Here is a 144,179-nt window from a genome sequence, read left to right as displayed (position 1 = left end):
TCAGAATAGGAGAGGTAAAGAGTTTACCAAACAAATTTAAATTTAAAATTTAAAGTAATTCATGACCGCTAAACCAGCCCTACAAGAAATATTAAAGAGACTCTTTTTCAAGTTTAAAAAATAATATAAGTACATACCAGTCAACAGTTACTTTGAATGTCAATGGACTAAATGCTCTAATCAAAAGACATAGGGTTAGAGAATGGACAAAAAGCAAGACTCATCTATAGTCTGTCTACAAGAGACTCATTTCAGACCTAAAGATACATGCAGATTGAAAGTGGGGTGATGGAAAGCCATTGATCATGCAAATGGAAGTGAAAAGAAAGGTGAGGCACATTATTTCTATTGGGCAAAATAGATGGTAAAACAAAGACTGTAACAAGAGGCAAAGGACATTATATTATAATTAAAGGGGACGTCCCAACAAGAAGATATAACAATTGTTAATATTTATGTACCCAACATGGGAGCACCCAAATACATATAGTGGCTACTAACAAGCCTAAAGGAAATAATTGATAGTAATACAATAATAGTAGGGGACTTTAACACCCCACTTAAATCAATGGACAGACCATCCAAACAGAAAAGTAAAAAAAGAAAAAAAAAAAAAAAAAGGTGACACGCTGGGCCAGATGGATTTACCAGATATATTCAGAACATTCCATCCTAAAACAGCATAATACACATTCTTTTCAACTGCTCATGGAACATTCTTCAGAAGAGATATTTTAGGCCACAAAGCAAGTCTCTACAAATTAAAAAAGATTAAAGTCATACTATGCATCTTTTCTGACCACAATGATATGCAACTAGAAGTCAACCACAAGAAAAATATCTGCAAAGATCACAAATACATGGAAGTTAAATAACATGCTACTAACCTGAATGTGCAAACCAAAGAGGCAATTTTAAAGAAGACAAGCAAATCAAAATGAAAACAGAATGATGTAAAGTCTTTAGAATACAGCAAAAGCTGTCCTAAAGACTCTATAAAGGAAAAGCTCTAAAGGGAAGTTTATAGCAATACAGGCCTACCTCCAGAAATGAGAAAAATGTCAGCCTAACTTTACACCTAAACGAACTAGAAAAAGAACAAACGACCCAAAACCAATAAAGGAGGGAAAGAAAAAAAGATTAGAGCAAAAATAAAGTTTAAAAACTACAAAACAATAAAACAGATAAATGAACAAAGAGCTACTTCTTTGAAGACATTAAAAAAAAAAAAAAACCTCCAATAAACCTTTAGCCAGACTCATTAAAAAAAAAAAAAAGAAAGAAACTCAAATCAGAAATGAAGGAGAAGAAATAAGAACCAATACCATAGACATACAAAGGATTATAGGAGAATATTATGAAAAATTACATGCCAACAAATCAGAAGGCTTATAAGAAATGGATAAATTCCAAGAAATCTATAACATCTCATAATTGAATGAAGGAGGGCAGCCCGGGTGGCTCAGTGGTTTAGCACCACCTTCAGCCCAGAGCATGACCCCAGAGTCCTGGGATTGAGTCCTACGTCAGGCTCCCTGCATGGAGCCTGCTTCTCCATTTGCCTATGTCTCTGCATTCACCACCTGCCCCCACCCCATCTCTCATGAATAAATAAAATTTTTTAAAAAACTGAATGGAGAAATAGAAATTTAAATGGACTGACCACCAGCAAAGAAATTGAATCAGCAATCAAAAAATTCCCCAAAAAGTACAAGACCAGACAGCTTCATAGGTGATTTCTACCAAGCACTTAAAGAAGAGTTAATACTTCTTTCTCTCAAGCTATTTCAAAAAATAGTAGAAGAAGGAAAGCTTCCAAATTCATTCTATGAAGCCAGCATTACTCTGATACCAAAACCAGAAAAAGAGCCTAGAAAAAAAAATGCAGGCCAATACCTCTGATGAACATAGATATAAAAATCTTCTATAAAATATGAGCACATTCAAAAATCATTCACCAGAGTCAAGTAGGAATTACTCCTCAAATGCAAGGGTAGTTCAATATTTACAAATCAATCAATGTGATACATCGTATCAATGAGAAAAAATAACCACATGATCATTTCAATAGATGCATAAAATCCATTTTACAAAGAATAACATCCATACACACACATACACACACACACAAGCCAATAAAGTAGGTTTACCTGGGACATACCTCAAATAATAAAGACCATTTATTACAAACTCACATCATACTCAATGTTGAAAAACTGACCACTTTTCCCCTCAGGTCAAGAACAACAAATGGATGTCCACTCCTACCACTTTTGCTCTACATTGTACTAGAAGTCCTAGCTGTAGCAAACAGAAAACACAAAGAAATAAATAGCACCCAAATTGGGAAGGAAGAAGTAAAATGTTCACTATTTGCAGATCACATGTTACTATGCATAGAAAACCCTCAGACTCCAGCAAGAAACCACTAGAACTGATAGATGAATTCATTAGTCACAAGATACAAAATCAATGTACACAAATCTGTAGCATTTGTATTCACTAATAAAGAAGTAGAAAGAAAATTAAGGAAACAATCCCATTTACAATTGCACCAAACGAAAATAATAAGATACCTAGAATAAAGTACCCCAAGGAGGTGAAAGACCTATGCACTTTAAACTATAAGATATTGATGAAAGAAACTGAAGACAACCCAAACAAATGGAGATACATGTCACGTTCACAGATCAAAAGACTCAATATTGTTAAAATGTCCATACTATCCAAGCCATCTACAGATTTAGTGTAATCCCTATCAAAATACCAACAGCATTTTTCAAAGAACAAGAACAAACAATCCTAAAATTTCTGTGGAACCACAAAAGAACCTGAATGTGAAAAAATCTTAAAAAAAGAAAAACAAATATGGAAGTATCACAGCTTCAGATTTCAAAATATACTAGAGCTGTAGTAAACAATATGACACTTGCACAAAAATAGACACATAAGTTACAGGATAAAATAAAAGTCCAGCAATAAACCCACAATTATGTAGTCAATTATATTCCGCAAAAGAGGTAAGAATCATTGAAAAAGTCTCCTCTACAAATGGTGTTGGAAAAATATGTACATACAAAAGAATGAAACTGGACCACTATTTTTTTGCAATACACACAAAAATAAACTCAAAATGGGCCAAAGATCTAAATGGGAGACCTGAAACCATAACAGTTGTAGAAGAGAGCACAGGCAGTAATTCTCTGACATTGACCATAACGTTTTTCTAGATATGTTTCCTAATGGAAGGGCAACAAAGGCAAAAATAAACTATTGGAACTACATCAAAATAAAAAGCTTCCACACAGCAAAGGAAACAAACTAAAAGGCAGCCTACTGACCAGGAGAAAATAGCTGCAAATGACATATCCAGTAAAGGGTTAGTATCCAAAATATATTTTAAAAAACTGATACAATTCAACAACCCAAAACCAAATAATTCAATTTAAAAAATGGGCAGAAGACCTGAACAGAATCTTTCCAAAGAAGGCATACAGATAGATGGCCAACAGACAATGGAAAGATGCTCAACATCACTCGTCATCAGAGAAATGCAAATCAGAACCACAAAGAGATATCACCTCACACCTGTGGAATCAAAACATAGGAAATAAGTGTTGGTGAGGATGTGGAGAAAAAGGAACGCTGTGCACTGTTGGTAGGAATGCAAATTGGTGCGGCCACTGTGGAAACAGTATGGAGGTTCCTCTAAGAGTTAAAAATAGCTGCCATATGATCCAGCAATTTCATTACTGGGTATTTACCCAAGGGATACAAAAACACTAATTTGGAAAGATATGTGCACCCCTATGTTTATTGTGACATTATTTATAAGAGCCAAATTATGAAAGCAGCCCAAGCGTCCGCTGATAGATGATTAGATGAGGAAGAAGATAGATGGATATGCACAATGGAATATTACCCATGAAATAATGAGCTCTGCCATTTGCAACAACATGAATGGACCTAGATAGTAAGATGCTAAGTAATATGAGTCCATTCTTATGTAGAATTTAAGAAATAAACCAAGAAAAAAATAGGAGACAAACAAAAAAGAGACCCTTAACTATAGAGAACAAATTGTTGGTTACCAGAAAGGAGCTGGGTGGGGTGATGGGTGAAATAGGTGAAATGGATTAAGAGTACATTTATCATGAAGAGCACTGAGTAATGTATAGAACTGTTGAGTCACTATATTGTACTCCTGAAACAATAACACTGTATGTTAAACCCTACTGGAATTCAGGTTTGTTTTTTGTTTTTTTTTAATAAAAAATCAAAACAACAGCTGGTATTAAACTTTTTAACCCCCATGAACCTGAGTAAGTCTGAAATGAACTTCTCACCCTGGAAATGCCTGATGCGCTGCTAAATCATTCCACGTAGCTGGTTGCATGCCATGTGCTTTCACGTGTGTATTTGTGCTTGCATGTGTGTGTCTTTCATCGTTGTCCTTCCATTTGTATCTAAAGACATCTTTTCAATGTTCTCCTCTATATTTGCCCTTCATTTTTTTTTTCTATTTTTCTCTAGCTATCTTTTTCCTTGTGAAGTTAAGGGTATATTTATATTTATGAATTATTATTTTAAATCCCTTTCCTCTACATTTCTCTCTTGCATTAACAATAGCTCTCTAATATTATACTCTCTTTGCCCATATCCTTCATATCATCTTTTTGTTCTTTCTACTGATTACGAGGTCATAGAGCTGAAGTACAGTATGTCTTTACTTTTGCCAAAAACAAACAAACAAATGAAGATTTTCAGGACAAAATAGTTGTCTTACCACATGTTACCTTTTGTTTGTATCTAAGTTTTAATAAAATAACATGCAGCAATATAAAAATAATACTTCATTGGCATCACAGAACTAGATGGGGTGTTATTCTCAGACCAAAACAATTGAGTGATGTCTGTAAGATAATAAGCAGATGGAATCAGGTCCAAAAATATGTTTTTAAACTTTTAAAATAGATCTCTCAAGTTATCCAAGGTCAAGAAAGTGTAGGCTGGGAAAAAGAGATGGCTATAAAGAGTTGGCTGTATAATGGCTTTATCAGCACCTCCTGCTAAGATGAGCTGGTTCCATTATTTGTCAAGTATAAACTGGAGTACACCTCACTTGCCAAGTACATTTGGTAGTCCTGATGTAAGAGATGCCAAGAATGAGTACCGAGGGCTATCTAAACAGGCGGTTCTCTATCCCACTCAGGGCTGCTAAGAGGAAAAATGAGCTGATAACCAGAAGAACGGTTGCCAACACTTGTTAAAGAAGCCCCAGTAAATTTGTGTACTCCCTTTCACCTCCTGCATAAGCACAGCATGGCTCAGGTTCTTGGATTCAGAATCTTCATTCTCTGCTATTGGAGGAGTGATTTTCACTGGAATTATAACATAATTCCAGTGTTTCCTAATAATTCCTGATTATAATTTCCTGATTATAATTTCCATAATTCCTGATTTCCTAATACACAAATAAGTTAGGAAAGCTAAGTGCATGAAGGAGGCCACACCACATGCAGCAAGTGAAACTAAAATATTAAGGGTAACTGTTAGTGACAGGAACAAATGGTTAAATTAACATAAATGTAATTATTACCCCTAAATAAATTTTTAGAGACATGAGAAAGTGCACTTAATCTACTGAAAAACAATAACAGATTGCTATAAAAAAGGAAGTACTCTAAATTCATGAAACTTAAAGACACAACCATTGATTTAAAAGATGTAGGGATGTCTGGGTGGCTCAGTGGTTGAGCATCTGCCATGAGCCCAGGGCGTGATCCTGGAGTTCTAGAATCGAGTCCCGCATTGGGCTCCCTGTATGGAGCTTGCTTTTCTCCCTCTGCCTGGGTCTCTGCCTCTGTGTGTCTCTTATGAATAAATAAATAAAATATCTTTAAAAAATAAAGTAGAGATAAAAAATAAGATGTAATAGGTAAGCTGAATACCAGAATATACATGACCAATGTATTAATTGGTGAAATAAAAATAAAACCAATAAACGATTCTCAAATATTTTAGAAAGGTAAAAGAAAAGATGTAACAAACATTAAAAGACTTAGAAAATACAGTAGCTTCATTATGAGTCAAAAAAAGATTTTTTTATTTTTTTAAAGATTTTATTTATTCATGAGAGACACACACACACAGAGAAGCAGAGACACAGGCAAAGGGAGAAGCAGGCTCCATGCAGGGAGCCCGACATGGGACTCAATGCTGGGTCCCCAGGATCATGCCCTGGGCTGAAGGTGGCACTAAACTGCTGAGCCACCCAGACTGCCCCCAAAGAACGGTTTTAGAAGAGATAGAGAGGAAGTAATTATTGAAAAAGTTATAGAGGAAGTAATTATTGAAAAAGTTATAGAAGAAACTATTCTTGAACTGAAGGTAGATTTGCCTTAAGATTTAAAGAATTTTTTGGATATCAAAAACATACAAAAAACAAAAATGGAATGCCTAGATTCTCACTGGTGAAATTTCAGAATACCATGATAGAAAATCCTATTCTTAAAAAAAATTTTTTTAAGTAAAGGATAATCCTCAGACTAACATCAGACTTCTCATCTACAGTAGAGGTAAAGGACAAGGAATTAATGATTAAGTTAAACTAACGTTTGAGAGAAGAGGCCAAGGAAAATTTATGCTCAGGCATAAAGGATTTAAGATAATTTACTCTTAATTTTTCTTTCTGCTACTTCATTATTAGTGCATAGAGATTTTAAAAATTTCCACACATTGATTTTGTATCCTGCAACTTTACTAAATTCATTTATCAGTTCTCATAGTTTCTTGGTGGAGTCTTAAGGGTTTTCTATGTATGGTATCATACCTGCAAATAGTAAGATTTACCTCTTCCTAATTTGGATGCTTTTTATTTCTTTTTGTTGTCTGTTTGCTAGGCTAGGACTTCTAGCACTACGTGGAATACAATTGATGAAAGTCGACATCCATATGTTGTTCTTGACCTTAGGAGAAAAATGGTCAGTTTTTCAGCATTGGGTTTGTCATATATGGTCTTTATTATGTTGAGGTATGTTTTCTTTTCTTTTTCTCTTTTTCTTTTGCTTTATCTCGTTTTGGTATCAGGGTAATGTTGGCCTCATGGAATGAATTTGGAAGCTTTCCTTCTCTATTTTTTGGAAAAGTTTGAAAGCAGGTATTAACTCTTATTTAAATGTTTGATATAATTAACTTGTGAAGCTGTCTGGTCCTGTGCTTTTGGTTTTTGGGAATTTTTTGATTAGTGATTCAATATCAAAGGTGCTAATCAATCTGTTCAAGTTTTCTACTTTTTCATGCTTCAATTCGGGTAGGTTATATTTTCTAGAAATTTATCCATTTCTTCTAGTCCTTCCAATTTATGGGCATATATTTCTTCATAATATTCTCTTATGATACTTTGTGGTGTTGGTGGTTATTTCTCCTCTTTCATTTATGATTTTGTTTGAATCCTCTCTTTTTTTCTAATGAGTTTGGCTAGAAGTTTATCACTTTTGTCCATTTTTACAAATGAAGTAGCTTCCTGTTTTTTTAATCTGTTCTACTGTTTTTTTCATTTCTGTATCATTTATTTTTGTTCTAATTGTTATTATTTCTTTCCTTATACCAGTTTGTGTTAGTTTTGTGTTTTGTTCTTTTTCTAGTTCTTTTAGATTGTTGGATTTGGTTATTTATTTGAGATTTTCTTGCTTCTGGAGGTAGGTGTGTATTGCATAAATTTCCCTCTTAGAACAACTTTTCCTGCATCCCAAAGATTTGGGGTTGTGGTTTTCATTTTCACTTGTCTCCATGTAGTTTTTTAAATTTCTTCTTGATTTCTTAGTAGAATCATTCATTGGTTAGTAGCATGTGATTTAAGCTCCATGTATTTGTGTTCTTTCCGGATTTTTTCATGTGGTTGGGTTTTAATTACACACCATTGTCAAAAAAAGATGTATAGTATGATTGTGATTTTTTTTTAATTTGTTGAGAGTTGTTTTGTGGCCCAAAATGTGATCTCTTCTGGAGATCATCTCACATGTACTTGAAAAGAATGTGTATTCTGCTTTAGGATGGAATGTTCTGAATATATCTGGTAAATCCATCTGTCATTCAGAACCACTGCTTTCTGTTTGTATAATCTGTCCATTGATGTAAATAGGATGTTAAAATCCCCTATTATTTTTATATTACTATTGATTAGTTCCCTTATGTTTGTTACTAGCTGCTTTACATATTAAGGTGCTCTCATGTTGGGTACATAAATATTTACAATTGTTCTATCTTCTTGTTGAGTTGTTCCATTTAATTATAATGTCCTTTTTTGTTGCCTGTTACTGTCTTTGTTTTAAAGTCTATTTTGTTCAATATAATTATTACTACCTCAGCTTTCTTTTGATATGAATTTGTATGGTAAATGTTTCTTCATCCCCTCACCTTCCATTTGCAGGTGCCCTTAGGTCTGAATTGAGTCTCTTGTAGGGAGCATACAAATGTGTCTTGTTTTTTTTTAATCTACTCTGTCACCCTATGTCTTTTGATGGGAGTGTTTGGTGCATGTGCATTCAAGGTAATTATTGATAGATATGTATGTGTTGCCATTTTGTTACCGGTTTTGTGGTTGTTTTTTGAAGTTTTTCTCTAATCCTTTCTTGTCTTGCTCTCTTTCATGGTTTGTTAGCTTTATTCACTAATATATTTGGATTCCTTTCTCTTTATTCTTTGTATATCTATTATTGGGTTTTGATTTATGATGGATGTTCAATTTATATATAACTTTTTTCTTCAGTTTTCACATAACATCTTCTGCACATAGCAATCTATATTAAGTTGATAGTCGCTTAAGTTTGAAACTATTCTTTACTCCTCTCCTCTGACATGTTTTAGGTATATTTACAACCTTTTATTTTGTGAATCCCTTGACTACTTCTTACAGACATACATAAGTTTTTGTGTTCCAACTTTTAATACTCTCGTATATGGTCTTTCCTCTCCACTCAGGGTCCCCGTTAATATTTCTTTTAGGGCTGATTTAGTGGTCATGAACTTCTTTCATTTTTGTTTGTCTGAGAAACTCTTTGTCTCTCCTTCTACTCTAAATGATAGCTTTGTCAGATAGTGTATTTTGGTTGTAGATTTCTTTAGCCCTTTGGATATATCATGCCACTTTCTTCTGGCCTGCAAAATTTCTGCTGAAAAATCTCACAGACTTATGGCCTTTCCCTTATATCTAAATATCTTCTTTGTAATTGCTTTTATTATCATTTTTTTTAATCTCTACTTTTGGGATTTTAGTTACTATGTGTCTTGGTATGGACTTCCTTGGGTTGATTTTGTTGAGGGATTTATGTGCCTCCTGGATCTGGGTATCTATTTCCTTCCTCAGATTAGGGAAGTTTTCAGCTATTATTTTCTCAAATAAATTCCTTGTCACCTTTTCTCTTTCTTTTTTTGGGATTCCCATAATGTGACTGTTATTTTGCTTGATGGAGTCAGTGATTTCCCTAAGTCTATTCTCATTTTGCCTTTTTTCTCTCATTTGATTTGTTCAATTACTTTCCATTACTTCATCTTTCAGGCCATTAATTCATTCCTCTGTCACCTCTGTCTTGCTATTTATTCTAATAGGTGTGTTTTAAATTTCATTTATTGTGTTCTTCACCTCTGATTTTTTATATCTTGTTTTTAATGGTCTCACTACTGTCTCACTGATATTTCTTTCTCAAGTCCAATGAGTGTCCTTATAATCATTACTTTAAATTCTCTACCCAGCATATTACTTATAACTGCTTATGTCTATTGCTGTGGCTTTGTCCTCTTCTTTCATTTTGCATATATTCCTCTGTCTCCTCATTTTGTCTAACTCTCTGTCTGCTTCCATATGAGAAAGGTCAGCTATGTCTCCTGCTCTTGCCAGTAATGGCCTTATGAATAAGAGCTCCTATAGGGCCCTATAGAACAGTGTCTCTGGTTCTCTAGGACATGGAGCTTCAGAGTGTCTCCTACATTGTGGTATGTGCCCTGCTGTTGATATTTGAACGTTTTTTCTTTCAGTCCAGTCGTCTGCAGAACACCTCTGCTTGTTGTGGGTAGTGTTTGGTCCCTGGGTGGGTGAGCCTCATTTTAACAAGGTGTGCACTGGTCTGCTTATGAAATGGGACCTCTTGCTGCTGCCAGAACTGAGGTCCCACAAAACACACTGGTTGTGAGATGAGGTGTTAGTGAAGTTTGGGCAAATCTTCTGGGGGAGGGCACCCCAAGTTTGGGGACTGAGGCAAGGGTAACTGGTAAGGGCAGATCCACTGAAGCACAGGAGAGTAGGGTTTGGTGTAAGCAAGTTAGGTAGCAAGTGTTGGCACTACAATAGTTCCTACAGATGGCCATGCATTTATGCTGAGGCACTGGGGAGGGAAATGGTGTCTGTCACTCCTTTGTTCCTAGAGGAACAATGGTAATATAGATTAGAAATCCTTAACAAAACATTAGCAAAGTGAATTCAACAATACATTAAAAGAATTATTCACCACAATCAAGTGGGGTTTATTCCAAGGATGCAAGAATGGGTCAATATATGCAACATATCACAATCAATGTAAGACACATTAACAAAATTAGAGATAAAAACCATATGATCTTTTCAATAAGAAAAATCATTTGACAAAATTCAACCTCTGTTCATGATGAAAATACTCAACAAAGTGGGATTAGAGGGAATATACCTCATCTTAATAAGGGCCATATATGAAAAACCCAGAGCTAATATCATACTCAATGGTGAAAAACTGAAAACTTTTCCTCTAAGATCAGGAATAAGAAAAAGATGTCCACTCTCACCACTTTCATTCAACATAGGACTATCTACAGCAATCAGATAAGAAAAAGAAACAAAAGACTTCAAATTGGTAAGGAAGAGGTAAAACTTTCACTATCTGCAGAAGACATGATATTATACATAGAGAACCCTAAAGACTCCAGCAAATAAAAAAAGAAAACTATTAGAAGTTATATATTAAAATCACTCGTAGTGCTTGATAAAAACACAAAACAGAAAATACTTTTAAATGGAAAGAAACATATCTGGAGGTAGGATTCACTATGATAAAAATATCAATTCTCAAATTAATCTGTGACTTCAAGTTAGCCTTAATTAATATCCCATTGACAATGGCGTTTTTTTTTTTTAAATTAACTTTATGTTGAGATAATTTTAAACTTGTGTAAGAGTTTACAAATATAATACAGAATTCTCATATACTTTTCACTCAGCTGCCCCATTATCTTACATAAAGTTAGAATCTTCATCAAAAGTAAGAAATGAGGGACACCTGAATGGCTCAGCTAAGTGTCGACTCTTGATTTTAGCTCTGGTCATAATTTCAGGGTTGTGAGAGCAAGCCCTACATCAGGCTGGGCATTAGAGCTTGTTTGGGATTCTCTCTTTTCTTTTCCCTCTACCCCTGTCCCCCCAAAAAGTAAGACATTAACTTTAGTATATACTATTAACTTGTAGAGAATTATGTAGGGAATTTCTTAGATATCTCTGATTTTTTTCATTAATGTTGTTTCCTCTTCCAGGGATCAATACAGGATACTACACTGAATTTATCATTTCTCCTTAGTCTCCTCTAGCCTGTGAAAGACCCTCATCTTTTTCATTTTCCTTCATGACCTTGACACTTTGAAAAGTCAATTATTTTGTAGATTGTCCCTTAATCTGGGTCTAAATTGTTTTTCTTCATTAGATTATGGTTCTGCATTATTGGGAAGGATACCACAGATATACCATTTTCAGTGCATCGTCTTAGATTGATCATCTGATTAAGAGGTATCTTCCAGAATTCTACACTCTATTTATCCCTTTGTATTTAAAAATTTATATAGTATTTGAGTATTATGTAAGCTTTACAGTATCTACTAAAAACATTGTTTTCCAAAATTACTTAATCAGTTGTTAAAAGCTACCTAATTATGATCATGTGATTTATTTTTTTCTCCCTCAGGACACTTAGTCTCTGCTTAAACTTTGATCCATTGATTTGAAATCTTTTGGTGGATTTTGCCTACCATAATTACTGAGGTATTCTAACAGTGATTTTTCAGTTGCCTTCATTTCTTCTGCATTTGTCAATTGGTATTTTTCCATATGGACGAGCTATCATTTTGTCTGTTTATAAACTTTTAAAAAAGATTTTATTTATTCATGAGAGACACAGAGAGGCAGAGACACAGGCAGAGGGAGAAGCAGGCTCCATGCAGGGAGCCCAACGTGGGACTCGATCCCTGGACTCCGGGACCATGCCCAGGGCCAAGGGCAGACGCTAAACCGCTAAGCCACCCAGGGATCTCTATAAACTTTCATTTATATCCATATAGTATGGACTAATGAATATTTTATTATTTGGGGTATAATACAATATTATAATTTATTTTGTTGCTTAAGATGTTTGACCATTGACAACTTTCAAGTTGGAACTGTGGGCTTTTGATATATTTTTCCTCCTTTTTAGCACTTCCTCATTTCCTGGCGCCACAAAATGCTCTGGGTTCAGCTTGTATTTTGCCTGTCGTGGCTTTGGACTAAACCAATTCTCCAAAGAGTTCTCTTACTAGACAATAGTTTTTAGAAATCAAGATTTAAGGATCAAGTAAACTCATTGCTACTGGAGTGTAACTACTTCTAGGCCTGTCAGTAGATAGAACTAGCATGCACACCCCCCAACTATCTGTGTATGTTTTAACCATACAACTGTATTGATGCCTTTGCCTTTTACTTAGCACTACAGGCTTCTTTCTACTATCTTCTTTCCTTAATTGTAGTTACTTACTCTGGCTCTTATTGTCTATAATACATTTAACTTGTTTGTTCAAGCATAAAGAGGAAGTAAGATTAGAATTTCTAAATAGTAGCTCTGGGAAAAAAAATGTAGCAACTACAGTATGGTATTTAAGTACAATTTTTTTTTAATCTTTAGAATTATACTATTTCATAAAATTGTTTCTTCCCATTCCTTTCAATATGATCATGTGATTTGTTTTCAATGCAGTTAGATTCATTAGTTTTTATTCCATCGTTCTCCTCCACCCAGTCCCACATATGTTCTGGTTGAATTATTTTTAAAAAGTTAATATGCAGAGAGTTTTACACTTTGTTGTATTTCTCTGACAAATGTATATAATCATGTAACCAACCACCACAGTTCCCTCAAAATTTTCTTATGTAGATAACTCCTCTTCCTAATGCCTAACCCAGTAACGATGTTTGCCTTCTTGAAAGTATCACATAAATGGAATTATTTACTATGTAGCTTTTTGGGTTTTCTTTAATTTAGCAAGATATATTTTATGATTCATGCATATTGTGTGAACTGATAGTTTGCCATTTTTATTACTGAGTAATATTCTATTCTATGGATATTCTACACATTATTTACCAGTCAAAAGAGATATGGGTTTTCCCCTCAGTTTTTGGTGGTTATGAGTGAAGTTCCTATAAGTATTTGTATACAGCTTTTTGTGTGAAAATGGTCTTTATTTCTTCATGGGAGAAAACTTGAGGTGGAAGTTGCATATTAAGTTAATAAGAAGTTGACATTATTACCAAATTGACTCTAGCATTTTTGAATTCCCACTAACAACTTACGAGAGTTCCAATTGCTCCGCGTTCTCAGCACATGGTATGACAAGTTTTTGTTTTCCTTTTTTAGACATTGTAATATAGTATTCCCACATTGTAGTGTTAATTTGCATTTCCCTCTTTACTAATGTTGAACATCCTCTCAGTTATCTTACTGAAGGATTTGTTTAGGTCTTTTACTCATTTTTTAATTAGATTGTCCATTTTTTCATTAAGTTTTCAGAGTTTTTATATATTCTGTACACAAGCCCTTTTCAAAATGGTGATATATGCTCCCAATCTATGGCTTGTCATTTCATGTATTTTTTTTTTTAAGATTTTATTTATTTATTCACAAGAGACACAGAGAGAAAGGCAGAGACACAGGCAGAAGGAGAAGCAGGCTCCATGCAGGGAGCCTGACGCGGGACTCAATCCCGGGTCTTCAGGATCAGGCCCTGAGCTGAAAGCAGGAGCCAAACCTCTGAGCCACCCAAGCATCCCTATTTTTTTTTTTTTAAGATTTTATTTATTCAAGGGAGACAGAGAGAGAGGGGCAGAAGGAGAAACAGGTTCCTCACAGGGAACATGATACAGGACTTAATCCCTGCACCGGAGATCACACTGTGTGCCGAAGGCAGATGCTCAACTGTTGAGCCACTCAGATGCCCCCCAAAAATTAATTTTAAAGTTCAATTTGTTTCTTTTGTGGGTCATAATTTTGAAGTTATAAACAAAACCTCTTTGCCTGACCTAATGTCATGCAGATTTTCTGTGGTGATTGTTGATTTTTGATTCCTAGTGGAGTTAAAGATGCTCAGAGTTTCTTGCCTTCTCAAAAAGCTGCTTTTTCCTACAATACGAACTTCTTAGGACTTGGTTCAGTCCTTTCTGTGAGTACACCTCGAGGTTCACGTAGAGGCAATCTCTAAGAGCACACAGACAATTTCTATCTTCTCTATGGGTTTCACACTGTTATGCAAGCCAACATTCACCTTTACCAATTTTTCAAATATTCTAGCTCAACTTGTATTACCGTATCTGGTTCTTGTCTATCCAAGGTGAAGGAATGTTGCTCTCCTCTCTCCCTGCAGGCACCATGTCTCCTTGGATGTTTGGACTATTCATTGGACCTCAGCTCTCTCATGGCCTCAAAAAAAGTAACAAATTTGAAATTAATCTGGTTCTTTATTGTAGCAAGTGTGGGTGTGATCTCCTTTCATTTCTGTGTCTCAGGTGGAAGCTGGAATTACCTCAGTAAGATTTTTAAGGAAAACCAGTATACCTGATTTCCCATAAATGAAAGAGATTAGCCAAGAAAATGTTTAAAAAGGACAATAAGGTAAGAGTTTCCTTCAAACATTATATTAAAAGTTACCTTATTATGTTTTAAATAAGATTTTGTTATGTTATATAGCTACCATCAATGAAACTGTGATTTTGGTAGCGAAATAAGCACAGATCAATGGAACAGAATTGATTTTTCAGAAACAGACTATAAATATGTTAATATATGATAAAGAAGATAATTCAAATCACTAGAGACACACATGGTTTACTAAAGATTTAGAGACAACTGGCTATCCATTAGAACAATAAATTACATTTTCTATATGACAACATTCACAACAATAGATAGATGCAAATATACTGAAGATCTATATATAAAGGAAACTAACAATAAAGGTATTACGTGTATAAAATCATAGGAGAATGTTTTTCTAATCTTGGCATAAAAATAGTGTTTCTAAGGAAGACACAAAACCTAACAATACAAAGAAAGATTGAAAATTCTAAACAACTAATATTTTAGAAATGTCTGTATAACATAAAACACCATAAATGGAGTCTTTAAAACAGGCACAGTACAGGAGAAAAGATTTTCTTCTATTAGCTTTTTCTATAGAACTCCAAAAATTAATAAGAAAATTACTAATTAGCCAAATAAAATTATTGGCAAAAGATATAAATTGACAATTTTCAAAACTGAAATGGCCAAGAAACAAAGGATAAGATATTCAACTTCCTAACAATCGGGGGTGGGGGGGAATAAAAATGGTAAGATAGCACTTCCCATTCAAAAGGATGATGGTTTTTCAAGAAGCTTATGAACAATTCTTGTTGATGACCGTGAAAAGATCTGGAACTTCTGTGTACTATTGATGAGAAAGTAGTTTACAATGCCTTTAGGAGGTTACAGGAGCAGGATCTCTCAGACTTTTTTTTTTTTTTTAAGCCTGGATTCCTTTTGTTGCAAGAAACAAATCCTAAACTTGCATATGTAATTCAAATAAATTATTGATTCAACTGAAAATTTCAGTTGAAAGGAATTCAGGAAGAAAATATTAGCGTTAACTGAAGCTCAATCAGGAAGCACCCATTTCCTGCCGATCCTCAGCTCTCCCTCCCTTCCTATGGTTACTTCCCCTGTGATCCCGAGATGGTCTTATAAACTGAATTATGTCTTCAAAATTTACACGTGGAAGCCCTAATCCTAAGCATCTCAGAGTGTAACTGTACATGAAGATAGGTTCTTTGGAGAATTAGTTAACATGTGGTCTTCAGTGTAGGCCCTAATCCAGGATGACTGGGAACCTTGTAAGTGAAAATGTGGACACAACACTCACGGAAGGAAAACAATGTAAAGACCCAGGGAGAGGATAGCTGTCTATAAACAAAGGAGAAAGGCCTGGGACAGGTTCTTCCTTCACATTTTCACAAGGAACCAACTTTGCTGGCACCTTGCTATTAGACTTCTAGCCTTCGGACTGGTGTGAAAATAAATTTCTGCTATTGAAGCCATCCAGTTTGTGGCACTTTGTTGTGGCAGCCTTAGCAAAAATAATTTGTTATGACATCAGCATCTCCCAGGTCTGCATAATTCTTGTATATGCAAAGGAAGAAAGAATAAGTATCTTAGAATTCCTATCCAAATCCTTGAGTTTCATTTTGATTAGAACAGTTTGAAGACATGTGCCATCCTCTCTGTTCATCATTGTGATCGGAGTTATTAAATGGGCTCCTTGCCTTAGCCCAAAGTCCTAAGCTCCACTTCTTTTGCACTCTGATGCCCTGGCACCGAGAGAGCTTGAATGGAATATAAGGACTATTGCAAATAAAGGAGCAAGGAGCGTATACCAGGCAAATGTCTTTTCTGCTTTTCATCCTGCAACTCCTCTTCCCACTAACAAGAGGAAATAGTGACATGTGTGTGTAAAAGACCTGTATGAGCTTTTCATTAGGCCATTCTTTCTTAGGGTGAAAAAGTGGGATCAACCTCAATGCCTGGCTCATCTGTGATGAAACCGCAGGATGGATTAGCATGCCTTCTATTCAAATGTTAAAAAGATGGATTGTGTTTACATGGTTTGAAATGAAAAGATCTGCAGAACCAAAATGGAAAATGTAAGTTGTGCACAATATTTATAGGATGATGATAGTTACCAAAAAAGCAAACAAATTATATTTCTGCATATACAGATAGGTATGTATATACAGATAGGTATGTATATACATTTTCAAAATGTCTAGGATACATACCCAACTGGCAACAGCAGTTTTGTCAGAGGAAGGGTATCTAGGATTAAGAGGATTAACTATGGGGACTTTTGCTTTGTGTTTTTTTGTTTTGTTTTGTTTTGTTTTGTTTTTGGCTACTTATGAGAATACATTCAAGTAATTAGTATGTGTAAAACTAAAAAATAATAAAGTGCTTGGTATCATATCTGAAATAGAGAGTTTAGTAAATGCTTAGAGTTATTATTATCCTAAGGATAGGTGAGAACTTCCCAAATCAGAGTCCTGCTGACAGGTATGAATCAGGCAAGGGAAAACTGCTTGGAAAGAGGACCAGACAACCAGAAGATCTATATAAAATGTGTACATGGGTGGATATAAGTGAACAGCACAAGTGTAGAAGGCCCTTCACCAAGCGGGTAACTGTGATTACCACAGGGGGATAATGAAGTAGGGAGGAGATAAAAGCAGATTTCATTTTTATCCTAACTTTTGTATTTTCAACTTTCCATAAACATGAGCATTTTAATATTATTTGAAGTAATCAGAATTAGACTTCTATAATCCCTTATAGCTTCCCTATACTCTATATCTTCATTGATTTAACAACTAATCCCAGCAAGGAAGAGCAATTTGCAAAAGCATTTATTTGAGTCCTGTTTGTATTCCTATATTCTGGGCAATTGAATGAGAATGAGGATTGTTTGTCAAGCCGGGACCAGCTGGGATTCTCTGGCTGACTCCCAGGCTCAACTGTGAAGAAGCGGATATTGGGTGCTCTCCCACCTCGTCAGGAGCAGCGCTTCTCCTGTCTGCTCTTGGCACCCCCTAGCATCCTGTGCCCTGCTAAGGTGCTAACTGACAACTGACAGATTTTACTGAAAGCCTACTCTTCTCAGTAGTATTTGCATTTTAAAAGTTGACTTAAAGACTAAAAAAACAAACAAAAAAAGCCACCTAAACTTCTGAGATTTGACGCCCAGCCAGTTCACACTACAGCTCTCTCATCTTTAAAACAAATAAACAAATGCTCTCTCGACACCTGAGTTCCTGTTAGCCACCAACCAGTGATCAATTTTTAAGCAAAGTTTACAATAGAACAGTTGTCCCTTCTACTAACCTCCCAGTCAGTACAACTCCAAACTAATCTGGTTTTCGCCTTCTCTCCTGAAACTCTTCTCTCTAAGGTTGCCATCATTAAGGCCCAATTGATGGTGAGGGACCTTTTTTTTTTTTTAAATTTAATTCAGTATTCTCTAGGAGACTGGTGTTAGCATCTGTCATAGTTTTTGTCTATTAGCCTCCCCAACTTAATGCTGAGCTTCTTTAGGTCTGAATCTCTGGTCCATTCATCTGTTTAGCATTGTTGTCTCTACTTAGCCCATGATAATGCTGAAAATAGATGTACTATCTGATACCTGCCGGAACACTGGATGCTTTGGGAAGCTTAGTGCTGATCACAGAGGAGGAATGAATGAAATAAATACAAAAGCTTGGTAGGTGGTGGGAATGTTAGACAAGGGAGATAACTTAAGCAGGTGCCTTCTACCACAAGGCGACTCATCCACTCTTTAGGTGGTCTCTGGTTACACAAATTAGGAAGATGCAAAGAAGCAAAGCTCACTGAGGTCTGGTTGAAAAGGAGTCGCATTTCCATCACAACATTGGGTAAAGCATAGGGATGAGACAGAAGACGTATTCCAAGATTATGGCAAGAAGGTAACTTCAGGGCCCAGGGCGTTATTCATACATTATTCTTATTCCTGTCTCCTAATGACACAGGCCAGGCCTCTTCCAAACTGTAAATACACTTAAATATTAAAGCAGTGGGATTGAAGATGGCTTCAAGTAACTTGTCATGACCTCTCCAAGCAAGTCCTGAGCTCTGTGAAAGAGAAACATGTCAGATTTTAGCTTCAAGTGTGAGTTTTCAAAATGCTGTTAAGTTAAAAATACCACTTCTGAACATGATCCCACCCCGTATAGATCTCCTGTAATTATTGACTCACGTGCCTATTGTTTTAGTCTCTTTATGGTTCAGTTCATGTTTTGGGCGGTAGGAAGGGATGAGGGGTGGTGGAGCTGAGGGAGGGTTTCACGAAGTCTGGATACAGGCGGTAACTATGCTAAGATGCCCTGACTGACTTTCTCTGAACACTTCTTAATTTAGAATAATTGAAAGTTTAGCCTGCTCTGTAAGAGAAATAAAACCACTGTAATAGAAATGTGTCATAAGATCAATGTCTTTTTCTTCTAAAACAAACATCTTTGCTGTGCCACTGTGTTTATTTTGGCTTTGGAAGCTGAGTCCTTTATCAAACAGTAGGAGACTATTATCTGGTGATAATGTATTTTGATTCTATTGTTGTTATCTTAAAACTGGTTTTCTCCGGGCCCATCTTTCTCCTATGTTTGTTTAATGACATGTTTAAAAGTCTTTGTAAGAGCCGTACTAAAATGACAGATATTTTATATTGCCAACCTAAACCACAATCTTCAAGGCTGATGATAAACTCCATCCTGGTCTCAGCTACTGTATGCTTTAAAGCTCTTAGCTGCTTTTCAAATGCTGGCATGGTTGTCAATCATTCTGTATCATGCTTATAGCTTGTGTGAGGAAACCATTTGTTAAATTGCAGCCTTCTAGTCTCAAAGAACATTTACCAAATGCTTTCAGATAAAATGCCACCTTATCCTGTAAAATACTGGGAAACTTGCAAGAAGAAATACCTGAGGGAAACAAAAATTACGGGAGAGAAGTAACAACACACTGCTCCATTCTCCATTAAACTTTTGATAAGAACTAAGTGTAGCACTTAATTTTGTTTTCAGTGTGTTTTTGTTATTCTGGAGAGACAGATAAACAGTTACCACGCTGGTGGACTCTCTTTGGATTTTCTTCACATTCTATCATCTTTTCCCTTTTTTTTTTTTTTTTTTTTTTTGGTAGACCCTACTGGTCTCTAGAGCCAGAGGGTCCAGAACGGCAGAAATGGGGAAAGGTCAGTGAGTATCCCTTCTTTCCCCCCTAACACTACTCCCAGTCCCTTACTCTACATTACTGGTAGCTGGCCCCATCAGTCTCATATTTTCAGAAATCCTCTTTGTACTTATCCTCCTCATCCTGTTATTTTAGTCAAATATGCAGAAGACTCAGACTGAGCTTCCCTCTGAAGTGCAGACTCAAATGTTTATCTTTGTCACCTGTCTTTAACCTACAGGATCCAGTTCTATGGTTGCCAACCAGGGGATAGCACCTGTGCACTAAGCAGCGTGTGAAAACTGAATAAATAAAACATCTCACAATATATATTGCGTATGTTTATACATATGTTGTAAAATTATTATTTTTGAGTATATGATCGCAGTAGATAAGGTAATGTATAACAAGTAAATAGCTTCTTTGTTCAGTGGTGGGAATTGCCGTTCATCTCAGGAGAGTTCTCCCCTTATGGGGGGGGGGGGGATGTACTTCAGTGATTCTTTTTCATTAAGCAGTTATAAGGTAAGAAAGTTCTATTGTTCTGGGGGAATCATGTATAGAAGCATTTTTGGCACCTGACTGTTGGTTTTTGGAGTTGTCTTTTGAGAGAAAGATGACCAGAAGCCAGGATATGGTCTGCTAAGGATGAATCTAAGAACCCAACTCTTATCCGTGAGATTAGAAATTAAAGAAACATATCCAGGTGGAAAAAGGTGACCCAGTCTTAGTCTGTTTGGGCTGCTAGAATAGAATACTACAGAGTGGGTGGTTTATAGAGGATAAAAATTTAGTTCTCAGTTATGAAGATTAGGAAATCTAAGATCAAGTCCCTATAGGTTAGGGGTCTAGGAAGAGACTGCTTACTGGTTCATAGACTGCTCTCTTTTCATTGTATCCTCACATAAGGGGTTGAAGGAGCACTCCGGGTCTCCTTTAGAAGGAAAATAATCTTTTTAAAATTATTTATTTAAAATATAGTCGACACACAATGTTACATTAGTTTCAGGTGTACAAAAGAGTGATTGAACAACTCTATAGGTTATGTTGTGCTCACCCCAAGTGTAGCTATCTTCTGTCACTGTACAACACCATTACAATACCATTGGCTGTATTCCCCCATGCTGTACTCTTCATCCCCATGTCTTATTTATTCCGTAACTGGAAGCCTCTACCACTCTCCTTCACCACTTTTTGCTCATTCTCTCCAGCCGCCTCCCTATAACAACCACCAGTTCCCTGTATTTGAGTCTGTTTCTGCTTTTTGATTGTTTTTTTTAGATTCCACATACAAGTAAAATCATGGTATTTGTCTTTCTCTGACCTATTTTTTTTTAGTCTCTAAATATTACATCGGTTTCAGATGTACAATGAAGTGATTCCACAACTTTATCCATTAAGCTGTGTTCAACACAAGTTATTTCACCTACGACAATAGGTGAAATTGTCCATCCATGTTATCTCTAGGTCCATCCATGTTATCACAAATGGCAAGATTTCTTTCCCTTTTATAATTAAATAATATTGCATTGTATATATAGTCCATGTCTTCTTTATCCGTTCATATATCAATGGACACTTAGGTTGCTTCTGTATTTTGGCAATTGTAAGTAAAGCCGCCATAGATACAGGGGTCCAAATATCTCTTTGAATTAGTTTTTGTTTTGAGTAAATATCCAATAGTGGACTTACTGGATCATATGGCATTTCTATTTTTACTCCACACTGTTTTCCACAGCAGTTGTACCAATTTCTATTCCCATCAATAGTGCACAAGGGTTCCTTTTTCTCCACAAACTTGTCAGCACTTATTTCTTCTCTTTTTGATCCTAACCATTCTAACAGGTGTGAGGTGAATCTCATTGGGTTTTTGATTTGATTGGTTAGTAGGATGCTGAACTATTTTCATATGTTGGCTGGCCATCTGTTATGTCTTGGGAAAAGGTCTACTAAGGTCCTCTGACCATTTTGTAATAGTTTTTTTTTTTTATTTTTGGTGGTGTTTAATTGATATATTTTGGATATTAACCCCTTGTCAAATATGTCATTTGTAAATGTTGTTTCCTTTGCTGTGCAGAAGCTTTTTATTTTGATGTAATCTCCACAGTTTAATTTTGCTTCTATTTCTCTTGCCTGAGGAAACATGTCTAGAAAAAAGTTTCTACAGCCAATGTCAAAGAAATTGCTGCCTATGTTTTCTTCTAGGGGTTCTATGGTTTCAGGTCTCCCATTTAGATATTTAATCCATTTCGAGTTCATTTTTGTGTGTGGCATAAGGAAATAGTCCAGTTTTCCTAACATTCTTTGTTGAAAGGGCTGCCTTTTCCCCATTGTATATTATTATCTCCTTTCTCATAGATTAGCTTACCATATAAATGTGAGTTTATTTCTGGGTTCCTTATTGTATTCTATTGATATATGTGCCTATGTTTGCACCCCTAGCATACAGCCTTGATTACTATAGCTTTTAATCTATCTTGAAAATCTGGGATTGGGGTACCTTGAGCTTTGCTTTTTAAGATTGCTTTTGCTATTCATGGTCTTTTGTAGTTCCACAGCAATTTAAGGATTATTCTAGTTCTGTGAAAAATACTATTGGAATATTTATAGGGATTGCACTGAATCCCTAGATTGTTTTGGATAAAAAACTATTAACAATATTAATATTTAACAATATTAATTATCCCAATTCATGAACATGATATGTGTTTTTATTTGTGTTATCTTCAATTTTTTTCATCAATGTCTTACAGTGTTCAGAGTATAGATCTTTCACCTCCTTGGTTAGATTTATTGCTAGGTAAAAGGAATGGTTTTCCTAATATCTCTTTCTGCTATTTTATTATTGTAGAGGAATGCAATAGATTTCTGTATATTATTATCCTGCAACTTTACTGATTCTTTTATTATTTCTAATAGTTTTTTTTTGTAGAGTTTTGAGGGCTTCCATGTATAGTATCATGACATCACAAATAGTGAAAATTCTACATTTCCCCTCCGAATTTGAATGCCTTTTATTTAATTCCTTGCCTAATTGCTGTGGCTAGGACTTCCAGGACTATGTTGAATAAAAGTGGCAAGAGTATGTATATCCTGGTCTTCTTTATGATCTTATGAAAAAAGCTTTCAGTTTCTCACTTTTGAGTATAGTGTTAACTATGGGTTTGTCATATATGACCTTCATTATGCTGAAGTATGTTTCCTCTAAACCCACATTGTTGGGAGTTTTCCTCATGAAAAGACTTTGAATTTCATCAAATGCTTTTTTTTGCATCTATTGAAATATGGTTTTTATCCTTTTGTTAACGTGGTGGGTCATGTTGATTGATTTATGAATATTGAGCCATGCTTGTATACCCAGAATAAATCCCACTTGATTGTGCTAAATGATTCTCACAATGTATTGTTAAATTCAGTTTGCTAAAATTCAAATTTGGTAGGACTGTGAACCCATTTGGTTGTGGACTTTTGTTTGTTGGGTTTTTTTGATTACCAATTTAATTTCATTTCTACTTATCGATCTTCTCAGATTTCTTTTTCCTCTGAATTCCATTTTGGAAGATTGTATGTTTCAGAAATTTGTCTATTTCATTAATTTCCAATTTTGGCATATAATTTTTGATGGTACTTATAATCCTTTGTAGTTCAGTGGTATCAGTTGTTGCCTATTTCATTCTCAGATTTTGTTTGGTTCTTCTCTTTTCTTGATGAGTCATAGTAAAGCTTTATCAATATCATTTATCTTTTCAAAGAACCAGGCTCTTAGTTTCCTCTCTCTCTCTCTCTCTCTCTCTCTCTCTTTTTGGTTAGTTTGGTTGGTTTTTAGTCTCAGTTTAGTCTCAATTTATTTTTGGTCTGATCTTTATTATTTCCTTCCTTCTCCTAACTTTGAGTTTTGCTCTTTCTTTGGTTTTTTTGAAGATTACATTGTTTGAGACTTTTCTTGTTTCTTGAAATAGGCCTGTATTGGTGTATATTTCCCTCTTAGAACTATTTAGCTTCATCTGAAATAGTTCAGACCATTGTTTTAATTTTCACATGTTCTCATGTATTATTTTTTTTATTTCTTCATTAACCTATTGGTTTAGTTGCATGTTGTTTAACCTCCACGTTTATTTTTTTCTTGTGAACAATTCCTAGTTTTATACTGTTAGGTTTGGGAAAAAAATGCTTGATTTGATTCCAGTTCTCTTAAAATTTATTGAGATTGGTTTTATGGCTTAGCAAGTCATCCATCCTAGAGAAATTTTCATGTGCTCTTGAAGACAATACGTATTTTATAATTTTTAGATGGAATGTTCTGTATCTAGGTCTAATGTGTCATTTAAAGCCACTATTTCCTTATTGATTTTCTGCCTGTATGATCTATTCATTGATGTCAGTAAGGTGTTAAAGTCTTCTATTATTGTATCACTGTTAATTTCTTCCTTTATGTCTGTTAATAATTGCTTTATATATTTAGGTGTTCCAAGGTTAGGTACATAGATGTTTACTATTGTAATAGCCTTATGTTAATTTGATCCCTTTATCATTATTAATGATATAGTCTTTGTTTTAAAGTCTTTTGTCTGATGTAAGTATTGCTATCCTGCTTTGTTTGTTTCCATTTGCATGGAATACCTGTTTCCATCTCTTCAGTCTGTATTATCTTTAGGTCTGAAGTGAATGTCTTTATGTCTTTTTATTGGAGCATTTGGCTCAATTACATTTAAAGCAATTATTCATATGTGTAGATTTATTGCCATTTTGTCAATTGTTATTTCTCTCCTTTTGCTCTCTTTCCTTGTGATATCTTTCTTCAGTGTTACACTTAGCTTTCTCTTTGCTTTTTGTGTATCTAGTATAGTTTTCATTTGCCATTACCATCAGGTGCATATATAACATTCTAGGTAAGTTGATGATCACTTAAGATTGAACACATGCTAAAGGTACTTCATTTTTACTACCTCCTCCACATTTTATGTATGTCTTGTCCTATTTTACATATTTTCTAAGTCCCTTTACAATTATTTTAGATATAATTGCTATTACTACTTTTGTCTTTTAACTTTGCTACTAGTTTTATAAGTGATTGATCTGTACCTTTGCTTTATGTTGGTGATGAACTCTATTATTTTTGTTAGAATTAAAGGAGAGATAGTTTCCCCAGACTGAGCAATAACCTTGCTCACTAGAGTATTCTTGGTTGTAGACTTTTTTCCTTTCAGCACTTCAAATACATCCTGCCACCTTCTAGCCAGAAAAGTTTCTGCTGAAAACCAGCTGATAAACTTAAAGGGTTGTTTATAACTAGTTATTTCTCTCTTGCTGCTTTTAAGAGTCTCTAATTTTTGTTATTTTAATTATTATGTATCTTGGTGTAGAACTCCTTGGGTTTGTGTTATTGGAAATTCCTTGTACTTCCTGAACCTGAATGTTCATTTCCTTCCCCAGGTTAGGAAAGTTTTTAACTATTATTCCTTAAAATATGCTTTCTGCTTCATTCTCTCTATTCTTCTGGGAATGCTGTAATGTAAATATTTGTTCACTTGATGTTGTTCAAGAAATCCTTTAATATATCTTCACTTTTTAATTTTTTTTCTTGTTCAGCTTGGATATTTTACATTACTCTTCTTGACTGCTGATCCATTCTTTGGCATACTCAAATGCATTCTTTATTCCCTCTAGTGCTTTTTTTATTTATTGTAATCTTCAATTCTGATTGGTTCTTTTATATATTTTCTTTCTTCTTATTGAAGTTCTGGGTTCATCTACTTTTCTCTGCATTCTGGTGAAGATCTTCATGACCATTACTTTGACATTTTTTCCAGATAGATTATATCCATTTCATTCTGTTCTTTCATTTGGAGCATATTTCCCCGTCTCATTTTGACTGTCTGTGCTTGGTTCTATGAATTATGTTAACAGCTACTTCTCTTAAAAGTGAATAATCTTATGCATAGTCATGGCTTGTGTATGTGTGACTTTCTTGGGCCTGGTGACTTCAGCTGACTGGGCATCTGCCTGTCATGAGCCAAAGCTGAAGGGAGCCTGGGCCAGGGAAGTCCTAGGGCTCTTGGTACAAAAGGCCCATTAGCATAATAGCTGAGGCTTAAGTGGTCACAGGCTGGGGTAGTCCTATAGCTCTCTGTATATAGTAGCCCTGGCAGGACAGCTGATACTAAAGTAGACACAAGCTGGGGGGGAGTCCAGGGGTTCTCCACCCAGAGGATGCCCTGGCAGGTCTGCTGATGCTTATGTGGGTATGCACCGGGTTGTCCTGGAGTCCTCTGTGCAAGGAGTACCCTGGCAACATGAGTTGGAGGTTCCTAGGGTACTTTGTTTAGGGGATGCCCCTAGGGAGAGGCTGGAGCACACTGGGTGCAGGCCAGGGGTCCTCAGGGTACTCTGGACCGGGTCACCCAGGTTAATAGTCTAGAGGTGAAATGGGTGTGGGCAAAAAGCTCCTAGGGTGCTCTTCCCCAAGGGTTCACTGGCAAGTTGTCTGGAGTCAAAGTGGCATGAGCCTGGAGGATTCTAGAGTACTCTAGATCTATTCCCCCCTCCCACCACAAGGCACTGGAGCTACAGCAAGCACTGATGAGGGGTGGCCAAATGTATGCCACACTGCAACAGCCTAGGAGGAATGGCTGGGGTTACTGAGGACTAGAAATTTCACAGCAGGAATAGGCCAGCACTTGGGTAGGCCAGACGGTGCTCCTGTCCATGCTATCCAAGTGGAAGGGGAGTAAACTGTAGTCCCTTCAACCCAGAGAAAACTTCAGCAGTCCCCTAGCCATTTGGCAGAATTCTAGGGCTGGGATTAATGTTCTAGTTGCTGTTTTAAACTGTTTTCTTCTTATGCTCCAGGACACCCAAGATTGGTGCAGCCTAGAGGCCTGGGGCTCAGCGAGACAACAGGGCAGCCTGGTATCAGGATCCTGCTTCTTTCTGCACTATCAAGGTGGAGAGGCCACATAAATAGTGGGGTTACCTGGCCTTCTGACCCAGAGGGAGTTCCAATAGCTCTATAGCCATTTGGATTCTAGGGCTAATTCTTTTATATTCTAGTTGCCTTATAAAACTGGGGCTTTTTTTCTAGTGTCCCAGGGCAGACAAATCTGTTCATTGTCTAACTGCAGTTAGCAGTGCTGGTGTGGGGATTCCCTTTGTTACCTTGGCTCCCTCTCTCACTGTTCTCTAGGTGATCTTTTGTTGTGCAGAAGCTATTCAGCCCTCAGTTTTAATTCCAGAAGAATTGCTCTATAAATAGGTAGATTCTGTATGTCCATGGAGGTACTGAGTTCAGGGCCTTCCTGTGTCACTAGCTGGGACCCTCTCTCTCAGCACTAATCATTTTTGATGGCAGCTCTCATCAATTAATGACCTCCCCCAAGGCCCCACCTTCAAATACTATCATTTTGGGGATTAGATTTTAACACAGGCATTTTAGAGGACATTTATGTTCAGTCTCTAGCAGAATCCAAAGCTAGTTTATGATAAAGGATACCAAAAGCCCTAGAGGAGTTTTCACTCTGAGAGAAATGGCTGCCGACTGAATTGCAATACAGATACAGGTGTTTTTATGAGATTAGCGCTGGCAGAACTGGTTTCTGAGCAAGGATGTATCTGCAGGTACTGGACCCTCTGAGACAAGAAACAGGCCATCACTGCACAGTGCATTAGTGTTCCTTGTATTAAAGTGTCATTGTTCAACAGCAGCCACTTAATAGCAATATGGCAGTAGCCTGAACTGATAGGATTTTACATTTCTCTACCTGGTGTTTAGAAGACTGGAATTGGTATCTTTTTTGCCAAGTGAGCCCCAGGATTATTTAGTAAGGTTCAGGAGAGTTTTCCAAATAGAAGCCTATAGAAATTTGATGCTAACTGAAAAAACCGGAGTTCACTATATATAAAGTGTGTACTACTACTTGTATATGGACACCCAATATTCAAATGCTTTACTGAATACATAGTCTTTTTGACATTTTGTATTTTATTAAGTGGCAGATGCCATGTGGGAGTTTGGGAAATTGTTATAAAAAAGGAATTCCTATTCTTCCAAAAAATTACTGAATTAAGAGGAAGAAAATTATCTTAGACATTATATAAGCTCTCCCTCTTATTCCTACTCCTCAAACCTCTTCATCAAAAAAATGGCTTTGCTTCATCCAGGTACAGTCATTAGGAAAAGGTCTAAGTGCATTTCATGCCCAGGGAATGGAGAAATTGTACTTAAAATAATCACTGGGAATTTACTAGTCTTTCAAGCCTTTGGAGGAACGGAAAGAGGTGACAGGTAGCCACGTATATTTTGCTAGAGCTGCCATAACAAAATGCCCAGGCTGGGGTTGCTTAAATAACAAAAATTTATTTTTTCCCCTGTTCTGGAGATGACAAGACTAAAACCAAAGTGTTCACAGGTTTTGTTTCTTTTACGACTTCTCTCCTTGGTCTGCAGATGGCCATCTATCTTCTCACTGTAAACTCATATGGCCATTTGTTGGTCTGTTTACATCCTAATCTTTTTTTGTAAGGACATTAGGCATATTGGAATAGGACCTATCCATACGAACTTGGTGGTGGGTCACATTCTACACGCAACAAGATAGCTAGGAACTTCTGGATCTTCCTGAAGCCTTTTCTCCTCTGGATTTGGTGCTATGTTCTTAGTACCTGATAGCCCTCAAATCACCAAAATTCATGAGCCTGCTGTGTTGGGGCAGGGTGGGCTCCCTCCTGTTGAATGGTTGAGGAAGAAGGGACGGGAAGTATGTGGGAGTCACTAATTTGTGGAGCTGGTTCTGCCATTCTGAGGTCATGGTGGGAATCAGTTTCTACATAGAAACATTTTGCTATGTCAGTATTAGTTCCTTTTATATTATCGGTTTTCTAATTCAGATATGGAATTGGTTAAAATGGGTTTTGTGGGGAGACTGAGTGTTTCCCACAATAACATATTTGCTAACAACAACAAAAAGACAAGTAAATGTTAATTATAAACTATTCACACAGGGAATCTGCTTGTAGACACTTTTTGTTTTCCCCTGGGGCCTATCATAGTGCTTCTTAAATATGTTTTGATTGATTACTCTTCGGTTCACCTAGTTTTACAAAATACCTTGAGGCTTCCTCAGGCTGTGTGTAAATGTTTCTTGTGGATGGTCAAGTTTTACAGACCACAGGATTGACTCCATTTATTTTATTTTGTTTTTTAACTGTGAAGGCCATGATTGATCAACTAGATTGAATAGAATTATAAGATTCATGAATTCATGCAAAAAATTACTTTTTTTTTCTTAACAAACAGCTGTTGTCAATGATGCGGATGGCTGAAGTTTTATTTGGAAAACAGCAGTTGGTATGAAAACTCTTCTACTGCTTACATTTAAAATATCCCATACAGACACATGGCATGGAGAGGATGTCAAGACTGAAATTTTCTAATATGGGACTTAAACTCTAGCCTGACCTGGAACTCTGCAGGAGGCAGGAACACTACAAGAGCCATTTTTCTTAGATTGTACATGGTAATCTGGATTTTTTTCTCAATTTAATCCATTTGTATGTGGACCTTCTGATTTTCAAATAAGATCAGTGTCTCTTTTTAATGAGGAATAGAAGGAGAGGGACAAAAAAATCTAAAATAAGAGTTAGATTAGTCTTCAGGAAGAGCATTTTAAAAAATAATTTTAGTGGTAGCTAAAAACGTTTTCTTCCTAAATTTTATGGGAAATTTTATTCTTCTAAGAGACTGAGAAATTCCCTGGCTGGAATAAGAACTTAGGGCACATTGCCTCCTGGATCTCTTATGGATCATTCTGAGGAAGAGGAGAATTAATAATGGTAATGCAGTAGCTACAATTATTGGATACTTTCAATGTCCTAGGTGTTTTACAAAATTTAGAAAAATAAAATTTAGGTTAAGTAAATTCCCCATGGTCACAAAGGTAATGTGTTAAATCAAGAATTTGAACCCAGTGTCTGGCTCCAATGCTGCTGCCTTTAAGCATGTGCATTATGCCACAGGTTGCCTCAAAAGTGTCCCTTCTCTAGCTCAAATGGAATTCTTCTAAGCCTTGATTACTTAAGAAATAGAAAATGAGGTACTATTATCCTCCTTTGCCTACTCTTCCTTTGTCTCCACTTTCTATATAACCCACCAGTTCCTGCTTTGAACCTTATTAAATTTGAGGAAGACTCAGCGAAAATTAAGGCATGGAACCATGAGTTAGGAGCCTGCTGTGGAGAGGGAAGATAGCAGAGTATCAGGATCTTGAGTTCTGCTTAACCAACAGACACACTGAAGGAATAGCTACATGTACTGCAACTAACTCTGAAAACTCCCTGAAGACCAGCACAACAGATATTCAACTATATTATAAAGGGAAGAGAGGTAGAAACACAGTCAGAAAACAAATCCTTTGTGGACAGGATCAGACATCACAGATCAGATCTCACCCTTGGCACCTCCTAGCCAATGGGATGAATACAGGGAACAGGAGCCCCCCTAATGTCTGGCTTCAAAAGTTGGTACAATTTAACTCAGGGAGAGCTATAGGAAATGGAGACTGCACCCTTAATGAACCAGCACACTTAATAACTCAGCCTGAGACCCAGCATAGAAGAACACTGTGAAATGTGCCTGGGGTATACATAAAGGAGATTATTAATTTTATTATGTATGCTAGAGGGGCAGGGACCTTCAGGAGATTTCTCTAGAAATGGATGCTTGTAGAGCCAGCACTAACCCTCTCCCCATCTACCGTGCTAGCACCAACTGCCCTACCTCAATGTTTTCCCACAGATAGACTTCACAAACTCCTATAGGTGCCCCTCCAAAGTGGAAATTAGGAAGGCTAACTCCACACATCAGCATACCTGCAGTTCCTATGCAGGGACTGTCAGCTGGCTGCACAGATAATAAATCCTGCTTTTTGGTGCAGCCATAGCTAGCATACTGGCACATTGTAGCCAGCAAGGCTAAGGGCCAGCCCTACCACCCAGAACAATCACAGCTTAACCACAAAAGGAGGGTACATGTAGCCCACACAGGAGATATGCCCTGGAGCACCTGGTTCTGGTGAAAAAGGGGGAATGCACTAGAGGACAATTTCTACAAGACCACTACTTTCAAGATCAGAAGATGTAGCTGACCTACCTAATACGTAGGATAATATAAAGAGACGAAATGAAGAGATGGGAATTATGACCTAATAAAAATCATACAAATAAGAGCCTAAAGGAAATCAGCCATATGCCTAATAAACAGTTCAAGGTAATGATAATAAAGATTCTCACCAGATTTGAGAGAATAGTGGGTCAACTCAGTAAGAACTTCAAGAGATTAAAAATATAATAAAAGCTTCAGAGCTGAAAAATACACTAGAGGGAATCAACAGCCAATTGGAGGATGCAGAATATTGGTTCAGTGATCAAGAATCTATGGAATGGAAAGAAAAAAGAAAAAAAGAAAAAAGTTCAGGGGCCTCTACAGTATCATCAAGCATAATAACATTCACATTAAAGGGATGTTAAAAGGAAGAGAGAGAAGAGGGCAGAAAATTTAGTTGAAGACAGAACAGCCAGAAACTTCCCTAATCTGGGGAAGAAATAGACCTACATGTCCAGGATTCACAAATAGCCCCAAACAAGATGAACCCAAGGAGAACCATACCAAGATACATAAGAATTGACATGGCAAAGTACTGATAAAGAGAGCTTTTAAAGCACCAAGGGAAAAGAAAACAGTTACACATAAGGGAAGCCCTATGGTATATCAGCTGATATTCCAGCAGAAACATTACAGCCCAAAGGAAGCAGCATTATATAAAGTACGGGAAGAAAAAAGCCTACAACCAAGATTACCAAGCAAGATTATCATTCAGAATAGATGGAGAAATTTTCCCAAACATACAAAACTTAAATGAGTTCATCACCACTAAATCGGCCTCACAGGAAATGTTAAGGTGATTTAAATGGAAAGTAAAGCCAATAGCTAGAAGAAAATTATGAAAGGAAAAAAAAAGTTCACACATAAAAACATATAGTCAAAGTAGTAAGCAAAATATAAAGCTAGTATGGTAACTATAAATCAAAAATTTTTGAAACACAAGAGAAAGGAATCCAAGCATAATTCTAAAGAAACTATCAAACTGCAAGAAGAGGGGTGCCTGGGTGGCTCAGTTAATCATCTGCCTTCAACTTGGGTCATGTTCCTGGAGTCCTGGGATTGAACCTGCCATAGGGCTCCCTGCTCAGCAGGTAGTCCCGCTTCTCCTTCTCCCCTTGCTTGTGCTCTCTCATTCTCTCTCTCTCTCTCTCTCTCTCTCTCTCTCAAATAAATAAAATCTTAAAAAAAAAACTGCAGGAAGAAAAGAACAAAAGAACTACAAAAACAAAAAGAACAACAAAATGGCAACTAGTATGTTCCTATCAATATTTCCTTTAAATATAAATGGACTAAAAGCTCTAATCAAAAGACATAGGCTAACAAAATGGATTTTTTAAAGACCCATCTATGTGCTTCTATGTAAGAGAACCTACACATCTAAAGATACAGACTGAGAGTAAAGGGAAGAAAAAATATACCATGCAAACATTTAAAAACAATCAGGGTAGCAATATTTTGATCAAACAAAATAGACTTCAAAAACTATTGCAAAAGACAAAGAAGAGGGCAGCCTGGGTGGTTCAGCAGTTTAGCACCTCCTTCAGCCCAGGGCATGACCCTGGGGTCCCAGGATCGAATCCCCCGTCGGACTCCCTGTATGGAGCCTGCTTCTCCCTCTACCTGTGTCTCTGCTTCTCTCTGTGTGTCTCTCATGAATTTTAAAATCTTAAAAAAAAAAAAAAAAAGACAATGAAGGACATAACAATATCCTTCAAGGATCAATCCAACTAGAGGATATAACTATTGTAAATATCTGTGCTCCCAACCTATGAAGACTTAAATATGTAAAGCAAATATTAACATAAACAGTGATAAACTCACAGTATCACAGTAACAGTAGGGGACATTAACACCCTACTTACTTCAACGGCTGGTTTAGGCAGAAAATCAATAAGAAAACTGGCTTTGAATGACACATTGGACCAGAAGGACCTAATAGATATGTACATTTAGGTAGAACATTCCATCCAAAAACAGAATACATATTTTCATATGCACGTGGATACTCTCCAGGATAGATCACGTGTTAAGACACAAAACAATTCTCATTAAATATAAGATTAAAATCCTATTAAGCAACTTTTCTGAAAATAACACTATGAAATTAGAAATGACAAGAAAAAAATCTGGAAAACAACAAAAATATATTAAGACTAAATAACATACTACTAAACAACAAATGGGTCATCCAAGAAATAAGTGAAATTTTTAAGAAAACATGGAGACAAATTAAAATGAAATCACAATGGTCCAAAATGTTTGGAATGCAGCGAAAACCATTCTAAGAGGGATGTTTATAACATTAAAGGCCTACCTCAAAAGTGAGAAAAAATATCTCCACCTAATTAACACCCAAAAGAGGTTTATTTAAAAGTGAGCAAAAGGAAGGAATAAAGACCAGAGCAGAAATAAATGAAATTGAGACTAGAAAAACATAAAAGACCAATAAAACTAAGAACTGGCTCTTTGAAAAGATAGAGGACAAAAATAAATAAAATTAGAAGTGAAAGAGATGAAACAACCTAGAAGAAATAGATAAATTCCTAGAAATATACAATCTTCCAAATCTGAATCAGGAAGAAATAGAAACCTTGAATAGATTGACTACTGGTAATGAATTTGAATTAGTAAGAAAAAAAATTCCCAACAAACAAGTCCAGAACAGATGGGTTCAGAGGTGAATTTTATGAAACACTTAAAGAAGAGTTAATACTTCTTTTTCTCAAACTATTCCAAAAAGTAGAAGAGGAAAGAAAACTTCCAAATTCATTCAATGAGGCCTATAGTACCCTGATACCAAAGCCAGACAAAAATACTACAGAGAAACCTACAGGCCAATATCTCTGATTAACACACATGCAGAAATCCTCAAAAAATATGAGCAAACATTAAAGCAATTTTTCATCATTATCAAGTAGGATTTATTCCAGAGATACAAAGGTGGTTCAATATTCACAAAAATCAATGTCCTATGTCACATTAACAAAAGAAAGGATAAAACCCCTAGGATCATCTCAATAGATGCAAAAAGAGCATTTCACAAACTAAAACATCCATTCATGATAAAAACAAAGTGGGCTTAGAGGAAACAAACCTTACATAATAAAGGCCATTTGTGACAAACTCACAGCTAACACATCATAAACAGATCAAAAACAGAGCTTTTCCTCTAGATCAAGACTAAGAGAGTAATGTCCACCATTGACTTCTTTTATTCAACATTAGCACTGGAATTCCTAACTGCAACAATCCTACATGCAAAAGAAATAAAAGGCATCCAAATTGGTAAGAAGAAGTAAACTGTCATAATTTCCAGATGACACAGTATATTGTATGAATACTACATACAAAACCCTAAGGACTTCACAAAAAAACTTAGAATTCAGTATAGTTTCAGAATGCAAAATTAATATACAGAAATGTTGCATTTCTTCTACACGATACAAATGATCCAATAAATTAAGAATGTCTGATTTATAATTGTACCAAAAAGTGTAAAATACCATGGAATAAATTTAATCAGGCAGGTAAAAGATCTATATTCTGAAGATTAATGAAAGAAATAGAGGATGAAGGATGACACATACAAATGGAAAAATATACCCTACTCATGGATTGGAAGATTCCAGGTCATTAAAATGTTCATAATATGCAAAGTAATCTACAGATTCATTGCAATCCCTGTGAAAATACCCTAACATTTTTTCACAGAACTAGGAAAAATACTAAAGTTTGTATGGAACTAAAGACTTTGAAGAGCCAAAGTAATCTTGAGAAAGAAGAGCAAAGCTTGAATTAATACAATCCCAGATTGCAAGATATACTACAAAGCTATAGTAATAAAAATAGTAAGGTACTAGCATAGACATGTAGATCAATAGAACATGATAGAAAGCTGAGAGATAAACTCCACATGGTTAATTGATCTACAATAAAAAAAGGCAAGAATATACAGTGGGAAAAAATCTTTTCAATAACTAATGTTGGGGAAAATGAACAGCTGCATGTAAAAGAATAAAACTATACTACTTTCTTAGACCATACACACACACACACACACACACAAAAACACAAAATAGATTAAAGATGTAAATGTTAGCCCTGAAACTACAAAATTCCCAAGAGAAAACATAGCATAATTTCTTGAACATAACCTTTAGCAACTTATTTATAGGTATGTCTCCTTAAACAAGAGGAACAAAAGCAAAAATAAAGTATTTGGACTATAACAAAACAAAAAGCTTTGCAAATCACTGGATACCAACCTCAAAACAAAAAGGCAGCCTAGTGAATGGGAGAATGATACATCTGGTAAGAGGTTAATATCCTAAATATACAATTAACTTATAAAACAAAAATCTAATTTAATAATGTGCAAACAACCCGCATAGACATTTTTCCAAAGAAGACAGCCTACAGACGTATGAGAAGATGCTCAACATTACTAATCAGGAAAATGGAAATCAAAACCACAGTGAGGTATCGCTTTTACCAGTCAGTGAGAAAATGGAACCCTAATGCACTGTTACTGGGAATATAAGTTGGTATAGCCACTACAAGAAACAGTATGGATATTCCTCCAAAAAATTAATTTATAAATACATGATCCAGTAATTCTACCACTAGTATTTACCAAATAAAAATCAAAACACTAATTCAAAAAGACATGTGCACTATGTTTATTGTAGCATTATTTACAATAGTCAAAATATGGAAGCAAGTCAAATGTCCATTGATAGATGAGTGAACAAAGATGTGGCGTGTGTGTGTATGAATATATATATATATATATATATAAATAAAATAAATAAATAAAATAAATAAATAAATAAATAAATAAATAAATAAATAAATAAATAAAATAAGTCATGATCCCAGGGGCCTGGGATTGAACCCTGAGTCGGGGTCTCTGCTATATATATATATATATATATTTTTTTTTTTTTTTTATTTAATTTATTTTTTTACACTTAAATGAGGCCTTAGGCAGGCAAGGCGGGTTAGGACTTCGTGGTGTTTAATGCAGGGCAAGGGGAGAAAAGGGAGGGTGGGCTTTGGGGGAGGAGGGCAGAGCTTATCCCAGTTCTACCTCACCACTCTTTAGGTATTATGGGCAAGTCTCAAGATGTTACAAGGTACAAAGTAGTTGGCTAAAAATACAGCCGGAGGTCTGTACTTCTCTTCTTCCCTTTCAAGCATCCAGATGAAGGACCACATTTTGATCTGAGTTGGGTAAGCATGAGGGATCCACTGAGTCATGGGAGTAGGGGAGCAGGCAGGGAAAGGGACTCAGAGCAGGGGTAAGATTTATGCCCAAGAGAGCTGGTCACCTCTACAGCCTTCAGAATCTTGGTCTGTTTGGTGTGGGGGATGGGGGGGGAGGTTGGGCAGAGAAGGCTTAGAACCACTGGGAGGCTGCCAATGTGGCTGTCCAGGGAGGTGGGATGAGCTGGATGAGTGTCCTTAGCAACAACCGTGGAGCTCACTGATGCTTTACTCTTACAGGTACTTATGCCAACAAGAGCCTGTGGCCCTCATCTGACTGCCATCTGCACACCCTAAGATCATCTCCCTCCAGTGTGCCCCCACTCTGCCTGTACAGTGCCCAGCCAAGGGCTGATCCATGCCCAACACTCCTAGCCAGCCTGTTGTCTGCTTGAAATCCCATCCCAGAAACTGGAGTGCTTTGGGAACTGGGTGAACAAGTCTCCAGAAGAGATTTTGGCCTCCCAAGGAATTTCCCATTGTGGACTTGCAGGGAGGGTGGAGGAGGGCACATGGGCTGAGTGGATAAGGGCAGCCCGGAGCCAGCCAGTCAGTTTTATTGAAATATTTTTTAAATTTAATATATATATATATATATATATATATATATATATATATATATATATATTACTCAGCCCTAAGAATATTTTTAATGGAATATTACTCAGCCCTTAAAAGATTTTTTTCCATTTGTCACATCATCTATGGATGTAAAGTATATTATGCTAAGTAGAATAAGAGAAAGACAAATGCCATATGTTGTCACATATATGTGGAAAATTAAAAAGCAAAAAACAGATTCTTAAATACAGCAAACAAATTGGTGGTTGCCAGAGGGGAAGTGGATGGGGTGATTGGTGAAATAAACAAAGGGGAGTAAAAGGTACAAATTTCCAGTTATAAAACACAGATGAAAAGTACAATATAAGTAATATAGTAATATAAGTATAATATTACAATATTTTGTAATATCTTGGGTCACTAATTATCATAGTGAGCACTGAGAATTGTTGAATCAATATGTTGTACACCTAAAACTAATATATTATATCTATATGTTCATTATATTTCAGTTTAAAGAAATACAAATTGCTGAAAGGAGAAAATCCACAACCATGAATGATCTACCTGCCAAAGTAATCATTCAGAATTGAAAAAAATACAGGAGTTCATCATCACAAGGCAAGCCTTACCATAAAAAAATAATAATAAAATAAAAAAGTTAAAAGGAATGCTTTAAGTGGAAAGAATAAGACATAACTAGAAAGAATAAAATTCTGCAAGAAATATTTCACTGTTAAAAACAAACATAAAAAAGTAAATTAATCATTATAAAGCCAGTATGGAAATTATAACATAGAAGTAGTAAAATCAAATATATCTATAATTAGTCAAGGATACATAAAATAAAAAGATGTGAAATAGGACATTTTATGTTTATACATAAAACACGGAAGAGAGAATAATTTTTGATACTTTTAGAATGTGTCTACACTTAAGTGACCATCAACTAAGTATAGAATGATATACACATAGGATGTTTTACATGAACCTAGTGGTTTTTGATTTGTGGTTGATACACAAAAAAATATAAAGAGAGTTACCCAAGCATAACACACACACACACACACAAACAAAACAATATACACAATGGCAACAAATACATACCTGTTAATAATTACTTTAAATGTAAATCAACCAAATGCTATCAAAAGACATAGGATAACTGCATAGATAAACAAACATGAACATCATACGCTGCCTGCAAGAGACTCACTTCAGACCTAAAGACACATACAGACTGAAAGTGAAGGGATGAGAAAAGACATGCCATGCAAATGAGAGGTTAAAAAAGAAAGCTGGAGAAGTAATACTTTTTTTCAGACAAAATAGACTTGAAAACAAAAACTGTAACAAGAGACATAAAGGTCATTACATAATGATAAAGAGATCAATCTGACAAATGGATATAAAATTATAAATATCTATGTACCCAACATATGAGCACCTAAATACATAAAGCAAATACCAACAGACACAAATGGAGAAATGGTCAGTAAAACAATAATAGTGGGGAACCTTAACACTCACTCATATCAGTGAATAGATCGTCTAAACAAATTTAAAAGCCTATAAGGAAACAGTGACTTTGAACAACCCATTAGAACAGATGGATTTAATAGGTAAGCACAGAACACTCCGTCCAGAAACAGAATACACAATCTTTTCAAGCGCACATAGATCTTCTCCAGGAGAGATCACATTTTAGTGATCAAACAAAAAAAAAATTGAGTTAAGATTTTATTTATTCATGAGAGAGATTGAGAGAGAGAGAGAGGCAGAGACACAGGCAGAAGGAGAAGCAGACCCCATGCAGGGAGCCCGACGCGGAACTCCATCCCAGGACTCCAGGATCATGCCCTGGGCCGAAGGCAGGTGCTAAACCGCTGAGCCACCCAGGGATCCCAATAGCTCTCAAGTTTAAGAAGATTGTTGTCATATTGAGCAACTTTTCTGACCAATGATATGAAAGTAAAAATTGTAAGAACAATTTTGTACAAAACACAAACACATGGAGGCTAAAGAACATAATTACTTTACCAACCAATGGGTCACCCAAGAAATGAAAGGGGAAATCCAAAAATAAAAAGAGCAACGAAAATGGAAATTTAACTGTTTAAAGTCTTTGGAGTGCAGCAAAAGCAGATCTATTAAGGACATTTATATCAAAACAGGGCTACCTCGAAAGATAAGAACTCTCTAATAATCTAACCTTATACTAAGAGGAAGTAGAAAAAGGAGAAACAAAGCCTAAAGTCAGTAGAATGAAGGAAATAGTAAGATCAAGGTAGAAATGAATGAAATAGAGACTAATAGAAAAAAATGAAACCAAGAGCTTGTTCTTTGGAAAAGTAAAATTGATAAACTTTTTGTCAGAATGACCAAAAAAATGATTCAAATAAATAAAATTAGACATAAAAGAAAAAATAAGGGCGTAGAGAAAGAGTGCCCAAGATAGTGACATAGGAAGACCCTGAACATACCTCCTCCATGGACATACCAAACCTCCAAGAACAATTCCTCTTGGAAAAAAACAAAAACAAAAACAAAACTGAGGGTTGACTAAACAACTATACCATGAAGATAGAGGTACCACATAGTCAGTAAGGGAAATGGAAATACAGTAATGACCGTGAATCCCCTCCCCAACATTCTCAACTGCAGTGGGGAGGGATAGTACCATGTGACTGCGAGCAAATTCATCCATATTTTTAGTCATAGATAAAAGTTGTGGCTTGAAAGGGCAACCATAACATAAAGTATCCCTCTGCCAAACAGTGGGGGGCCTGCTGGGACTCTTTCTGGTGTCAGAGGGGCTGGCAAACACCACAGTTTACGTTCCCTCTCCACTTTGATAGCACACATGAGGGCAGGGACGAGTGCCTCTTCAGCACCACTGGGCCCTTAATCCATACCAATGTCAGGTGCTCTGGGACATAGGGAAAAAGAAAATAGTATCTTAAGAGATCAATTAGAATATAAAGGAATAGGTTTAGGACTCTACCAAATGGTGGAAGAGCCATAGAACATTCTTCAGAGTTGGAGGTGCTGGCCAGAGCCATCTCCCTTTTACCTTGATAGTGCAGATGGAACAAGATGCAGGTGCCTTAGCTCAAATTCTGCCTCAGCAAGCACCAGTCATCCACCCGAGGCAGCCCTAGTGGAACATACGCTGGGACATACCTGGACAGCATCCCCTACAGCTACAGCCACCTGGCCAAGGTGACACAGGCATAAAGCAACCTGAAATATGATAGCCTGCACAGCTTCACCTCCGGATGATGTATCTCTGGATCTTCCAGTCCACACTTGCTTTATCTCCAGTTGTGTCCCAGGTCTTCCCCTTGTGAGGGTACCCTCAGACCTCCCATCCAGTACCCCTTTCATCTCCAGCCATCCCATGAGGGCAACCACTGCATGGAAGAGCCCAGGCTCCTTCTAACTCATGCCCACTTCAGCTCTAGCCCTCTTGTCAGGTCACCCCAGAAACCTTCAAGAAGCCCAGGTTTATAACTACTTTAGCTGTCATGCTAAATAGCTGGTATACTAAAGGATCAATTGAAAGAATCCTATGGATCTTATCCATTCTTTTATTAATATAGAGTATCACATTGATTGATTTGTGAATATTAAACCTCCCAGGAGCCCAGAAATAAATCCCACCTGATGTGGTGAATGATTCTTTTAATGTTCTGTTGGATTCAATTTGCTAGTATTTTATTTTATTGAGAATTTTTGTATCCATGTTCCTCTGGGATATGGCCTATAGTTCTCTTTCTTAGTGCAGTCTTTGGTTTTGATATCAGAATACTGTTGGCCTCATGGAATGAATCTAGAAGTTTTCCTTCCATTTCTATTTTTTAGAACAGTTTGAGAATAGGTATTAATTATTTCTCAAATGTTTAGTAGAATTCCCCCTGTGAAACCATCTGGCCCTAGACTTCTGTTTGTTAGATTTTTGATTACTAATTCAATTTCTTTGCTGGTTATCAATTTGTTCAAGTTTTCTATTTCTTCCTGTTTTAGTTTTGGTAGTTTAAATAAAAACTTAAAAAAATACAGACAAAAATACAGAAGCCAAGCATAACACTAAAGAGAATCACCACAGAAAAGGAGAATGAGAGATTAAAAAAAAAAAAAAAGGAACAGAGAGCTATAAAAACTAGACAACATTAGTAATATGGTTATAAGAATATACCAATCAATAATTAAATGTATATGGAGTAGATACTTGAGTTAAAAGACCTAGCATTGCTGAAAGGGATAAAAATAGTATCCACCTATATGCTGCCTACAAGAGACTCAATTCAGACCTAGAAACATCTATACACTGAAAATGGAGGGATGGAAGAAAGATATTCCACTTGAATGGAAGTAAAAAAAGGCATTGTAGCAATATTTACATCATACAAGGTAGACTTGAAAATAAAGGTTGTAACAAGATACAGGGAGGGCATTACATAAGGATAATGACTGATCCAACAGGAGGGCCTAAAAAATTTAATTATCTGTGAACCCAAAGAGGAATGTAGTTAAAGAAGTTCTATGAGAGAAATTTAATGCATTACAGACCTATCTCAAGAAACAATAAAAAAAAAATCTCAATCTAATTTTACACCTAAAGAGACTAGAAAAAGAATAACAAAGAAAGCCTAAACTTTTAGAAAGAAGGAAATAAAGATCACAGTGGAAATAAATGAGACTAAATGAAAAAAAATAATGTAACCAAAAACTGGTTCTTTGAAATGATAAAATTGATAAACCCTTAACCAGACTCATAAAAAAATGAGAGGACCAAATAAAATTAGAAATGTAAGAAGTAACAACCCATACCACAGAAATAAAAAAGATTATAAAATATGAAAAATTATAGGGCAATAAATTGGACAAGCTAGAAGAAATGTAAAATTCCTAGAAATACACAATGTTCCAAAACAGACTCAGAAAGACAGAAAATCTGAAGAGATTACTAGCAACAGAATTGAATCAGTAAGCAAAAAATTCTCAACAAGTAAAATCCAGGACCATATAGATTCATAGGTGAATTTTACCAAGTACTTATTTTAAGAAGATTTAATACCTACCCTCCTCAAACTATCCCAATAAATAGAAGAGGAAAGAAAGCTTTCAAATTTATTATTTGAGTCCAGCATTATTTTAATACCAAACCAGAAAAATAAACATGCAAAGAAAACTACAGACCAATGTATCCTTAATGAACAAAAGTTCAAATCTTTAACAAACTATTAGCAAACTGATTTTGACAATACATCAAAAGAATCATTCAGCATAGTCAAGTGGGATTTATTGTACAGATGCAAAGATATTTCAATATAAGCAAATAAATCAACATGACACATGGTGTTAACAAGAGAAAGGAAAAAAACATATGATCATTTCAATAAATGTTGAATTTTGTTAAATGCTTTTTCTCCATCTATTCATGATAAAAATTCTCAATACAGTGGGTTTAGGGGGAATATCTCTCAACAAAATAAAGGTTGCGTATGAAAATTCCAGATCTAACATCTCACTCAATGGGGAAAAATAGAGAGCTTTTCCTGTAAGATCATGAACAAATACATCCACTCATCATTATTATTTGAAGTAGTACTGAAATCAAAGCCACATAATTTAGAAAATAAAAAGAACTGAAATGCATCTAAATTGGTAAAGAAGTAAAATTGCCACTATTTGCAGATGACATGATAATATAGAAGACTAAACACTCCACCAAAAAAAGTAATAAATGAATTCAGTAAACTTGCAAGACACAAAATTAATACAGAGTAGTCTGTTGCATTACTATATACTAATAACAAAGTAGCAAAAAAAGAAATTATGGAAGCAATTCCATTTACAATTATACCAATAAGTATAAAATACCTGGGAATAAATTTAACCAAGGAAGTAGAAGACCGGTACTCTGAAAACTAAAAGATACTGGATAAAAGAAATTGAGGACAACACAAATGAATAGAAAAATATACCCTGCTCAGATTGGAAAAATAGTTAAAATGTCCATTCTACCTAAGCAATTTACAGATTCAGTACAAACCTATCAAAATACCAATTGCATTTTCTTGAATCTGTACTAATCGTAAAATTTGTATGTAACCACAAAAGACCCCAAAGAGCCAAAATAACTTTAAGAACAACAAATCTCTGGTATCATAATCTCAGGTTACAGGATACACTAAAAAGCTATGCTAATGAAACAGTATGTTACTGTCACAAAAATGAACATATAAATCAATAGAACAGGATAGAGCGCCCCAAAAAATCAACCCATACTTATATGCTCAATCTACAACAAAGGAAGCAAAAACATACAATAGGGAAAAGATAAATAGTACTTCAACAAATAGTATTGGGAAAACTGGACCACTTTTTCAATATACACAAAAACTCAAAATGAATTAAAGACCTAAATTGAGACCCCAAACTATTAAATTTCTTAAAGAGAACATGAATATGAGTCTTTGGGCAAGAGTCTCAGTAATATATTTATGGATATATCTCCTCAGGAAAGGTGGTGGTGGGCAAAATAAACCACTGGGACTACATATACACATACACATACACACAAAAGCTTTTAAACAGCAGGAAAAAAGTCAGCCTACAGAACAAAGAAGATATTTGCAAATGTTATATCCAAGAAGGGGTTGATATCCAAAATATATAAAGAACTTATATAACTCAACATCAATAAAACGATCCAATGTAAAAATGGGTAGAAGACCTGAGTCAACATTTTTCCTAAGACATGCAATGGCCAACAGACATATGAAGTGATGCTTAGCATCACTAATCATCATGGAAATATTAAAATCTAATGCAAAAAAAACCACAACAATCCACACACAAAAACACAATTAGATACTACTTCTCACCAGTCAGAATGGCTAGTATCAAAAAAGACAAGAAATAACAAGTGTTGGCAACAATGTACAGTAAAGGGAACCCTCATATGCTGTTGGTGGAAACATAAATTGGTACGACTGTGGAAATGAATATGGGCATTCCTTAAAAAGTTTAAAATAGAAATACCATATGATCCAGTAATACCACTACTGAATTTTAACTCCAGAAACTGAAAACGTTAATTCAAGAAGATATAAGCGCTCCTATGTTTATGACAGCATTATTTATAGTAGCCAAGATGTGGAAGCAACCTAAGTGTCCACCAATAAACGAATGGATAAAGAAGTAGTGGTATGTACACACAGTGTAATATTATTCATCCACAAAAAAAAAAATGGAGATCTTGCCATTTGCAACAACATGGATGGACCTAGATGGTATTATGCTGAGTGAAATTAGTCAAACAGAGAAGGAAAAATACTGTAAGATTTCACTTGGCACGTGACCTCTAACAAACAGAAGCAGACTCAAATACGGAGAAGAAAATGGTCTTTTCAAGAAGGGAGGAGAGTGGGAGCATGGACAACATTGTCTAAGGGATGAAGAGGTAGAAACTTATTAAGTCTGTAAATTGGGGAGGTGAAAAGTACAGCACAGGCAATATAGTCAATCATACCGTAATAAGGTTGTATGACGACAGATGGTACCTGTAGTTATCATGGTAAGCACCGCCTGATGTATAGAATTGTCCATCATGATGTTGTACCTCTGAACAAATACAACACTGTGTGTCAACTCTACTTCAATTTAAAAAAATGTAACAAACTACATAATATAGTTTCCACTTTGGGTCCTTCCTGACTTAACCCTGTCATCACCTATGGAATATTTTATTTTGATGAGGAGTTGTGAAAAAGGAGTCATACCCTTAAATTAACTATAATTATGAATGTTTAGTGAACTGTTTTTTTTTAAATATTTATTTATTTATTCATGAGGCACGGGGGGTGAGGGGGAGAGACAGAGGGATAAGCAGGCTCTTCTCAGGTGTCCAATGCAGGACTGGATCCCGGGATCATGGCCTGAGCCAAAGGCAGCTGCCCAACTGCTGAGCCACCCAGGTGTCCCTAGTGAACTATTAATTACTAGTAAATGTAGTGGTTTCTAGGAAATTTAGGACTTCTCAAAACATCTGTGATACTACTAGCTGGATGGAAGGAATCCTTTGAATGTTATTGTAGAAATTTTCAAATCTTTTGCTTCTACTTGCTATGTGACTTTCAAAAGCAATGTATTCTCTCTAAACCTCCATTTCTACAAGAAAAAATAAATAAATAAACCTCCATTTCTCATTTGTAAAATGGCAATAATGGTGGTTATCACAGAAGTGCAACACAGGACAATTCATGCTTGCATCTACATACTCTTATCATAAGACACTGGGTTATGTGTCCACCCAGGGACAAGCCAGTCAACACATAACACACAAACACACAATGCAGCATTTGGTGTATGAGGCCCAGGAGTCTGATTGGTTTTGACAAAGGGAAAGCGTGTCCATCTCTGAGTGGCAGTTAACCGAAACCCATGTATTCTGTGAATAAGGAACGTTGTTGTATGTGTATTAGGGATGTTGATTCTTAATGAGAAAAACTGTTACAAGAATAGGAATACCTGCCATCCATTTTTTTTCCCTGAAGTTCAAGACTAATAGAGGGAACTGATTATAATAAAATTGCTCAAGGAGATTAAGATTGAAATAAGGAGAATTGAATGATGTGAAAATTTAATGGCATAACTGTAAGACGACCTGATAAATCCATCTCAAAATATTGATTGCTTTACCATTAGGACAGAAAGGTTTCAGATACACTGGTCACAATCCATTGCTGGTTACTTCTATATTAAGGATGGCTTCATCAGTAGGACAGAGCTATGGCTGAGTTTTAGGTTATCCTCTCAGTAATAAGTCTGATACGCCAGGTGAATCTTCAGTTTCAAAATTCAATGGCTTCCCATCCTCTTTAACTTGACTGTTTAGCTGTGATAAAGCATTTATTCAAATTTTAGTCATTTTCAAACTATTTCTTCCTTTTTTAAAAACATGGTTCTGCCTATTTTTACTCTAAAATAGTTTAAAAGTTAGTCCTAAGAAATGATTTTTTTTCCAAATTCTTGGTTCCATTTATAAGACCTGCCTCACACTATTGTGAAAGCTAATTTGTATAATGTGATAGAAAGTAGTATAGCTCCTAGCACCTTTTAGACATTCAATAAAGGATGTTTGTACCCTCAGTATGAATATCTTCTCTAATATACTTCATTTATCTGGTTGTGGGTACTATAGGATATTAGACTTTTTGGATCACTTCATCTGAATTTCAGACAATTGTTCCCATTTTTGAATAGCCATTCTCATTTTCTGCTAAGATAACAGACCATCATAACAATTCCATTCTATGAGCATCTAAACTCTAACTTCTAGAAGTTCTTGCATATCTCTCCTAAAAAAAGCATTTGGGGGATTGTGGTACTTGATTTTAGTTAGAGAAAGTAAACTATGTAAATAAGCTACAATAGTAGAGAAAATAAACTAAAAAAAAACCTACTAAAATAAACTACAAAAACCACTATTATAAAATTGGAAGTGATGCCCATCATAATGTCACTTTATAACCTGTATTATAACAACATAGTTACTTATGTCAGATGACACTACTTTTCTACTTTGTATCATAGTTTGTTGTCAATATACATATTTTGCATTTCATATTCTCTAACTTCTCATACTCCTCTTTGCAAATGGGAGCAATTGTCTGAAATTCAGATGAAGTGATCCAAAACGTCATTTACATATTTAGTAAATTTGTGTTGAAAAATGGAGGACTAGCCAAAGAACTAGCCAAGGTCTAACACTGAGGAAGATGAAAAATGTAGCATTTTGAAATCAAGTTCATCATAGTGTTTAAAACTGTCATGTCAACTTATTAGTGTAAAAGATAAACTATTCCAGAATGTATTCAATAGACCCATCTTTCTCCCAGAGATTTCCTGGCTATATTTCTGATAAAGATATATACTACAGGATTGGCAAAGCAGGTTCATTTAAATCATTGACACTTCTGTCTTTATCTCTTTCCTCAAACTTAATTCTAGAATTTCTGTACCTTTGGACCATAGTACTTCTTATGTCATTTTTAACTATAAAATTAAATTCCTAAATTGGCTTCAAAGTGGGTAGTGTGTGTGTGGGGGGGTGCCTGGGTGACTCAGTTGGTGAAAATGTGTGCCTTTGGCTGGTGTCATGATCTTAGGGTCCTGAGATCAAGCCTTGCATCGGACTCTCTGCTCAGCAAGGAGTCTGTTTCTCCCTCTCCCTCTGTGCTTTCTCTCTCTCTTGCTCTTTGATAAATAAATCAATCTTCAAAAACAAAAGGTGGGTAGTAGGAATTCCTAGGCTTTTTTGAATTCTTATCAGACATATTTTGAAGACAGTCCATGTAGAATAAAAGCACACATATTTTGTCACAAGCTTACATAATTTTGACCAGGGGACAGATCAAGAGGGTGATGTAGGAAGACCCTGAACTCACTTCCTCTACTGACACACTGAATCTGTACCTACATACAGAGCAATTCCTCCTGAAAAAGAACCGAGGGCTGATTGAACAGTTGCTGCACAACACAGGATAGGGGGACCACTAGAGAATGGCAGGATAGATGGAGACACAGTAATGACAAAAAACTCCCCCCTAATGCTGTTAACTGCAGTGAGGGGAGATAGTACTGATGGACCATAAGCAGATTGGTCTGACAAGGGGCACAAAAAAAATAAAGCCGGTTTGAAAGGTCAATTAGAATATAAAGGAACTCTCTGCCAAGTGACGGGGAGCCTTCCACAATGCTCTCTGGGGTTAGAGGGATAGGCAAGTGCTGTGGTTCATGTTTCCCCTCCACCCTGATAATGATGGGAGCAGGATCTGGGTGCCCTAGTAGCCTGTTACCTTACTGAGCCACAGGACCCCATCCCACACCAGCCCGAGATAACCTGGAGCACAGAAAACAAAAACAAAAACCACAGTAAAAGATCAAGTAGAAAATAAAGGAACCAGCCCTTAAATTTTACTAAACTACTGAGGGGTTGCTGGAACAATCTCTGGGATTGGAGAGTCTCATGAGTATTATTGTTTCCCTTCAACTTTGATAGCACAGACATAAGCAGGGCTAGATGCCCTAGCCAGCTTGCCATCTCAGCAAGTACCTGGCTCATACCAGCCCCAGCTATCCCCCCCAAAGTGCCATGAATCTGACACACAATGGATCACTTCTGGATAGTGCTTACTATCAGCTCAGCCATCTTGCTATGGCAACAGATGCAGAGAACCCTGAGAAATGCCAGGCCCATACTGACTTTAATTACACCTGACTTGTCAGGGAATCCCCTTTGTAGAGCACCTCAGGATCACTTAGCCCATACCTACTTTGGGGGTTCCACCCAAAGGACTCACATTGCATGGAACAGCCCAAAGCCCACCCAGACCATGCCTGCTTTAGCTCTTGATATCTTGCCCAGGTCCTTCCTGCATGAGGCACTCCAGAAACACCTCTGCTTATGCCAGCTTTGGCTCCAGTGGTCCCACCAGGGTACCTCCCTACAAGGAGTGCCCCACCGACCCTTGGCTTGCGTTTGCTTCAGGTCCAGCTATCCCACCACAGAGCGTCCTAGGACACCCACCCTGTACCTACCTCAGCTTCTTTTGTCCCACATAGATGGCCTGTATGCAAAGAGCCCCAGGACTGCCTGGTACCTGCGCATTTCAGCTCTGGTCATTCCATTAGAATAATACCAGCTCAGAGTGCCCCGGGACCCACAAACCAGCCCATGGCTGCTATAGCTCCAGCCAGCCAATACTATCAGGCACACAGTCGACACAGTACATGTTTCTACACAAGGCCATTTCTTCAAGTCTAGAAGAATTAACTGTTCTTCCTAATTCTTCGAGACAAACACAGAAAGTCAGACAAAATGAGGAGATAGAAACAAAAGAAAGGCAAAACCTAAGAATTAAGTATAAGAGAAATGAGCAATGTATCTTATAGAGAGTTCAAAAAGTCATGTTCAAAAAAAATGTTCACATGATTGAAGAATAGACAAGCTCAGTGAGAACTTCAACAAAGATATTAAAAAGAACCAATGAGAATTGAAAAATGCAATAACTGAAATTTAAAAAAAAACACAGTAGAGTGAATCAACAGCATATTACAAGATACAGAAGGTTGGATCAGCAGTCTGGAAGACAATAATGGAAAGCAACCAAGCTGAACAGCAAAAAGAAAAAAGAATTTTACAAATGAAGATAAGTTAAGGGATCCCTAGGATAGCAAGCATATTAACATTTACATTATAGGGGTTCCAGAAGAAGAGAGAGAAAGGGGAGAAACTTTATTTGAAGAAATAATAGCTAAAAACTTTAATTTGGGGAAGGAAACAGACATCCACGTCCAGGAAGCACAGAAAGAAAGCCCCAAATAAGATGAATTCAAGAAGGTCCATACCACAGCACATGATAATAAAGTACAAAGATTAGAGACAAAGAGAATCCTAAAAAGCAATAGGAGACAAACAACTAGTTATGAACAAAGGAAACCTCATAAGGCTATCAGCTGATTTTCAGCAAAACTGTTGCAGGCCCAAAAGGTAGTGACAGGATATATTCAAGGTGCTAAAAGGAAAATATCTACAACCAAGATAGCCTACCTAGTAAAGTTATCATTTGGAACTGAATAAAGGATAGGTTTCCCCAGAAAAAGCTAAAGTAGTTCATCACCACTGAAGAGGCTTTTCAGGAAATATTAATGGGATTTATATAAGTAGAAAAGGAAAAGTCACAACTAGAAAATCAAAAAATTTCATGAGTAAAAGCAAATATACAGCAAAGATAGATTATAAAGCTAAAATGAGAGTTAAAGGATAAAAATAGTACAATTGATTATATTTAAAAAATTGGGAGACTCACCAAATTTAAAAATAAGCTATGACATCAAATAAACTATGGAGCAGCAAAGTAAAAATTTTGTGTTTTTAGAATATGTTTAAATTTAAGCAACCATTAACTAAGTATAAAATATCAAATACTTGGATGTTATATAGGAATCTCCTGGTAACCACAAGCCAAAATACAAATTGGATCAGCAGAAAAGTTAGAAGAATACAAGCACAAAACTAAAGAAAGGCATTAATCACAAAGATGCGTAAGAGGAGCAGAGAACCGTAAAAACAATGAAAAAAAACAATGAACAAAATGGCAACAAGTACACACATATCCATAATTATTTTTTTCTTAAAGATTTTTATTTATTTATTCACAAGACACACACACAGATTGAGAGAGAGAGAGAGAGAGAGAGAGAGAGAGAGAGAGAGGCAGAGACACAGGCAGAGGGAGCAGCAGGCTCCATGCAAGGAGCCCAAGGCAGGACTTGATCCCGGGACCCCAGGGTCATGACCTGGGCCACAGGCGGTGCTAAACCACTGAGCAACTGGGGCTGCCCCATAATTACTTTAAATGTCAATGGATCAAATGCTCCAATCAAAATGCACAGGATTGCTGAATGGATAAACTTACACAACCCATCTATATGCTGCCTACGAGAAACTCACTTCAGATCTAAAGACACAAAGAGACTTAAAGTTAAGGGATGGAAAAAAATATCCCATGTAAATAAAAGCAAAAAAACACAAACAAAAAGCCAGATAGTAATACATGTATCAGACAAACTAGATCTTAAAGACTGTAACAAGAGAGAAAGAAAGGTATTATGTAGTGATAAAAGGATCGATCTAGCAAGAGACTTAACAATAGCAAATATCTATGTACCTAACATAGGAACACCTAAATACAAAAGCAAATATTAGCAGACATAAAGGGAAAGATTGACTATATATATATATACACATATATATTAAGAAGAGTGAAATTGTCTCAAGCATCTATTCTGACCACAATGATATGAAAGTAAAAATTACAGCAGCAACCAAAAAAAAAAAAAAAAAAAAAAGGAAAAAACACAAACACTTGGAGGCTAAACAACAAGATATTAAGTAGCCATTGAATCGTTGAAGAAATCATTTTTTAAAAACATGGAAACAAATGAAAAATGATCAATCCTAAATCTTTGGGAGGCAGCAAAAGAGTTCTAAGTGGAAAGTTTACAGAATTACAGGTCTACCTCGGGCAACAAGAAAAATCCCAATTTAACATTATACCCAAAGGAAGAAGAAAAAGAAGAACAAAGCCCAAAGTTAGAAGGAAAGAAATAAAGATCACAGTGGAAATAAAGTCAAGACTAAAACAATCAAACAAACAAACAAACAAAAAAACAAAATAGAAAAGATCAATGAAGCCAACACCTGGTTCTTTGAGAAGATAACAAAATTGAAAAACTTTTAGCCAAATTCTTCAAGAAAAAAAGAGAGCTGAGTCATATAAAAGCAGAAATGAAAGAGAACCAAGACCACAGAAATATAAGGGACTATAAAAAACTTATGAAAATTTATACCAAAAAAAATTGGACAACCTAGAAACATACAATACTCCAAACTGAATCAGGAAGAAACAGAAAATCTGAACAAACTCATTCCTAGTAATAAAGTTGAACCAGTAATCAAAAAAACTCCCCAAAAAGTCCAGCATCAAATGGCTTCATAGGTGAATTCCACCAAACTTTTAAAGATTAGTGTCTATTCTTTTCTAAATATTCCACCAAATAGAAGATGGAAGAAAGCTTCTAAATATATTCTTCAAGGCCAGCATTACCCTAATACCAAAACCACAGTCACAACAAAAGAAGAATACTATAGGTAAATATCCCTGATGAACACAGCTGCAAAAATCTTCAAAATACAGAAAGCTGAATTCAACAATATATTAAAAGGATCATTCACTACAATCAATTAGGATTTATTCCACAGATGTAAAAATGGGTCAATATCCACATATCAATCAACATAACACCTTAAAAGAGGAAGGATAAAAGCCATATGATCATCTCAATGCAGCAGAAAAGACATTTGAAAAATTAAAACATTGATGCATGATAAAAACTCTCAAGGAAGTGGGTTTAGGGGGAATATGCCTCAACATATAAGGGCCATATAGGACAAATCCACAGCTAACATACTAAATGGTAAAAACCTTATTTTTTTCCTCTAAGATCAGAAACAAGGATGTCCACTTTTCCCTTTTTATTCAATAGCTGCAAATCCTATCTGCAGTAATCAGAAAAGAAAAAGAAAAAGAACAATTTTAGCATCCAAATTGATAAAGTTCAGATGCCTGAGTGGCTCAGTGGTTGAGCATCTGCCTTCAACTCAGGGTGTGATCCTGGAGTTCCAGGATGGAGACCTGCATTGGGCTCCCTGTGAGGAGCCTGCTTCTCCCTCTGCTTGTGTCTCTGCCACTCTCTCTCATGAATAAATAAAGTCTTAAAAAAACCCAAATGGTAAAAAAGTAAAAATGTCACTGTTTGCAGATTACGTGATACTATTATAGGAAACCCTAAACGCTTCACCAAAAATACTATTAGAATTAATACGTGAATTAAGTTGCAGGATACAAACAATATAGAAATCTGTTGCATTCTATGCATTAATGATAAAATAGCAAAAAAAAAAATGCTACTCACAGTTTTGTCAAAAAGAAAATACTTAGTAAAAATTTCAACCGAGGGGAAAGAACTGTACTCTGAATTTTTTTTTTGTACTCTGAATATTATAAGGCATTAATGAAAGAAATTGAAGGTGGCACAAACCAATGGAAAAATATACCTTGGTCATATATTGGAAGAATACTGTTAAAAGGCCCACACTACACAAGTCAATCTATAGATTCAATACAATCCCTATCAAAATACAATAGTATTTTTCACAGAACTAGAATAGTCCTAAAATTGTATGCAATCAGAAAAGAGCCTGAATAGCCAATGATATCTTGAGAAAGAAAAACAAAGCTTGAGGTATTATAATCCCAGATTTCAAAATATACTACAAAGCTAGAATAATCAAAGTAGTATGGTTCTGGCATAAAAACAGACACATAGAACGATGGAAAGGACAGAGAGACCAGAATGAGGCCATACTTCTATGTTCAAAAGGAAGGAAGCATATACACCGGGGAAAGACAGTCTCTTCAACAGATGGTGTCGGGAAAATTGTACAGCTTCATGCAAAAGAATGAAACTGGACCACTGTCTTACATCACACAAAAAGTAACCTCAAAACGGATTAGACCTGAATGTAAGACATGAAACTACACAACTCCTAAAGGAAACATAGGCAGTAACCTCTTGCACATTGGCCTTAGCAACATATTCGTAGATAGGTCTCTTCAGTCAAGGGGAGCAAAAGCAAAAATAAATTATTGAGACTATACAAAATGCTTTTGCACAGCAAATACGACCATCATGAAATGAGAACGTAATCTACTGAACGGGAGAAGATATTAGCAAGTGATATTCAATAAATAAATTATGAAAAAAATCTTCTATAACTGAACACCAAAAACAACAAAAGACCTCCTAGGTAATCCAATTAACATATAAGCAGAGGACATAGATATTTTTACCAGAAAAGACATCCCCATGGCCAACAGACACATGGAAAGATGCTCAATATCACTAATCAGAGAAATGTAAATCAAAAACACGGTAATAGGGATCTCTGGGTGGTTCAGTGCCTGCCTTTGGCCCAGGGTGTGACCCCGGGGTCCTGGGATCGAGTCCCACATCGGGCTCCCTGCATGGAGCCTGCTATTCCCTCTGCCCTCTCTCTCTCTCATGAATAAAATCTTAAAAAACAAAAACCCAAAAAACACGGTGAGATATCACCTTATATCTGGCAGGATGACTAGTATTAAAAAGACAAGAAATAGCAAGTGTTAGTGTGGATGCGGGGGGAATATAAATTAGTGCAGCCACTGTGGAAAAACAGTATGGAGTTACCTTAAATAAGCAACAATAGCAATAACATATGATCCAATTATTCCACTACTAATGTTCACCCAAAGAAAATAAGAACACTAATTTGAAAGATCTGTGCACCCCTATATTTATTGCAGCGTTATTTACAATAGCCAAGATACGGAAGCAGCTCAAGTGTCCACTGATAGAGGACTGTAAAAATATGTGGTACATATATACAATGGAATATAACACAGTCATAAAAAAGATGAGATCTTGCCCATATGTGGTACATATATACAATGGAATATAACACAGTCATAAAAAAGATGAGATCTTGCCCATTTATGACAACATGGATGGACCTAGAATGTATCATGCTATGAAATAACAGAATGGCAAACACCATGTGATTTGAACTCATATATACAAACTAAAAAAATATGTATAGATAAAAAGCTGAATCAGACCTATAAGTACAGTGAACTGACAGTTGCCGGAGGGAAGCAGAATGAGGGATTGGCAAAATGCAAAATGGGGGAAGGGGAGTGGGAGATACAGGCTTCCAATTAAGGAGTAAGTCACAGAAATAAAAGGTACAGAATAGGGAATATAGTCAATGGTACTTTAATAGTGTCATATGGAAACAGCTACACTTATGGTGCCCATAGTAAAATATATAGAGATGTTGAACCCACTCTGCTGTACACCTAAAAATAACGTAACATTGTGGGTCTTAATGTTGTCTACTCAAAATTTTAAAGAAAAAGGATATAGTAGATGCACACACATGCTGCAGTATTACTCAGCTATAAAAAAGGAGGAGATCTGAACATAGAGGGTATTAGGCTAAGTGAAAGATCAGAGAAAGAAATACTATAGGATTTCACTTATATGGGAAATCAAATGAGCAAATAAAATAACAGAAACAAAATCATAAATACAGAGAATAAATTTGTGGTTCCCAGAGGGGAGGTGGTTGGCGTGGGGGGGAGGGCAAGATAGGTGAAGGTGATTAAGAGCTGCAAGATTCCTGTTATAAAATACTAATGCACAGGGATTGTAACAACTTTTTATGGTGACAGAGGGTGACTACATTCATCATGATAAGCATAGGATAATGTACAGAATTGTCGAATCACTATAGTGTAAACCTGAAACTAATATAACTAATAACACACACTATAACCAATATTGTATGTCAACCTACTTCAATTAAAAACATGTGAATTCCTTGCCTTTTCCCTTTGTCCTAATATAACATTACTATGGAATCTCTGAATTAGAAATAAAGCTTCTCCAATGAATGAACCTCTCCTGATAGCTTTCTCTAAATTCAGAACACTTTAAGTGATGGAAAAGCCGTTTTAACATTAATCAGCTTTTTGGAGCCCAAATTGGTTTCTCTGTACTCTGCACACCTTGTCTTCCTCTCTGAAGTCATGCAAATGCAGCATACTTTTTTTTTTAATTTCCTTCTAAAAACGTTAAGAATAATATGTAACTTGCTACGGTAAGCATGGCAGAGAACCAAGTGATAACCCCCTTCTTGGTCTCTGAAATTTCATAAAATATCATCACCCTGTTTGGATCTTTTTATATATAGTAATATGAAATGACATTTTCTTGTGTTTTCACATTTTTAGGTCAATGACATCCTATCTCCTAATTAGTGTTCCGTTGCAGTTGTGTAAATGTAGACACATTCCTTGGTGTTTTAATAATGCTTTGCTGAGAAGATTATTCTAAAATATTTAAAGGAAAACATTCCAGTTTTCCTCTTTTTGTTCAATTTTATTAAATTAATAAAAAATTTAAATGTAGTGCTAGGATTGTGATACATCTACACACCCATTAAAGAAAAGAGGACTGTGGAAGTTTCAAAGCACTTCCACAAAGTCTTTGATACCGTTCTCATTAAGATGTGGCATCTAATTTCCGTTTCTTTGAATGGACATAGAATGCAGTGGAAGTGAACCTCCACAAAGTCTGAGACCAGGTCCTAAAAACGGCAGCGGTACTTCAACTTAGCTTTCTCTTGGGACATTAGCTGTTGCATTCCTGACCCCATACACTGAAGTGTCATGTAGGGGGTTCTGAGACATCGTTGCCAATTGAGGTGCTAGTCAGCAACCAAAATTCACCACAGGACATACCATACTCTAGATGGTACCAACTCCGGGCACCATTTGACTGCAACCTTTTGAGAAACATCTGGGTGAAAACAAACTAGCTGAGACCAGTCAATCCTCAGAACTCAGAGAGTATCATAGAAAAGCAATCATTTATTTGTGCTAAATCTGAGACGATTTGACACTGTGGACCTAAAAATATTTTAATGCCACATAGAGAATGAGAAAATATTTGATGCCATAGCCAAACCTAAAGTGTAGGTCTGTCACTCTGGAACTAAGATGTGAGCAGTAGTGCAGGAGGCTACTTTATTAGGAAAGAAGGGAAGAAAGGAAAAAAAGAAAGTTTGTGGTCATGATGAGTTGGTCAGTGAGAACTCAAAAGTGAGTAAATAGTTGTCAGAAGTTGGAGGAAATGAAACCCTTGTTATGCAGTTGTGTGAAGTTTAGCAAAACACCATCAGCCATTGAAATTTGGAAAATAAATATACCTAATGAACCGGATAATCTGCCTAAGGAAGTTTCCAGGCATAGTTCTCAACATTCCACCCGATTTCTCTAGCTGCTTGTAATAATATGAGAGAATAACTAAGGAAATCAGAATTCTTAAAAAGTAATTAAATATAAGGAATTCAGGACTTGGGTTCAAAAATAAAATGTTTTCTCATTTCCAATTCCTAGATGGTAACCTATTGTCAAATCAGGAAATAGCTTTCAGGCAAAGATCAGATCCGGGACACTGCCAGGAAAACGTGGTCTAAAAATGACTTTAAAGCAGTATGTAAGACGTCAGAAGGGTTTACGGTTGTGCCTCATATACCTTTCCAAGCAGATAGAAAGCTATCTAGGAATCTTAAGAGCATACTTCACATTATCTCTCAATCAAAAATTAGGGCTTCTGGTGCACTAGGTGGCTCAGTTATGCATCTACCTTGGGCTCAGGGTCCTGGGGTTGAGCCCTGCATCGGGCTTCCCTGCTCAGCTGAGAGCCTGTTTCTCCCTCTGCCTTTGCCTGCTGCTCCCCCTGTTTGTGAGGTCTTTAAGATAAATAAATTAAATCTTTTTTTTTTTTTTTAAAAAGAGGGCTTCTAATAATGATTTAGGGCAAACTTTAGTGGGAGCTGGAGGTAAAGACTTCACCTCAAACTCTTTATGGGAGTGGCTTTTCTGTAACAGAGTGAAACCCAAAAAAGATTTCTTGAAAAAAAATCCATAAAAATTTTAAGATAATCATACTAGCAGAAACACTACCAGATTGGACTAAAAGGAATAGCAATGGTGTGAAAAGTATCCTTGATATACCCAAACTTCTACAGGAAGAAAGTAAGCAGAGAAGAGTATTCAGCTATAGATGTGGGTTACATTTTAGGCAAAGGAAATAAAATTCAAAGAAGAATAAGAAGCATGGACAATTGTCAGCAGAAGTGTGCCCTAGTCAAAGAAATGGTAACATATGCTTGTCTGGATTTCAGATTTATAACAGATTAGTTACCTTCTATATCTCCTATTTTTATTTTCCTTTCTTTCCTTCCCCCCCCCCCTTCTGTAAGAATATCTAACTTATGTTTCTCCAATCACTGTATTTTGGATGGGAGGTAGATCCTTCACTTCTTTAAGTCCCATGTATTCAGATTCAGATCAGAGCACTCAAGATGCTATTCCTGGAAAACATACCCAAAATCAATTGGATTTCATTTAGATGATAGTATCCCAGATATTCAACCTGAGACTGAAGGTCTACTAGGTAAGATTTTATGAGGTTCTGCAGAAGTGAGCAAGTTTGTGTTGCACGTGAAAAGAAAGTAAATAATTTGGGCTCAAAGAATGAACCTAAAATCCTTCTATCAAGAGGTGTAACCTAATTCCCGTCCTTAAATAGTTGTAGCCTTGATGACTCACCTTTAGCAAATAGAATCTGGCAGGGTGAGCTGGATGATTTCCAAGGATAAGTCACTTCTTAGTTCCAACTCTCAGCTTTTGGAATCCAGCTGCCAGGCTGTGAGGTGATCCAAAGCCAATAGGAGTCAGTTGTAGGTGTTTAAGCTGACCGCCACACCTAAGATCTCAGCTAACAATCAGTATCAACCACTACACGTGTGAGAAGCTTTCAAGGTGACTCATGGTTACTACGTGACAGCAGCATAGGAGGACCAAAGAGCTAATCTCAGTCAACTTCCAGAACTGAACGAGATAAAAGTAATAAAATTATTGTTGTTTTATACCATTAAGTGTAGTGTAACTTTCTTGTGGCTTTAAGTAACTGGACAGGAGGACACACACACACACACTTATCTATAACAGTCTCCAATACGTATTAAAAATAAAAACAGCAGGAGTGCATAGTATGTAACTATTGTTGTCTTTTATTTTCTAAGTATGTTGTTTGGGATTTTTGTTTCAGATTTGGTGACTAGGATATAAAGCTGAAGAACAAAAAAGGAATTTAGTTATTTCACATTCAGAATAGAGCTGAAAACAACTGGGGTGTCATACTCTTCTAGGGCTTACGTAGGAACAGCTGAATGGCTCTGCTAAGCTAGCCACCTCTTCCTTATATGTCAGTGATTGGGAGGATTTGGGCAGGTATCCAAAAGTTATCTGAGTCCTAGATCATAAAGTTAGAAATGGAATATTGGACCTTTTTCCTCCCTGCTTAGAGGAGAATTGAGAGGGTCTCTTCTCAAATCTCTTTCCCAATCCAAGTAAGAAGGGCTCAAAGATATTTACTTGTAAATGGTGAGTGGCTAGCAAGAAGGGACAACTGGCATTTTTCCTCAAACTGGGCAATCTGCTTTTGCAATGGAGTTTATGACCTTTCTTCTTTACCTAGTTCAACAAGAATGTAATCATTTTAGAGAGGAGAAGACAGAGGAAAAGAGAGGACAGTATATCAATCTTTATTTTGGCAAGGATGTGTAAATATCCTATGGGTTATATGGACACGAAGGAGGTTTAACCATCTTGTTGGATCCCTATCACTGAAGGCAGGAACTCCAGTACTAAACAAATGAGATATAATACGATATAGTGTAAGATGGGTAGTAAAGGAAATCTGTAAAAATTCATATTGAGGCAATATCCACATTGTGAAAGTGGTGAAATATTGCCAGTTCTACTTGTAGAACATGCAACCTGTGTCCCCCAACATGTGCACGCACCCCCCCCCCCAAAAAAAAAACACCATTGGCAAATGCATTTCCCATACAGAGGACTTAGCCACGGAAACCGGAGAAACAGTAAGAGCCCCAAATATTTATTATTGGTCCTCAACAGAAAAAGGTTGTGAGATTTGGTCAAAAAATTGATATAACTCTGCCAACAGTAACAAAAAGAAAACTTGAATGGCTGTATTAATATCAGACAAAGTATGTTTCCAAACAAAGAATACTGCCAAGGACAAGAAGGATCATTTAATAATGATAAGAGGGTTAATTTATCAAGAGTGCATAAAAATCCTAATAGGTTATGTGTATAACAGAGTTCCAAAATACATGAAAACCTGATAGAATTATAAAGAAAAATAGGCAAATCTGCAATTACAGTTGGAGATATAGGAATCTTTCTCTGAACATTTGATAGAATATATAGACAGGAAATATGTAAAGATATTGAAAATATGTGCAGCACTATCAATCAACCTGATCTAATTGACATTTATAGGACACTCCACCCAGTAGCAGAACACACTTTTTTTTTTTTTTTCCCAAATGCAATTCCCCTTTTTTTAAATAGATATGCCATGTTCTGGGCCATAAAACAAATGCTTTAGAATAGCTTTAAAGAAAAGGTAAAGGTTTAAAAAAAATACATTAAAATAGTCCACAGTGTACTTTCTAGTCACAATAGAATTATAAATCAGTGAGAGACATCTAAAAAACTCTGTTTGGGAACTAAACACCACACTTCTAAATAAGCCCTCAAAATAGAGAAGAAGCAATGAAAGGAAAATCAGAAACTATTTTATTTTTTTTAATAAATTAATTTTTATTGGTGTTCAATTTACCAACATACAGAAAAACACCCAGTGCTCATCCCGTCAAGTGTCTCCCTCAGTGCCCGTCACCCATTCCCCCCCACCCCCCACCCTCCTCCCCTTCCACCACCTCTAGTTCGTTTCCCAGAGTTAGGAGTCTTTATGTTCTGTCTCCCTTCCTGATATTTCCCACACATTTCTTCTCCCTTCCCTTATATTCCCTTTCACTATTATTTATATTCCCCAAATGAATGAGAACATACACTGTTTGTCCTTCTCCGATTGACTTACTTCACTCAGCATAATACCCTCCAGTTCCATCCACATTGAAGCAAATGGTGGGTATTTGTCGTTTCTAATGGCTGAGTAATATTCCATTGTATACATAAACCACATCTTCTTCATTCATCTTTCGATGGACACCGAGGCTCCTTCCACAGTTTGGCTATTGTGGACATTGCTGCTAGAAACATCGGGGTGCAGGTGTCCGGGCGTTTCATTGCATCTGAGTCTTTGGGGTAAATCCCCAACAGTGCAATTGCTGGGTTGTAGGGCAGGTCTATTTTTAACTCTTTGAGGAACCTCCACACAGTTTTCCAGAGTGGCTGCACCAGTTCACATTCCCACCAACAGTGTAAGAGGGTTCCCTTTTCTCCGCATCCTCTCCAACATTTGTTGTCAGAAACTATTTTAAACTAAAAGTGAAAATATGACATACAAAAATGTATAGGTTGTATATAAAACAGTAGAGGAAATTTTTATAGCATTATATGCCTACATTACAAAAGAAAGTTGTTAACTCAAAAACCTAAGCTTATACCGAAAAAAACTAGAAAAATTAATATGACCCTAAGTAAATATAATAAAGGGAATTTTTACATGACAAATCAGGAAAATAGAAAACAAAAACAAAACAATAATATCACAAGCTAATTTTCTGAGAGAACCTAAAAATTAATAAGCCCCCTACCCAGACTAACAGGAAATAAAAAGGAATTAATGAGAAAGGAAATCAGATAGTGATAGTGAATCTTTATACATTCTACAGAAATTTAAAAAATAAATATCAGAAACAACTTTATGCTCATAAATTTGGTAACTTAGACGAATAGACATGTATTTTGAAGGTCACATATCACCAAAGCTCACTTAGAATGAAATAGGAAATCTGAATAGCTCTATACCTATTAAAATTAAATTTTTGGTAAAAATATTTCTGCAAATAGTATTCCACACCTAGATGACTTCATTAGTGAATAATACTGAACACTTAATAAAGAAATAATACCAATTCTATATAAACACTTTAGAAAACTGAAGAGGAAGAAATTCTTCTTAGCTATGAGTCTAGCATTATCTTGACTTAAAAAACAAAAAAAAAAAAATAACATATAAGTACAGAACAATATACTTTATGAGCACAGATGAATAAATTTTTAAAAAATTATTTTAGGGCCCCTGGTGGCTCAGTCAGTTAAGTGACTGCCTTTGGCTCAGGTCATAATCCCAAGGTCCTAGGATCCAGTCCCACATCAGGCTCCCTGCTCAGTGGGGGAGTGTGCTCATCACTCCTGTTTGTGCTCTCTCACTATCTCTCTCAAATAAAATCTTTTAAGAATAAATAAGGGACGCCTGAGTGGCTCAGCACATCAACCTGGAGTCCCGGGATCAAGTCCCACATCAGGCTTCCTGCATGGAGCCTGCTTCTTCCTCTGCCTAGGTCTCTGCCAATAGCTCTCTGTGTCTCTCATGAATAAATAAAATCTTTAAAAAAATTTTTAAGGTAATAAAAAGTATTTTGAGAGAGAGCACTAGAGCACTATCATGAGTGGCAGGAGGGGCAAAGGGAGAGGGAGAGAATTGCAAGAAGATTCCTTGCTGAGCACAGAGCCTGATGTGGCTCTCTATCCCACCACCCTGAGATCACGACCTGAGTAGAAATCAAAAGTCAGACACCTAACCGACTGAGTCATCCAGGCACTCCCAATGAATGTATTCTCAACAAAATTTTAGCAAATCAAATCCAACAGTATATAAATATGATAATACATCATGACCAAATGGGGTTTATTCCATGAATGCAAGGTTCGTTTAATATTTGAAAAAAAATCAGTGTAATTCATATTAATAGACTAAAAAGGAAAAATATAGTCATCTAAATGTTGCAGAAAAGCATTTCAGAAAACGCAGCATACACTCATGAAAAAAAGTCATAAAAGTAAGAACAGTAAGGAACTCCCTCAATCTGACAAACGTTATTTATGAAAACTCCATAGTAACATCATTGTGTTGAAACATAAATGTTTTTCCCCTAAGGTCAGGACCAAGGCAGGATACCCACTCTCAACACTTCTTTTTCAATACTGTGATGGAGGGTTTATTCAATGTAATAAGGCAAGAAAAAAAAATCCCGATTGAAAAGGAATAAAGCCATCTTTATTCTTGGATTACATAATAGTCTACAAAGAAAATCTCCATAATGTACCAAAAATGCTAATAGAATAAGGTTAAAAACACAAAATTAGGCCACTATAGATAAATCTATCATTTTTCTGCATAGTAGTGACAAGTAATTATAAATTGACATTATAAAAAAAACTGATAGTAGCATTAAGAATAGGAAATAATTAGGTATAAATTCGACAAAAGATGTGAAAAATTTCTACACTAAGGAGTACAAAATGTTTGAGTTTAAAGATGTTTTAAATTAGTAAGGAGATATAACTTCATTGTTGAGAAGACTCAATACTGTTAACATGGCAGTTTTACCCAAACTAATCTGCAGATTCAATACAAATACAGTGAAAATACAACAGTCTTTTTTGTAGAAATCAGAAAAATGATAAAGCGTGAATATAAACACAAAAGACTCAAAATAAAAAAAACTTTGAAGAATGAAGTAAGATAATTTATACTAAGTTCAAGATTTATAAGCTATAGTAACTAACTATGGAACTGTGTAGGATGCCCAAAATAGACACATATATACAGTCAATTGATTTTTTTTTTTAACAAAAACATCAAGGTAATTTAATTGGGGAAATTACTATTTTCAACAAACTGGAACAATTTGGTAAGAATAGCAAATACTTACATAAATAAAACCTTGACCTTTACTTACATTACATGATATACCATAATTGTGATTACTTTGAAATGGATCATATGCCTAAATTCAAGAGTTAAGTTTATAAAATTTCTAGTAGAAAACATTGGGTGTTATCTTAGAAACTTTGTATTTGGCAAGGGTTTCTTAAATAAGACCTTTAAAGTATGAACAATTAAAGAATAAAATCAAGAAATTGCTCTTCAGAAGGAGAAGGCTTACATTCTTCTAATGCTACTGTTGTGGGGAACTAACTGGCTGGGAAATGGCAGTGTAGGAGGACTGTGTGCCCATATTGTCCCACTGATACGAGTGTTATCTAGTTGCATCAGCAAAAATAACCTGGAAAGTGGCCCAAAGGGACTCCAGGGTGGCTCAGCAGTTGAGCATCTGTCTTTGGCTCAGGGCATGATCCCGAAGCCCCAGGATTGAGTCCCACATGGGGCTTCCTGTGAGGAGCCTGCTTCTCTGTCTTTCTATGTCTCTGTCTATCTCTCTCTGTCTCTCATGAATAAATAAATAAAATCTTAAAAAAAAAAAAAAGTGGCCCAAAGACTGGCAGAAGAAACTCTACATTGAAGGAGATAGAAGAGTGAAGACTCTATTTGAGAGCAAAACAGACCTTGGCCATCTGTAGCCGGGCAGGATCTAGTGGTGCTATGGAGAAGGGCAAAAAGCAGATTATCACCTCGGGAGCCTACAAAGGGAAGATGAATCCCCATAATGTGTGGCTTTGAAAGCAAAAGGGGCTGAATCTCATGAGTTCTTGCAATCAGTGGAACTTAAAGCTTGGAATTTTGAAAATTGGCAGCCTCAGCTCTGGGCAAAGCCAGAAGACATTAGGAATCAGACTCCTCACTCTCTTGAGGAGACAGCATGACAAACAGCCAGCAGAGATACAGCATGGAAGTATCAGTTGGAAAACACCAGAAGCAGACAGGAGAAAGTGATTTACTCATCTCAGAGCATGGCCCAGAGAGGTAGAGATCACAGTGAGACCCCTCCAGAAATAAAGGAGCACCATTTCTCTCACCTATGTCTCAGCATAAACACACAGCACCTGCAGGAACCAGTATAGTACCAACACTGGTGATCTGACTTGATTATAACAAGTTCTGAATCCCTATGCTTTGGTAGATCCACACCTTCCCAGTCATGTTTGCCTCAGTTCCAGTGCTGTGGCCTTCCATCCCCAGAAGACCAACACAAACCTTACCAATGCTGCATCTGTACCCACAACTTTTGTGGGGCCCTGGTTCCAGTGGCAGTGGTGGCAGGTAATGTTTTGCAAATAGACCAGCATATACCTTGTTAAAGAGTGCCCCACATGGTAAGGGATCAATACTGCCCACAACAGGCAAAGAGAACCTCTGCAAACAACTGGGCTGAAAACAGCAGCAGCCAGGACTTGACAGCAGGGCACATGCAACACACAGATAGTCCCTGAAGAGCTAGCTTCTAGGAAACAGGAGACACTGCACTGCAGGGCACTATAGAACCTCTTCTTCATAAAGCTATTACACTTTTGAGAGCAGGAGACATGGCTAGCTTTCCTAACACAGAGAAAAAGAGACAAAATGAGGAGACAGGAATACATGCAGCAAGAGACCGAGTGAAATTAATGTAAGTAATAATGTCAGATGGAGATTTTAAAGTAATGATCATAAAGATACCCGCTAGACTTGAGACAAGAGTGGAAGACACTAATGAGACCCTTAAAGAGATTTTTTTTAAAAAGAGCCAATCAGATGAAGAATACAATAAATGAAATTAAAAATACACTTGATAAACAGCAGACTAGAAGAAGCAGGAAAATGAATTAATGGCCTGAAAAATGGAATAATAGAAAGTAATCAAGCTGACCAAATGAGAGAAAAAAGAATTATGCAAAATGAGAATAGACTTAGGGAACTCAGTGACTCCAACAAGTGTAATAACATTTACATTACATGGATCTCAGAAGAAGAGAGAGAGCTGAAAAATTTGAAGAAATAGCTGAATATTTCTATAACCTAGGAAAAAAAGAGAAAAAAAAATTGAAAGCAAGGGAAAAGAAGACAGTTACATACAAGGGAAAGCCCATAAGGCTACGAACATACTATTCAGCAGAAACTTTGCAGGGTATTGCAAGACATATTCAAAATGCTGAAAGGGAGAAGTTTGCAACCAAGAATATCCAGCAGGGCTATAATTCAGAAAACGAGTGATAAAGAGGGTCTCAGACAAACAAAAACTAAAGGAGTTTATGACCACTAATCCAGCCGTATAAGAAATATTAAAGGGGACTTTGAGTGCAAAGGAATGACCAAAAGTGAGAGTATAAAAATCTATAAGCACAAAAACCGTAAAAATAAGTTTATCTGGAAAAATCAGTCAAGGGATTCACAAGATAAAAGGATGTAAAATAGGACACCATATGCCTAAACTATGGGGTGGGGGTAAGAGCAAAGAACTTAGGGAATAAAGAGAAAAGAATCCAAGTGTATCACTAAAGAAAGCAAACAAACTATGAAAGAGAGCAAGAGAAGGACCAGAGAAAAACTACAGAAACAACTACAAGTAAAAAAAAAAATGGCAATGAATACATGGATAATACATATCTATTAATACTTCGAATGTGAACAGACTAAACCCTCCAATCAAAAGACATAAGGTGACAGTAGACCCAAAAACCCAAGAGCCATCTGTATGCTGCTTATGAGAGATTTGTTTCAGACCTAAAGACACCTACAGAATATAAATTAGGGGATGAAGAAATATTTATCATACAAATGGATGTTAAAACAAAGCTAAGGTAGCAGTACTTATATCAGACAAAATAGACTTTAAAACAAAGACTGTAGGGATGCTTGGGTGGCTCAGTAGTTGAGCATTTGCCTTTGGCTCAGAGGTCGTGGTCCCAGAGTCCCAGGATTGAGTCCCACATTGATCTCCCTGTAGGGAGCCTGCTTCTTCCTCTGCCTTTGTTGCTGCCTCTCTCTCTCTCTCTCTCATGAATATGTAAATAAAATATTTAAAACAAAGACTGTAATAAGAGACAAAGGAGAAAACTATATAATAATGAAAGAACAACCCAGCAAGAAGATAAAAATTGTAAAAATTTATGCACCCAACATGGGATCACCCAAATAAATAAAGCAGTTAATAGTAAACACAAAGGAACTAATCCATAGTAATAAAATAATAGGGGACTTTAATACCCCACTTAAATCAATGGACAGATCTTTCAAACAGAAAAATCAATGAGAAACAGTGGCTTGGAATGATATACTGGACCAGATGGACTCAACAGATATTCAGAACATTACACCTTAAAACAGCACAATACACTTTCAAGTGCACATGAAATATTCTCCAGAATAGGCCACACATTGGGCCACAAAACCAGTCTCAACAATTCAAAACCACTGAAGTCATACCTGTATCTTTTCTGACCATAATGCTATGAAACTAGAAATCAATTACAGGTAAATATCTATAAAGAGCAAGAGTCCATGGAAATTAAATAACATGCTACTAAACAATGAATGGATAAACCAAGAAATCAAAAAAGAATCCCGAAATTACAGAGAGACAAATGAAAATGAAAACTACCCAAACTCTAGGATATAGCAAAGGGTGCTCAAAGAGGGCAATTTACAGTAATAGAAGCCACAAGATGCAAGAAATATTAAAAAAAAAAAAAAAAAAAAACCTAAAGGAGCTAGAACAAATGGACAAATGAAACTCAAAACCAGCAGATCAAAGGGAACAATAAAGATTAGAGCAGAGGGATCCCTGGGTGGCGCAGCGGTTTGGCGCCTGCCTTTGGCCCATGGCGCGATCCTGGAGACCCGGGATCGAATCCCACGTGGGGGCTCCCGGTGCATGGAGCCTGCTTCTCCCTCTGCCTGTGTCTCTGCCCTTCTCTCTCTCTCTCTCTCTCTCTCTATCATAAAAAAAAAATTAAAAAAAAAAAAGATTAGAGCAGAAATAAATGACATAAAAACAAAATAATAGGACAGGATCAATGAAACCAGGAACTGTTCCTTTGAAAAGATCCACAAAATTGATAAACCACTAACCAGACTCACGAAAGAAGAAAAAAAGAAAGGCTCAAAATCACAAAAGAAATAACTGTAAGAGAACATTATGAAAAATTAAATGCCAACAAACTGGACAATAAAGAAGAAATTCCTAGAAATATGTAACTTACCAAAACTGAAGCAGGAAGAAATAGAAAATTTGAACAGATGGATTATCAGCCATGAAACTGAATCAGTAGTTAAAAAACATCCAGTTGGGCAGCCCGGGTGGCTCAATGGTTTAGTGCCACCTTCAGCCCAAGGCATGATCCTGGAGTTCCGGGATCGAGTCCCACTTCAGGCTTCCTGCATGGAGCCTGCTTCTCCCTCTGTGTCTCTGCCTCTCCCTCTCTGTGTCTCTCTCATGAATAAATAAATGAAATCTTTAAAAAATAAAATAAAAATAAACACCCAGTAAACAAAAGTCCAGGACCAGACAGCTCACAGTCACATTCTACCAAACACTTAAGAGTTAACACTTATTCTCAAACGATTCCAAAAGTTAGAAGAGGAAGGAAAATTTCCAAATTTATTCTATGAGGCCAGTATTACCCTGATACCAAGGCCAGATAAAAGACATCACAAAAAAGAACTACAGGCCAATATCTCTGATGAACATACATGTAAAAATGCTCAAGGAAAACAAACCAAATTTAATACATTTTAAAAAATCATTCACCACCATCAAGTGGGATTTATCCTGGGATGCAAGGGTGGTCAAAAATTTTAATCAACATCCTATATCAGATCAATAAGAGAAAGGGCAAAAGCCATGTGACCATTTCAGTAGATGTAGAAAATATCATTTGTCAGAATACAAAATCTATTCATGTTAGAAGCCCTCAGGAAAGTGGGATTAGAGGGAACACACCTCAACATAATAAAGGCCTTATATGGAAAAACCCACAGAAAATGACATACTCAATGAAGAAAAACTGAGAGCTTTTCCCTTAGTATCAAGAATGAGACAAGGACGTCCAGTCTCACTTTCATTCAACAGAGTACTAGAAGTCCTCACCACAGCAATAAGACAATAAAATGAAATAAAAGGCATCAGAATTGGTAAGGAAGAAATAAAACTTTTACCATTTGCAGATGACATGATACTATACATCAGAAACCCTAAAGACTCCACCAGAAAGCTACCAGAACTGATAAATGAATTCTGTAAAGTCTCAGGATATAAAAATCAATGTATAGAAATCTGAGGAAGGGAGAGGGAGAGAAAAAGAAACCAAGAAATAGACTTTTTAACTACAGAGAACAAACTGATGGTTACCAGAGGGAAACCAAGGTGGGCTAAATAGGTGATGGGGATTAAGAGTACACTTATGATAAGCACTAAATAATATAGAGAATTGCTGAATCACTATATTGTACACCTAAAACTAATATAACACAGGATGTTAATTATACTAGAATTAAACTTAAATATTAAAAATAAAGCTAGGGTTGTGAAAGTGAAACAGCAGGCAACCAACTAGGATAAAATACTTGCAAATTCTATCTCTGACAAAGGGCTTGTATGCAGAATTTGCAATTCTTAAAGATTCTTTTAAGACAAGACCATGCATAACCCAACTAAAAATGGACAGGACATTTGAAGTCATTTCATTAAAGGATATATATATGGCAAATAAGCACATAAAAATACATTTAGCACCAATTGATTTAGGGAATGCATATTAAGTCATGCTAAGAAATCCCCTGATACTCCTTAGAATGACTAGAATTTTAAGAGAACTGATCATAGTAAGTTCTGGCATCAGTGTGAAGCAACTAGAACTGTTATATATTATATATTGGAATATAAAATGACAGTACTTTGGAAAACAGATTAGTAGCTAAAAATTATTAAACATATACCTACCATACAACCCAGCCATTTTACTATTTTACCTATGATAAATATGAGCTACATTCTACACAAAAAGTTGATCATAATTGTTCATAGCACCTTCATAATAGTCAATATTGGAAACAAACTGTCTGACATGAATGATTAAATTGTGGAATACTGCGGAATACTACTCAAATAAAAAGGAAAGAACGGCTGAATCTTAAAGTAACTACATTAGGTCAAATAAGCCAAACAAAGTACATACTCCACAAATTCCTTTTATATAAAATTCTAGAAGATGCAAACTAATACATGGTGAGAAGAAGCACATCAGTGCTGGCCTGTGGATGTGGGTAAAGGGAGGGAAGAATTGATTTTAATGAGTACGAAGGAAATTTTGGGGGTGAGGAATGTGTGATCTACATTATATGATGGTTTCATTATTGTTAACATATCTTAAAGCTTATCAGTTATGCATTTGGGATGTACAGATCATTGTACTTTATTGAAGTATTTAAAAAGAAATTACCAAGACTTGCTTATCAAAGGACAACATTAAGAGTTAAAGGAAAACTATAGACTGGGTGAATATATTTGCCATGTATATACTTTACCATGGACTCATAAGCAGAATATGTAATGTATTCATAAAAAAATAGAGGCAACACTTTTTTTAATGGACAAATATTTAAATAGGCATTCAGCAAAAGAAGATACACAAATTTTCAATGAACGTTTAAAAAGATGCTTAGCACTGTTAGTCATTAGGGAAATACAAATTAAAACTATACATGACCCATCAATACAGGTAAAATTGAAGGAATTGACATCACCAAGTCTTCTCAAGAATGTAGGATGATTGGAACTCTTACATAGTGCCTGTTTGATGTTTATTATCATAATCACTTTGGTAAAATAGCAGTATATACTAAAGTTAAACATAAATATACCAGAGGGAAACCAAGGTGGGCTAAATAGGTGATGGGGATTAAGAGTACACTTGATCAATCTGGAATATTAAGCAATACAAATGAGTGCTAATGTCAAACAAGAGACATGTAAAATAACGTTCATAATTTTATTAGTTATAGCCCTATTTAGGAAATAACTAAATGCCAATTAGTTTCAGGAAAGACACGGGCCATTACATAAGAAAAATGAATGAATTCTCTAACATAAGGTATGAACTTGGGGTGGTTATGATTGATAGTTGTTACAACTGATATCTACAGTGACCTATCAGTGTAGCTGTTGATAAGGAGGGAGGCTACTGGCGGGGGGGAGGGCAGAGGTATAAGGGAAATCTCTGTACCTTCCTTTCAATTTTGTTGTGAGCCTAAAACTACTCTTAAAAAAGGTTTAAAAAAAAAATGAACTACTGTTTACACAACAGCATGGATAAATCCATGGGCATAATGTTGAATGAAGGAACAGGGCTACAAAAAGCTGATTAGGAGGCTACCAAAGGAACCTTCTGAAGTCCTGGAAATAATCTAGTTACTTGACTGTTATGTAAACTATCATGAAATTGTACACGTTTTTTGCCCTTTAAGTTGTATTAAAAAAATCTGATTAAGTGTAAATCCTTACAAATGTAAACCAAAAACAATTTAGATACATATTTATGTAAAAAGCATCCACAGACTCGTAGACAGTAAATAGAAAGATGGACACACGCAGGCACGCTAATGGAATATTTCTGAAAAGATACACAAGCAACTAATCACAGTAAGGAATGGGAGCAATACTTGCTTTTCCTATTATATTATTTTGTATCTTTTGGAATTTGTACCCTCTACATGTATTTCCTATTCTAAACAATAAAGGTAGTGGAAGAAAACATTGAGAAAATATTTTGCTTCTGCTCTGGAGTCTGTTTAACTCGTATTAATTTGTTGGTTCTACAACCTAGGGAAACAATGTTTAGTAATATTTTTAAATGACCTAAATATATATGCAGAAAATTGTACAGAATTTGGTTTAGAATTAGAATCCTAAATTCTGGCTTTTAATCCTCAATATTCATGGATTTAAGAACATAATCAAGATTTTCGAATAGAGCTGTTTCTCAATGAATTAATTACACCGTTGAGTTCCTTTTTTCTCATCCTAAAATGTCAAGAACATTGCGGGGAAATAGGGAGACTGTAGACTGTAGGTTCTATTGTTCTATTGTTCTGAGACAGCTTTCCGGTACAAACTGGAATAACTTTTGCTTTTCTATCCATTCTTTGAGCTTTCTTCACATCTTGGCGGAAGTATAATTTGGGACGTCATTTGGCCAAAAACTGAAGTAGCAGAATAGTATCCCAAAGTTTAAGAGAACCTAAACATCTAGGTAAAAGTTTGTAGAACTGAAATCATTGATGGATGTTAAGAAATTGCAGTACGTTGACCTTAGATTTATTCTCCAGAGAAGTTTTGATCAAACTGCAGAAGAGCACGTGAGTTTCTTCGCATTGGCTCCAATTTAGAGACTCCTGTCGATATGGCCTTTCCAGGGATGTTAGGCGCCAATGTTGAAACTGTACTTTAAAGAGCACCAAAGTTAAAATTCACAAGCTAAGGAACAACTTGTTTTCACAGCAATGAGAGCTGGCATGGCAAACACTTCTCAGTGGTGACTTACATACTTATTCAGTGATTTAGACTGCTTCTCTGGCACGGGTCAAATGGCATATTAACATGGGATATAATCCTTTCTCACTCTGTAGGCAATGGCTCAGTGTGATATTGGCACCATATTAAGCTTCATTAACCCTACAACACGTTGCCTTCTTACTCTTGGCACTCTCCTGCAGGCTGCAGGCAGTAACCCATGAGTAATCTGATTACCTACAACCGACTGTAGCCGCATGGAATGGAGGCTGACTACAGAGTGGAACACAATTACAGTCTTTTGAGATTCAATTAGAAAGCTGTTGGTAGAGCTTCGTTTCTGTAACTGGCTCCAATAACCCCTTGTGAACTGCACATTTCTTTAAGGGCTCATAGTAAATAATGAACTTAAAAAGCTTCACCTGTTCCTCATATGCCTTTTAGAATTTGTCCTGAGGTGCATAACAGACCAGGTTTTCAGTGAGAAACAATAAGTCTTTCCATAGACTCTGCGTGGATTATAATTTTTTTTAACCTTCTCCAAAGGGGAAATGTTAGTCATCTCTTCCACAGAAGTACCTGGATTTTAGTCTTCCTTGTGAATGGACGCTTAAAAAAAAGATGCTACTTAGCATGGAGCTGAACATTATCAAAGGCTAATTGTCCTTTAAATAAAACTTGAGGTTAAGAAAAATTGAGGTTTGCCTTTGAAAAACCAAAATTAAGACAAAGATGTTCTAGACTGGATTATGTCATTCTGTGACATCTCAAACATCAATTACACCAGATATACATATCCATAAGATGTCATTCTTTGCTCACTGGTGATCTGAATTTCTAATTGCACATTTAAAACGAAATGGTTTTAAAAAGCATACTTGGAAGAAACACATTAATTAGAAGGTATTTCGCGTATATTAGAATGTATGTGGTAAAGGAGTGTTTGTCTACTGAAATAATTTTGCCCATGAACTTGCCTCATCTTGCTTATTACGGGATTTGCTTTTTCTAGTCTGAGAATTCTAGAATTAGTATTAATTTTAGAGACTTGAGCTTGAATCCTGGCTTTGCTATAATCTAGGAGATCCTTAATTTTCCAAACCTCAGTTTTCTCTATTTTGAAAAAGGGAATAAAAAATACCTTATGATAGTGTTGTTGCAATGATCAATATCACACGATGAAGGGAATGGCACAGGGCATGGTGTACAGTAAACACTTAACATGTGCTTTACTTTCTAACTAAATTTCTAGATCTCATGGAATGGTCACTGGCTTATTGTGAGTTCCTATCTGTGTTTACCACTATGTATAACAATTATCTGGTTTAATGACATAAACATCTATTTTTATGCCATGAAACCAGAGAATCATCACTAATTATTGAAATGCATTACTTATAGGCATTTATTTGAATCCCTGAGTTTCAGTGGTATCTGAGTTTCCTTTTATTCTCATTGTCCTTTTTTCTTTTTTCAAAGAAAATGTGAATATGCAACCAATTCATTACACTCAACCAAGTTTCAAAAAATTCAAGCTAACACTCCAGACTAATGCCAGTTCCTTGTCCTCTGTGAGGTGAATGCATGGAGTCTGAACATAAAAGCATTTTCAAATCTGAAAGCTGGATGGTTATAAATGCTCAGAGTATACGAAAATCTCTCCACTTGACTCTGCAAGTAAACAGCTAGTAAACTGCTGAATGCTAAACACTTCCTTCATAATGGTGGAAAGATAGGACTGAGGAAATCACTTTCCTCCCATGACTCTGTAGATTACCATGTGTCCAATGAATACACACTGCAACTGAGGAAGCAGTACGTATTTGATGACCACTGGTGTGGGAAGCCATGTCACCCATTAGCATCTATGAGTCAGACAGCTTAGTTAAGTCTAGTCATCACTTACAATAATTTAATCAGACTAGCACTTATCTATTTTGTGGCCTAACATGACATACCTCACTTTAGCATTATCCATAATGAGTCACACCATGTCAAAGGAGCTGGTCAAGCTTAGCATTTGTTATTAATCACCAAGATTTTAGAAATAATTTTTCAAAGTTTCACTAACACATGTTGCTAGATTTCTATTACAATTAACTATAGTTGGCTCATTAATACAAGAGAGCCAAATGGAACTCAGATTCCAAAGTGTCTTGTCTCAATCTAAACTACTTTTCAAAGAATAATCCTAAGGGTAGCACTGGCTACATCACCACGTATGGATAGGTCTGGAAGAATGGAAAGCTGGTGTATGTTGGTTTATTTATTTTTTACTCTTATTTTTCATTTAGCCCTTAGGCATGTCTATATCACCAGTAGGAAATATGGATCCATAATAGTTCAGATGAAAGAAATGGAAGGTCTTATGGGGTTGGTTTTAACTTTTAAAGCATAAGATAAAATAAGCTCTTTTTAAAAAGTACAGAAACTCAATTTGTAGATTGTTTGGTCAATACTGTTCATAACTTTCAGGAAAGCACTGCAAGTCTTTTTTTTCTTCTTCTTCCTTTTTGGATCTAAGCCTGGAGGAAAATAATCAACAAAACAAAGCTTGGCAACAAATTATTATTCTCACTTGTTCTCACATGCCCCCCCCCCCCCACTTTTAAAAAAAATCTATTCCCTCCTCCATAACTAAAATTCTATTTCCTCTGCCTAGACTAACAGATTTCATACTTTCCTGCCTCCAGTATTTGTACTTCCTACCCAGCCTCATTTCTCCTGTCCACGTATTTTTCTTTCCATATTGATCTTCTTTGAAAATGCCACCAGCAGCCTCCAGTTGTCTGTTCTTGTTCTTAGGCCAATCTCAGCTGATTCTTATGCTTCCTTCACCCCATACACTGACTCTAAAAATATTAGCGAATCAGATTTTACAGAAGCTTTTCATGGAGAAAGAGAGAGTATAAAGTTACAGAGTATACACATAGTCAAATGGCCCCCAAATGCCCTCTAAACACGTCTGCTCTTCTTCTGAAGTTCCTCTTCTCCCAGGCACTACACCTCATCTGCTCCTTATTTACAAAACTTTATCTCTTCTCCCATTGCATCTCCACTTCTTACTCTGGCTCAGCAAAACAAAGCATCTGCCTCAGCATCTGTGCTGGGTGGAGATGGGGGTAAGAGTAGTGAGACCAACAATTTATTTCACTGTGAGTCACATATGCATATTTCATCTAATCTTCACAACACACCAAATGGGGCATCATAAAGGTTCAGTACCCAACACCAAAATTAAGCAGCAGAGCTCAGAGATGGACCAGGTCAGGCTACCTCTGCAGCTTTGTCATTGCTACCAAACTAGTATGAGGTAATTTTAGGTGATAGTTAAGCTTTTAAATATTTTGGTAATTATGTATTCATTGTAATAGGCATTTAAAATAGAGTACAACACACATGATTTTACAGATACTATTGCTTTATTTAACAAAAACAAGTGGGGTGATTCAAATTTGTTTTCACAAAAATTATTAATGGATAGTACAGGTACTCTACAGATGTGGGTACGAACTAAATAAAGTTAAGGACATACTAGATGACTATATACTTTCTAGTTCTGCCAACTACTCTCTGTGAATCTCCATACAATATTAATTTGATCTCTGTGCTTCTGTGCTACCTTCTCTAACATGTCCACTTTGCCTTAGGTCTCCTTGCTAATATCCTGTTTAAATGTATTCCCTTCACACACATTCCTCAGCTGACCTGACCTTCTGAAGATCTGCATCCATACAGTGACGTGGCACTGAGTGGAGTATATACGTTTTTGGGGATATTTATTCATGTGTTTGTTGCATTTTATTTACCTCATTATCTGGGACTTCCTCACTTATTATCCTTATAGCTCTTCCCCACAGCACTTGACTTAAACACAGGAACATAATAGAAGGTATTAAATAAGTAAAAAAGACTAGGTTCAAATCCCACCACCTGCTCATTAGTTTTGGGACACAGAACAAAATTTGAGCCTCTTTGAAGATTATATAACTTGTAAATTTAACATGAATATAGTATCTTACCAGAGAGTCAATACACATTAGTGCTTTATGTTTCTACCTCCAATATTTTCCGAATAAAAAATGTGCAGAAAAGACTGACATATTATTTAAGCTTTACTTCTAATTGTTACATACTCTTGCATATAATTCAGGTATTATTCGGATAAATAATATTCAACAAAGTATCCATTTGCCCAAAAGCTCATAAAATTTATATTAGGATTTTTGGATTGGATGCATGCGACTGAATACCAACTCAAACTACTATAAGAAAAAGAAATCCTAAAATTGAGGGAAAGAGAATATGAATGAATATTTATGGTCTCAAGAAACTACAAAGTCCCAGGGTTAGAATTTGGTTCAGACATAGCCCACTTTAGGATGCATAGGTAATATCACTAGACCTCTGTTTCTCTCCATGTCTTCTTTCCCTCGTGTTAACTTTATTCTTAGGCAGTTGTCTTCATAAGCAGCACCTGACCTACCTGCCTTTTTAACTAATATCCTTAAGATGGGAACTTCTCAATAAGCATGTGTCTCAATTCCTTAGTGCTAAAAGGTTCTTACTGGCCTTTATTAAGTTACATGCACCACCCTAGAAAAGAAAAAAAGAGCTGTGTCTAGTATGTTAGGTCACCCTAATTGCCTACTGGCCCAGGGTTTGGTAGAAGCAGCCGACAGTCTCATCTGTTCCAGAAGAGAATGGATATGGGACAGACATGGCGGGGGGGGGGGGGGGGGGTGGGGCGGGGAGGAAGACAATGATACTCTGTCCAAAGAAATCTAGAATGAACCCAAGTATTCTAGGACAGGTGTGACACATATTCTTGGTGCTTCACTCATATTCTTTCAGGGTTCACTGTTCCAAAAACATGCTAACAGCATCTTGTAGCCCTTACCTTTACCTCCACCCAAGTTTTTCTTTTGGCCTGGCCAACCTACAGGGCAAGAAGACAGTGAGGGGGATTGTCCAGGGGAACATCCTTCAACCAGTGACTCAGGAAGAGGGGGTAGATATAGACCTCAGCATCCTCTCTCCTCTGTCAAGATATTTTGAAGGCATGGTTTTCACTATCTCTCAGAATTCCCTAGTAAGACTGGATACTAGCTGCCCTAGTAGTAACCTATTTGGTAACATGCCATTTATTGGCTTCTTTTTCCTTCCCTGGCTCATTTTTCTTTCTCCCTAAGATAAGCTTTCCATTTTTCTTCTCCCTAAGATAAGCTTCTACATTATTTATGCATACCTCCTGATGTTGGGGTCTGCTTGGGGGGGGGGGAATCCAATCTTCATCACCACTCCAAAAAATCTAGTAGGAAATCTCTAGTCATTTCCAAACTTTTCTGGGTAGAATTTTCTCATGGCAATTAATCTCATGAAGACTGAATAGTTACATTGGGATGCTTATCTATGATATACGAAATTTAAAAAATATATAGATGAGTGAACATAATGGCTAAGAACACATTAGATTGGATACAAGTGGGGGACAGTAATACTTTTTCCCTTCTACCTTTCCTTCTGATTGAAAATTTCTTCCTTTGCTGTCATGCTAAGGGTATGTAAGATTTATGAAACAATTTTAAATCAGGCTTTAAAACACTTTATAAAGAACAAAGGTGGAGATTGAGATATACCACAAAGCTGTAATAATCAAAATAGTATACTATTAGCACAAAAACAGACATGTAGATCAATGGAACAGAAAAGAGTCCAGAAATAAACCCACACTTACATGGTCAATTAATCTATGATTGAGGAGGAAAGAATAACGGGAAAAAGTCTCCAACAAATGGTATTGGGAAAACTGGACCACTTTCTTACACCATCAACAAAACTAAGCTCAAAACGCATTAAAGACATAAATATGAGGCCTGAAACCATGAAATTCCTAGAAGAAAACATAGGCATTAATTTCTTTAACATCAGCTGTAGAAATAATTTTCTATGTAGGTCCTCTGAGGCAAGGGTAACAAAAGCAAAAATAAACTATTAGGGTGACACTAAAAAAAAGCTTTTGCACAGAGAAGAAAACCATCAACAAAATTAAATGACAACCTACTGAATGGGAGAAGACATTTGCCAATGATATACCCAATAAGGGGTTAATATCCAAAATATATGAAGAACTTATACAACTTAACAAGAACTACAACACAGAAAAAAATACGCTAAGCAATCCAATTTTTAAAAATGGGTAGAATACATGAGTTAACATTTTTCCAAGAAAGCCAACAAACACACGAAAAGATGTTCAAGACCACTAATCATCAGGGAAATACAAATTCAAGCCACAATGAGATATATACTTTACACCTGTCAGAATGGCAAAAAAAAAAAAAAAAAAAAAAACCACAAAAACACAAGAAATAACAAGTGTTGGTGAGGATCTAGAGAAAAAGGAACCCTCATGCACTATTGGTGGGAATGCACGTTGGTACAGCCACTATAGAAGAGTATGGAATTTCCTATAAAAAAAAAAAAAAGAATTACCATATGATCCAGTAATTCCACTACTGGGTATTCACCCAAAGAATATGAAAACACTAATTTGAAAAGATATATGCCCCCCTATTTTATTTACAATAACCAAGATATGGAAGCAACTCAAGTGTCCATCAATAATGAATGGATAAAGGTACACACACACACACACACACACACACACACACCTCACACAATGGAATACTACTCAACCATAAAAGAATGAAATCTTGCCATTGCAATAACATGGATGGACCACAATGCTAAGTGAAAAATAATTCAGAAAAAGACGAATACCATATGATTTCACTCCTATGTGGAAAAAATAAAACAAATGAACAAAGAAAGAAAAGAGACAATCAAAAAGATTCTTAAATAGAAAGAACAAACATGCTTTCCAGAAGGGAGGTGGGCAGGGGTAGAGGGATGGGTAAAATAGATAAAGAGGATTAAGAGAATAGTTATCTTGATGAGCACTGAGAAATGTATACAAGTTTTGAATCATGTTGTACACCTGAAACTAACAAACATATGTTAATTATACCTGAATAAAGAAAGAAAACACTTGGCTCAAATGGAAGCTCAGTTTTCAAATCTAATGCAAGAAAAACACAATCACTTTTATCATTCTAACCTGTCACTTGGCAGTTTACCCTTTGATCCAATAAATTTCTACAAATGAGATATGCAGAAAAACAAAGAAAAATCTTACTTATATAGTCAGTAAATATGATGAAATTCTTGTCAAACACAAGTAGAGAACAGTCTCAATTCTCAAGGAAAGTTAATCTAGTGGCAAGAAAAGCCTGGATGAATAAAGAGTACAGGGAATCTGAAAATGTCTGTGAAGTTTGCATAAGAAAACACTTTTGGAGTTTGGGAAATGGAAAATCAAGATGGTCAAGAAAGGAGGACCAATGTTAACGTGGACACAATGTTGTCAAAAACATGTTCTGGCAAGCACTAAATTGATTGATTTAGCCAATAGGGCTTAATTAAGAAAGACCTTTTCCAGATGTCCCTTACTCATGCAATTTGCATATTGGGGATTTTGAAATGTTGCTTTTCCATCATTTGCATTGGGGTGCTGGGAAGGGATAAAGGGGGAGTAAAGTTAAAAGGAAGAATTCATGTCAAGGATTTGAGGGAAATCTATGAGGTTGGTGACCACACTTGTAGCTCCTTCTAGGTCCCTTGTGGGTTCTTCTCATGAGCCTATTAATATTGGGGTATTTCCTACTTTAATTCTAGCTCTTTTTTTAAAAACTGAATTACAGCTTTGATGATCCCATTTATCCCAGTGTCACTAATAATGATCTATATGCTGGTTACTCCCCAATTAACTCTTCAGCCCAGAGCACTCTTACATGAGCTAGAAGACTGAATTTATACAACTGCTTAATCAAAATCTCTACTCTAGGTCTAATATACCCTCAAACTTAACATGTCTGAGACTGAAATTGTCTTCTTTCCCATAAAAAAAAAATCTATAAATAGCCTTTCTCAACTCAGTTCATGGCAACTCATCCTTTCAGTTGCTCAGCCCAAAAACCTTGGAAGTTATTCTAAAATCTTTTCTTTCATAACCACACATCCAGTCCAATGTGAAATCCTGTTGGCTCTACCTTCATAATATACACAGATCACTTCTCACCTATCTTAATTATTACTATTCGGGTCCAAGCTGTCATCATTTTTCATCTGGATATTGTATTTGTCTTCTACTGGCTTGCAGTCTTTTATCCTTCTTTTACCTTGAGATTATTGGTAATCCTCAAGTCATTGCTCTGCTCCAAACACTGCTGTCTCATTTCTCTCAGAACAAAAACAAAGGCTCAGAGTGGCCTAGAAGGCCTTATGTGATTTGGCGTCCTGTCACCTGTCTGGCCACTTGACCAGTCTGCTCAAGAGCATGGCTTCCTTGAGGTTCCTGGAGCCTGACCAGCCCTGTCCTGCTTGAGGAACGTATTTGTGCTATTCGTTCTGCCTTTCATGTTCTTACTCCAAGAATTTTTTTTGATGTTATTTATTCATGAAAGACACACACACACACACACACACACACACAGAGAGAGAGAGAGAGAGAGAGAGAGAGAGAGAAAGAGGCAGAGACACAGGCAGGGGGAGAAGCAGGCTGCATGCAGGAAGCCTGAGGTGGGACTTGATCCTGGGATCCCAGGATCACACCCTGGGCCGAAGGTGCCGGTAAGCTGCTGAGCCACCCGGGCTGCCCCACACCAAGTATTTTTTGACTCAGTGTCTTACCTCCTCCAGCTCTTTGCTGAAATACTACTTTCTCAACAAGGCCCTGACCACCTGTGAAACCCACTGCAATCTATAGGCAGAGTTCTCTCTCCATCTTATTCCCTGACACTTCCTTTATTAGTTCTGTATTGCTGAGTAACAAATTACTAACAAATATAGTGACTTAAAACAGTGAATTTATTAGCTCAAGGTTCTTCATAGGTCAGAAGTCTGGCACAGTTTAGCTGAGTTCTGTGCTTAGGGTCTCACAAGGCTGACATTAAGGTGCTAGCCAGACTGGGCTCTTGTCTGGAGGCCCTAGGGAAGAATTCACTTCCAAGCTCATTCACCTTGTTGGCAGAATTCTTTGCAGTTGTAGAGCTGAGGTCTCCATTCTTCACTGGCTGTCAGCCAGCATCCTTGTTTTCAGTTCCTAAACATCCAAAAGACCTCCTGAAATCTTTTTCACACATGGCACTCAATCTTCTAACCTGCAATGGCATAGTGCATCCTTATTATACTTCAAGTCCCTCTGACTTCCCCTCTGCCCTCGCTTCTGATTTTAAGAGCTCACGAGCCCAGCAGAACAATCTAAAATAATCCCCCTGTTTTAAGGTCAATTGACTAGTAATCTTAAATGCATCTGTAAAGTCCCTTTCACCATGTAATGTAACATATTCACGAGATCAATAGGGAATATAGGTGATGGCCAAAATTCTGCCTACAATTCCCAAGCACCCAAAACTATTCCTTCCTGGCATGTAGTATAGATGAATGATTATGTGGCAGCAGACACCTGAATTAGAGATCTTATTTGCAGAAAGTTGAGTTTTGCCTATTGCATTTGGAAGAAAAGCTTCTGAATCCTTCCAATTTGGATGTATTGGAATGTGAAAAATCACTTATGTTTGTTTTGGTCTTTGAGGAAGGAAAAAAAAATCAGGAAATGAGAGAGGAAAAATGGTAAATTGAAAGGATTAAGGTTGGGACAGAATAAGAGAATGCCCAAGGCCATGTGCATGGGAGCCTCTGACTTTTCTGGTTCACACAAACAGAAAGTAGAGATTTTTCACCTTTGTTAATATTGTCAGTCCCAAGACTCTCACTCTTGTGTGCCAGATGTGTTTTTCCAGGCTCTTAGAACTGTAATTGTTTAACAAACCAGCTACCCTTAGAGGTTTGCTTGTACCTACAGACACATTCTGCCTGTAATAGGAATTCTGGTAGATGCAGCAAGTCCACAAGGGTGGCCAGGTACTGGGAGGCTTGGGATGAAATTCATGGCTTTTTCTCCTTAGCAGTAACATATTACCATTTTATCTTTATTATATTAAAACATAAGATATTTGAACTTAAATATGAGAAATTACTTCATTTCCTACATGAATGCTTAAACTCCATAGGGAAATTGATTTGGTAATTATGATAATGTTTGAATATCAGAAAAGTTTAGATTAATTAAGAATGATAAATTAGTCACTTTTCAGCCTTATGTCTGGCTTCACTCAACCATGAATATGCTGCCAATTTAAAATTTTTCTTTTCTTTTTTCTATTTTTTTTTCCCTGAGTGAACTCCCAGAGTTCACATTCAAAGTATAGGGGTCCAGCTGGCCAATCTTTTCCTTTACTATCCATACTTAGCTCTTTCAATTGGCTGACTAGTAGAATCTTTTCCCTGAGATGACAGTTTTAGGTGCTGTTTAGAAGTACCATGCTGCATGGCCCTCTTACTTTCCAAGGAAATTATGCTAGGAGAAAAAAACTATGGTAGAAAAAAAAAATCGCTTGAAGAATAAAAAATGTTCCTTCTACTTTTGTCATTTCTTCTACTAGCCCTTCCTCATTCAGTCATACAACAAACCTGTGTTGAATATGGTCTTACATGATAGACATGGTCTATGTATCAGAAAGGCAGGAACTGGGAATGGGTTCAAATAGTTTGAATTCATTGACTGAATTCTGGTGAGAATTAGTGGAGTATGGGAGGGAGAAAGAATGATTTTGGGAGATAGTGGGGGAAATTCTGTGACTTCCAGGAGGAGAGGGCAAACTATAGCCTGTATATAGACTGCAAGTTAGGAATGGGTTTTGATTGAGAATCTGGGAAGATGGTAAAGTAGGGGGATCCTGAGCTCACTTGTCCTGTGGATGCACTGAGGCAACAACTAGAGATATCTCACTCACTCTGAAAATGACCTGAAGACTGGCACAAGTGATCTTCCACAGCTGGTCACAGAGAGAAGGACATATCAGAAAGGGTAGGAGGCATGGAGACATGGTGGGTAACAAAACCCTCAGCATGACTAACCAAATGAAAAAGACCTTGCATTCAGGGAAGAGCAAGGGGATCAGACTCCACACTGGGCACCCCCAGCCCTGAGTACCCACACTGGAAAGACAAGTCCCCATAACATCTGGCTTTGAAAATCAGCAAGGCTTAATGCTAGGGAAGCCAGAGGGCTATAGGAAACCAAATCTGTCTTTAAAGAGCCAGCATGCTAAGTAACTTGACAAAGCACAGAAGCAGAAGCAGCAGTTTGAAAGTGCCTGGCGTATATATGGAGGAGATTTATTGATTAATTTTAGAACATGTGCTAGAGGGACAGGAATCTGCGGGACAGGAATCTGCAAGAGAATTTTCCAGGAACAAAAGTGGTAGGTGCCATTTTCTTGCCCTTCCCCAACCAAGATAGCCACATGCTCAGGAAAGCCAAATTTTCCATCTACCTTGCTAGAACTACATGTCGCACCCTAGTATTCCTCTGTGGACCTACCAATAAAACATACCTGCCTTAGGCTGACTTCCAAAGTGATTCATGCCCAGTGGGGCAAGGGTGGGGAAAAGGTTTGGGCTCCACACACCAAAGCACCTATAGTTTCTACAGCTGGACTTCTTAGCTTTCATGTGTCCAAAGCTATCCCAGTAGTTAAATGCAGATAGCCAGGTTGAGGGCTGGCTTCAACCCACACTGTCCAGTGTGTCCACAGCAATTGTGCCTTAGCCACAACAAGAGGATGCATACAGCCCATACAGGGGACACACCTGGAGCACTGTATGCTGGTGACAGAATTGGATTGGGTTTCAGGACACCATAGTACCTCTTCTGTGCAAGGCCACTGTTTTCAAGATCAGGAAACATAGCTGACCTCTCTAATATATAGAAACAGAGTTAGACAACTGAGAAGACAGAGGAGTATGTTCCAAATGAAGGAAGATAAAAATTATACAAAAAGACCTGTATGAAATGAAGATTAGCAATATACCTGATAAAGATTTCAGAGTAATGGTCATAAAGATACTAATCTTGATATAAGAATGGATTAATCCAGTAAGAATTACATTAAAGAGAAAATATAAAAATAACTAGATAGAGCTGAAGAATACAGTAAATGAAATGAAAAATAAACTAGAAGGAATCAATGGCATATTACAGGATGAAAAAGAGCAGATAAGTGATCTATAAGAGAGGAAAATGGAAAATAATCAAGCTAAATAGCTAAAAGAAAAAATAATTTTAAAATGAAATTATAGGGACACCTGGGTGGCTCAGTGGTTTAGCATCTGCCTTCAGCTCAGGGTGTGATCCCAGGTCTGGGGATCAAGTCCCACATCAGACTACTGGCGAGAAGCCTGCTTCTCCCTCTATGTCTCTGTATATATATCTCTCTCTCTCTCATAAATAAATAAAAATCTTTAAAAAATACAATAAAAAATAAAAATGCTATTATATTAAGAGACCTTTATGACATCATCAAGCATAACAATATTCACATTATAAGGATCCTAGAAGGAGAGAGAGAAGGGGGCAGAAAACATTTTTTAAAAAACCTATCTGAAAAATTCCCTAATCTGAAGAAGGAAATAGCTATGTCTAGGAAGCACACAGAGCTCCAAACAAGATAAATCCAAGGAAGTCCACACTAAGACATATACATTAAAATAACAAGGATTAAAGATATAGAGAGAGTCTAAGAGCAGTAAGAGAAAAGCAAACAGTGCATACAAAGGAAATCCCATAAGGCTAGAAACTGCTTTTCTAGTAGAAATTTTACAGAGAAGAAAGTAACAGCATATATTTAAAGTATTGAAAGAAACAAAAAACATACAACTAAGAATATTAAAAAGATTTTCAATTGAAGGAGAAATAAAGAACTTTCTAGACAAAAGCTAAAGGAGTTCATCCACTAAAGCAGCCTTACAAGAAAGGTTAAGGGGAATTCCACACATGGAATAGAAAAGATCATAACTAGAGGAAGATTATGAAAGAAAAAAATTTCTGTGGAAAAGTAAACATAGTAAAGTTACCAGATTAATAATTTATAATCCAGTATGGAGGTTAAAATACAGAAGTAGCAAAATCATATCTACAAAAAAGTCGAGAGATAGACAAAATAAAGAGATGTAAAATATATCATATACATAAAACATTGGAAGGGAGTAAAAATTTAGTGCCTTTAGAAGGTGACCAAACTTTGGTGATCATCAACTTTATATTAAGCTGCTATACACGCAGGAAGTTATATATGAATTTCCATGAAAACCACAAATCAAAAACTTGTAATACACAAAAGGAATTACTTTGTAATACACAAAAGGAATTTAAGAATACTAAAAGCCATCAAACCAAGGAAGAGAGCAGAGGAAGAAACAGAAGAATTACAAAACAAAAACCAGAAAACAATTACTGAAATGCCAATATGTTCAGACCTATCAATAATTATTTTGATGTAGGATGGCAGAATGGATTAAAAAAATATATATGCTGCCTACAAAAGACTCATCTCAGTCCTAAAGTCATTTACAGACTTAAAGAGATTGAAAAAAATTCATACAAATGGAACTAAAAACAAAACAAAAAATAAAAAACAGGGTAGCTGTACTTTTATAATAGACTTTAAAACAGACTGCAGCAAGATACAAGGAAGGGATGTAATGACAAAGGATCAATCAAACAAGAAGATATAGCAGTTGTAAATATCTATGCACTCAACATAGGAACAACTAAATACATAAAGAAAACACTAGTAGACATAAAGGGGAGAAATTGTCTGTACTACAGTAATAGTAGGGGACATTAACATCCTACTTACATCAATGGATAGATAACCCAGGCAAAAAAGCAAAAAACAGTGGCCTGAACAACCTATTAGGCCAGATGGACTTAACATGTATAGGACAGTCCATCCAAAAATAGCAGAACATGCATGCTTTTCAACTGCACGTGGAACATTCTCCAGAATAAAGCACATGTTAAACCACAAAATAAGTCAAAATTTAAGAAAATTGAAATCATATCATGCATATTTTCCAACCACAACAGTATGAAACTAGAAATCAGTTATAGGAAAAAGTATGGAGAAAGCCACAAACACATGCTCTTAAACAACCAATGGGTCAATGAAGAAATCAAAGAGGAAATTTAAAAATATATGGAGACCAATGAAAATGAGAACAGTCCAAAATCTCTGGAAAGCATCAAAAGCAGTTCTATGGGGGCAGTATATATGAATATCTCAAGAAGCTAGAAAAATCTCAATCCAACTTTATACTTAAAGGAAACAAAAAGAACAAAATCCAAAGTTAATAGAAGGAAGATTAAAGTGGAAATAAAGTTGAGATTATAAAAAGCAATAGATTGATGAAATCAAGAACTAGTTCTTCAGAAAGATAAAATTGATAAACTTTTAGACTGATCAAGAGAACAAAGAGGATTAAATAAAATAAGAAATAGAGGATAAATAACAATGGACACCACAGAAATATAAAGGATAAGAAAATACTCTTAAAAATAATATACTAGGACGCCTGGGTGGCTCAGTGGCTTAGTGCCTGCCTTTGGTCTAGGGTGTGATCCTGGAGTCCCGGGATTGAGTCCCACATCGGGCTCCCTGCATGGAGCCTGCTTCTCCCTCTGCCTATGTATCTGCCTCTCTCCCTCTTTCTCCATGTCTCTCATGAATAAATAAATATAATTCTTTAAAAATAAATACAAATAAAAATGATATGCTAACAAATTGAACAATCTAGAAGAAATGGATAAATTCCTAGAAACCTACAATCTTCCAAAATTAAATCAAGAAGGACAAAAAATATGAACCCATTACTAGTAATCAGTCAGCAATCAAAAAACTCTCAATCAACAAAAGTCCAGGATCAGATGGTTTCACAGGTGAATTCTACCAGACATCTAAAGAAAAAGTAATACCTATTCTTATCAAACTATTCTAAAAAACTGAAAAAGAAAAATTCAAAATTTATTCTGAAGCCAGGGCTACTCTGATGCCAAAATCAGATATGAGAGGGAGGGAGGGAGGGATGGAAGGAGGAAGGATGATGGATGGACTGTAGGCCAATCTCCCAGATAAACCTACATTCAAAAATCCTAAACAGAACATTAGCAAACAATTCAGCTACACATTAAAAGTTCATTCACTAAGATCAAGTGTGACTCATTTCAGTGATAAGGATGTGTCAATATTTGCAAATCAATCAACATGATACATTACATGAAAAAGAGGAATAAAAACCATACAATCATCCCAATTGATGTGGAAAAAGCATTTGACAGAAATTCAATATCTGTTCATGATAAAACTCTCCAAGTGTGTTTAGAGGGAATGTTCCTCAACATAATAAAGGCCATATATGATAAACCCACAGCATACTAAGTGGTAGAAAACTGAGAGGGTTTTTTGTTTGTTTGTTTTGTTTTTTTTAAGACAGGGACATACTCTCACCACTTTTATTCAATATATTACTGGAAAGCCTAGCCACAGCTCTCAGACAAGAAAATACATCCAAACTGGCAAGTGTGTTCTCATTCATTTGGGGAATATAAATAATAGTGAAAGGGAATATAAGGGAAGGGAGAAGAAATGTGTGGGAAATATCAGAAAGGGAGACAGAACATAAAGACTCCTAACTCTGGGAAACGAACTAGGGGTGGTGAAAGGGGAGGAGGGCAGGGGGTGGGTGTGAGTGGGTGATGGGCACTGAGGGGGACACTTGACTGGATGAGCACTGGGTGTTATTCTGTATGTTGGTAAATTGAACACCAATAAAAAATTAATTTATTTAAAAAAGTGGCAAGGAAAAAGTAAAACTTTTGCTATCTGCAGGTGACATGATACTATATATGGGAAGCCTTAAAGACTCCTAAAACCTATTAGAATAAATGAATTCAGTACAGTTCAAGGATACTAAATACACAGAATTGTGTTTCTCTACACTAACAATGAAGTAACAGAAATTAAGAAAAGAATTTTGCTTAAAATTGCACCAAAAAGAATAAAATACTTAGGAATAAATTCAACAAAGGAAGTTAGAGACCTGCACTCTGAAGATGATAAAACACTGAGGAAAGAAATAGAAGATGACATAATCAAAAAAATATACCATAGTCATGGACTGAAAAGATACTGCTAAAATGTCCATATTATCCAAAGCAATCTACAGATTCAATGCAATCCCTATTGAGGTACTAATGGGATTTATTTATTTATTTATTTATTTATTTATTTTTACAGAACTAGAATAATCCTAAATTTGTGTGGAACCAGGAAAGACCCTGAATAGCCAAAGCAATCTTGAGAAAGAAGAACAAAGCTATAAGCATCACAATTTCAGACTTCAAGATATCCTGCAAAAGTATAGCAATGAAAACAGCATGGTATTGGCACAAAAATATACATAGATTAATAGAATAGTATAGAGAGGCCAGAAGTAAACCCATTCTTATATGATCGATTAATCAATGACAAAGGAGGAAAGAATATATAATGGGGAAAATAAGCTCTTCAATAAATGGTGTTGGGAAAACTGGACAGCTATGTGCAAAAGAGTGAAACTCTACCACTTGCTTACACCATACACAAAAATAAACTCAAGATGAAGATCTAAATGTGAGAATTAAAACCATAAAACTACTAAAAGAAGTAGACACTCTTAGACACTGCCCTTAGCAACAAATTTATGGATACAGCTCTTCAGGGAAGGAAAACAAAAGCAAAAATATTTAAGACTGCACCAAAATAAAAACATTTGCAGTCACCTGTGTGTTTAAGTGTCTACCTTTGGCTCAGACTATGATCCCATGGTCCTGGGATTGTGTGCTACATCGGGCTCCCTTCCCAGTTGAGATTCTGCTCTCCCTCTGTCTCCACTCCCCTTCCCTCCTGCTTGTGTGCTCTCTCAAATAAATAAATCTTAAAAAAAAAAAAAAAAAGCTTTTGCATAGCAAAGGAAACCATCAGCAAAACAAAAAGACAAACTACCAAATGAGGGAGGATATTTGCAAATGATATATCCAATAAGGGGTTAATATCCAAACTACATAAAACACTTCTACAACTCACCACCAAAAAGCAAATCACTGGATTTAAAAATGGGCAGAGGACCTGAATAGACATTTTGTCAAAGGAGTCATACAGATAGCCAATGGACACATTTAAAGATGCCCAGCCTCACTAATCAGAGAAAGGCAAATCAAAGCCACAATGAAATACCACTTCACACTACTCAAAATGTCTAGAATCAAAAAGAAATAACAACTGTTGCTGAGAATGTGGAGAAATAAGAATGCTTATGCACTGACACAGGGTGTAGGAATTGGTGCAGTCACTGTGGAAAAGAGTATGTGGTTCCTCAGCAAACTAAAAATAGAACTAGCATAGGACCCAGTAATTCCACTACTGAGTATTTACCCAAAGAAAATGAAAACATTAATTTGAGAAGATATAGGTTTATTGCAGCATTACTTACAATAGCCAAGATACGGAAGCAACCTAAGTTGCTAAGTGTCCATCCATAGATAAATGGATAAAGATGTGGTGTGTGTGTGTATATATATATACACACACACACACACACACACAATGGAATATTACTTAGCCATAAAAAATGAGATCTTGCCATTTCAATAATACAGATGGACTTGGGTGTATTATGCTAGGTGAAATAATTCAGACAGAGAAACACAAACACCCTATGATTTCACTTGTATGTGGAATCTAAAAACAAAATAAACGAACACACAAAACCAGACAGACTCATAAATACAAAGAACAAGCTGGTAGTTGCCAGAGGGCAGGCTGGTGAGGGGATGGGCTAAATAGATGAAGGTGATTAAGAGTTACAAACTTTCAACTATAAAATAAAGAAGTCATGGGAATGAAAAGTGCAGCATAGGGAATACAGTCAATAATATTGTCAAGGCTATATGGTGACAGATGGTGTCTTATTGGGATGAGTACGGAGTAACGTATAGAACTGCCGCATTATGTTGTACATCTGAAACTGATATAGTATATGTCAACTGTACTCCAATAACAGAAAAATGAAGTGTTTGGCATTTTTTAATTGCTGGGGAAAAAAAAAATCAAAGGGATGAAAATATTTTGTGACATGAAAATTATATTAAATTCAAATTTCAGAATCCATTAATAAAGTTTTATTGGAAGACAGTGAAGCTCATTTGTTGCATATCACCTATACCCACAATCCTAGGGTAGCTGTGACAGAGACAGCTGTGACCTGCTAAGCATTAAAATATTATCTTGCCTTCATAGTGTAAATTTTCTGATTCTAGCCTCTGAAGAATGCTTGACAGTGGAATTACCCATTCATTCTCTAGGAACTGAAATGAAACCACCAGCACAGTGCACCAGAATGTGGTAGATGACTGGTAGCTAAGGCTCAAGAGTTGTAGATTGGGGTTTAGGTGGTAAGAAGGGACGAAAGGGAAATGGCAGGTCTGGCAATAGAAGGAGAGGAGATGAAGCATTTCAAGGGGTCAGTCCTGGCAATTCATGCATGTCACTGGCTCAAGTGACAAATAATCCAGGTTCTATGCCAAAATTGTATTAGAAGTTACTAAGAATCTTGTGGTTACAGGTGACAGAAATCCCAGTCAAATTTAAACCACAAGGAAACTTACTGGCTCTAAGTTTCCAGGGCCTTGATCTCTAAGCTCTGTTGATCTGTGGAACTTCACTTTGCAAACATACTATTTCTATGCTTGATGTAAGATGGTGGCCAGCCCCAGAATCTTAGCCTTCCAGTTTAAAAGGGCGCTGATTTGTTTGATATGGTTCATTAGTCATTTCTGAAGCACTTCCTGAAGATGAGAGGAGATTAGAGAATTTTGATTACCAAATCTGGGTCACCACAGGAATGAGTTTTGAGCTGGAAAAAAGGTTTCTGTTACCAGAATAGTAGACAAGTTTCTGGACAATTTAACAACAGATGTTGGTTTCGGTGAAGCAGTGGTTGAGAAGCAGCATCAGCATAAGATAGAAGGCCAATGAATGTGGCATCTGGGCAGCAGCAGCACTGAAAACGCAACATCACTGGCATCGTTGGGCAATACCTCAGTAGCTGGGCAGGCCAAGAAGCTGGCTACAGATAGTCATTGTCTGCTTTGTATGGGCTGCTTCTGAGATCACGGGCACACAGTAGAATCAGAGTGCCTTGGACAAGGCCTCAATTTTCCAGAGAACTCAAGGTACAAAGTTAGATTTGTGATTATTGGACTGTTTGCACATGGCCTCAGGCTAAAGTGTCTCTATGTACCTATTCATAGAGATGAATGTCACCTAGGTCCTTACAGTATACTGTTTTGCTTGGTCCAAAGGGTAGAAAGTAGCTGTAATTTAATCAAGTTTAATTGCTAAAATAGAATTATGTTGTGAGGCCTTGAATGTACACCAGAGAATATGGTGTTTGACTTGGGTCTTCCAAAAAAGTTAGCTAGAAGGCAATTAGGAAAAAATCCTTGAACAAGTAGACCCATATATGCAAGGGATGTGGACCTGAGAGAGCAAGTAGCGCAGAATGAGTGGTGTGGAGGAGCCACCACTAACATTTACTAGAATACACACTCTGTCCAGGCATTAAACTGGAGCTTTTCCATTTGATGCATCATATAACCCGTGTCACCCTAATTATGGTGAAGGCAGACATGAGGCTACACAATCAAAAGAGTGTAGGATTAAGGCTTCTTGTTGGGGCAAATGGATGGAGACTGATATTTTCAACAGAGACTGAGATTAAAAGAGTAGATATCTGATTAGCACGGAAGGTAATGAGTTCAGATTTGCAAAACTTGAGTTCACCATGCCTAGGTGATAATCAAGTGGCAGGGTTTAACTGGCAGTTGGAAATACAGATCTAGAGCTCAGAGAAGGAGCTCAGGAATTTTCCATTTACATTTCTCCTGGCATCCATGGGAGCTTAATAAAACCACTGTAATTGCTCATTATGAAGTTTCAGAATTTCACTAGATCAACGCTGACTACTGACATCCTTCGTTTTTTTATTCATTAGTTGTCTCGGCTACTCATGCGCCTCTAGTTTCATATGGAAGATACCTGGATGATAATCTTCCATCCTGAACCTGCACAGCAGCTTTTGCATTAGCTACTTGGTGTATTAGTTGCAATTCTTTGCTTACTTCTTGGACTTACAAACCTAGTCTTTTGAGTGTAAACCCTCCCCCCATCACTCCACCCAAATTGGACCTTGTTTGATCTTAAATTTCTGATATTAGAACCTGCTCAATGGCTCCAATTTCCACAAAACAGGAGAGCTATTTTCTTGCTCCTATCCCACATTTTTGCTAGACTTTTACCTGTAAGGAAACAAGAGCTATTACTCTATATTGAGAAGAATAACTGAACTCCCATGATGTTTCTAGTTTGATACATGGGTCCTGTCCTGCATCAGAACCAGTAGGACAGCTTGACAAAAAATGCAGATCCCTGGGCTGAAAGATCCAAAAAAATCAGAATCTCTAGGGGGTGAAGTCCAGACTCAGTCCCCCGCCCCACTTTTTTTTAAATAAGCAACATGATGATTCTCATGTACATTCTTGTTTGCAAGCACAGATTTAAAACAAGAAAGGAAATGTAAATTAGAAACTTGAATATTTACAAACACAGTAGGTCGAATAGTTTAAGAACTGTATTTCCTTTACAAAATGTATTTCTGAAAAAAAAAAAACCAAAATGTATATCTGAAAATAAGTTTAATATAAATTGGAAAATACTTGAAGTAACTCAAAAATAATAAAAATGTCGAAGTACAAACCTTGCAAACAAGGTTACCTATAGTTCCACATTCAAAAAGACAGAGCTAACATTTTGGTGAATGATCTTTCAGTCTTTTTATTTTCTAGAGGTGTAGTTTTTCTATTAAATATGTATATAGCCTTAAACTTCATCTGTAGTGTGTAGTGCATCTTTCTTACTCAACAGGTCACATGTATTTTTTAAATTAAGATTTGAATATATCCCACCTTAGAGATATGTCACATTTTAAATATCTATATGTATTCTTCTAGTTATTACCCAGTGTCTACATTTCTGTCTGGGTTACCTTGTTAATCTTTCTAGTACAATCCCAGAAATGGGGCTCCCGGTCTTCTTCAGCTTTGTGTTTCTGAGGACCAAGCAGGCCTGAGATCCCAGCTGGTCTTAAACTATTGACATTATCAAGAACAACTTTAATAGCAGTAATGTGGGAACAGAAACCAAGCTGAGGAATAAATGAAAAATAACGAATTTAAAGCCTGAGAATATAAAATTACGCCTTCAAAAAATACTAGAAAGAAAGAAAAGAAAAAAGAAAAGAAAAAAAGAAAAGAAAAAAGAAAGATTAAAGGAGAGCCTGACTGCTTAAAGGGAAACAAATGAATAAATTGTTCTGGGGGTGAGACATACCTTAATATGTTTGGTGGCTGAGGAGAATGAGTGGGTGAAGAAGGAAAGATTGAAACTATTGAAACTACAAAAAAGGGAATTATTGAAACCTGAGTTTTCAGAGGATATGCAGGGCTTGGAATCTTGAATACAGACAGAAGGATCAGCCTTGGAAAGAAGCAGACAAGACTTTCTCTGAGCTAGAAGCAGCAAATATGCAGATGAGTGGAATGGGGTGAATAGGAGGGACTATTACACAGCTCATGCATGACACTGCACCACTGGCTGTAGGAAGCAAGACCTGCCAAGGCTGATGAGGCAGGAGTGCAAAAGGGCACCGGTGGGGAGTGGCAGTAAAGCCTGCGGGTAGTAATGGGAAATGCAGGACCAAGTGAAAGGAAAAGCCACTGAAGGGGAGAGTCACATAATCCTAACAACTCCAAACAAGTTGACCTAGTAATTTTCTTCAGTGATATCAGGCAGGCAAAGAGCAGTTCAAAAGCCAGAAATTAGGCTGATCTAGGGTTAACCAGGCAGATGCACTGAAAAACAAGGACTCTATTCTCTAGTTCTATTCACCTAGATTATTCTAGTGAGTCTAATTTAGAGCCCTGTCCTTCCCTGTGTGTGGTTCTCACAGTAAGTTTTGTTAGTCAATTACCCACCTACCCACCGATGGCAGGGCACGGATTCTCAGCATTGTCCTGAAACATGTGCAGTTTGTTTACTCTACCTTTCCCTCTACCCCAACCTCTTAATGCATAGGTATTCACAGCTGAGGATGCCTACATGGCCTATCATCTCAGCATGCCCCATACTGTAGGCATTTCTCAGTTTCTTCTCACATCTTCTGACATTGCTACTGAAATCAACATATTTATCAAATATCATTGGGTTGAGGGGCCAGCTACTCTGAAAAATGGAGACTGCATGAGGAAGAGTTTAGAGAACAGGGCGGCCTAAGAAACAGGGAACTAGAAATGGAAGGACAAGGTCAGAAAAGTCAGAAAGACATTCTTCATGTAACAGTGAGGTCTCACACGAACTTGTTTATTTTTCTGCATTATAGCAATGATTCACATAGCAGTCACTAAAAGTTGTTATACACACAAAACAATGAAGGGAGGGAAGATGGATTAAGGCTTATTCATTTACTAACTAGTTGTTTTACTTGGGTAAATTAGATTCTGTCTCCGTTCCCACCTTTGTAAAATTGATAGAATGCTATTTATCTTGCAAGATTATTGGAGGCCCTCAATAGATATTTTGTGTTTCTTGCCCTCAAGGCCTTGGTATGTGATAGACTAAGTGTAACAGAAAAACCAAAGTGGTATGTAGATATTGGAAGATATATATTTTGGTAATAATTATTCATACCAATTTTCCTGCTGGGAAATATTTTCAATTTTATTAGGTACCTTGAGTGCCTGAGTCTGGAAGATTTCTCATTCATTTTGAGAGACTTTTGTTTGTATTTGTCTTGTAGTGTGTATCATATCTTGTGCCCTGGCACACAGCATGACCAGCTGAAAAGGAGGAAGGGGACACTAGAGAGTCAAAGACCTGGAACTAGACCTAACTGATGGAGTGTAGCAAGTTATGGGGATAAACCCACCTTAAGGTACTGGAATAAAGTCTAGAGGGTAGAACAATATTTGAGATGCTTAGCAAAAGACTGTCGGTAAGCAGCCCAGATCACAGAAGCCCAGCAGGAAGTACAAGATGGCTTTGGTAAGTTGGTGGAACATAATAATGATCAGTATCAGTAGCAGAAATCTTAGGTCAATATTTGGCACTTAATTAAATGACTCAGTGGCAATTTTCAAGGATATTGATCAGCAGAAAACAAGTTTTTGGGTCTGAATGGCTTAAGCACTAAGACTCCAAAATTCCTAGGGGCTATGAAGTGCAAACTACAGGCAGATAGAATGAGAATCTGGGCAGAAGAATCAGATTCAAAGAGTCAAGACAGGGAGGATAAGATTTTATCACAGACATTACTGGAACTGAGAGTAGAGCTGATTAGTAAGACGAACCACAAGATGCTGAACATGCAGTTGGAGCTTTTGAGAGCATGTCTTTCTCCTCACCTCCCCCAACCTCCACATATGCAGACTGTTGGTAATTATTGGCCTTAGAACACTTGCTATTAGCACATGGAGACATTGCAAATAGAAGGTAGGTGATCCACTGGACAGAGAAAGCTCCAGAACTTGATAGCCAGACTGGCCCCAAAAGGCAGCCTCTACTCTTCACATGTGTTGATGGAAAGGGAAAACTTGGGAAGGATCCATACAATATCAAATCTGCAGCTGGCTGCCATGCAATCACAAGACAACTGTGCTGTCACCTATCCTTTTGTGTCCAAACTCCTTAGCATGACATGAAATGTTCTTCACAGCTCAACCTTCCCAGTCCCATCTCCTTTCTCTTCCCTCCTTGCTGTCTGGGAAACACCTACACATCCTTCAAGACCCAGCTAAAATGGCACCTTCTCTGTGGAATGCACCTACTCCCTTAGGCAACATGAATCACTCCTCCATGCTCTCCAAGCAGAGTGCCTAGTGTCCTTTACCATCCATCACATTACATCATCTTCATCTCTTTACACCTCCATCTCTCCCACTGGAGGTGGACTCCTCCAGGGCAAAGACTGTCTTATTCACTCTTTTATCCCAGTACCTCAGTCTGTTCTTGCCACGATCTCATGTGGTTGCCTAATGAGGGCACAATGGCCCAGAAGGTTAAAATGGCTTTCCCAAAGATATCCAGCTAGTTGGGAGCAGAGCTGATTACAGCAGAACCAGGTCACCTGACTTTTAATCCAATGCTTTTCTGTTCTGCATCCTGTCCAATGATTACAGTAATCTTTTAGATTCTGTAGCACCTTTAATAACATTCAAACACCTGTTCGCTTATTTCATGCTTTTATCATTCACCTGAAGTAGGTCAAGGGGGCCTCATTGCCTCCTTTTAGAGATTCCTGAATTGAAGCAGTTAGTGCATTGTTCAAAGTCTCAAAACCAGTCATTGAAAGATCCTCTCACTGGTGCTTATGCTTTGCTACCAGACCACCCTGTCATATGGCAGCACATATTGTTAGCTATTTGACATGGTTATCAAAACAACAGGAAGAAACCAGTTTAGACTATGCTGGTCACTGCTTGAGCTATTATTTATTCCTCCTGCAGTTTTAGAAAAAAAAAAAAAAGTTAGAACTCTCCCTAGAGGGATTCCACTAATGTGGGTGATTTATCACTGTCCTTTTCCCACATATATGTTTCAGGAGTTAAAAGTAGGGAAGCTGGAAGAAGGAGACCACCTGGGGCATTGTGAATTCTCTCTCTCAATCAGAGTCTTTGTCTATCTGGCATAGCTATTTGCTTGCCATGAATAAAAAAGCTTTTTACTATAGTATATCTTAAAGAAAGGTACTTTCTGTTAACACTTATTTCCCTAAAGGAATATTTTATTGGGAATCTGGGATAAAACACTATTCTTAAGGAACACACCCAATGTGGATAGATCACATTTCATTCTTGTTTACAAGAAGAGGGATCTGTGTAAGCCCATATGGCACCATGTGGACATTTTAAAGGCAACACGTGTTTCATAGGTTACTCTGTAGTTTACTAAATAGGAGCCACAATGATTTGAAAGATAGGTCTTTCTCAATTACAATGTAAGTGAGATACTCTATTCCTAGTCCCCAGTGAAAGATTTTCTTGTCAGGGAGCATGTTTGTTAGCAACAAATGATGCTTTCTCAATACTATCTTGATTCCAAATATTCATACAGCTTAGCAAATGTCAGGGATAAAATATTTCTAGTCTTTTGTCCTGATAGTTTTTTTTTTTTTAAAGCCAAAAAGCCAAATCTAATTAGTTGCATATGTAGGACTCAGTAATTTTAAGATTTTCATGCACTTTTCATAATGAGAATAGGGAATAGAATTTCTCAGTAGGGCACAAGAAGGAGTAGGGGTCTTTGATCCAGCAATTACAGAGAGTAGCCACAGAGTTTACAAGCAGATAGGACTATGTAGTGAGTTCCAGGGCTCACTGAAAGCTGAGATGGGCTTAGGCATTGTGAGATTTGCTCAGAAAAAAAAAAAAAAACCTTCTAAGAAAACATTTTTCTTATCCCTACATGACAACATTGCTACAATAGCTTCAAAAACAAATAATCAAGCCACAAATATACATATTTTTCTCCTAAGCAAAAAAAAAAAGAAAAAGAAAAAATCTTACTTGGTTGAACATCATGAGCTTTTGGGATTTATTTATATTTGAAGAAGAGAGAAGATTGGGCTGGCATTTTCTATGAAAAAGGACCCACTGATATATTCATTGTGTTTTTTCTTTAGTTTCCACAAATTTGTTTGAATTAAATCTTTATTTGATATGATAAAGAAAAATATGTTTGAATTGCTTCAAGAGTGTTGTACTATCACTCACAAGATTGGTGTGAGAGATGGATTTCAAAAAGGGCCTCAACTGTTCCCCTCACCCACAACTCTTTACCTTTTTCAATGTGACTCTACAGCTCCTCCCATCAGAAGATGTAATCTCTTCCTCTGCTCCTTGAACCTGGGATGGCCGGGCAATTTGCTTTGGCTAATAGGATATGGCACAGATAATTATGTGCTAGTTCTGTTCTTAGGCCTCAAAATGCCTTGTGTCTGTTCTTTCTCCTGGGTGTTTGCATACACTATGAAAGTCAGCTCAGGCCAGCCTGTTTTAGGACAAGAGACCAAGTGGAACAAAGCTAAATTAACCCAGCTAAGGTCTTCGTAGACTGGCCAACTCCTGGCCAAATTGCAAATGATTACTGACACATGAACAAACTTAGCTCAGATAAGCCAATTTAGAAGCACCCAGGTAACTCAAACACCTGAACAAACTGAATCCCGTAGGATGCCCCCAAATTTTGTATTTGCTTATTATGCAACATTGTTGTGGCAAAGATAAATGATAAAGTTGGTAAATATTTACTTACCTTGACACTTCCAATCATCATACCAAAGCCCCTCTAGTTCTGAAACTTTCACTTAAAAATGTATAGGTTAAGCAAAATGCTACTTTCAAAAAGAAAAAAAAAAGCATCAACTTTGCTTTCTACCAAAAGATGGTATGGGTAGGTCTCTGGATCTACCAACACACTTACTTACAAGTAGCCTTTCACAGCCTAATTTGTCAGTGGAGAACCTTCTGCAGAGGGGGTGGTCTTGTGCTTGCTTCAGCAGCACACATGCAGAGGAGGGGTGGTCTTTCTTAGGTTCATTTTTTTCATGGTTGAACTGTAACCCAAATTAATTTCTAATTTGGTGATGTTTTTCCTGCTGTTTCCTCTGTCCAGTTTTTGTGACATTCACTTTCTTTAAGGCATATTTTATCTGCCTACATCTGGAATATAACTTTGCTTTAAGGAACTGTCTTTTGGAAAAGGGTATCTAATACATCTGATAAACCATAAGGTTCTTTCTATTGCAAAGCCAGATAGACAACAAGGAAGCCATTTTTATAGGAGAGTTTGGTTTCTAGAGGAAGGTGAAGTCTTCTTGAATAATCGGAAAGACAAGTGAGGAAACTAATCAAACAGGACTGGACCATGGTTTAGCTGGAAACCAAGGGAGTGCAGAGGAATAACTCACATCTCGTGGAAATTCGAAAGATAGGAGTTCATAATGAGTAAGTATTTCTCTTGAGTTCTCTAAGTCATTGCAGAGAACACTGGAAATCATAATTTGATGATCTTGTCTTATAAAGGATGCAAAATCCCAGGTTCAACTTTATTAGAACTATTACTTGACTCAATTTCCTCACCTGTAAAATGGGGATAATAATACCTGCCTCACAGGGTTGGAAGAGGATTAAGTGAATGAATATTTGTAAAAACAGTGCCTGACATGTGGCAAATGTGTGTTAAATGAAAAATTACAAACTAGAAGCTGAAGACTTCAGTTTCTAACCTGGCAAATTAGCTAGAAGTCATCACTTGAGCCTAACAAATAAAAAGCTGAAATTGAGAAGTGAGATCAGAGGGCAAACCACTGCCTGTCCCCGAAATTGGAGAGACAGACAAGTGAATACAGAAAAATCACAAGTTATGGGGGCAGAAATCCAGCAGCATACCACCCCAGGGGAACCAGTGGCAGGGCAGGAAAACAGAAACTGCAATAATGAATTGCAAGGGGCTTGGAATAGACAAATCTGAGAGCTAAAAGCTTCAGGGAACTCAGTAATGGGGGAGCTCTCACACTTTTGTGAATTTTACCTTTAGAAGTTTCATCAAGTTCTCACAGAATACATTGGAGGAAAATCCCATCCTGCTTCCTGTAGGGTTGAGGTGAAAGAAGCCATTTTGAAATACTTCAGTGCATCTGTTCTTCTTAAAAGGTCTGCCTTCAGGAGAAACTAATTAATTAGAGCCCCAACATACAATGTGCTGGAGTTTTATCAGAGCCTAACTGACTGCAGGGAAGGGAAATACCCAACTTTGGCTAACTCCAGCCATCCTGCTCCATCTTGAGGGAGGGGGGTGCAGACCGAGAAGCACATGTGAAGTTCACATTCCAGAGATAGAGAGTCATTAAAAGACTGAAGCTACTCATAGGACTATAGAAAACTTTGCCTCCCACCACATTACCACCACATTACTAAAGCCCTATTTATAGCATTTCCTTTCACCCAGTGCATCATGTCGGTCTATCAAGAAAAAAAATTACAAGACAGATCAAAAAGGCAAAAAACACAGTTTGAAGAGATAGGGCAAGCATTAGAACTGGAGTGAGACATAGCAAAGATGTTGGAGTTATCAGACTGGGAATTTTTTTAAAAAGATGGTAGGATCATGATCAAGCCAATTAATCAGCAGTCATTAGGAATATAAAGTGTGGTCTCTGTTTCTGTGCATATTGTGATTCAGTTGGGAAGATGGAACCCACTGGCACAGGTGAGATGAAAAACTTGATGAAATAACTCAGCAACACAGGTACGTAAATCCTAAGAAAATCAAATCCATGAGATTATAGATTAAAGGAATTTTCAGTATGGGATGATATCAGGAAGCAGTTTCTAGAAAACCTAAGATCCTAAACTCTCTGTGTGAGTCCAGGGAGGGCATAAGAAAATGAAAGTCGAAGATTAAAAACGAGGTTGTCAATCTTTTTCACTATGAAACTAACTCAAATCCCTAGAATCACCCACAGTAACCTAAAGAAACAATTTACGCTCAGTCTTTTGGCCTGTGGAAGGCGTTTATGCAGCTTCCAAATAATTTAGACCCAGAGGAAAGAGTACACATTGAGAGGATCTGGTCTGATATTTGAGATGCTTCTGAGAACATCACTTTCTGAAACAGCAGAATACTAAGAAGTCAACTGTGAGAAAGTGAAAATTAACTTACAAGCAACAGTGGAATTGTCAACTACTTCTTTTAATTTTTTTTTTTTTGTCTTCCTGAAAAAGATGAATTTGGTACATGGTAATTAGCTGCTCTGCTTTGCTTCCTCTTTGCAACCTGATGGGCCCTACCTTATGAAACAATCGTCGTTCCGCACTGTAGACATTTCTTAACAAATGGTGAAAGCGTGTGCTCACCCAGACAGATGAAAACACCGTGTGGAATGACAGGAAGCTGTGTTAGAGGGCAAGATTGCTGTGGATGTGCAGTTCCTCCATCTAAGGTGTTGGGGACGTTCATTCCTTTTCAAATCTTTTGGGAAGGTGGATACAGCAGTTCAAGAAAGGAGATGCCACTATTCTGACAAGTTAATTAAGCTTTCACTTCTGAGTATTATATGTATGGCAAAGAAGAAAAACCTTAATTTTCTTTGTACTGTCTGACAAAAAAGAAACAGAAGATAAATGCAGGCAGATTCTTTCAAAGTTTTTCTTATTACTGATTCCTAGTCTGCAGAACAGACATTTTAAAGCCTAAATCAGAACAAATGAAAAGTCTCAGCATCTTTTATCTTTCTGTAATTTACATATGTATATACATATATCAATAGATATAAGGATGTTATTCACCAAAACGTGAAAGCTGAAGAACCCATACTTGGGTTCTTCCCTATGTGTGCTTCCTTCACTTCCACTTCTTTTCACCAGGGTAGAAAATGAACTATCCATTGTGGGAAGCAGAGTTTTGCACCCCAGCCCCACCGATTTTTACTCCATGATGTTTCATCTGGTTATATTACATGGCAAAAGGAAGTTTGCAAATGCAACTAAGTATACTTTAAGGAGAGTATCCTAGATTATTCAGGTGGACCCAATATCATCATGAGCCCTTAAGATCAGAAAAGGAACAGACATTCAAAGCATAAGATGAATTCAACATACCTCTGTTAGCTTCGTGATGAAAGGGGTCACATGGCAAGGAAATGGGAACTTCAGTCCTACAACAGTAAAGAACTGAATTCTGTCAACAGGTAACCTTGAAAGAATATCCTAAGTTCCAAGTGAAAGCTATCACCTTGACTGACACTTTGATTTTATGATGGTGAGATCCTAGATAATACAGCCAAGCTGCACAAGAATTCCGACCTACAGAGACTATGAGCTAATAAGTGGGTAGTGTTCTAAGTTGCTAAGATCATGATGATTTGTCAAGGCAGCAATAGAAAAGTAATATGTCTGGATTATAACCAAAATATTGTCTTACATTTAAGTGATAATGTTATAATTTGTCTTTTTTAAAAGATATTGTACACATTTTTGATAAACACCACTGAATATACAATATACATGTTGTATATACACATACACATATCTAGGCAGACCTGTTTCTAAAGAAGTTTTCTCCCTCAAAAATGTTTCTTCAGGTAAGTCTTCAAGTGAATTACAAGCTATTTTCTAATTGAACTAATTTACATGAATCAAGAGGCTAACTACATTTAAGGTCTTATTAAATAGGGTTGTGGCTAGATATTTGAGGTCAAGGACTATGGATCTAGGGAGGAAGTGCTATAATGGGCATCTATGGTTTGTTGTCTGACACTGTTTCTCCTCCTTCATGGTACAGAGACAATGTTTCTCTGCACAACACCCAAACACACACACACACACACACACACACTCTTGCTCTCACTGTTAGCATCTTGTTTGGGTAGAACTAAACCCCCTTCTACTTCCAGAGGTGGACCCTGATTGCATTAGGCTAATCTGAATTCACCATCCTTATGACCATGGTAGATGGTTTAAGAATGGGTACTTTACTCAGACATAATCCAATCGGCTCATTGTATTACATCTCCCTGGTCCAAGGATATTGGTTTGTGGCCTAGGTTAGGCCAATCAAAATGAACCTAAAGGATTTTACTAAGAATTCCAGGACATAGAGTCCTTCCTTCCTTGGCGGGCACAAACAAGAAAGCATGAAACCCCAGTTGTTGCTGGAAGCAGTCTTAGAGCTACAAAATGAGAACCTACTTGAGATTAAAACCAACATTAAGGAAGTGGATTAGAGACAACAAAAATACAGAAATAGCCTCACAAACGCTGTTAGGCCCCAGTGAATTCTCTTCTGCTCCTAGACTCCAGTTAGATGAGCCAGTAAATTTCCTTTTTAAATAGAGCCAGTCTTAGTTGGGTTTTCTGTTTCTTGCAGTTAAAACATCCCTAAATTGCAGAAAGTGACAGGAAAGTGAAGAGTAGAGAAGACAAACTCATACTTCACAATGTTGTTCAAGGCTAGTTAGGCCTGCGGTTAGCCTTGACCACCTTGCTTCTCTCAGGTGTGAGTCTAGGTCATAATTTCCCGAGTGCAGCTCTCCCAGAATAAGCAAGGCCATGGGATAGTAAGCATCTCACAGGTTTCTTTTGCTTATTCTTTTCAGTACATTCCTTCACCTTTGATTGTGATTTTTTTCTCTAAGTAACCTACCTTTTTCTTTACATGGGAGTTCTCATGTGATTATTCGGGAAAAGTTGATGAAAGATGAAAGCAAATAATCATTAGAGGCAATGAACTGTTGGGAGACTTCTTATTTGGGGGCTATATTTCTATTTGGGGACTTTTGTGTTCCAGGCCATTTAATTCATCCACTGTCCTTGCATTTGTCTTACGTCCATCTCTTCACTCGATATATTTCTTCCCGTCACATTCTGAGCAGATTTTGCAAAAATGATGAGTGAAAAATCTCAAAATATATTAGTGCTAGTGAAAGGAAAAACAAAAGATAATCTTGGCCTCCTTTGCATTATCCACCTGACAATTTGCCCTGAAGTAATCCATTGAGGCAAATTGAGAAATCTGTGTCACTTATACACATATTTGAACAGAACTGCCAAAGCTTATCCAGACAAGTTTTCTCACTAGGCAAAATCCATTTATGACAAATCATTATTCATTTATTTTCAATATTACGTTATGGTAATATGTATATTTACACATATGAACATTACATACCCAATACTGAAAATCCTTAATCATGAGATAAATCTATTTCTTTTAGATTATAAATTATAGGAAGATCTAGCTGAGCTTTATACTAAGAGAAAATTGTAAAAGAGGGCCACCTGGGTGGCTCAGTGGTTGAGCGTCTGCCTTCAGCTTAGGTCGTGATCCCAGGATCCTGGGATCGGGTCTGCATTGGGCTCCCCGCAGGGAGCCTGCTTCTCCCTCTGCCTGTGTCTCTGCCTCCTCTATGTCTTTCATGAACAAATACATAAAATCTTTTTAAAAATTGTAAAAGAAAAATAGGTAAGATTAGTAGTAAACCCATATATAGTTTTTTTTTTCATGTATTAGTCCAATTTTGGTATGGGGTTTTTTTTTTAAGTTTTTATTTTGATTCCACTTATCATACAGTGTTACTCATTTCAGGTATACAATATTATAATATAACACTTCCATACATCTTCCGGGTCTCCTCATAAGCGCACTCCTTAATTCTCATCACCTGATTTAACCCATCTTCCCACCATATCCCTCTAGTAACCACTAGATTGTTCTTTATAGTTAAGAATCTGTTTCCTGGTTTGCCTATCTCTCTTTTCCCCTTTGCTTTTTTGTTTTGTTTCTTTCTCTGACCGAATAATTTTGCTTAGCATAATAACTCACTAGTTTTATCCACATCATTGTAAATGGCAAGATTGCATTCTTTTTTATGGCTGTGTAATTATATATATATATATATATATATATATATATATATATATATATATTCATCAGTAGATGGACACTTGTGTTGTTTCCATAGTTTGGCTACTGCAGATAATGCTGCTGTAAATATTGGGGCATATGTATCCCTCCGAATTTGTGTTTTTGCATTCTTTGGGTAAATATCTAGTAGTGAAATTGCTGGATTGTAGGGTTGTTCTATTTTTAACTTTCTGAGGAATCACCATACTGTTTTCCAGAATAGCTGCACTAGTTTGCATTCTCACCAAGAGTGCGAGAGAGTTCCCCTTTTTTCACATCCTTGCCAATACCTGTTGTTTCTTGTGTTGTTGATTTTAGCCATTCTGACAGGTATGAGACGATATCTCATTGTAGTTTTAATTTGTATTTCCCTGATGATGAGTTATGTTGAGCATCTTTTTCATGTGTCTGTTGGTCATTTGTATGTCTTATTTGGAAAATGTATATTCATGTTTTCTACTTATTTTTTTAAGGATCTATTTCTTTATTTTGGGGGGACACACATGAGAGAGCATGTGAAGGGGAGGAGGGGTAAGAGGAGAGAAATAGAGAATTTTCAAGCAGACTCCCCACTAAGTGTGGAGCCTGACATGGGGCTTAATCTCATGACTTGTGAGATCATGACCTGGGCCAAAACCAAGAGACTCATGCTCAACCAATTGAGACACCCAAGCACCCCTCTTTTGCCTATTTTTTAATTGGATTATTCGTTTGGGGGGTATTGAGCTTTGTTGCTGTTTTTTTTAAAGTGATAGAACTTTATTAAATGCACTACAAAGGAGCAGTGGTCAGGACAGCAAAAGAGAGACTGTCTGTGCTGAGGGAGCGGTGAGGGGCCATAGTTATAGGGAGGAGTAAGGGAAGATGGAGACATATGGAATTTTCCCTTTTTTGGTAATCTTAGGAAGTGTACCTGGTGGTAATTTGTCACTTATGGCTTTTGGCTATTTCAAGGTGGGTTCCTTAATGAGACGGTCTGCATTCAGCTCAGCGGTCACTGTGGGTCCTTTTGCCTTGGATGTTGAGTTTTATAAGTTCTTGTATATTTTGGCTATTAACCCTTTATTAGGCATGTCATTTGCAAATATCTTCTCCCCTTCTGTATGTTGCCTTTTAGTTTTCTTGATTGTTTCCTTCACTGTGCAGAGCTTTTTATTTTGATGGAGTCCCAATAGTTTATTTTTGCTTTTGTTTTCTTTGCCTCAGGAGACATATGTAGAAAAAAGTGGGTATGGCAGATGTCAGAAGGCTTACTGCCTGTGTTTTCCACTAGGATTTTTATGGCTTCAGGTCTCACATTTAGGTCTTTAATCCATTTTAGATTTATTTTTGTGTTGAGTGTAAGAAAGTGGACCAGTTTCATTCTTTTGCATGTTCCCATCCGGTTTTTCCTTCAGTATTTGTTGGAAAGACTCTCTTTTTCCTACTGGATATTTTTTCCTGCTTTGCCAAAGATTAATTGACCATATAGTTATGAGTTCACATCTGGGTTTTCTATTCTGTTCTATTAATCGTGTGTTTATTTTTGTACCAGTACCATGCTGTTTTGATCACTGTAGCATTGTAATATAACTTAAAGTTTGGAACTGTAATGCCTCAGCTTTGCTTTGCTTTTTCAAGATTTCTTTGGCTAATTGGGGTCTTCTGTATTTCCATACAAATTTTAGGATTGTTTGTTCTAGTTCTGTGAAAAATGCTGTTGATATTTTGATACGGATTGCATTAAATGTCTAGATTGTTTTGGGTAAGTATAGACATTTTTGACAATAATTGTTCTTCAAATCCATGAGCATGGTATCTTTCCATTTCTTTATGTCCTCTTCAGTTTCTTTTATCAGTGTTTTAGAGTTTTCAGAGTATAGGTCTTTCACTTCTTGATTAGGTTTATTCCTAGGTTATCTTATTTTTGGTGCAATTGTAAGTGAGATTGATTCCTCAATTTCTCTTTCTGCTGCTTTATTATTACTGTATAGAAAGGCAACACATTTCTGTAAGTTGATTTTATATCTTGCAATTTTACTGAATTCATGTATCAGTTCTAGCAGTATTTTGGTAGAGTCTTTTGGATTTTGTATATAGACTATCATATCACCTGCAAATAGTGAGTTTTACTTCTAAAGAAACTCATGCATATTTCAAGTTCCTACTTCAAGACCCTTCTCTAAGTTTTAATGGCTGCCTAAAATTCCTTTAATATGGATAAAATTTTTGTTATCTTAAAATAATTGGTGAAAGGCTTAATGTACAAGTATAATTTTTTTCATACTAAAGTTAAATGTCAGTTAAACTTTCCTGTGAATAAGGTTTAATAGTGGATATGATAGTAGAGACCCAGAAAAAGAAGTATAAAAGTTGGAAAAGGGAGTTTAAGAAGTTGGAAACAAATTGCAAGTTTCATAATAAATTTATGTTTTAAACTTTAGCCTGTGATAGCAAATTTACCTGTAACTACTTTTCCTGACTAAGATTATTTGTCAAGGACCTGAGAAAATAACCAAATCAGCTTCCCCTATTTTGTTTTAATTGCTCTATATTCTTAGGTATTGCCTAATAGAAGATTAGAATTGATGGAAAGAAAGTAGACTTTTCTTTAGAATTGTTTATATTTAGGGGGCTGAAAATCTTTCTTTGTATTATTAACTTTTAACATTATCATTTTAACATCTTCTATTTCTTCCTCAGGCCAGTTTGCTAAAACCTCATGTTACATGTTGATATTGGTTAATTAAATCTGAAACATTCTCATAACCAGGGTTCTTTGGAGCATCTTTTCTCAGGATCTTTACACTTTAAAGTACATTCTGAATTTCCAAGAGGCATAACGATTTTCAATCTCATGGTATCTTCTTGTTTTCTTCCAGAACACCCATGTATACCTCATATGACACAAGTATTTCTCAGAAAACCTAGATAGATGATAGATAGATAGATAGATAGATAGATAGATAGATAGATGTAAAAGGAAAACTGTGCTGTTATTGTTAGTTCAAGGTCAGTTTCTCAGTCCTTATCTGGACCAGTTAATTTTGCTTTTCCTCAATACTTGTGCTTTTGTCTACCTCCTTTCCACCTTTCTACCAGGCTCATAAGTGAGGTTGAAAGTGATGGTGCCATCACCATTAGTCCAAACTTATCCTAGTATTAGAGAAGACAATCTACAGTATAAATCTATTTCAATTTAAGTTAATAACAGTACCTTTTACATTCAAAAGGCTACTTTTACCATTCTAGAGAAAGGTTAGCTTTTCTCCCAGATTTATCCTTCCACATTTTTTTTTCTCTTCTCGGGATCTGCTAAAGAATTTAGAGTGGAAGACGTAATGATATCTGATGTTGTTGATACAACCAAATGCCTTCTTTTCAGGTTTGAACAAAGAAGAACAAGACAACTAAAAGTGAAATTAGACTGTTGGTTCCAATTGCCAAATAATCATTTATTTTCAAACTTTCCCATTCTTATCTTAGTGTATTGATATTCCTGTCTTTTTGCTCTTGCTCACTTCTTTAAAAATCATATTTTTATTTTTTAGATATTATTGTATTGGATTGATACTATTGTCATATCATCAAGATTACATTTTTATTTCTAAGTGCACATGTTTATTCAGATTTGAAAAGAATGCATGTGGTCAAAAGTATGCAATTATAATGATCAAGTATCTATGAAATAAAAAATTAAAAGATCAAAGAATTTTAGGAAGAGGAACCCAGAATATCATGCTATACAAGACAAATGGTTTCTCAGAAAGTTTAGGATTAAAAAATGTGTGTGTGTGTTTGTGTATGTGTGTGTGAGGTGGATCTGAAGGATTCAATATGACCCCCCCCCAAAAAAAAAGTCCTGCTTGCATCCTAAAGGACAAAAAAAGCACCATCCTGTATTCTTAAAGCTTTATATGTGACTATAAGCAGAATCAATAAAAGGAAGACTTATGAGATGAATTGTAACTCAGTCTAAGTAAGAATAAAGCCTGCACCTAGATTCTCTGATGCCCTGTCTCCATGCTCAAGAAGAAAGTCATAATGTTCTCCTAATCTTTATTTTTATATCTTTAATGTTAAATTTTTAGTTCTTTCAAATTGGTCATCTATGCTAATTGTGCCATTAACATCATTATAAAAAAGTCTTAATATCCACAGGTTTACACTAATAAAGACCTCATGGAATTCATTCCTTCTATTTTACCAGTTTTAAGTGAGGCACCTCAGTTAAGCTTGCAATCCTCTTAGTTCTAATTGTTCTGTACCCAAGACGTCCTCTGAAACAATGACTCATTGTTCACTGTACTATTTTTCCAAAGTTGCAGATTTTATGTCCTTAATTCACCTTAGAACCATTTCATTTCTATTGAAATGGGACTACATATTATATAAATAATAATTTCACACCCTTCATTACTGACAAGCTACATTATGGAGGATGGAAAGGACCCAGAATTAAATGTACCCTTTCTGCCATTATTTCCTCATAACCTTTGCTTTGTATGCTCACTTCTCCATTGAGAGATGGTTGAAGCAGTCCAGTTTTCAGTACTATCACCATGGCTCTGTGTTAAGTTTGAGCTATGAGAGGGCCCGCCTTCGAAACATCAACATGTAGTCTACTGAATAGAAGAGGATAATGGGAATGAGTCACTTGAGGAAGAGATTGGACTAATTAGAGGTCAAAAAGGACCATTTGTCAATATTGTGTACTTTATGTTACCAGCTCAATAGATTTTGGTTCAAGTATGCTGAGATCTCTTATCTGATAGAAAAGTTTCTTCTTATTTATTTAAAACACTGAGCTTGCATTTTGGCCAGCAAATGAAGTCTTGTGGGACTTCTCTAAGTCTTTCAACACATGCAAAGTGAAGAATTAGAGATATGCAAGCCAGGTCAACAGACATTTTAGTGGTTCAGGCTCAAATTCCTTCTCCATATCAACATATGGACCAAAACCAAGTGCAGGGCTTAGTTGAGTTTTTAAATTTCCAATCAAATTTGCATAAGGCACTTTGCTTTGAATTAAAAGAGATGCGGAAAGTCCTCCAGAACCCCGAGAAACCCTGAAAGTCACAAATGAGGGTGTGTAATGATCGGGAATGATTGATGCTTAGGATAATAAGAACGGGGATATGACTAAGTTCAAGTTTATCCAAAATATTGAAAACCATTTCCTATCCTAAATTATGAAAAGGAAAAAACAGTGTTAGTGGGAGTGAAAAGACTCAAAGGGCATTTGGACAAAAATGACTATAAATGGAATGATAGCAAGCTCTGGTAATTATACAGAGCTGCAAAGTTTTTAGAAGTTTTGATTGGTATCTCATGGGCTTTTTTAGCTTTGACACTTGCTTCCTGATGTGTTAAAAGTGTCCGTTTTTTTCTCTCTCCCATATCTTTTGCAATACTTGGTATAACTTTATTTTCCTCAAGTCTGATAAGGAATATGACTATAAACCAAGGAACAAGAGAGTTCAATTCAAAGGAAATGGTTTTACACGTTACTAGTGTAGTTAGGGAAAAAAAAAATGGTTCATCAGTTACCAAATAACTCCTCCCTAGAAACACTTCAAATTAGATTCCTGCTATAAGCTACAGAGGTGTGGTGGAACTGAAATTGCTGGTGTTTCCACATAGCTGATCATACATGGAGCTCTCCCATGCTCCGGGTTTGTTTGGGACCTCAAAAATCTTCTGCGCCATCTAATGGAAACAATGAAAACTGCAGCTTGCTTTGGTGGTCAATACTCTCCAGTTCTTCAGCACAGATCAATACAGAGTAGATGAAAGCTATAGAAACTTAACAGATCAAATACCAGCCGCTCAATGTAATGGCTTGGGGGAATTGGCCCTCAGTTTTATAGTGTACACAATTCAAACTTGCCCAGGGTAGTATGATTTCAACATGCAAACAAATTAAAATATACTGTATCCATTCATAGCAGACAATGGGGTTTAACTCACATGATTTGCCAAACCAAGATCCAGAAGATTCCAGGTTTTATTTTCTCAACTAGAGCATTCATTTGCAAGTTAGTGCCGTATTTCTTTTTCACATCTATGCTACAAGTACAATGTCATTTAATTTTCAAGGTGTTTATCACTTTCAAAAACCGTGAATTTCATGAATGGCACGCCAGAGTCTACACCAAGAATTGTAAACTCTAATGCAAACAGAGCTAAGGACGTAATTTAAATTAAAAGTGAAGAAAGTGAAGAAGTTATGGTGCAGTTAAGTATGGGGTCTTGGAAAAGTGAAATCATACTCTCTGTCTGAAGGGAATGAGTGCTACTCAGCAACAGGTGATTGTCATCCAGTGACAACGTCCAACAGAAGTCAGAAATCTGTAATCTTATGTATATTTCCTTAGTTTTTAAACACTTGTTCACGCCAAATGCATCTGTGGTCCAGATATGACCTAGAACTAAGACCCACCATTTGTGGTCGCTGGTTTACCATAATCCAAGGTAACATAATGAGAATATAGTTATAAGTCCCAGTTACCGGAATCACTTGGGTTGCAAATCCTTTGAGAAATAAGTGCTCTTATATTTTAATTAATATGCATAGATTTGTCTTAACTCTACACGGTGATGGAGAGTATCAAATCACACGTATTGTACAATCCTTCTATTATTCTTGGCCAAGTAGATCTAAGTCTAAAATGCACTACATCCATAGCCAGACTGTCGCCTGTGCAGTCCTGGGATAAAAGGCAGCTGTCCAATTTTGTCAAACCACAGTTTCTATTAGTCCCAGCCCTTGAATTGGAGACAAGCACACACAAATGAATGAAAAGTGGATTTCAGCATTTGAAAGGTGTTTTCATGTAACCATCAATATACTTTTATATATCTTGGGCAAAAAAATGTAAAGGAAGTGACTAGCAATTAACTAAAATTCAAACATGTAGAAAATATAAAGAACGATAAAAGATATGAGGTGTTAAAATGAATGAACCCAACCAAAGATACGTTTTCTCCCTAAAAATGTTTTAGATTTGAGGGTTTGTTTGTTTTTCAATCCTTACCCTCTACTTTCCAGACTCTGTTGCTTGCTACCTCACTATTTTGAATTATTTCTGAAGACAAAGTCCCTTTAAATAGAGTGTCTGTTTCCCTCTCTCATAGACTCATAGTGCCTGGAGGGACTTCTTTTATCAGTGTTGGGGCAGGTGAATGCCCAATCCACACACTTTCTAATGGTACCTTTGACAGCAGATTAGCATCTTATAGATCAAAATGTCCCATCTTGGTAGCCAGTATTAATCTGCCTCTCCACTGGTCAGTTGTTCTGTTCCACAACTGGATCCTGAGTTCAGGAAACACTCATAGTACAATGCACATTAAGGACTTAGCACAGCAGTGGGCATATATAACATAGATAATCATTATTCTCCTCCAGGGCCTGCCAGAAGAGATGCTCCTTTTTACTTTATAAGAAGCAAGTAGGGATTCTATGGTGACAAAAAAGCTTAGCAAGAGTTGAATCTCCTTCCTGTGAGTTCCCTTTTGCATAGTGTACCTGTACCTGGTGTTTTGTGGGATGGAGGTGGAGGGAGAACTTCATCAGCAGTGAAGCAGGAAGAAAGGATGGTGGTGAGATAATTCCAGCTGAAGGGACTAGTCTGATCACTACTATTATCATTATTAAAATATTTCAAAAAAATTTCACATTCATTTCTTGTCCGTCATTTTTCAAGTATCTTAAAAGCAAGAGCTATGTCTCTTTTCCTTTGCAATCTTCTATTCTACCTTAACATCCGGTCATACATGTAATAGGTTTTCAAAAAATGAATGACAAATAAATACATGAGTAAGATACCAATTATTTTTGTTTCATTATAAATATTATCTTTGGGATTTCAGACGGTTAACAACATATTTGCAAACAGCAGTTTATCTGTTGTACATTGATATTAATCCTCCTTTATGGAAGTTAGGATTCACTGATGGCAATGCAGTGCAATCTCAATAAGGTATAGAGATAATGAGTTAATATTTACCAAATTAAATAATTTTGATGCTTTGTTGACCATTTTGTGAGACTTACTATTGCCTCCTCGGTGGCATACTGAATTGGGGTTAGATAGTTAAGAAGGTTAGATAAAATTAAATCGTTAACTTTCTTCTTTAATACTTAACTAAGAATTTTGAGTAGATTTTAAAACAAAATTATATTTAGAAATGGATATCTTCAAGGTACGAGCTACTGAGAATTCTCTAAATGGTCCATAAATGACACATTGTACACTCTAGTCCTTTAATCTTATCTGACTTCTTACTTTTGCTATCTCATAAATGAGGCTCAGCACACCAGATATTCTCTGAAACTATGACCTAGTAATGATGATTCACTATTCCCTCTATGAAATATCCTTGCTTTAATCTCAACTTCACCTTCTTCCAGAGTCTTGGATCTATTGACCCTAAATTCAGATTCTGTTTTTGCCTTTATTAAGTTTTCTGTTATAGCATTATTAAGTTCTTCAACATTTGAATCTGAAATATTCATTTTCTCCATATAAGCCTATCCCATTATATCCTAAATGTCCCCAGTTGTTTTTTTTTAATTGTTCCTAGTTTTTTAAGGCCCAATCTATTCTCCTCCCCACCACCTTCAGCCCTGTGAGACCCAGCTACTATTCCTGGACTAAGAAACAGTCACATGAAAGAGCTTTTTTGTTCCACCCTGTTAATAGAATGAAAAAAAATTATGAAGCTTGGAAAACTGTCATCTTGTTTTGTGCAGGGAACCCTAGGCAGTTCAATGTTGGGAATTCAGCAAATTTTAGATTTATAAAATCCATTCACTCTAATATATTTTAAATGCCAAAATATTATGGGAACATTGTTCCCAAGAGTTAGCAATCTGGTTTGAAGGCATAAGTGGCAGGGGTTGATGGCAAGAGAACCAGAAAAGGCCATTTCTCTCAGCTGAATCATGAGCACTAGGGATTGGCTAAGAACATGTCAGTAGAATGAAGCAATTCCTATGGAATGAGCCTTGGCCAGGAAAGCACATTGATGTTGGACAGAGGGACCGCAATATCTATGGCTTCAGCTTTGTTGCAGCAAAATCTTAATTAACATGATTCTCTCCCTTTGGCTTTCACTGTCTTTTAGATTTGCAAGGAAAAGGATTATAACATATGAGTACTGGAAAACCATTCTTTCCTCTTCAGGGTTTGATGGCATCCTCTTTTGCGCAGAGGATTAATTATTAACTCACATTTATTATCATATTAACACTGTGTATTTTCTCAGTTTTAAAAATAATATATGCCCATTATACTAATTGGGAAATTTCAAAAGTATAAAGAAGAAAATTATAATTCACAAATTAGATAAAACAATTGTTAATTTTTTGCTATGTTTCTTGTCAGTACTTTATGTATCTTTAATTATTTATAATCATGCCATCCTGTCTTTTACTATTTAAAAATTCATTTAAAATGTTCTTCTATTTATTTAAAAATGCTTTTTGAGCTTATTTTGAATGTATCTATGTCCTTAGGATTTTGCTTATATAAATAGACCATAATTTACTTCGCCATCCTCCTTTGTTACCCACTGTGGTTGTGATTATTTGAGATTATGCTTTATTTTCTCTTCCTCAAATAAATGAAGTATAATTTCTAAAGCTAAAGGTAGACTCTCCCATCCTGTCAGGTCATTAACTTGGAATGAAAATGATTCAGGGGGAATTGGAACAACAAATTTTTGCCTGTCCATGATATAGTTCAAAGTTGGACAATGAACTGCTTAGCTATTAAATCAAGTCTAATAATGTCTGATACGTCACTGAGAAAAATCATCTTTCTTTACATATTTTACCAAAAGGAAATGTGGGAATGGAAAAGGTTTATTATCTGAAGTTAACCCAATACTTCATATTCAGGGTCTGTGTTAAACATTGTGTAATGTCTTCTTACAGAGTTTCATTAGACCAGAACTCTGGTGCTATTCATTTATGCGTATTTACGTTTTTATTTTAAAATACTCTTAACAAATGATCCTTTTATATATATACTATAAATCCAATCCAATATTTATAAAGAAACAATAGGCATTTCTGTATTTTGTGTTCAATATATTGTTCATATTGAATTCTCCATAGACAGTAATAAGCAAACAATATAAGCCCATCAATATTAAATACAAAATCTTAATCACAAATGAGTTGTAATTGGATTCAATTGCAAATGGGTTTTTTTTCCCCTCACAGCACAATTAAAATTTACTCACAGATTTTTTCATTAGAAAATAAAATCAGCTGCTTAGTTCTAAAAATGTACTGTGACAAGAGCAAGGACATTTTCTCTCTGCTGGTTTTGTTTCTTGGGCACTATAATACTCTGGGTTTCAGTACTCAGTATCAGTAACCTATTCTGCAGGGGCAAGGATTCTTTCAAGATAAAACAGAGTCTAAGACATTGCGAAGCAATAGTATCATAAACTACTTAGACGTCAGTTGCCTGGAAGCCCAAGGCATCTTCCCTCCAATATATCCTGGGCTTATATATGTTAGGATTAAATCAAGAGCACATTTCTGTGGAAGTTCATGCTAGCCTCAGTCCACTCTTCCAATGTGGATTTTGTCTCTTCCATGGACAGAAAAATATCAAACCAAAGTATACCCTTCATTTCCAGTCTCAGAAAAAGAAAAAAAAAAAGTAGAAAAATAAGACTTCAGAATTAAACCAGGATCCACTTCTCAAACAATCTGGTTGAAGCCAGAATGGAGACACATGAGAGAAATACTGGAGTTTGGCAAAAGTGAGACCAAAATTTCTCCACTTCCGGTAAGAGAAGGCCTCTTTTTCCTCTCTCTAGAGGTTTTGTCTAGACACTGATAAAGGTTGTCCTGGATGATTAACTGATTAGAAATATTTATAGGAGACACTTTGCCAGATTTGGAGTAACCAAGAAATTTGGCTAAGCTAAGTCATTCAAAATGTGGCTACCATTTTTATTCAAAACTCACAGTCACATGTACATTTTTAAACTAGAGTTTATTAATTCACCTTTTTTGCAGTTATGTCTTTCCACTTTGTCCTTTAGCTTCTGTCATTATGTCCTTCTCAGTAGAATCCAGATACTGAGAAAAGATTAACTCTTGAGCTCTGTAAATGTTAAATAAACTTCCATAGATTATGAGTGTTGAGGACACAAAAGGCAAAGTACATGATCTGTGCACATGTGCACACTCATGTGTAGCTCTCTGATCCCTTTTTAAACAAATATTAAAATGACAAAGGAAGAACTATGTCACTGTTTTGACATCCTTTTTTCTTTCCCTTTTAACTGTAAGTCTGTACGCATTCCACCAAAATTTTTTAAATGAAAAAGGCAAGATTCTAATAATAAATGTGCAATGAGATGAAGATCAGCTCTGAAATATAAGTATTATAAAGGTGAGCTGTCAGGGCTCTAGGCCAATCTTTTGATCTGCTTTAAAAATATTATCCTCAAAAAAAAAAAAACAATTTTCTTAGGTTTTAAAATAGTATTATGATATTTAAGGAGAATATTTGGGTCTTTAGTGCTATGTTTGAGGCAAAGTTCTCAAAAGCTTTAGAAGAAACTAGTGGATATCTTGCTGAACTCTGAAAAGAGAAAAGATTCTAAGCTTTAAGAAAGAAAAGAATAAGTTTTCATCTTTCCCCAAAGATTATATTCTCTGTTGTAAATGAGAACAGATTTGATTTCTAACTATAATACTCCTCTCCTCCCCATTCCCTACTTTACCTCTAGCCTTTCTTAGGTCTGCTTTCCAATTGAACCCATTAGTGAAGGAAAGGCCAAAGTTTGGGGTATCCTGGAAAGAAAGAGTAGGAACATCTTTTGTTCTTAAGATTCAGCTACAACTCTTAAACCCCTGTACCTGGTTGCCAGTAAAAATCCCATTTCTCATGCAGAGAAATCTGTCATGTCACATCAGCGAGAGCTCGGTCTTTCAGGTCTGAATGCATGTAATTAAGTGATTTGTGGTAATGGTAGACATCGAAATGCAAAGTGAGAGGTTGATGTTGTGCTTGGCGGTCAAGCCATGTGGCTGCCTATAGCTGAGGATATCTACTTTGGGTTCCTAATTGCATCAACAACTCATTTGCACATAGAACTTTCATGGGTTTATCATCTCTAGGGAAAGCACTCAGGGTTTTCAAATGAATAATGAATTTATACTGATTCAGTCCAGTTTTGTTTGGTTTCCCTTGGCTGGTGACTATTGGCATGCAGTTTGTGATGGCTGGTAAGAGACCCAGAAGCAGTTCGTTGCTATGGAACTCAAGGAAATGCCATGACTGGTTTATATGATGAATATATGATACTCTTAGAAAAGACATAATCTGCCACATAGACATAGAGGAGATCTAGTTAGAGTTAACAATGTGGATATGCAAGAGGAGATTATGGTTAGCTGAACCAAAACCAAGAACTCTCACACTGCTTTGGTAGGGATTTCTGAGGCAGACCAGAACATTTGGGGCCTGATGTCAATGATATTTGATACAGATCTGTTTGGAATATGGAACAAAGTAAAAGGACTCAATTTCAAAGATGGGACATATCTAATAACTTTCTTTGTCTCTTGGCTCATCCAATAGGATAAATGTTACAATAAAATCATTGCTGGGGAGAAAAACAAACTCAAAGGAAAACCAATAAAAATAGTTTAACTTAATCCCAACCTAAATGGTGTTGACTTTCCTCTTTGCCATTTCTTCTTATGATCAGAAGATGCTTCCTATTGAAAAGGACATTAGATAATGTGCTGGAATAGCTCCTTGGTGAATACATCTATTAAAACTTATCCTCTAAACTCATCTGCCACATGGTATCTGTTGCTGCACTGGCAATAAATCCTCAGGGATAGAGGATGAAAAACTCAGGGGGATCTGGCAAAGTCTGGAAATAGAAATAGACCATCTGCCTCATGGAGAAATTGACAAGAGACTCAGAACAGATGCAGGCACCCCTTCACCATGAGGCAGATGGATAAAGAGAGCAAATAGAACCCAAAGCTGATTCTGGGAGACAAATAAGTAAAAGGCATGGGAGAAGGCTGGTTCTGAAGGATAAAGTACAAATTTATCAGTCTGAGCTTGAAGCCTCTCATAGTATGGCTCCACTCTGGTTTTCCACACCTATCCTTTACTACTCTCCCTAAACACATCTTTCCAGCCAGAAATACTAATTTGGCATCATCCAAACATGACTTTTACATTCATGACACTCCTGCCTCCTTTTTGGCAATGCATATTTTACCCACACTTAAAGGCTCTTTTCTCTGCAAAATCTTCCCTAAAACTCATAATGATCTCTTTCCTTCATAAATGTTCAGCATATATTGTTTATGCTTCTCATTTTACAATGAAGTGGTATTGTGCTTTGGATAAAAATTCACATTTTTTTTCACAGTGAACTATAAGATTTTATCTAACTGAACCCTATTCCTCTAATTTATCCTGTGTAAATCTCTGCATGGCCATGCACCAGCTACATTTGGCTGCTTAGAGGTTTTGAACGCATAATGTTGCTTTCCATCTCATAACTTTGGCACAAGACTCTACTCATTTGAGTATCAGAAAAAGAAAAGACCACTGGGATATTAAGGTGAAGGAAGCAGAGGGAAGTTAGGGAGGGCGGCATCTTGGGCTGAGCGCAGAGGTGACTGAGGAATAAAGGAAATGTGGGAGGAACACCTGTGGGGGCAGGTAAGCAAAGGACATGGGGGAGAGACCAGAATTTCCAAAAGCTAAAGGGAGAACAGTCAGTGGAAATTCTGACAATTGATCATTGAATTGCTTGGTCTTTAAGACCAGGCATGATGTTTAAAGAGAAACAGCTGGGGGCAACAGAGGAGCGACGCAAAGGGAACTATGTTGATAGTGATGAGCCTGGCATCATTTTGTTTCCTGACATTCAGGGTCAGGCTGGACAGGTTTCCTTCAGCCTTCCTGTAGTCTATAGCTGAGGAATGTATCAGATGTGCATAGGAAAACAATCATATCTAAGAAAAGTTTTCAAAAGCCAGAATTAATACTGGGGGTTTTTATGGGTTTTATTCCGAGACCCCACATCATTCAGTAGACGCTCAATCAGAAACAAGATTAGCCTGCATAAATTTATGAGACCCTTAGCTCCTCTCATTTTAAAATTCTTTTTCTATCACTAAACCTTGTTATATAAGTATCTTCTACACTATAGCGTGTGTGCGTGTGTGCACATGCCTTGGCATATTTGCTTTTCAAATAATACTAGTTGGTTTTCTATATGCCACCAGTTTTCACCAGCCTGTGGATAGGAGTAACATTGCAAATGACAATTATTCCACCTTGCATTGGCATTTCGGTACTTAACGTGTTTCTACTGTTTCTGCGAGACCTTGGCTCTCCCCACCTTTCCCCCAAACCCTTGTGTTTTGATAGTTCTGACAGCGCTTCATGTGTTTCCATATGAGGACACTGCTGGCCACAGCCACTCTTTCGTCAGGTATCGGCTCTACCTCTCTGGCCCCTGTTGTTATATTCTCCAGAGTTCTGTGGCTGTGGCTTATACAAATTGCCTAGAGAAAATGTCCAAAAAACCTGGAGAAAAAGAAAACTAAAGTGTCCTCTACTCAGCAACATAATTTCAACTTAGTCTCAGTTCATATCCTTGCAATATATGTGTACTAGTTGACTTCAAAGAAATGGGAGCGTTGAATAGGGGATGACATTTCCTTGGAATATCCAAGATTAAGAGTTGTTTGTAAGAATGCCATAGAAGTATGCCCACCATGTTTGCAGCTCAATTTCAAGCATTTCTAGAAGGCCAAAGCCTTATTTCAGACTGTTAATAGAACATAGGTTCCAGGAAATTGTGTATAAACCCCAAGGCAGCAGAATTATGGATCTATCCCATCTCTTGACTAAAGATCACCATTACTTTGCAAAAATTGTACCACATGTTAATAACATCCTAAAGCATGAACAAAATAACTGTAGTAGGAATTTAAGCATAGTCTCTTACTCTATTATTTCTGATCAAGTGATCTAAAAGAATAAGAACATTTGTATCATCTCTGTCAATGAAAAGAGAAAGAGCTTGATTATGTGCCACACTCTTGCATCATCTTGGTTCCCCAGAATGGACTAAATCAATTGAAAGATAAACTCACTGTAGTCAGGCATATGCTGACATGTTGGCCCCTTCACAAAAGCTCATGGACAGATTTCCTCTAGACCCAAACAAACTATGTAAAGAGTCTGTTTTGATTCTTGTTAGCTTTGCACTCTCTCAGCAAGCTGCTAAGAAAATTCAAATATGGCTACTCTTTTGGAAAGAAATGGCATTCCAGAATCTTTCAGGTTTTTTTTTTTTTTTAATATAAGACAAAGTTATTTTTACAGAACAGTGCTACTCTACAAAGCATTCTTAGGATGGCATACAGTTCTGACAGTTCAGTTAATTCAGAATTTGAGCTCAATGTGTGGTTTGAAAGGCTTAAACTAATGAACATTATATGTTCAAATTGAGCCTTGATGTCCTGATAACATTGGTTCACTCTGTATCTGAGGAGCCATGGCTTGTCCCCAGTAATGTGTGGTCTGTGTGGCTTAAGTTCCATGCTATTCTCAACACCTAAAATTCTCCCTGGTGATTAAGGTTTAGAAATACACAGTTAATTCATATTTGTTAAATGAAAGAATAAAAATATGTGTGTGTGTTAGAAAATTAAAGAACTAATTTAATAATGTCAAGCCTCTCATTGCTCATAATGAAAGTGTGTTTATATGTTCCAGCTTCGGTAAAGGGAACTGTCTGATGAAACTATATGTGGATACTTTGTGAAGGACTGTTTTATTTTATCTCATTAATTCCTACAACTCTGAGGTAGGTGTTAGCTTCCCCATCAGTAAAATCAGGATAATAAGACTTATTTTAAATGAGTTTTTAAGAATACACAGTTGGTAAGTGGCAGAACAAAGGCTCAAAATGAGTTTTCTAAATTCAAGGGTTTTTTTTCCCCCCTGAAATTCCACAATGTTTTCTAGATAAGGACACTGAGTTTAAGAAAAGTGGAAAATTATGTACTTCTGGGTCCCAATCTAAGGGTTTAGCAGTATATTCCACTCTGATTTAGGCAACACATTGACTGTAAATACTCCCCATAATGAGCTCTTAAAACAGAACATAGCCTTTGAGAAAAGGCTTTGTGCTTGCATGATGATATAAGAAATAAAGGTCTGGATTGTGTCTGGACACACTTCACATTACAAGTTGTGAAATAATTCAAGCATCTTTCTCAAGTATAGAGAAACATCATTCATTCTTACTATGGGGACCTTTTACTTACCAAAGTTTTTTCAGACTGATAATTCTCCACTCTATGAGAATAGGGAAAAAGAAATCCTGCAATCTTAGTGTTTACCTGCTTAGAAAGATTCCAGCTTTGGAATAAATTAATAAAGCTTACATATCTTCTTAGTTTTCCCGTAATGATCTCAGCATAAAAAAGAAGGCAATAGCTGAGAGACTCCAGTTTTGGAAGCTACGTAATTCTAAAGACTGTAAATTCTTTTAGTATTAAGAGAAAATAAGTTGATAGAAGAGAGAATTGTTTTCTCAAAACCATAAGATACAGATAATTGTTTTGAGGCTAAGCAGCAAAACAATTATAGATCACCCGAGTCTTCAATACTGGACATTAAGTTCTCCAGTAGGCAATATGCCCTTGATGATCTTTCTGGAAGATGTTGTGATTTAATATTTTGAGGTTTTTTTGGAATGAATCTATTTCTCCAAGAGACCTTTTAATCGTACAGATGACTCTCATTATCATTTTCTAATTATACTCATTAATGGAGGTAGGAGATTGAAAGAACAGAATGGATAACCCAAGGCTGTATGTAATTTAGATACAGCTTATCCTTGGCATCAGAATCTAAATTAATACTTATAATTTGAATCATGGAACTTATAATATTCCAAGCAAAATAATAATGCTTTACAAAGAAGACAATCCATAAGAATTGCTAATTTTCCCATTACGGCACACTACCCAAAACTGCTTGGAAACCAACTCTCCAAAAGAAATCTTTCTGCATCCCTTCTTTTTTTTTTTTTTTTTAATTTTTTTTTTAATTTTTATTTATTTATGATAGTCACAGAGAGATAGAGAGAGAGGCAGAGACACAGGCAGAGGGAGAAGCAGGCTCCATGCACCGGGAGCCCGACGTGGGATTCGATCCCGGGTCTCCAGGATCGCGCCCTGGGCCAAAGGCAGGCGCCAAACCGCTGTGCCACCCAGGGATCCCTGCATCCCTTCTTATATCAGTTCAACGAAGGTGTTCTAGATGTCTATGCTATCATCTGTCCCACACACTGAGCCAATTTTATGACCATAACAAGCTTTAAATTTAAGATACAAAATATTAGCCCCTGATTAAGGCACCTTGATTTGATCCAGCTCTGTTTTCCTCTTCACCATCCTGTATAGTCTTGCTTCACAGGCTAGATTTGAGGCTACACATTTTTATCCAATATTCTCCACTTGAAACTCACCTTTTAGAAAATAAGTCTGTCATCCTCACTCTCCTAACCTTCAGCCAACTAACTCCCAATCATCCTATAGATCTCAACATAGATATATTTCTTCCAGAAAGCCTTTTCTGCTATTTCAATGTAGGGTTAGGGGCACCCCTTAAGGTTTAACATGATTGCCTTTTTACTGGATATAACTCTGAGTGGAGTATCATGCCACTTGAGGAAAGAGACCAAATCATGTTTATACTTATGGCTAGAATAGCTACCATGGTGCCTAAAGATGATTAATAAGTACCTGCTAAAGAAAACATATATAGTGAATAGTATGTAGTATTTCTAAGTCAAATAGAACAGTTGGCAATCTAAACCTCCAAGGGGAAAATGTTCCTCTGGAATCCTAATTCAGCTAAATAATTTCAACCAGGGAGAAGAGAACAAAGAGAAGATGTAAGATATCTGGCCCCATTGTTAGAAAGACACTTTTAGTTCTTCAACGTTTGCTCTCTGTGACGTCAGGCCAGACTGCTAGGGCTGTAGAGCATTTTCTGGTTTTATATTGGCCTTTGAGATACAGATTATTATATTATCGATCGTTTTCTTAATATTCACAGGTTGTATCCCAGGAGTCTAGAAGATAACTTTGCAGTGTTTCTAGAGTTTCAAAGCAAACTGCAGATGTGATTACTTGGGATGTTTGACTATGGACAATTTTCTAATTTTTTTTCTTGAATAAGATCAATCTTTTGCCTGACAGACAATCAGAGAAAATTAAAGACTCAAGCAAAATCTCAATCTTCACCTGAGGGTTCATTAATCCAAGTTCCTTGAATTCCACCCCAACCATACTCCCAGAAGGGACATCATATTCAATTTTGTTTTAAAGCTTTATTTGATAAATAAATAAATAAATAAATAAATAAATAAATAAATAAAGCTTTATTTGCATGGAAATAAAACAAGGAATACTGTGTTGACACCTGGGAGTGGCAAGGTGTTTCTCCACTCCCAAAAGGGAATTGAGCATTTGCCTGCTTGGATTCTTTCCTTCTTCTACTCTTTCATGAGAGGTCTTTTTCACTCTTGTACTTTATCTTAGATGCAGAATTAGACAAATACAATGAGAAAGACAAGGTTGAACAGGTTGAAGGAAAAGAAGGATTCTTGCTTGCTAAGTCAGTTGCTGGGCTCTTCATTATTATGGAGAATCCAGGTGAAGGGTCACTTCAAGAGGAGTGTAGAAAGCTGCAGAAAGCCTGAGCAGCGTGAGAAGGATGGGCTCTGGTGAGAAACAGAGAGAGCTGGGGAGGCTGAGTGCCAAGAAGGTCTTTTGAGGGTTCAAGTGAGAGACTGTAGGTGTGAGAGAGATGTTGGAGGAGAGAAAGTGTTGGAAGCAATTACAAATGGGGATATTTTAGGGTTGCATATCCATTTGCCTTTTTCTAGGGAGAATATCCATATTTTTATCACATTTTCAAAGGGTCTAATGATCCAAAAGTGTTAAGAACTATTAATATATACTCAGTCACATTAAACATTCTGATCTCGAAGAACTTCTAGGAGGTACAGCCTTTCCATAGAAACACTGGCAAAGCAAATGGAACATTTTCAGAATGCAAAAAATAGGACCCATTTGTAGAGAATAGTTATTGAAAAAGACAAGCTGTCTTGGACAACAGATAATTTGTGTGACTCAGTTGTATCATTCAGTCTTTGACGTTCCTTATAGTATGGCATTAGGGCTACTTGCTAGTAGAAAGTAATATTGAGTAGCTACTATGTTGTCGGTCCAAAAGAGTGCATGTATAATGAGACCACATGTATATTTATCTCTAAATAATGATAATGGTTCAGCCCTCACCTGCATTACTAATAAATCTCCAGTTCTATTTTGTTAGTTTTTCTCTGCAAATTTTTCAAAAACTCTAGGACTTTCAACTTGTGTCTACAAAATGGCTCTCTATTGTCTCACTTGTCTTTTTCCACTTTACCTAAAAACCTGGCAAGTGGAAGTAGAACTGTAGTCCTGAAGACTGAACTGTGATAGCTACTTAGAGATGCCAGAACTTTGAATGGCCAAAACCTGTTAACCATCAAAGTCTTCTGCTCCTAGTAGGAACCAAGACTGCCTCTTCCTGACAGCTCGATAGAGTGGTAATTCACTTGGGATTATTTCTTGCCATTGTGATACAGGTTTTATGAGAGATATTCCAAAAGTTTGCTGATTTTTTTAATGTTTTTACAAAGTAAGGGGCTATTTTTTATTTCTACCTTTTTTTATTAAGGAGTATCCCATAGCAACCTTGCCTGGAGTACATATGCTATATAGCTTTTCTGCTCTTCAGTTCTCTCTCTCTCCTTCTCTCTCTCATTCATTGTGGTGGGTTCCTTTAAAACCACATGGTGGCACTCAAAATCTTTACCCTTCCACCTCCCTCATTTAGGGGGGATATTTTTAATTCACTAGTTCCTATTCCTTCCCCTTTAAGGTTTGCTTCTTTTTAGGAGTTCATGACTTTTTTCTGTACTCTCACCTCCGTTGACAGCCATCTTCATCAGACATGTAATTCTGCACATACATATCTCCATGGAGTCCTTTCTCCTTAGGAGAGCTCTGAGTCTTCTGTGTAAATCAGTGGTTGAAAATCAATACTCAGCAGGATAAGTCAAGGATCCAGCTACAATGCAGACAGATGTTAGGAGGTGATGGTCTAATTCTACTAGCCAACAACATTAGAGTCTCAGATTCTTGATTGAACAATTTTACAAAAAAACTTCCACCTAAGATATTGTTTGTTAATTTGCCTTGATAAAAATATTAGACATGTTTTATTTTTTGGCTGCTCAGTCTGTTTGACTGTTTTTTTTTATACTTTCATTAATTATATTTGGGAATGTACCTTGCTCATAATTTTTGCCTAACTTAATTGAAAATATGCTGTTAAGTAAAATTTACATTTTCTAATGATTTCAATCAAAGTCCAGATTTTTTTTTCTCTTTAAATAAATTCTTTTTTCAGGATTACCTAAAAACCTGAAACCAAAAATCCTTATTCCCTTTAATATACAAGACAAAGAGAGAAAAATAGACGAATTTGTAAAATTTACGAAGTGTCCTAATATCTAATATTTTAACAGACTAATACCTGAGACCTCTATGTCAGAAAAGTTATCTTAGTAGCATATAAGTCTTAACCCATTTTATGCACATTGTTGTGGGTTGTCTAAAGGGGGATTCATTTAGACGTTTGAAATATACAGTTGTGGAACTCAGAAAGACCGATGTTCCGAGATCCCACTAAGAAGCTGAAATCTTTAAAAGTTCCTTTGAAAATACTTTCACCTCTAGGTTTCAGGTTTACAGGAGAGTAAGGACTCCTGTAGGCTCTGTGCATTCATTGTTTTGTAAAACAGGGAACTGTGTCTTGGTAGGTTATTCAGGAAGAATTTTCTGAGAGTAATACCTTTGAGTCAGTAGCATCTGGTCTTCTGTGGTAGTTCTAGGGGTTTCCATGTAGAGGGTTCTGAGATGGATGGGACCACCCCATACCTTTATGTAAACAATATAAGGAGAGCAGTGTGGGGCAAACATTTATAGGCCTGATCATCTGCCTTTATTTTTATCTGCCCCAGAACTTAAAAGATGTAGCTTTATGGGTAAAGATGACATCTGGAACCTGGAGGTTCCTAGCATCTCCACTGCTATTTCTGGGCATGAGTCTAGGCACTTAGGTCAGGAAGTGGAGAATATAGAGCCCCTCAGGGTCCTGGGAGTTGTGAAGAGCAGATGCTTATCTTCTGACCTTTTTCCATCTTTTAAGCATCCTCTTACAGCCTTAGGCATTGTTGTTGTTTTTGTTGTTGTTTGTTCTTTTGTTTTTGCTATTATTGACTAACAAGACATTGGAAGGAACATTCTGATAAAGAGCATTGAAACAATTGTTTCGATGCTGCCCCTACCCTCCTGGGGCCTTTGCATTTTAAAAGAAGATAGGGAGAGAGAGAGAGAGAGAGAGAGAGAGAGAGAGAAAGAGAGAGAGAAGGAGGCTAAACACAAAGCAATGCGTTTCTAAGTGTGGTCTTAAGAGAGGTATTTTTAGACAGCACGACTTTCTAACAATCCACCTACCAAAACAATGCCCCGTACTTGCCTTAAAAAGATAATAGTCTTAACACAGGGATCCATAGAAAAGCAAACATCATCTAACAATATCATTACATTCTGTTTAAAAACATGGTGAATTTCTCTCCTGGAATTGCCATGTATAAGTTCTGTGGTTGAATAAGGCACTTAGTCACCCTGAACTCCAGTTTCCTGATCTTCAAATGAGAATCATTTTAACCCCACAGAGTTATTCTGAGGATCAAATGACATACTGGTTTGCAAAGTTTTACACTGCCAAACAAGGCTTGGTTGTGAGGAATACGGGCATTTAGCAATGGAAAGGTTGCTATAGGGATTGAGCCATGAAAATTAACATTCTGAGAACAGCAGGACTACTGTACTCAATATTGAGTTTATAACTTATAATTCACAAACTGCCACAACGTGGATTAATTATAGAATTCAGTTGTGTGTTCTTATTTTGGGGAGCTGAGTTATGGATTTCTACAGAGTCAATATGACTATGGTAATTTCCCAAGACAGTGTTCGCTGGATCGTGTTGTGAATGATGCTTAGAAAGTAGTAGCAGGATTGACTTTGGGTCTGTTTCAGTCTCCATCTCTCTAGATCTGTGTAGACGTCAGTCACTCTAAGGAGCTTGAGACTGTCCACATATCAAAGAATAGGAAGAGTACAATGACGTATTGAATGAGCCACCAGTGATGACCCCAAAGGCTCACTTGGAGCCACAGAGAGAAGGGGCTCCTATGATTTCCATATATATCATCAGTATAGACCTCTTGTGCACACACAATAATTACTCCATATTTTTTTAGTTTCAGTGGGACATTTTTTTTTTTATTTAAAAGATTTCATTTATTTATTCATGAGAGACACAGAGAGAGAGGCAGAGACATGGGCACAGAGAGAAGGAAGGTCCCTGTGGGGAGCCTGATGTGGGACTCAATCCCAAGACTCTGGGATCACAACCTGAGCCAAAGGCAGATGCTCACCCACTGAGCCACCCAGGTGCACCTCAGTGGGACATTTGATAGGGTCCTGTCCTGTCCATTTCTTTTCCCCTTTGTAGACCCTGGGTAGCCTTTGTTCAAATAGTGCTTTGGGATATGACTCATTCTTTATCCAAGTTATTCCAAATATTTCTCTAGAAATAATAGAAGCTTTAATTTTACATCTCCTAGGCATCTTTTTCACTATAAACAACCATTTCAGTGTGTAATAATCATGGTTCATGTTACAAAAACAGAAACAAATCCTGGTTAAGGGATTTATTGGAAGGGGATCAGCAGAAAGGCTATAGATCCAGGATTGGCAGGAGCCAAAGGAGGCAGTTATAGGTCTATCTCTGCCGCAAAGCTGGTCTGTTGAAGGAGCCACCGATGGTTCCATTGCCTTTGGAAAATGCATTACTTCACAACTACCATGAGAAATCTCTAACTGATTCCACTCATTTTTTTCACTCCCTATAGGTTTAAAGTCCTGCAAGAGCTTCTGACTAGCCATACAGAGGTCATGTGCTGTGTTCTAGCAGGCAGAGGACAGGATATCAGCCTTACCTCGCACCTAGGATGAGATTTCCCTCAAATAGGAAGGATCTTTGTATGTTCACTAAGCAGGATCACAAGTAACAGGTGGTCTTCTCTTTAGAAGACTGTGTTTTGAGGACTTTTGTCCCATCTTCTCAGAGCTTGCTGTTCTCCTCAAATCCTCACCATCCTTCTCAACAATGACTCCTTTCCTTTTATCCTCTCTGGGCCTTGACTCTTCACTTGAAGTCATGGAATAGCTTCTCTCCCACAGCTTTGGTTACTTAGATTCTTTTCTCAGGCACTGAAAGCTTGGGCTCCTTCACTTGCTATTATAAAGGCATAGAATCCCCTCCTGTCCCTACCCCCAAAGATCACTCTTCATGTGAGATTTAGGATTATTTTCATTTCCCTAGATGTTTTAATATCTATCATTCAATTCTTGGCATTACCTCTAAATGCCCTGTTACCACCAAATACCTTGGAAAGAGCTCCACTTTGTATATTTTATTATGTCAAGAAGCAATTTCATGCTACAGATGGAAAGAGGATATTAGTGCAGTGTTACATCTCTTCACGCTTAACCCACTCCCCTCCTCTTTTTCCCCTCTGGAAATGCCTAGATTTATGACAGACGTATGGGACAAAGTACATACATTACTGTAGTAGTTCTTGGGTGTTCAATGATTTAAAAATTGTCAGTAAACATAATTTAATTTTAAAGAACAGATGATTTAGAATGAGATAAATCTACCCTTAAAACCTAGCAACGCTATTTCCATGTTTTGTGACTTTTAACAAGCCCTTAATCTCTCAAAATCTAAGTTTCCAATCCCATTGGATTATTGTGAAGATTTAATGAGAAAATTAATTGAAGTACCTAGTACAAAGCCTAACACATAGTAGGCACTCCATACTAGGATTATTGCTATTAGCTCTGAAAGTGAGGTATTTCCGGAGACCTACATGGGTTCCGAAATCCTCATGTTCAGTATATTGCCACAGAAACCTGTGTTTCTCCATAATCTGATTTCTATGACAATGCATGAGTTTTCTATAGGTATCTGTGGATAAAATTTAATAGGTTTTATTTCTAACTAGATGATTGTTTCTCAAAACAAAATTAGAGTTATTCTTATTAAAATGGTGAAAAGAAAGCAACAATTTCACATGGTTGTAAGGAGACTTGGCTGATCATCTAGGGTTTTTTCACTCAGTCCCATTGCCTTTGTGTTTCAAATATAGTCCTCAGCTAAATTTCAAATTATTTTACATTTATATTATATTATTTATATTTTACAAGTATTTTACATCACATTAATTATTTTGCATTATCCTTGGTTTATAATAAATTGTCAAAATCGTCATTTACATTTTTGAGTTTCATGATAATCTGCACTGAGTATAGAACACACATATGACAACTTCAAACATTCTAACCTGTAACTACACCAATCTGTCATTTTAGGCTTCATTTAAATTCTGGATTCAGAATTTCATTGTTTACCCCTGAATACATATGGATAGTTCTAAATCAAGCTGAATATTTCAAAATATCATGGCAGGGAATAAGCTATTCTGATGAGCTTTCTTCTTTACCAACGAGGTGACTGAGTGTTAAGATATTGGCTCTCTTGATAATTCTGTGATGAGAAAATCTGGGGAATCAAGGAAAATACATTCTGAGGCTCACCTCAGACCTTGGTTGAGACTTTTTTCCAATCTTGACTTTTTCGTTAGTTTCATCTACGTTACTTTGTAATCCTGTGAGTTGCCAACCTACTGACACAACTTGTTCTTGAAAATTCCTCTTTCCTGAACACTTTTAGGAATGAATGATACTAAAAATTGAATTGGGGACAAGTGGCACAATGATGAAGAAAGACTCTAAGAGTGCACCATAGCATGCAGTAATAGTTTCACTTGCTTTGTTTATCAATAAATTAGCCAATTACTCAAATAGGATTTATTGACTACTTACTCTGGGTTCCTAGGGCTTTTTATAGTAAGGCAATAGTCTGCCAAGGCTTTGGTCATGTACTTCTTTCAATAAAAATATTTTTTGCCTTTCCCTCTAATATATGCTATTTATTTATAGATAGTAAATCAAAACTATTATACTAATATATTATGTACATTTCTCTATGTTTGTAAGAGTATAAAATAGAAAAGAAGACATAAAAATGATACCCAAATGTCAGTCTTGATATTTCCTTCCACATCTGGTCCAATGGATCAGCTTTCACATCTGCTATGGTTTTGCACTTCATTTTGAAGACCGTTGTTCTAAAGGTATTGGATGGCTCTCAACAGGTTAAAAAAGGTAGAGTTATGTACGATGGCTGGCTTTTTCAAAGGAAGCTATGATTCTTTCTTTCTTTCTTTCTTTCTTTCTTTCTTTCTTTCTTTCTTTCTTTCTTTCTCCTTTCTTTTTTAATGATCATCATTTCTGAAGAGTATAAACCACATCTGGACAAGCTGAAGTTAAGCCAGTTTTCCATTCTTGGACGCTCACCAGGTGTTAACAGTCTCCACAGCATGCTGAGTGTGAAAGATAATGGAGAGAGAAGGAGTTTGGGGTAAATGTGGACATGGTAACAGCAGTTTTAAGGGGAATTTGATTATTGGAACTCAATTTCAAACAGAGAATGGCATTCTAGTTCAACTGAAGGACAAGTAGGAGCTGGATAACAGGAGTTCACGAAGTCAAGTCCATCATAAATGTCAGTCTCCAAGATGATAAGAGCAGGGAGGATGGGTATATAAGGAAAAGGAAGATGGTGAGATAGACTTATGGCAGAAAGTAAGTCTCAGATTCACATTTACAGAGGAAAACAAGGCTCCTCTTAGTTTCAGGTACTAAAGTATCAGGCACCTAAGCGGCAACAAGATTTTCCAGGTTCCCAGTAGCCCTGGCCATAAGAGAGAGACAGACTGCTGGATTCCTCTATCTAAGTTCTGCTGCTCCCATTTCATCACCTGAGTGTTTTATTAAGATGCAATTGCTATTTTTGCCTCCAGCAAGTTGATCTATGAAGCTCCTGACAGCTCTTTACATCCTTCTTGGACCAATATTTCTGAATTTGGGGTGGGGGTGCTATATATGACCAGAGGATGTTATATTAAGAAAAGCTGGGAACACCTGGGTTAGTGGTTGAGCATCTGCCTTTGGCTCAGGTCTTGATCCCGTGGTCCTGGATCAAGTCCCACACCAGGCTCCCCCCTCAGGGAGCTTGCTTATCTCTCTGCCTGTGTCTCATCTCTCTCTGTGTCTCTTATGAATAAATAAATAAAATCTTAAGAAAAAAAAGAAAGAAAAGCTGAATAAGAGCAGGGACTTGCATGGAGCTAGGGACTGGCCAGCATCTTCCTCCTAAGGAGAAAAGAAATGAGAAAAACAGTACTTTCATTTTTATCTGCTTTATTATTTTGATGCCTGTTGCCAGTTTCTGATACACATCTGGACCTCTATTTTCTGATTCATGTGGTTGTTCCATTTTGATAAACCTGGTGGTTACTGGAGGTTCTGTTTTACCCCTCCCTCTCCCAAAATAGTTCCTGTGTCCACTTGACCAAATCCTGAAGCTAAAAGTTGTCCAAAATGATGTTAATCCTCTATTGACATTCTGAATTGCCAGATCATGATACCAACTGGTAGAGTCACATTTAAATTAAATAATTGAAATATATTGTACAACTCTCTCTTCTCTCATTCTGTCCATTAGGGAAACAGGATAACCGTAACTAAGGGATTAATGATATTAGGCATATAAAGTTGGTTGTCCCTGGAAAAATGGAGCCAAAATTAGATATGACACCTAATTAAACTGTGTATCAAATACCATGGGAAGAGCGGCAAGATGTCACAATGAAAAGAACATAGGAGAGAAAGTCAGGAGACCTAAGTTCTATACTTATTCTTTATTAAGCCATAAAATATTTAATCTATTTATAAATCAGCTTTCTTTTTTTTTTGTCAAATTAGACAAACTGACTAGAGCATTAGAGATTCCTTCAAGTATTAATATTCTATGATTCAATATTATAATGGTGAGGCTTACATAATCTTCATTATTAAAATCAAAATCTTGATTATCTTAAAATATTGTCATTCCTAGTTTTCTGGAGAGGAGATAGGGAGATAAAAGAACTGTGCCCCAGCTGAAAATTAGTATTCACAAAACAGAAATATCCTAAGGCCAACTGCAATAGTTCCCTACCATCCCACCTCTGGAATAATAGCAGCTTTCTTTTCCTTGCATTGAGTCTGCTGAACCACCAATTCTATGGGAAGGGTAATTAGAAGGAGATATGTTTGCAAGAGAGTGCTGGGAAACATCCAGGATATGTTTATTCCAAAGGGAAACAGAAACTCATGCAAATTAACAAGACTGTTGACTTTGAAAATAGCATATTATTAATTCAGAGAATATGTACTTAGCTTATAATAACTTAATAGTTTCAGAAAAGGAAAGGATGGTGCTTGCTAAAATATGTCATTATTTCTGAAGGTATGTTTTCAGAAATGCTCACCAGAAGAACGAGTTGAAACGAGTCTACCTGTTTGTTTCAGCCCAGAAGGCTATTTGGATAAATTCTGAATTCAACAGGTTCTTACATGTCACCTGGAAAACATTTGTTGTTTGGGTAGATTTGAAATAACTTTCAAAAGACCACAGTGTGAGCATTTTTATTTTTTTATTTCTGGTTAAAGTAAGTTGCAGAAACTCTTGCTCCTTTCTCCTGTCCTTTGGTTTTAGACTACACTTTAGATGGTTCTTGGCTCAATAAAAAGAAAAGAAAAGAAATTTCTGGCTTATTCTCAAACATATAAGCCTCAGGTTGGGAAAAAATTCCCTTGTTTAGAAAAGTAGATGCTATTGTTTCTAAATGATCTCTTTTCACAGAGAAAACAGAATGTAAAGAATGACTCTTTTTCCACTAGTAAGTTATATGGAAATAAAACCCTGAATTCAGCATTTTTCAAATATGATTTTCAAAGAATGACATATAACATTTTAAGGGCAGCAAAAAGTTTAACCTTTAGAACAAATAAAACAACATGAGCAATAAGTATGTAATTTCAGAAGGGAACACACTGCTTTCTGGCAGCCCTGCTAACAATTGGCTACTGTAGATTGTGCAATTTTTCCAGTAATAAGATTTTTCTATATGCTGGGTCTATTATAGTTAAAGGTTATAATCCAGGAATGTGAGACATCTTCTGGCAATTTTTGACTATTCTCCATCTTTTTTTTTGGGGGGGGGGGAGGGACTAGATTTAAAAAAAGATTTAAAAATATATAGTTTGATATTTTACAAGTAATCAAGCAACCTATAAAAATTGATTAACAGATTTGGAATGTTTCAAGTGGAAATGTGCCATTTTTTAGAAAAGACAAGCAGAGAAGGCAATTTCTTAAGTTATCAACCTGAAAGGAGGACCTAGAATGTATCAGAGGAGGAAGTTTGTGGAATCCATAGGTTAACATAATTTTGGAGATTCCAAACAGACTCATTAGAGAATATAGGTAAAATCCACATTTGGTGACTTCTCTTTCACAATTTGTGTATACAGGAAAAAGGATACTATTTGTTGACTTTTTAGATTATAGTGGGGAAAAAAAAATCCTGATTTGATCTACAGTGGAACCAAATCCAAGGTATTACAATGTTCTTTATAGATTATAATAGGCAAACTACTACACAGCAGTTATAATAAGCTAAAGACTATTGAATATTCTTTATATATATATATGTATATATAAATGTATTCAATACATCAGTAAGATAGGTATTATCATATTTTGCAATATAAAGATTAGGCCCACAGTTGGGATGACTTGCCCAAGTTCACACAGCTTGAAGGTTACCTTTGGATTTGAGCACAGGCAGTTTGGCTTCAGAGTGCCACCGCTTCATAAAAATCCCTCTTGAGTCATAGAACCTGAAAGGCATGTTAAGCTTCGAGTAGTCCAGCCCTCTACCTGAAGCTCAGAGAGATGAAAGCGTGCTTGTAGACCACAGTAAGTTAGCCACAAAGGCAGAAACAAAACCCTGATTTCATTAGCCCCACTGAAGAACCCTCCACTCTGTTTGTTTTCTTGGAAAAGCAAAGTACTTAATAATGCCTCTAAACATTTATAATTAGATCATTCTGTTTCTTCTTTGCTCTAAACATGGTTAGTCAGTTGAAGAAAAACTAACTAGGATTGTCATTGCCCACTTAGCGGGAGATGAGGTATATGCCATTAGCCAAATGACCCAGAAGCAGCGGGAGGCTCAGACAAGGAGAGAGCTTACAATACATTTCAAACAAAAGCACTCTTTTCCTCAAAGTTCATTTTCCCTCTGGGCTACATTTCCTATAAGAAGTATAGCTTTCAGTATTTGTTTTGGACTCAAGAGTACAACTTTGTTTTATCCTTCCTCCCGCCATGCCTATGTTTCTTTGGGAAAATGGGTAAGGATGAGATGACTGAGCCCTGGAATAGCTCCTTCCTCTTCCCCTTATGATCACATCTTAACATTGTTTTCTTCCTTGATAACATTTCTATCAGGTGGTGGCAAGGAAAATGAATGAAAACTTCTGTGTTTCCATGAAGGCCTTGAAACAACAGAATGTTAAAACTATTGGCTAGAATCAAAGTGCTTTTGCAGCATTCTTCACATTTCTGGATTTTTCACTGTGGTAGGATAAAAAGCTGATGTTTATGTGCACAGTTCACTGCCATAGTCACAAGAATTTTATGAAAAACTAAAAGCTTCTCGAATAAATTGCTGTCACAACAACTATTAGAAGTTGTTCCTTATGGACTGTATAATAGGTGGGCTAAGATTCGGTGTTTTCTGCACCCCACTTCTGTAGGTAGATGTAACCTCACCCCCCTTTCTCCCATTCAAATGAACATACTGAAATGCAAATGATTGACAGTCATGTTACTATAGGGATCACCTTGAATGTGTTTCGATTTGTTTTTTAAAAGAGTAAATATCGGCATATTTTAGTACTTTTCTTAGCATTCTATTTTAATGCATCTCACAACCCACTGGATAACCAACTTGTGTCTCAAAACTACAATTTCATTAGACAATCAAAGAATTTATAGAGTGGGGTCAAGCATATATTTGTTCATTTATTCAACCATGTTTGGAGCTCTTGCTTTGTGTTAAGCTCTGTGTTGGGGACTCTAAGATACTGAGATGAATAAGCAAAGGTCCTGGATCTCAAAGCTCACATTCTAGCAAGGGAGACAGAGAAATCTGCAGAGTGTCAGTGGTGGAAATAGGAAGAAGGTTTATAGGATTGCTCAGGATACTTGCCTTATCTAGGGCCTGGGGAATATCTGCAAAACTTTCTTGACTTTTTGAAGGAGACAATGGCTGACAGCCTTAAAGGATAAGTAATAATTGTCAGGTATAGTGAATCATGTAGATTTGCCTTTAGGATTTAGACACTCTTGCCCTTAGATGCAAGGAGCCTTGGAAGGAATCGTCTTCATCAGCAGAAAACTGCCTTGGTCAAGGTCATGCCCCTTCAGGGAGACATTGGTATCCAGTGACTTGTTATTGGGGAAGGAGGATAATTAAAAGCCCAGCTGTCTAGCCTCAAGGCAGGAAAGTATTGAGGGTCCATCATAGCTGCTGAGCTCCCCTTGGGATCATCTGAGCCTTTTGTTATGCATTTCTATCCCTCCCTGCCCAACCCCACTGTCTCAACTTCCCTGCAGGGATACTTCCCAGTACATGTCTTTTCTCACAACTCTCCATCTCAGACTCTGTTCTCAGGCAACATTATTACTGAAGATAAAGAATGCAGAAGAAAACAGATAAAAGACCTTTCTGGCAAAAAGAACAGATTAGCTAAGACAAGAATAATTTCGTTAAAGTAACATTTGTTAAGTAAAGACTGGTGTCAGATGGTGAACCACCATTCAAAAAGAGACCACAAGGGAATTGAAATAGAAAAGATTATTACTCATAGGTGTAGGGGGAAGTACACAGCCACCACAGGGAGGTCAAGGCAGGGTGCAGGTGGAGAAACCAGCAAGCCTTGGGGCACATGATTTTATTAGGGTCCATAGAAGGAGTGCGTTGGGGTTTCAATGCTGAGGCCAGATTGGTCAATTTAAACCAAAACAAGTGAGGTTCTCATAAGTTCCACAGGGGTCTTATCTAAGGGGTACACAAGGAGAAGATCCTGGGGGGTAGAGGAGGATGTTTATCACAAGGCAAGTCCTATCAGGGGTATACATTTACTTGTAAATCTCTTGGCTATTATCTAGGGCACTTGTGTGAGGGCCTGTGAGCTTCAGAAACCCCCTCCCCTCTGGCCACTTGATCAAACAAATGGATGTCAAAGCAACAATATCATAGAGTAGCTTAGCTAAACTCTTAACACAGACAGACTAGAAACAGTGTGGTACGTGTAAGCGCCTCAACGATTTCCCATGTGCTCAGCTGAAACAGAAGATGAAGCTAGATGGTGAGGTCAACATACATCAGGGCTTCAGGAGGCTTATAATTAAACTTGAGGGACTTTGACAACATCATATAGGAGCTGGTGAGCTACTGAAGGTTTTAAAGCAGAGGAGTAAGCTGGTAGTCATTTCCGTTTTTAATGGAGCATGCCGTTGACTGTGAAGAAGGCACCTCAGGGGTAAAATGTCATAGGTAAAGAAATCCATCAGAATCTCAGCTAGCTAATGGTAGAGATTAATGACTCCAGGCAGAGAGAAGGGTCAAGGTGACCTTCAGATTTCTAACATAACTGAGTGGACGGTGGTATCATTTGGTGAGTTAGAGAATACTAGAAAAGTTGAAGTAGTAGAGTGGAAGTTGTGAGTTCACTGTTACGGTGAGATTTTGAGGTACTTATGAATAACATTCAGGTTGCCACGTCTTGTGATAGATACGGAGACAGAAGTTCTCAGGTGAGGTCTCTCTCTGGTGGAGAGAAAAATGGGACTCTCCCTACCACATGGCTGATAGCTGGAGAGGTTCTCTCTCCAGCCTGGAGATGCATCCATTGGAGATGCATCCAAATGGAAATGCATCCATTTGTTTGATCAAGTGGCCAATGGGGAAGGGGTTCTGAAGCTCACAGGCCCTCACACGAGTGCCCTAGATAACAGCCAAGAGATTTACAAGTAAATGTATGCCCCTGATAGCACTGCCCTTGTGATAAACCTCCTCCTCCGCCTCCACCTCCAGGGATCGTCCCCTTGTGCACCCCTTAGTAAGACCCCTGTGGAGCTTACGAGACCCCCCACTTGTTTTGGTTGGAGGCTGGAGAGGTCCAGGTGGATGGGGTAGGCCTGGAGGAACCTTCAGAGATAAACGAATTGGTATCCAAGAAAGAAAAACAAAACAGAACTTGTTAAGACAGATATTTAATGGATGACCAAAGAAGGAGGAATCTGCTCCACAGGCACCTTTACTTCAGGTGGAAGGGAGAGCAAACTCTGAGGCCTTCTCTGCCAGGCCTTAGTCCTGTGGAACACCAACCCTAAGCAAAGATGCTTTCCTATCAGTGACTTTTTCCAACAGCTGTGTTGCACGTCACATCGAGAATTCTAAAGTGACTTCTTCCCCTCTGCCCCGTCACTCGATCATTACAGATGGCACCTTGTCACCCCTTTGCATTTCCGTGCCCGTGACCTTCCGTGTGTTTCCACACTCAACCTAAAGTTGCTATGTGTTGTGTACAAGAAAAACGCCATTAACAGATTATCTGAGAGACTATTTTTTTTTGAGAGACTATTTTAAAGGAGCTTTGAGGTACCATGTCTAAATAAATTCTGGGTGCAATTTGAATATTTTCTGGAATGCCTCCTTTCAGAGCTTTTTATTTAGATTGATAGATTGTGACTAAAGAGGCCTCCGTCAAAGTAGGTTCATGAGCGAACTGTCTCTGTGGCAGGTTTTACCGTATTGTTGCCCTACAAAGCCTCTTTTTAGTTCTTGTCGTCATGATGCTTTTGAGCTTACGATTTAAGTAGCTAACATCACACAATGCAAATCATGTTAGATATTTGACATGTGTGAGGGGGAAACGAATACTTAAAATACTAATTTTGGCACAACTGTGGTCACTGGCAGCTAATGCTCCTGAATTTCTAGGTGCCTGGAGTTCTCCTGGAATCCTCCTAACCATCTTGTTTTTGGCCACCTGTTTTCTGTATCAAATTTGAGGTTCTGTGCAAAAGACATGGGTTATTTCTGGGTAGGAATGAAGTGACACAAATATTTACAAAAATACCATGTAGAGTCCATTTCTTATTTTCTCAATCATCAATTATGCTGTCATCAAACATGCCCACTTTACTAGAGGAAGAACTCAGAGGAATAAAAACGGAGAAAGCTGTCCTAGCACAGAAAATCCAGAAATATAGTTAGGTCAAGGTTTCACAAACACATTGTTGCCTAGTTAAGTGTCATTCAATCTTTGGCCTTGCTCTTAAATATAACGGTCCCTCTGAACCCCTGGAGGCACGAGAACACTGTCCAGTTTCAGTTATTTTCAAGTTTTCTATTTCCAATCTGCAAATAACTTATGCATGACGCCTGTGGCCATTGTGTGGCTGCTTCTATCCATGCGATTACACGAAAAAAACATGATACCGTAACTGAGAACTAGACATTTAACTTCTGTATCCCTGTTTCCTCGTCTGCAAAAGTGGAAAATAACATTCCATGTGATAATACATGTGAAACTGCTTTGGAAGGTATATAAAGCAGGCCAGAAATGCCAGTGGTTCTCTTTTGTGTTCATTCTATCGTTCCTGGCGTCCTCAAGTCATGATGGCGTGGTGCTCCTTGAGCCGGCCTTCATAGAGCTGAAAAGATGGGGTGGTGAGGAAAGAGGTTTCCATTTCTTTTTTTTTTAATATTTTTTTAATTTTTATTTATTTATGATAGTCACACAGAGAGAGAGAGAGAGAGGCAGAGACACAGAGGGAGAAGCAGGCTCCATGCACTGGGAGCCTGACGTGGGATTCGATCCTGGGTCTCCAGGATCACGCCCTGGGCCAAAGGCAGGTGCTAAACCGCTGCGCCACCCAGGGTTCCCGAGGTTTCCATTTCTTAGCAAAACTGTGAATGCATTACTGTAGTTTTCGATGGATCTTGATGGTGAATTTGAGGTTCGTGCCCCTACTTTTGCTTCTTACCCAGTTGCGATAATTTATGGAGACTAATTGGTCCTGCTACCTCTTGTAGGACAAACTCCTTGGACATCAGTGCAAGCAACGACAGGAAAATGGAAGTTCATTCGTATTTTAAGAAAATGAATGTAATTTGAATTGAAGGCGGTATTGTGAGTATATGAGGAGGAGTCCTCAGATGAAAGCATTCACTCAGAAAGACAGAGTCCCATTTCTGTTCAAAGCACTTCAGGTGATCTTACCTGTCAGAATGATAAAGTTATTTATTTCCTTTAAGGACACAAATTTGAGTCGGCCCAAATTATTCTTTCAAGTACTCATATTACAGTCGTAGTTTTGTCGGTAATATTAAATTGACCCAGAGGCTTTATTTTCACAGGGGAAAACTTAAGTGAGCTTTTAAAAGGGGCATTTTTATTCTTGATTGAAGAACATACTGGAGGGAGTTAACACTTCTCATTTCCAAAGTGCTATATCCACATCATCCTACACTCATAGTCCCTATGCAAACTGGCTTGATATTCTTGTCAGCAGCATCAAATTTATATAGCCAAAGGACCTCAAGGGGTAAAGTCAGTAATTTTTTTAAAGGTGAGAAAGTATAGTTTCAGGGTGCCTTTCTCCGTCTTCCACTCAGCCCGGTGGATTTTGCCTTTCTGCATGCAGAAACACCTGCCCACTTGCTCAGAGACACTTTAGGGCCCTCCCTTCTTTAGGCAAGTTCGTGACCCGATTTCAAACAAACACACTGCTATCAATGGTTGAGGGAAGGCTGTGTCTTCCAGAGTTAGCACTCCATTTATTCTGAAATCATTTGAAATTTAGCCTTTTCATATGTCAGTTGGGAAATTATGCATAATTAATATATTTGAGAACCATTTAGAGAGGACTTCAGACATAAGATGTAAGAGAAGCCAATTTGTGAGCTGGAAATTGTCACCAATCTCAGTAGCAATTATAAATACTTAAAATATGTCCAAGGGGAGGAAAAAAGAGGGGTGAAAAGAATGTGTGGTGGCCAGTCATCTAATGAGCCCCATGGAAAGACACTGTGTTTGGGGTTTTATAGGTTTATTAGGGAACATAGTAAAGGATGAAAAACAAACCGAGCATCCACACTGTTCCGGGCATCTTACAAAATGCTTTGTATACCCCCCCCCCCAAAAAAAAGTGCTTTGTATAAATCAATGATACTATTTTTTTTTCATTATGAATCCTTGATGTCTGGATTATTTTTAAGACGGGCTAACTGAAACTCAGGGAGGTTAGACATCAGGAAAGTCAGGCTTTGCCCCTGGACATACTTTGACTTGACTCGGTTAAAAAAGAGGCAACAGGCCCCAAACAGAGTCACTCATGCTAAGTTGTCACCAAAGCAAGCCTTAATGCCTAACTTAAACACAGTTTCAATCTCCTAACCCGGTCAGGCTGGAATTACCCGCTCAGCACTAGTGAGGTACCTGGTTGACAGACTCCTGCTGTTCCCCAAAGGAAAGACCTTCCCTACAACTGTCCACTCATCGCTGGTCACTTCCTCTTGCTGCCCTCTTCTGCCTACGAAAGTCTGTCATTTTGTACAGTTCTCCAGAGACCCTTTCTCTCTGCTGGGATGATGCCTAATTCATGACTTGTTGAATAAACCCAATAAGATCTTTAAGATTCACTCAGGTGGATTTTGTTTTCTAAAAAAGCCCTAGCTCTACGCTCCTGGCCTGCAGACAAGCCCCCCTCTTGACTCAGCCGGAAGGGGAAAGGAATAGAAAGAAGCCAACTCCTCTCCAGGGAGGGGCAGCGAAGGATGAATGTGCCCACGTTATCTAATCCCAGCCTGTTGTATTGCTAGTTCCCAAACAAAACATTAAGCACCAGGGAAAGGGATAGAATTAAACTGGATTTAGAAATCTGTCCCGTGGTGCAGGTTTAATTTGTGAGTGTGGCTGGGTGTGCCCGGGCATGGGTGGTCTCTTCAGATTTAATCACCTGGACCTGCAGATCCCAGATTCTCCTCTTGTAGGGAAATCACGTGGTTCCCTGGGCGTGCAGGCCAGAGAGGAGTGGGGACTGGGGGCTTGTGTCTGAGTCCAGCTCTGTTGACCTGCAGTTTAGATGGGACCCCATGGGCTCCTGACGCTTGAAAACAACAAAGATTTCTAAAAATCCTTCCAGATTCCACTCCATGGGGCAATGTTTTTACATGTTTGTTTCTTTTCTTTTCTTTCTTTTTTTTTTTTTAGTCGTTTCTCTCTTGGTACCTAAACCTGCCACAGAATTCAGCTTTGTCCTCTGCTGCCCTCGCCTTACTCAGGTCTCAACCTCTGGATGATGTTTTTCCTCATCAGGTCTCTTTCGGGGCTGTGCTTAGCCTGGCCTCCACTCATGCATTTCCCAGCTGGCCCTCTTTCCCTTTGCCTCACCTCCATCAGTTTGAATCCACTACCTCACCTTTGCAGCCTCCAGGCCTCTGGAGTATTTTTGGGTTTGTGGTTTTTTTTTTTTTTTTTCCCCCATGAACAGCTCCTTGCTGCCCCCTTCTGGCTGCAATTGTAATTGACTCGTCAGTTTGCAGACCAAGCGCTGAGAGTCCAACCTGGGCATTAGATCCACCCCCAAGTCAATCCTGTATCCTTGCCAACTTGGAGGGAAGGAAAGATAGTTCTCCCCTTTTGTCTCCTCTCTGTCCCCTACAACTCTCTCCACATGTTCTTATTTTTTCCACTATTCTTTCACTAAATAAGCGGGTGATACATTCTTGGATATATCAAATCCCTGAAACTGGTTAGATGTGTGCGTCTTAGATTTGTAACAATAGGAACTCTTACTCCTCTTTAATTTTAAGCATGAAATCTGTCTTCCTTATCCGTACGTTGTACATGCTCAATATTGAGAACTTGGAAAACACTGAAAGGCAGAGAGAGCGCAGACATCACTCACAGTTCAACCACAACAGATAGTTACCATTAACATTATGGTGTCACCCGAATGTGTTATTTATATCTTTCTGCGTGCATGGTTCCATAGCTTGCTCTTCCTCTTAGCAACATGTCATTAGCTATTTTGGCCCTTTTGAATACTGACAGCCTCCTTTTGGAGGCGATCATCCTCACAACTTTGTTGAGGTCTCAAATCATTATGAGATTACAAGCATCTGCAAAGCAGATTTTGGATATATGAACAGAAGTTCCTCCTGTATTCTCTCCACACCATACAATGCTAGGCTCTTTATGCTGTGACGCTCAATAAATGAGGTTGACTGTCTGTTTGGGTTCATGATGTGTTTTCCAGAACGGCAATAAAAATGGTAATGAAATGTTAAGTTATTCTCAGCTACTAAATTCCTAGTACCGGGGACATCATAAATTGTTTTTTTGATGATCAAAACTATTTGGCCATAAATTTCAACTAAGTCACAATAACCTCTGAATTTCTCTCCAGTCTCTTTTATCCCATATGTTACCATCATGACTGAATTATTTTATACCTAATTAAAATGTAAGAGAAGATACTGTAGATGTTTGAGAAGCAACTACATTTATAAAAATTATTCTCTTATGAAGGCATTTGGGGGAGCATTTTACCCCAAATATATTTTGCTTTTGTCAATAATTCATCTGTCCATCTTGCCTCTTTTCTGGCTATATGATGTCAATTCGTGTATACTCTTCTCTGTGAGCTTTCCAGCTCCTTGAATGAATGGGCTCGAAATCAAAACTGCATGCCAAAGGAGTGCTCAAGATCACCAGCCCTGATGCTATCCTATTCCTTACTAACCCTTCTAGCTCACAGAAGCTGGTGAGATTGAATAATATCCCAAGCCAAAAGGACAATCTATGGACAGGTCTGTTTTTAGCTACTGCAAAGGGTCAGCCTTGATGTGGGAGGGGTCTCCTCACTCCTCTTCTGCCTTCCAGGCAAGAAACAAAACATGACAAAATCAAAACTGACTTGAAGAAATGCATTTGTTTACACTTAAATAGGATAATAAAAAGAGCAGAGAACATGAACATGCATTTTTTTCTGATTAAACTCTGTTTTAGAGCAGTTTTAGAGTCACAGCAAAAATGAGAAGAAAGTCCAAAGAATTCCTATATACTCTTGCCCTCACACCCACAGCCTCTTCCACAATCAACGCCAGAGAAGTACATTTTTGCACTGATGAGGCTACATCGACACATCATTATGCCCCAAGTCCATAGTTTACATCCCAGTTCACTCTAAGCGTTACATGTTGCATGGGTTTTGGCAGGTCCATCTACACTCACCATTATGGTATGTTCAGAACAGTTTCACTATGCTAAAAATCCTCAGTGCTCCGCATATTCATCCTTCTCTCCCCCCCAACCCTCATCAAGCTCTAATCCTCTTACTGTCTCTATAGTTTTTCCTCTTTCAGAATGTTGGATCATCATACAGTTATGTAGCCTTTTCAGGTTGGCTTCTTTCACTTGAGTAATATGCATCTGAGTTTTCTCTATGTCTTTTCATGGCTTGATAGCTCATTTCTTTTTAGCATTAAATAATATTCCATTGTCTGGATGTACCACAATTTATCTGCTTAACTACTGAAGGACGTCTTGTAACTACTGAAGGACGTCTTGGTTGATTTCAAGTTTAGACAATGAGAGACAAAGTTGTTATACACATCCCTGTGCAAGTTTATGTTTGGTCTTACGTTTTCAACTCATTTCAGTAAATCAAAGAGTGTAATTGCTCGATTGCACTGTTAGAGTATGCTTAATCTCGTCTTCCAAAGTGGGTGTACCACTTTGCATTCACACCAGCAATGAATGAGAGTTCCTGTTGCTCCACATCCTTTTCAGTAGCTGGTGTTGTCAGTGTTTTGGATATTGGTCATTATGGAGTAATATCTCATATTAACTTGTAATTCCCTAATTATATAAGATGTTGAACATTTTTTCATGTGCTTACTTTGGTTATGTATATTTTCCTTGATGAGGTGTTTGTTGAGGTCTTTGCCTATTTTTTTTTAAACTAGGTTATATGGTTTCTTATTGTTGATTTCTAAGAGCTCTTTATATATTTTAGATAATGGTTGTTTATGAGATATGTCCTTTGCAAAAATTTTATTGTCACCTGTGGCTTGTCTTCTCATTTTCTTTTCTTCATTACAAAATACGCTTTTTAAAAACAGCTTTCTTTTTACTTTGCTCTATAAATAACCAATGCATAGAATTCTTCTTAACACATTTAGAAAAATAATTGTTTAACCAGAGACATTGAATAAATTACATTTGCCTGATCGTTCTTGGTTCTAATTCAGGAAACTTAGAATGCATGATCTATTATCTATGTATGCTCAATACCTAGCTCTCCCTTCTTGAAATGTTAACTGGATGTGAACTTGCAAGAAAGAATATGGTAAAGAGACTTCTTAACATTATGTCTAATGTCCCTGAAGGCATTGCTTTTCTGGCATATGATTTCCTGTTCAGGAATATTTCTAAGGAGATTCAGGAATTTATTTGTTTGTTTGTTTATTTATTTATTTATTTATATCCTAGAGGGGACTACCATGACCAAGCTCAAGAAAATTAGATTAAAGATAAAAAATGTGATGTTAAAAAATTATATTATATCTCAGTTTTTCTACTCAACAATCTCAAACATCTTACAAACACTGGTGAAAAAAAGATATTATATGATATT

This window comes from Vulpes vulpes, chromosome 5 (genome assembly GCF_048418805.1).
Source record: "Vulpes vulpes isolate BD-2025 chromosome 5, VulVul3, whole genome shotgun sequence".
Classification (NCBI taxonomy): Eukaryota; Metazoa; Chordata; class Mammalia; order Carnivora; family Canidae; genus Vulpes; species Vulpes vulpes.
The sequence above is the reverse complement of the archived record's forward strand: the minus strand, read 5'-3'. Positions refer to the sequence as shown.